Genomic DNA, 144,179 nt, shown 5'->3' with positions numbered 1-144,179 from the left:
TTCCCTGGGTCACCTGGTGACCAGAAAAAAAAAGCCTTGGGCCTGCGCAGGACTTCTGGCCAAGGGATATGAGAGGGAGGCAGAAGGTACTCACCCCTAGGAGACTTGGAGGTGGGGAAAGCGATGTCCAGGTCCTGGTCCGTCTGGGGCGTGGAAGGAGGAGGCTCCTCGGACCTTGGGGGGGCCCTGAAGAGGGGTCTCCTCCCGGGTTTCGGCACCAGCTGATTTGCTTTAATGCGACCCCCAGAGCAAATGCCAGAGAAAAGGCAAGTAGGCAAGGCAAAAAAAAAACTTTATTTACAAGCCAATGTGAAGGAGGGAGCGAGGTTCACCGGTCTCCAGTGGTGGAGGCCGACGAAGTCGCTCCGGCGTTCTCGGCGAGGTTCCTAGGTCCGCACAGGAGCAGGGGCCAAGGAAGTTCGCACTGGCATTCTCGGACGAGGTTCCTGGGTCCCGCATAAGAGAAGGGGCCTAGGAAGTTCGCACCGGCGTTCTCGGACGAGGTTCCTGGGTCCCACGTCCGAGGAGGGGCCAAGGAAGTTCGCACCGCGCACCCGGGAGCGGCTTTTATGTCCTGGGCCCAGGAGTGGGAGGGCAGTGGGCGGGACATAGGCGGGTCGGGGGCGGGGCGGTAGGCGTGGCTAGGCGGGTTCCGGTTCTTCTCCGTCGGAGGTTGGGTTGCGCCTGAGCAGTCGACCCGTGTCTTTCCCGGGCACGGGAAAGTTGACGGTGAAGAACCCGGAACTGCGCCATCTTGCCTCCGTTTGTCCAAACATTTTCTTTTATATTATCTTACTTTTTGAATTTTTACATAAAAAGACATTCAACAAATATTAAGTAATATAAAATGTGACTTCACAGAAAATACTGACTAAAGATACCAGTGGAGTAGCTAATGTTTCTGATAGATTTTTAAAAACTATTTATTTGAGACAGTCTCACTTTGTCACCCAAGCTGGAGGGCAGTGGTGCAATCACGGCTCATTGCAGTCTCCACCTCCCTGGGTTCAAGCAATCCTCCCACCTCAGCCTCTGGAGAGGCTGGGACTATACACACGTGGCACCATGCCCAGCTAATTTTTGTATATCTTGTCCAGATGCAGTTTTGCCATGTTGCCCAGCCTGGTCTCAATTCCTGGGATCAAGCAATACACTCACCTCAGCTTTCTAAAGCTGGGATTACAGGTGTGAGTCACCATGCCCAGCAGTGTCTGATAGTTTTAAAGGAGCATTATACTAAACTGGGTTTAAATTTTAGCGTATTTTGACACTCACCAGACCTGAATTTGATTGTTAGCTCTGTAGTTTTGAGCCTCAGTTTCTTCATTTTAAAATGGCGTTAAGAAAACCTATCTCATTGAGGTTTTATGAGGGATAGATAGGATAAAATTTTATAAACACTAGGCAGATAATATACTGGTCTGTAATAATTGTTTTGTTTTTTTCTTTCTGACCAATTTATAGTCATCATCAAGATAAAATAGGAGATTCCTTACATTTGTACAGTATGCCTGCATGTTTATTGACTTATTTTCTTACAAAAACATGGTTTTGTTAAATAACATAAAAGCCTCTGGGTCTTTATAATTCTGGATAAATAGGAGTGCATGCAGTAAACTAAGTTCATATTGCAGCTTCCGGAGATGAAGAAATTTGAAAACTGGACCAGAGCATCAGGAGATTATAACTCTGCATGTGTATTGCTTTCAATTGGCTGGTCACGAAAAAGTTTAGTTCCACAATGAGTTGTAGAAAGTAGCGTTTACATTCAGGAGAGTTGGCCACCTTAAACTGAAATGCAGAGTGCACCATTTTATTTTATAGGAAATGTCTGCTTCTATTATACGCTTTTCAAAGCACGATGTTTTAAGTCGAAAATGAAATCTTTTGAAATACATTTTTATTTTTATAAAAAGCAATATTGAAATTATGTTAGTCAGAGTGCAGTCTAGAGTTGGGAAAGAATTGCCCTGAATTCTGGTTCTTGAACTCTATCACTACATCTCCATGCAAATGAGGGAATTATAGCTAAAAATAATTTTGTCCATAGCATACACACACACAAAAATGTAGCCTCATTCCAGTGTTCAGATTTCCATGGCATTCTCTGATTTAGAATTACTTAAAATAGTATCTGAGAGTGTTAAGTTCTACTATTTTATTCCCCATATGAGAACTACAAATTAGGAAATAATTGAATAGTTGAAGCTGGATTAATTTCTTGGAGTAATATTTGAAAATGAGAGAGGAAAAAATTGCACCTATAAGTTTGCATGTACGTATGTGTGTGTGCAATTATTTCCCTCTCTCATTTTCAAATTTTACTCCAAGAAGTTTTTTTATATGTATACACACACACACATACATATATATGTATATGTGTATGTGTGTGTGTGTGTGTGTATGTGTATATATATATATTTGAGATTTGGGGGTGGCCAAATTTATTCCCTTCAGTCACAGACATAGCTGTACTATTACAGCCCTTTGCTGGAGCAAATCTGGCGAAAAAGGTTACTGCATTTTCTTCACAGAAAGTCCAAATGTCTCTTTGCAGGCCTCAGACCCAGAATTTGAGCCTGGAAGGTGGAAGCCAAGTATTCATGGTTCCTTTTACCAAAACCCCTACCAGAGACATCACTTCCCCATCCCTGGGAAGACTAAGAAGATGAAGAGAGGAAGATTCTTTCCATAGTGTTCTCTCTGGGAAACTGAGTTGGAAATATCCTATATGAAAACAAAGAGAGACAGAGAAAGAGAGAGAGAGGAGAGTGTGTGTGTGTGTGTGTGTGTGAGAGATACTGCCTGTCACTACTGTGTAATTTTTTTTTTAACTCTGTGTGTGTGTGTGTGTGTGTGTGTGTGTGTGTGTGTGTGTTGGAGGGTGTATCCATACACATATATTTTCTCTTTAATGTCCAAATATACAATGATTTGTCTTATATGTATACACACCCACATACACACTCCTTATGAGAGAAAAAGAGACAAGAGAAAACAGATAAAGGAAGGGAAAGAGAGAGAGAGAGAGAATAAAAAGCTTAAAGGTAAAAAGAGTAATCATAGAGTCCAATGTGATGGAAAGCAGTGTAAAAGAACATCAGCTAATGTACTGATGATAAATTGTCATCATTCCTATTTATCTTTGATATTTTATTGCTAGGATTAAAATATTGTTATGTTACCAAAATCATGAATAACTTATTGTATCATAACATCCATTTTTAGAATGTCAGGCAAGCATGGGCATTCCCTAGGAGTACATATTGCCTTTTCACATAGTTTAAGATCCATTTTTATGTAACATTTATTCATTTCTGGTTTGCAATCCATGTTTCTTCAGAAAGAATTGGGATGACACTATGTTATAAATTCCTTTATTTATATGCTTAATTGTGGTCTCAGAGACTAGGGGAATAAATGTCTTCTGTGAATTCCATACCTGTTTTGTTATTTAAAGGTCAAAAATTTCATCTATATTTATCCATCATCTATTTTTTTAAAAAACATTGGTAATGTTAGTGTTGTATATCGTTTATGTTTACTGAATGAAATTCAAATGGCATTTTTGTACAAGGACTTAAAAATATATTCTAGAGTGTGATTATGTTAATTTTCTTTTGGAATTTTTTTAGGGTGGTAGCCTGCAATAATTAAAAAATAAAAGGAGTTTAGATGCAAATTTACTATTTGATTAATTATACAAACTTTTTGCATTTGCATACTCTTTTTCTTGTTTTCATTCTTTGCTGAAGGATACAGGATGTCAACATAAATCGGCGATGTCACCACAGATTTTCTAGACAAAGTAGGTGTGCCTTGAATTTAATAAGACTACACAATAAAAGAAGAAATATTATTTATACTCATCCAAATAAAATATTATATATAGAATAGTGTTAAATATAACTGGCTCACATTTTCACTTTTAATTACTTTCCAAATTCTAATTGAATTAATGTGTTTTATTTTATACTATAAATGGGGCATATTTATAAATAGGAAATGTTCTCTGTAAGCACCAACAGATTACCTGTTTCTATTTGTGTTTGTCTTAGTCATTCTTAATTTTAAGAAATCTGATAGCTGGCACTTATCTTTCTGTACACATTACTGGTATCTAATGACTGAAAGATTCCAGTAACTACAGTACATAACTACCTTAAGGAATTCCAACAAGCATTCTTGTTATAATGTTGTTTATTCTTATTGCTAATATTTGTTATGTCAAAAGATTGAATTATATTGGAGGAGTAGTAGCTTTGCTTTTATTTCTCTTGAAAGAAATAAATGGTTTTTCTATAAACAGTTCTTTGATCTACTTAAATGTTAGCTAAGTACATCAGTGACGGAAGAGTTTCCTTATTGTTCCCAATATCATTATGTTGGGGTTTGTGTGTGGCGGAGAGCGTGGGTGGAGCTGTTTGTATTCTCATCTTTTCTCTCTTTCAGTGCACTAGGTCACTGCTTGGTGTCCACTGCCTGCAGCAGAAGGGCTCACTATTGTGTTTTGGTGCTCGCTCCCAACCAGCCCTGCTGTTTGGGCTCCAAGCAGAGAGGAGGAGGCCCTGCCTGTCTCCATGACAACCGTGTGTCCTCCGGGAAGCTGCTCAGAGCTAAAGACCTTCTGAGAGGCGGGGGAGGGGCCGTTTCTGAGCAAAACCTCACCTCGTTTCTCCTCTTTCCAGCGCAATTTGCTAAATTGTGTCTCTTTTATTATGTTTTTACATAAGACTGTTACTCAAAAGCCACACACCCCAAACCTTATTTCATGAACACAAAAGCCACATCGCAAGGATTTTTCTAGCATCTGGCACATACTATCACACTCCCCTCCCCCCTTCTGTGTTAACTTTAACTTTGTCTCTAGTTCTCAGTTCCTTGGAATGATTTAAATATTAACGAACATTCAAAAGCCAAACATTCCCTTAGCCTGGCAATATTGTTAGCATACATTATAAATATTTGAAAGGGAACAGTTTTTCCTTTGCTTTTTGCTTAAACAAATTTACAAGCATAATTTAAAATTGTAGCATTAAAAAATGTTTTACCATTAGACATTAGATGTCATATATATTATAAAAAAATTAAATTTACCAAGTTAATTCACCAGGGGGTGAGCAATTGATTTATAATTGTCACAAATTCTTAACAATATTTTACACATATACATATTTTTGAAAAATAAGCTCTTGTCCTATAGCCACCCAATGGGTTCATTTTGCTCGCTGCAGAGATAAAGCTGAGTTTTCCAGACAGGGAATAGCAACAGAGAAAGGGTTTACTACAAGTCGAGCTGGCTAAATGGGAGGCAGGAGTTTTATTATTATTCAAATCAGTTTCCCCCCAAATTCTGAGGCTACGCTTTTTTAAGGATAGTTTGGCAGGCAGAGGCCAGGGAATGGGAGGGCTTATTGGTTGGGTCCGAGATGAAATCATAGAGTTTTAAGCTGTCCTCTTGCACTGAGTGGGTTTCTGGGCAGGGGCCACAAGAACAGATGAGCCAGTTTACCATTCTGGGTGGATCAGCAGATCCGCTGGAATGCAGGGTCTGAAAAATACCTCAAACCTCTTAAGTTTTACAATAGTGATGTTACCCCTAGGAGAAGCTGGGGAGGTTGGGAAGCTGATGGCCTCTGGTTGCATGACTCTTGAGTCATAATTTACAATCTTGTGGCTAATTTGTTAGTTCTAGAAAGGCAGCTTGGTCCCCAAGCAAGGAGAGGGCTTGTTTCTGGTAGCGACTGTCATCATCTTTGTTTCAAAGTTAAATTATAAACTAAATTTCTCCTAAACTTAGTTCAGTCTAAGCCCAGGAATGAACAAAAGTAGCTTAGAGGTTAGACGGGAAATGGAGGCCAGACACAGTGGCTCATGCCTGTAATCCCAGCACTTTGGGAGGCAGAGGCAGGTGGATCACCTGAGGTCAGGAGTTCGAGGCCAGCCTGGCCAACATGGTGAAACCCCGTCTCTACTGAAAATACAAAAATTAGCCGAGTGTGGTGGTGGGTGCCTGTGGTCCCAGCTATCAGGAAGCTGAGGCAGGAGAATCGCTTGATCCCAGGAGGCGGAGGTTGCAGCGAGCCGAGATTGTGCCAATGTACTCCAGCCTGGGTGACAGAGCCAGAGAGCCAGATTTCATCTCAGAGAAAAAAAAAAAAAAGCAAAATGGAATTGGTTAGGTCAGATTTTTTTCACTGTCATTGTCATAATTTTTGCAAAGGTGGTTTCACTCCCAGAAAATAAGTGTTTTTTATTTTGACCTGTGGCTATACCAGGTAGCAGTAGTGGGCTGGAACAATTACTTTTGGTCTGTTCTCTATAATTTCTCTCATGGCAGTTTCTTCCAGTCTTGTGGCTTCAGGTAGCACCTTGAATTAAGTGAATATCAATTTATTTCAAAGGTGTCTTGAGAGCTTCCTTAGCCTAGTGCAGTGGCTTTGTGTAGAGTGAGCTTAGATAAAGTGGAACTACATTTCCCAGAATTCCCTTTCTGGTCTGGCTTTGTCTTGGCCTTATCCTCAGGCTAAATGGAAGCAGCCGCCATATTTTTTTATCTTGTGAGAGTGGCCCATGTCCCTAGGTAATATGCTAAATTGCCTCTGTTGCTGCTCGTCTTGTGGCAGAGACTGCAGTGCAGCCTTTTGACTTCTTAGTTCCTTCACCTTCTCTGAGTCCTGGCCCAGGTCACTGTACAGCACCACACTGCAGGGGTTCAGCTTCTTCTGCTGGTGACCCACGCTCTGGATCTTCTCTTTTGTCATCTCTGAATCCTGGGCAAGTGCATGTGCAGGAGAAGCTTGACTACATTTAAAGGAGAAACAGACAAATCTACACTTATATAGGAGATTTTAACTTACTTTTCTTATTATTAAAATAAGCAGACAAAAACTCAGTAAATAGATGATTAAACATTAAATATGTAGATCACTGTGCCTCACCATTGCCAAGCAGACATTCTTTTCAAATACATACAGAACATTTACTAAAAAAGACTATCTGCCATCTGTAAAGTAAGTCTCAACAAGATTTTAAAGAAATGAAATTAAACAGGGTAGGTTCTTTGCTGCAATGGAATGCTGCAATGGAATTAAACTAGAAGTTAATGACAAATTTACTAAAATGTCCTTATGGATCTTGAGTTGAAAGTGGCAATTCACAAATGACAAGGTTCATAGATTTGGAAAGGAGAGCTTTATTTCTAGGTTTGGAGCCTGCAGGGTGGCTATTCTGAGAAGCTGGAAAGGATAGCCTCCGGCCGGAGCCAAAAACAAACACTTTGAGGGAGGGACAAAGGGAACAGGAATTTATGCTAAGCAGAGTGGCCAAATATACATATTTAATAAGTTATAGGAAGTCATGAGAGGAATACCTGGGACCCATGAAGGAGCAGGAAGCTCAATTGCACATGTCCATGGTTCTTCTATGAGAACATGTGCAATTGAGAAGGGAACCATGGATGTGTGTAATTGAACTTCATGCGCCTTCATAGATCCCAGATACCAAAAAGCAGCTGTGTTGAGGGAGAAGATGTGAAAACCCTTCCTATGCGTCATCTGTAGACTGGCCCGACCCCTCCATGGTTGGTGGTCTCATATTAAGAAGAAATCCTGGTCAGTTATGCTGAAACCACAAAAGGGAGTGGGAAGTGTCAGGTAGTAGGTTGATAACAATGGTGGGGTCTTTTGAAAGGGCTGGTTTCTGTTTAGCCGTTTGGGAAGAAAGCCTCATTATGGTTGTCCAGGGAGGGGGTATCATGAGGCATGTCTGGCCTCCTTTCCTGCCATGGCTGATAACTCAGTTTTCAAGATTTCTCTCAGGTCCCAAGGTTTCTCTCTTGGGAGCTTAGAATTTCATTTTTTATTTCTCTAAACCAAAGATGTACATTTTTTTTCTTGAAACAGGGTCTTACTCTGTTGCCCAGGCTGGAATGTAGTAGGAAAAACATTGCTCATTGCAGCCCTGAACTCCTGAGTTCAAGTGGCCCTCCTGTCTTAGCCTTCTGAGTATCTGGTACTACAGATGCATACCACTATGTGCCTGGCCAATTAAAAAAATAGTAACTTTTCTTGTAGAGACAGCAGATTACTACGTTGCACAGGCTGGTCTCGAACTCCTGGCCTCAAGCAATCCTGTGATTATTCCCTCCTGCTTCAGCCTCTCACAGTGCTGGGATTATAGGCATGAGCCACTGGGCCCAGCCTACAAAGATATACATTTTTAAACATCCTTAAGTCGAAGAAGAAATTGCAATTAAGTCAAATATTTGGAAAGAATGATAATATGAAATGCTACATGTAAAACTTGTGGGATGCAGCTAAAACAGTGTTCTGAGAGAAATTTATGTTCATAAATGCATACTTTAGAGGCTATAAACATAATTTACATTTCTATCTCAGAGATTACATTAAAGACCAACAAACTTAAAGCAAATAGAAAGGAGAAAGAAATAAAAGAGCAAAATGTAATGAATTGGAAAAACAAACATGCAATAGAGAAACTCCCCTAACAAAGCTGAAAGTTGATTCTTTTGAAAAAAGAAACACATATAAAATCGATAAACTCCTCTCAAGACTAATCAAACACAAGGAAAATGAGGAACAAATAACTATCTTGAAGGGAAAAAGGTGGGATAATTACACTTCCTATAGAGAGTAATAAGTTGATAAGGAGATATTATGATCAAGCTTATGTCAATAAATGTATAAATTTAAATAATGTGGACATATTTTCAGAAAAATACAACTAAATACATAAAGAAATAGATAATCTGACTAGTACTATAACTATATAAAACATTGAATCTGTAATTTAACACATTTCCACATACAAAATGCCAGACTTAGATGGCTGTACTAATGAATTTAAAGGAATATTTATGAAAGCAATAGCATCAATCTTGCAAAACTTTTTCAAAAAAATATAAAAAGAAAGTATTTCTCATCTTGTTTTTGAGACTATTGTAATAATGGTACCCAAGTTTTATTTGGTTATTGCAAAAATAAAAGGGAAATTATAAAACATAGATGTAAATTCTTAAATAAAATATTAGCAAACATATTGAGTTATATAAAAATATAGCACAATCAAATTGAGTTTAAACAGAAAATGCAAAGTGGCTTATTTAAAAATTAATTTCTATAATTTATCACATTATAGCTTAAAGGAGAATAATCTTATGGTCATTTTGATAAGGAAAAAATTGCAATGTAATCTCCTTTCACATAAAAAAATCTTAAGATGGCCGAATAGGAACAGCTCGTCTCCAACTCCCAGCGCGAGCGACACAGAAGACAGGTGATTTCTGCATTTTCAACTGAGGTACTGGGGTCATCTCACTAGGGAGTGCCAGACAATTGGTGCTGGTCAGCTGCTGCAGCCTGACCAGCAAGAGCTGAAGCGGGGTGAGGCATCGCCTCACCTGGGAAGCCCAAGGGGGAAGGGAATCCCTTTTCCTAGCCAGGGGAACTGAGACACACAACACCTGGAAAATCGGGTAACTCCCACCCCAATACTGCGCTTTAAGCAAACAGGCACACCAGGAGAATATATCCCACACCTGGCCAGGAGGGTCCCACGCCCACGGAGCCTCCCTCATTGCTAACACAGCAGTCTGCGATCTAACTGCAAGGCAGCAGCGAGGCTGGGGGAGGGGCGCCCGCCATTGCTGAGGCTTAAGGAGGTAAACAAAGCCGCTGGGAAGCTCGAACTGGGTGGAGCTCACAGCAGCTCAAGGAAACCTGCCTGTCTCTGTAGACTCCACCTCTGGGGACAGGGCACAGCTAAACAACAACAACAAAAAAAGCAGCAGAAGCCTTTGCAGAAGCAAACGACTCTGTCTGACAGCTTTGAAGAGAGCAGTGGATCTCCCAACACGGAGGCTGAGATCTGAGAAGGGACAGACTGCCTGCTCAAGTGGGTCCCTGACCCCTGAGTAGCCTAACTGGGAGACATCCCCCACTGGGGCAGTCTGACACCCCACACCTCACAGGGTGGAGTACACCCCTGAGAGGAAGCTTCCAAAGTAAGAATCAGACAGGTACACTCGCTGTTCAGCAATATTCTATCTTCTGCAACCACTGTTGCTGATACCCAGGCAAACTGGGTCTGGAGTGGACCTCAAGCAATCTCCAACAGACCTACAGCTGAGGGTCCTGACTGTTAGAAGGAAAATTATCAAACAGGAAGGACACCTATACCAAAACCCCATCAGTACATCACCATCATCAAAGACCAGAGGCAGATAAAACCACAAAGATGGGGAAAAAGCAGGGCAGAAAAGCTGGAAATTCAAAAAATAAGAGCACATCTCCCCCTGCAAAGGAGCGCAGCTCATCGCCAGCAATGGATCAAAGCTGGTCAGAGAATGACTTTGACGAGATGAGAGAAGAAGGCTTCAGTCCATCAAACTTCTCAGAGCTAAAGGAGGAATTACGTACCCAGTGCAAAAAAATCTTGCATATACTGTAATAATTCTTGCTTATTATAAAGTTAGCAAACTTGTCATAAAATTAAGTTTTTTAATCTGATAAAAGTATTTAGCCAAAACTGTAGTAAACATTATGATTAAAAGTAAAATATTGAAAGTTTTATCTGAATTCAGAAATGAGACCCTCACCACTCTATTCAACATTATACTAGAGGTGGTAGTCAGTAAAATGAAGGTAGAAACAGAACTAACACGGATTAGAAGAGAAAAAACAAAATTGTAATTAAAAAAATTAAAAATCCAAACAAAGCTCAAATGATTTACAAATAAATTTATACAATATATGAGAGAGACTAACAAGTTTCTGGATTCATGGCCAATATAAACAAATGTACTTTTATATACAGACAACAAACAATTAAAAATGAAATGTAAACAAAGATACTATTGATAAAAAATTAAAAACATGAAATTATTAGTAATCTAATTAATGAAGTATAAGACTCCTATATATAATAAAACCTCACTAAGAGAGATGAATGAAGACCTGAGTAAGTGGAGAGACATGTTATTGATTGGAAACCTAATAATGTCAACTGTCACCAAATCAATGTATTGGTTCAGTGCACTCCTGATCAAGATTCCAGTTGGTTTCATTTTGCTAATGGAACAGCTACCTCTAAATGTTTTTAGAAGTTCAAGTACCAAGAAAGCTAAGATGCTCTTAAATAACAATATATTGTAGCCACCCAATGAGCTTTCCTTACTCATTGCCCAGAAAAGCCAATCTATTAAGACAGGGGAATTACAGTAGAGAAAGAGATGAATGCACTCACAGTGGGCTAAATGGGAGAGTGGAGTTTTATTTCTCAAATTAGTCTCCCTGATAATTCAGAGACTGGAGTTTTTTTGGGATAATTTGGCAGGTATGGGGCTAGGGAGTAGGAAGTGTTGATTGGTTGGATTGGAGATTAAATCACAGGGAGTTGAAGCAAGAAGCAAGTTTTTCTGCTGTCTTCTTTTCCTGGCTGGGATTGCAGAACTTGTTGAGCCTGATAACCAGTCTGGGTGGTGCCAGTTGGTCCATCAGAATGCAGGGGCTAAAAAATATCTCAGACAACAATCTTAGGTTTTATAATACTGATGTTATTCCTAGGAGCAATTGGGAAGGTTAAGAAATTTGGGCCTCTGGCTGCATGACTCCTAAACCATAATTTCTAATCTTGTGGTTAATTTGTTAGTCTTACAAAGGTAGTCTGAGGGCCAGGCAGGAAGGGGTTTGTTTCAGGAAAGGGCTGTTATTGATGGCAGCAGTGATTGGTCTGGAGCCATTGATAAGAAGACACTGGCAATAGCTGGGTAGGTGGGCCTGGGGCTGTGCATTCTGGGAGAGCTGGTGGGGGCAGGAATAGGCAGGAACCCTGCTGCCTACTGAGTTGATGGAGCAGGAGTCCCATGTTCCTGGGCACAGCTGCAGCCACCCAGTCCTGGCTCTAGACCCAGGCATCCCTGCACTTTTGGGGGTCCAGGAAGCCCCTTGTCCCTGCAGGCTTGAAAGTCCCTGCTCCTGTTGTCTGGCCTCTCCCCACTCCCAGTGCCTACTCTGGGGTGAAGCAAAGTTGTGGTTGAGCCTGGGCACTGTGGTGACCCGGCCAGGTGTGCATGCACTTGATGCGGTGCTGACACACCAGCTTCCTTCTGCTTCAGCCCTCTCTGGACTTTGGGTGCCCATGAGCATGGGAGCAAGGCCAAGGGTTATTGGGGGTGGCTTGGCACAGGCTCACAGGAGCCCCTGGGCATGAACAGCCTGCATGCTGTGGAACACATGTTGGTGGCAGCAGGAGGCAGACAGACAAGCTCCTGTGTGGAAAGGAGTGGGTCCTTAGTGAAGCTCCACCTTCAAGCCAGAGATGGCCTGAAGCCTGAGGGCTGGGCTGTCAGTTCCGGGCAGAGTCCACTTCCTGGAGTGAAAACTTGTGGTGCTTCTTCTGGGCCTGCCCATGACTGCCCATGGGGCAATCAGCACACACTTCCTCCCTTCTGAACCCATAAAAACCCCAGACCCAGCCAGATTCATACACGTGTGGGGACTACCAGCTGTGGGAAGGAGCTACCCACTCTGGGTCTCCTCTCTGCTGAGAGCTGGACACTTGTTGGGACTACCTGCCTGGAGAAAGGAGCTACCCACTTAGGGTCTCCCGAGAGCTGTTCTGTTGCTCAATAAAGCTCCTCTTTGCCTTGCTCACACTCCAGTTATCTGTGTACCTCATTTTTCCTGGATGTGGGACAGGAACTCAGGACCTGATCAATGGTGGGACTGAAAGAGCTGTGACACAAACAGGGCTGAAATGCTTCCACCTCACCCACTCTCCATGTTGGGGGCAACAAGATGGAGAGAAGAGCTGTGGCCCTTCGGGGAGGTCCAGACCTAGAGGCTCCTCAAACCAGGGCTGTGATACCCTCTTTGGGGCTCTGTGGTTCCTGGTATCTCCAAGCTTCCAGGTTCCACTGCATTCCCTGGTGAATGCAGTGGAAGTGATTTGTGGTATGCCTGGTCCAGGCATACCCTGTGCTGGTGCCTGGAACTGCCTGCCCTGCTGCACTTGGCACATATGGCTGTGAGAAGGGGGTGGACCCCATGGTTGCTCACACACCCCTCATTGCTTTGTGCCTGGCTTGCCCTTAGCAGGTGTGGGATCTGGCACCAGTAGTGTGAGCCAAGTGCAGCCTGCCAGGCCCAGTGGGTGGAATGAACCAAGTAGGCCTGAACAAAACTCAGGCAAAGGTGCCACCATCCACAGAGGTTTCTGACCGAAAAAGTGACACCCTAAGGATCCCAAGACATTTCCAACTTTGTTTCAAAGCTAAACTATGAACTAAATTCCTCCTATAGTTAATTCAGCCTACACCCAGAAATGAACATGGGCAGCTTGGAGGTTAAAGGCAAGATGGAGCCAGTTAGGTCAGATATTTTTCACTGAAAAAATTTTCTCACTGTTAACATTTTTGCAAAGGTGGTTTCAATATTGAGAGGGGTTACTCAACTATATGTATCAATATTTATAAAGTTGCAATAATTAATATGGTACAATATTGGTAAACCAAAATAAACAGAATAGAAAGTCCAGAATTGTATTCCTTTTTTTATGGATGCTGACATGACAAAAAAATAGCACTTTGAAGCGTTAAGGGAGAACTCTCTAAATGGTTCTGGTTCAACTAGACATTTTTAGTAGTAAAAAAATGGAATTTAGATCCCATTTCACACCACACAAAGAATTAATTTCAAATTAGTCATAGAGCTAAATGTAAGAACAATTAAAATGAAATGAGAAAGAAACCACACTTTGGGAAACTCAAAGTAATGACTAGATGCTTTGATGATATCTAGTTCCCACATCAAGGGTCTTTACATTTGGTTACACATCTCCTATGATAATTTGTGACATGCCACTCATATACTTTCTTGTCTTCATGCTTTTACTATTAACTTTTCTTTGGTTTGGAACTCATAAGAATATCTTTTCTATACTTTCTCAGTCTATGAAAACCCTATCCTTTTCTTACAGATTCAGGTTAAATTCCATGTATCTGTAGAGCACTGCCTAATATGCCCAGTCTGAATGAAGGTATTATTTCCCCTCACACTCTCCCTGATTACAGAGTTTTTATTTTACTTTTGTTTAATGTACTTTGCTTTGTATATGTTGCTCTTTAGTCATTCCACCAAACTACAAGTTCTTAATTGCAGGGGTTAACTTTATCCATCTGTGTATTCCACTGCACTCAGCTGATTAGTTAGGGTAGTTTAAATTTTGCTCTGGAAACAATAGGCCCCAAATATTAATGAGTTATAACAAATGTTGATTTCTCATTCATGCTTCACGTTCATCACTGTCAGTTGGGGATGCTCTGTGTCTCCTCGTTTTGGAACTAAGCTGAAGGAGCAGCTACTGTTTCAATCTTTGCCAGTGGTCTGGCAAAAGGAAAATAGAACTGTTGAAGGTCTCAGAAAGGCAGTTCAGTGATCTTGCCAGAAAATGATCATATCACAAAAACTGGCTACTTAAGGGAACAAGTATCATGAGTATTCTCTTAAGCAAAAGGCGGGCCAGGAAATATCATCAATATATGTGCCCAGAAAGGCAGAGTACTAGAAAAACGCAATGAACAGCTCTAATGACTATAACACCACCACGCTATTTCTTGTATTTATAATAAGTATGTGCTGAGAGAATAAATGAATGAATCAATCAAAAACTAACAGAGCTAATATGAATAAAATGAAAATGTGGACTATATTAAGATATACAATTCTATTTACTAAATATATATTTATGAACAATAGAATAAAAAGAAAATTTTGAAGCAATTCTAGTCAATGAACTTTTTATAAGCTATTAAAATCTTTTCCCTTAATAACTACTCAATAGCCATCTTTCTTACATTATAGAGCTGTTACATAAATTTAAATTACTTATTTTGCTGTAAAAATACATGCAAAAGGAATGACAATTTTGAAATGTGATTATGGTATCCATGTTTCTATGAGTAGTGATTTGTTTTTCTAAGACCACCAGAGCGGGCACAAAAGAACCAGCGACTAGGCAAGGGTAGGAGCAAAACTGCAAGTTTATTTTGGTCACCTAGCTTCAGGGGAAGAAGGTGGGTAGGGAGAGGTCTGTTGGCCTCCGGCAAATGAGGCCAACAGAGTCACCCGTGGAGCTCTCGGACGGAGTTCCAACAGTCCTGACCGCAGTGGGGAAGCTGGGAAGTCCATGCGTGGCATTCGTCTGGAGCGGCTTTTCTAGGAGTGGGAGGGCGATAGGCGGGGCACGGGCGTGTCGGGGGGCATTCCGCAGGTGCGACCAGGTAAATCTTGGTCTCTTCGGATTGACATCACCTGGCGCATGCCTAGTTGGTCTGCACCTTCCCGGATCGCCGGCTGCATTTTTGCGCGCGCGGGAAAAGTTGGGGGGATGAAGAACCCGGAAGTGCACCATCTTGCCTCCGTTCATCCAAACAAGTAGAAATTATTATTTTACCATTGGTGGTTGTATTAGACAATTCATATTGCCATAACAAAATACTACAGCCTAGGTGGATTAACCAACATAATTTATTTTCTCACAGCTCTGGAGGTTAGATGTCCAAGATCAAGGTGCCAGCAGGATTGATTTCTTGTGAGGCCTTTCTTCCTGGCTTCCTGTGTCCTCAGATGGCACTTCTTCTGTGTATGTGTCGAGAGAAAAAGATTTATCTGATGGCCTTCTAATAAAAATATTAGTCTTCAGAGGTAAGTATTTTTCCTAAGATTTGTATTGCCACCAACATATTATACATGATTGTATTATATGATTTCTTCTCTTTTTATACTATTCTCTTCTTCTTATCTTCTCTTTTTAAACTTCAAGACCTTTAATTTGAAAATGCTCTCTGTTTCATTCCATTTAGCTGTGCAACTCATAAATCTTAATAATTAAATCACCAAACAACTCAAACTGGCTTAAGTAAAAAGTAAATTATTGGCTCTGTTAATTGGAGCCAATGATTCAAATATAGGCACCAAACTTCAGGCTCACTTTGATCAAAAGCTAAAGACTCCCTCTCCATCACTAGAAATTGCCTTTTTTCCTTTATTGGGTGGGAACTAGGAGACAATATGACCACCCAAATTTTCACATACTGTTTCAGCAAACCAGGGTACTATGTTCTTTTATGAGACAGTCAGATGTAGTCACAAGGGCAGAAACAAGAGAGGATCAGGAAAACAAAGCTTAGGATCACAGGTCCTAGAAACAGGAGGCCCACCACACCATGTAGGGTCACATGGGAAAGCACCATGGTGGGTTCAGAGGCAGAACTTGCAGGAGATAGGAGGGTGCCCAGGCTACAGCCTTTAGGGGAGTTTCTGCAGGAGTCAAGATAGGTCCCAGTAAAGAGCTTAGAATTGGTTAGTTTGAATAATGTCAGTGGGCTTTAAGTAAAGGGGTACCTAGCCCTGGGATGATTAAGGCAGAGGAATATTGCCCTCCAGACATGTCTGGGCAAGATAGAGGAGGTGTGACTCTGGATTGGTTGGTTTGCATATCAAAGACATGCTCTTGGCTGAACTTTTGCTCTCTCTGGGAATTGAATAGTCTTGGGAGATGCAGTCTCTCCTGAGCCAGAAAGATTATTAAGGTGCCAAAACATCATAATATATAGAAAACAAAAATTACAAATAATACACCCAGCAGGAAAAAAACAAACATAAATGACTGTTTTATTTCCCCTGATAGTTTGGATGGTATTTTTGTTTCAGCCTAATTTGACCATGGGCCATGTGCCCATATTGAACCAATCTCTGTGGTGAGGTAAATGGAATATATTGACAAGTCAGGCCTTGTTACTGTGCCAATTCTTGAATCTCTAGAAAATAAGGTGATGGTGGCTGAACTGTATAGATTGATGATAACTTTCCACAAGAGAAAATCCATGTGACCTTACCACATAAAGGGGAACAAATGCTGGACAATCCAAAACAATTTAAGGCAATTGCACAGTGTATATTTGAGTTCTTCCAGTTTTGATCCTAAATTAGGACTGACACCACTGAAAACCAAAACTGAAGTGTTTACAATTTTTTTTTCTGCTTAGATATAAAGATACCTGCATTCCACAATAACACATGATTTTGTCAACACTTTGACTTTTTTACATTACTTTAGATCAGACTGATATCTTCAGTTGATATGGTCATGTTTGTAAATCAAATACGATAGAGGAAACATGATAAGAACATTCAACATTTATGCCCAGTAGGTCAGGATAACTGGTGCATGTAGTTTATATGTCTTATATTAACTACTTGTTCTAAGATCAACTAGTTGTTGTAAGAGTAAAAAGTAATCAATAGTTACTTTTGACAGGATGTGGTGGCCCACGCCTGTAATCCCAGCACTTTGGGAGACCAAGGCAGGAAGATAGCTTGAGCCCAGGAGGTCAAGACCAGACTGGGCAAAAAAGCAAGAACCCATCTCTACAAAAAATACAAAAATTGGCTGGGTGAGGTGGTGTGCACCACTAGTCCTAGCTACTTGGCAGGCTGCGGTGGGAGGATTGTTTGAGCCTAGGATGTTGAGGCTGCAGCGAGCCAAGATTGCATCACTGCACTCCATCCTGAGGTGACAGAGAGACTCTATCTCAGGAGAAAACACAAAGTTGCATTTTAATAGTTTCAAAGTGACACAAATATACCATAATTAAGGTTGCATTTTTAATAAAAGCATTTGTAATGATATAAAGGGAGAAATACATAAAAGATGAAAAAGCATTAGGGAAAAATGCAAAATTCATTGCATGTGAGTACCTTCTCCTGAGGCAGATTCATTTTTGTAATTGCATTTTGGGACGTTTAGCATTGTTATTCCCTTAGCACACACTGGATAGTCAGCAAGGGAGACAGCAGGCAGTGTAGTTGGGAGTGTGGTAGAAAGGCAACACAGAACTCAGTTTACCACAGAAAAATCTAACATGAAGAATCTCCCTTGCTCCAATTTGGTCAATTAAAAGTAGATAATGGTTGACAAACACCGATATAAAGCTGGTGGCATCTTACTGTTAACGTAGGTATACTCTCATCACATTGCACGTTGCTTACTGCAACCATAACTAACCCAACGCGTTGTCAATTGGTTTTACCAGGAGTGGCACCCGAGCTCTCTCTCCTCCACAATGATCTGCCCTCCAAAATTATCCATGTCTTCACCTGGCCACTAAACCGTTTCCTTACTGCAAGTAAGCTCAAGTATTTGAGATGATAGTCTGAGAGATAATCTACTGAGATAGTGGGAAAAAAAGATATTTTTAATCAAGGAGATCTTTTTTATAATTTTTGCTTATTGCAGCCTGCTCTTTGATTTTCCCACTTTACAAAAGAGAATGTTTTGAAATCACAAGGCTTCTGCCACAACTTCTAAAATATTAGATGCTAGATATGCATGCTTTCTTTCTACTTCACAAATAACAATGTTAGTAATGAAAGTAGCTGCCTTTTTGTAATACCTACCTGATATGGTTTGGATGTTCTGTCCCCTCCAAATCTCATGTTGAAATGTAACCACCTATGTTAGAGATGGGCCTAGTGGGAGGTATTTGGGTCATGGGGCAGGATCTCTCGTGAATGGCTTGGTTGTCTTCCTGATAATGAGTGAGTTCCACTGTGAGTTTATGGGAGATCTGGTTGTTTAAAAGAGCATGGCACCTCCTCCCTCTCTTTCTTGCTCTCTCTGTTCCCATGTGATATGCCGGCTCCCTCTTTACCTTTTGCGGTCACTGGAAGCTTCCTGAGGCCTCCCCAGGAGCAGATGCTGGTGCCATGCTTGTACAGCCTAATTTGTGAGCCAAATAAACCTGCTTTCTTTAGAAGTTACCCAGCCTCAGATGTTACTTTATAGCAATGCAAATGTGCTAACATACCACAGTAGGCCAAAAACACATTGTCTAATCTAATTCTGCTACAAAGCCTGCTAAAATAGTATTCTTATTTTACTGATGAGAAAAGTAAGATTCAGGGAGATGAAGTAACTACTTTAGGGTTACACAGTAACTAACTGGGAAATTCAAGCCCAGGTCTTTTTGAATCTTCATTTTTTTGCTTTTATTCATTCTTTAAACTGTAAAAGAAGCACAAGTGTCTAAACTTAAAACATGAAAATCGTAAAATATTTTAGGAAAGAACCATTTGCATATTTTTTGGATGTATTTTTCCATGTAAATTATAGTGAGGCAATAAATATGTGTAATGTCCCTAATCACTGAGATACAGTTATATGGTATTATATACACACATATAATGGTATTACAAATATGGTATTTTCTTTGCTTGAGTGGATGTAGCACAAATGATAATTTACTGTTAAATTTGTTACTAGACAATTTTGATTATATGCTAAGTAAGCATTTTGTGGGTTTTTTTATGTACATTTGGCGTTGTCTACCAAGATAAACTTCATCTGTTCTGTCAAACTAATTTAGAAAAGAAATTAATATGTATTCATTCAAGTGCTTAGGAAAATTATCAGTTCTACAAACTAGAATTTTGTTTTAGACATGCATAACTGAAGGTGGTGGGAGGAGGGTAGAGAGACGTTGGTCAAAGGCTACAAAATTTTCATTAGTTAAGAGGACTAAGTTCAGGAGATCTGTTGTGCAATATGGTGACTATGTAGTTAATAACAATATATTACATTCTTGAAAAATACTAAGAGAGTAGACTTTAAGTGTATTCACCACAAAAATGATAACTATGTATGGTAATGCATATGTTGATTAGCTTGGTTTTGCCATTGCACAATGTATATCTATTTCAAAGCACCATATAATACACAATAATAAATATGTTTGTTAATTAAAAGAAAACCAAATAAAACATTTAAAAAGAATACCTATTCTTAACAAACTCAAAAAAAGAAAGAAATAATTGAATTAGTAATTGATACAAATAATTCGAATTTCTGTCTGGTATAATTTGCTTTCATTCTAAAGAACTTCTTTTAGTATTTCTTCAACAGCATTTCTGCTTGCAAAAAGTTCAGTTTTTATCTGAGACTGTACTTATATTACCTTCATTTTTGAAGTATGATTTTTCTGGAGAGATTATTGTTTTAACAATTTTTACTTTCTATACTTTGAATATGCTACCTTACTGTCTTCTGACCTCCATTTTTTCAGGTAAGAAAGCAACTTTTTTTTTTTTTTTTTTTTTTTTTTTTGAGACAGAGTCTCGCTCTGTCACCCAGGCTGGAGTGCAGTGGCCGGATCTCAGCTCACTGCAAGCTCCGCCTCCCGGGTACACGCCATTCTCCTGCCTCAGCCTCCCGGGTAGCTGGGACTACAGGCGCCGCCACTTCGCCCGGCTAGTTTTTTGTAGTTTTAGTAGAGACAGGGTTTCACCGTGTTAGCCAGGATGGTCTTGATCTCCTGACCTCGTGATCTGCCCGTCTCGGCCTCCCAAAGTGCTGGGATTACAGGCTTGAGCCACCACGCCCAGCCAAGAAAGCAACTGTTAACCCTATTTGGGTTCTGTTGAACGTCATGGGTTGTTTTTTAATTTTACTGAATTCCAGATTTTGTTTTTTGGCTTTCAACAGTTTGATTATGGTGTGTCTGGGTTTATATCTCTTTGCATTTATCTTCCTTGGAATTTATTAAACTTCTTGGATGTGTAGGTGATTTTTTAAAATCAAATTGGGAAGTTTTCAGTGATTATTTTGTCAAATATTTTTTCTTTGTCTTTCTCTATTCTTTTTCTGGCACTCCCATTACACTTATGGTGGTGTGCTTAATGATGTCACATGTTTTTCTAAGGCTCTGTGTTTTTGTTTTGTAATTTTTTCTCTGTTTTTCAGACCACACAGTCTACATTAATCTATCCTCAAGTTTGCAAATTATTTCTTCTGTTGTCTCACATTTGAAACTTTCTAGTAGACTTTTTACTTCAGTTATTGTACTTTTCAATTCTAGAATTTCTGAACCCTCCTACTCCACAAGATTGTGGATGTTATTGTTTGCTTTTTTGAAAAAGTTGTTCAGTGATTCAACTGAACTAATTACATAAAGTTAATTTATCTTACAGTGTGGAGCCTCTAATGTCCCTGCTCAGACTGTTTTTCCTTGTTTGTATCTTTTATCTTGAATACCTTGGTATTGCCCTTGGAGCAGCATAAGCCACTTGTTGGTCAAAAGATGTGCATAAGCCCTTTTAGATAGGTTTTTACCCTTTACCATTGAATATGCATGTGGCTTGGAGGCCACCATATCAGATCAGAAAGATTGGGTTTTTGTCCTCATGTTCAGCTAGAGACTTGTGCAAGAAAGTTAAATCTCAGGACCTCAAAATCACTAAGCCAAGGGAAAAGTAAAGCTGGGAACTATGTCAGGCAAACCTGCCTCCCATTTTATTCCTAAGTAAGATTGGTACAAAGATTAAGAAGTTACATACCTCCCTCACAATTGGCCCATGAAGAAATTCCTTGTGGGCCTCAAGATCTTTACCCTGAAACAATTCTATTGAATTTTACCCTGGCAATGTAAACTAATAGCTTATGTTCACAGGTACGGGGCGAAAAGTTATTCCTCTGCTCACCTGAGACACATGCATATCTAATTGCTTCATCTGCCTTATTACTTATGTAAAAATGCAGATTCAGTGAGCCAGACTAAATTGTGTATTCACAATTCACAAAAAGGCTCAGTGAAAGGCTGATAAAGTACTCAAAAGAAGGCAATCTTTGTCTCTTATCTAACTATGACCCAGAAGCTCCTGCTTCGAGTTGTCCTGACTTTCGGGACTGAACCAATGTACATCATACATGCAATAATAAGTGTCTCACATCTCCCAAAAATGTATGAAAGCAAGTTGTGCTGCGACCTCCTTAGGCACATGTCATCAAACCTCCTGAGGTGGCGTCCTTAAACTTGGCAAAATAAACTTTCTAAATTGGTTGAGATTTGTTTCATATTTTGGGTTCACAGACTGTAGCTTGGAACTTTCCTCTCTGAGAGCTCCAGAGGAGGCACAACCTTGGACAAGCACACAGTCTTTCAGACTGGTAAGGGTAAGTCTAAATTTATTTTTAATTCTGGTCTCCTAGGAGTCACCCCTGGGTCAGAGCAGTTTATTATTCAGTTAGTGTTTTATCAGAAGTTGTGTTTAAGTCCTGTGTGCAAGTGAACCTTTCATCCTATGTTGATGGGTTTGTTTGCAGCTTGGGGAATGCTTTCATGTCTTCTGATTTCTCCTGAGTGGATGCAGCCTATTGCATAGATACTGTCTTCCTGACCCACAGGAAGGCTCTTTTTAGTTGCTTCTTTCCCTGGTTCACTCTATTAAACTTCTGGCTGCTCTGAAGTTTTGCTTGTATCATGGAGCTCCCAGCCTCCTCTAACTTAATGTTCATTATGATCTCTATTGTTTTTGAAAACAGCCTTAGGCATGGAATTCTCCACTTTCTATTCAAATAAAGTCAGTCTTCTTAAGAACTTCTATGTAGCTCTTTGTCTTTATGGCTTGACTTCTGCCCTGGGCAGTACTCTGACACTGCCACAATGGTACTGGGGACAGGATCTTGCTTCTCCCACGGTAACACTCCCTCTTTAAGCGTAGGCACTAGATGGTGGGTGGCAGCCCTGTGGTAGGTTTGCAAGACATTGCTGGTGTGAAAACTCTGTCCTACGAGTGTCTTGTGGTGGGGTGATTGGAACCCCAGGATTCTTCATCTGCCATGCTTGGGGTAGCAGTTTTACCCTACAAATAGGGGATAGATAGGACAAGGGACAACCAGTCCTCTTGGCCGTGCCTATGTGGAATATAACTCTTGTAATATGTGGCTGGTGGAGGAAGAGATGATGGAGGGAAGTGAAGGTTATCCTTTTCCTCCTGAGGTTGGATGCTAGGGTCAGAAGGAGTTCCTTACTCTTCGAGTACCCAGCATAAAGGTTCTGTAAGTTGGAACTGAGGATGGGGATGAGGGGAGTGAGTTGTGGCTTAAATGCCACAGACTCTCACTCTTCTTACTGATATTCAGTCGATTTTCTTGAGTGAATGTTTCTTCATTTGCTGTACACCCTTAGGAAAATTTCCAGAGAACTTAAATAATTGCTCCAATTTTTACCTCTTAAATTGTTGTTTAAGAGTGTCCTCTGAGTTTCTAACTCTGCTATTCTAGAAGACCTATCTAATTTATATTTTTTCATATATTGCTGGGTTTGGTTTTCTTATATTGCATTAATTTTTTTTCCGTTTATGTTAAGAGTAATATTGTCAGTAATTTTTCTTTCTATTATTTCTTGCCTAGGTTTGGTATCAATGTTTATTCTAGCTTCTAGGATGGGTTTAGAAATGTTTCTTCCCTTCCTAATATGTTGTTTCGTCTCTCTTGGTGTTGGGGCATGGTTTTAGCCATTGATCACATTTTTCAAAGGTTATAAATTTTTCAAAACTTTTAGTTGTCATTTTTCCTCCAGTATTGGTGTGCTATTTTTAGTAGAATTTATTCATTTTGTTTATTTCACACTGCTTTTGAAACATAAATTTATAGCATTCTACCTATAGTTTTCTCCCTTTTTCCTTCCTCCTATTGTTTACTCTTTTTGATTAATCTTGCCAGAGGTTTAAAACATATTAGTTTTTTTTTTCTAAGAACCAACATTTGTCTGTATTTATTCTATTACTTTTTATATTTCATAGACTACCTATCTATCTATATCTATAGCTATCTGTCTATCTATCTATCTATCTATCTATCTATCTATCTATCTATCTATCCTCTTCCTCATCATCTCACTGCTTCTTGTTTCTTAGGGATTATTTCGTTTTTTAAAATTATTCCTCAGCTCACTAAATTTTGGCAATATGTATTTTTAATAAAATAAGTTTTTACTATAAATTTACCTTTAAGTATTATGCTACTTTCATGTAACAATTTCTTTCCTTGGCCGGGCACGGTGGCTCAAGCCTGTAATCCCAGCACTTTGGGAGGCCGAGACGGGCGGATCACGAGGTCAGGAGATCGAGACCATCCTGGCTAACATGGTGAAACCCCGTCTCTACTAAAAAATACAAAAAGCTAGCCGGGCGAGGTGGCGGGCGCCTGTAGTCCCAGCTACTCGGGAGGCTGAGGCAGGAGAATGGCGTAAACCTGGGAGGCGGAGCTTGCAGTGAGCTGAGATCTGGCCACTGCACTCCAGCCTGGGTGACAGAGCGAGACTCTGTCTCAAAAAAATAAAAATAAAATAAAATAAAATAAACAATTTCTTTCCTTTTTTTTAATTTTTTTTTTTTTTTAAATTTTGAGACAGAGTCTTGCTCTGTCACTCAGGCTGGAGTGCAGTGGCTCAATCTCGAAGAAGAAGAAAGGAATGAAGAATTATCAATTTTCTCTGCAACAGAATTAAATGTTACAGATGTTATTATAAGAGAATGATATGCATATTTTATCCTTTTGTAATACAAACTTAACTGTAGAGAATATAAGATTGAAGCCCAGTATGTTGAAGTGTTGTGGTAAATGTAATTAATGACAAAGAACTTACTACACTCGTGGTTTAAGGCAGTTTTACAAAATGACTAGTGATTTTTTGATTTTAGTGTCTTCTATTATAGATCATATATTGTCTTTTAGAAATCTGTAACATTACAAAGAAGAAATAATAGCCATAGTTTCAATTATTTAAAGCATCCTTCAACTTTATGGTATAAAACTTTTGGAGGATAAGAAGAGTTTTCTTTCTTTTTTTAAAATGAGGCTAAAGTCAAAGCCAAATGTTGTGTTTCTATTTAATGTTATCTTGGTAATGTTTCTAAAAGTCTATTGACAATATAAATTTATTTCATTAAATACTGCCCATATAGAGGAAATTACTCACTTTGAATAGGCAAACTGAGTGATCACTTTGATTTTGAACATAGCGTTTTAGAATGAAATGCATACCAGAAGTAATATTCCAAATTCAACATTTCTATTAATGATGGAAAAATCTGAGGGGTAGAATTTGATTTGCCTACATTACACAGCTAATTTAATGCCAGAATTGAAACTAAAAACCAAATGTAAGGACTATTAGTCCAGCTCTTTTTACCTTTTCCATTTCTGCAAAAATGGTCACCTGACTTTTTGTATAATTATTAAGTTGTTTGAAATACACAAAAATGGTTGTCATGTTATTTTACCATATACTAGTTTTTTGAAAATTATTCAGATACATAAATTTGTATAGCCATTATCTTTTGGCTACAATATTTGAAAATCAGAACACCCATTTTTCTCTTCATACAAATGTTTTCTCTTTATTAGAAAGCAGCCATTTAGTATCACTTATCAGTGAATTCAAATTTTATTTCATAGTATTGTTATTTCTAAGGCTGACTTGATTGATTCTACCTTTTTTAATTTTTGAGATGGCTGGAGTGCAGCGGCACGATCTCAGCTCACTGCAACCTTGGCCTCCCAGGTTCAAGCAATTCTCCTGCCTCAGCCTCCAGAGTAGCTGGGATTACAGGCATGCACCACCATGCCCAGCTATTTTGTTTTGTGTTTTTAGTAGAGATGGGGTTTCACTATGTTGGCCAGGCTGGTATCGAATTCCCAACCTTGTGATCTGTCCGCCTCGGCCTCCCAAAGTGCTGGGATTACAGGCATGAGCCACTGCACCCAGCCAATTCTACCTGCATTTTCAAAATAGAATCTTATAATGAAGTCTCATTATGGAAGTAGTTATTTAAAAAATATGTCCAATTATGTTAGCAACTTTCTATTCTGGACAGTATTTTCAGAATATCCTTTAGCTAGGTAGGTATATTTTTAAAAGTATTCTCCCTTTCAACTGAAGTCTATTCTGATAATTCTGGAAGATGGTCATTTAGGTAAAATGCATACCAATTAATATATTGCTTATAGATCACTTCAGTAATGATTATAAAGGTTTTGCAAAGCAATATTTGGCATCTCTGTGGTGTCAGTGAGATGTGTAAATTGACTTGAGCAGAAAGAAGCCAATGAATTCCAATTAGCCACCTTATATAATTTATTATGGGAGAATTATGAAATACATATTTAGATCCAAATTGTCTTTAAAAATATGCATTACAACTGGAGTTTTCCACTGAGAATAAAAGTTTGGTTTTGACCTCACATAAATCCAAGGGTTCTTGAAAAAAAGTTAATATAAATTCTCAATAACTATATCATTAATACCTTATGTATACATAGGAGTTTATATAATGCATTTAAGTAACAAAGAATGTAACATTTATTAGCCACCAAGTAATTAGGAGATAGTATCAATTATATTGAGAGAAAATGAGTTTAGATGCTTATAGCCAAGGGAATTATTTGAAATTGAAAGCTATTGTAGGTGGTTACTATTATTATCAAACCTGAAAGTTGGAACATGTGAACTTGATCCTTTGCACACATAAAAGTTCACAAAGCTGCTTTTAATTTGCCTTTATTCTGTAGTACTGTTGGTGAATCATGCACTAGTTTGTTGTAAAATTCATGTAAACTTTTATGTATACAAATGTCAGATCAAGCAGAGGTTTTATTAATTATATATATATTAAACTGCCAACAGCAAAAAACAAAAACAAAAAACCCCAGAGGCCAATAAGTGAAATGCAATAAAAAATGAAATTTATTCTTTTGGCTCAATAATGATGTAGCTCACCATTCTTTTTAGTAATAGCAATTCCCTGCATGCAGTTCATCAATACACTACAGTAAATAGTTTTGTAAAAGGAATTAACATTAAACTTTTGGTTTGTGCAAAAACCAAAAATTGATATCATGTTAGGTAATTGCACAACTTTGCCACTTTGTTCATGGCTAAAAAGAACAAAGTCCATGTTATATCTGTAATAGCTTTAGTGCAGCAGGAATTAAAAAAATAAGACTAGTCTGCATACGTAAATACTACAAAAGTTGAATAAAAAAAAACTTCCATGAATAAAAGGTTATATTGAGGCAACCACAGTTGGTAGAAAATGATCTAAGTTTGAGTTTTTGACCAATGTATCTCCTATTGGAATGGTAGAAAATATATTATAACAAAGAAATCCATAAAACCCATTATCTAACTTTTATTTTAGGAAATTATCCACTGAAAAATCTTATGGATTCAAAAGTTTGGAATTGTGATTAAAAATAAAAAGCAAAAGCATAAAGTAAAATAAATTGTGATGTCATCAACCTGAAAATAATTTTCTTATGTACAAAATGCTGACAAATAAAATTGATTATATTTTTACATTATTTATATTTAAACAAGTTTTAGACATATTTTTAGCAAAATATGAAGAATAGGTTTTGTCAGTAGGCAGTATCCAGTGTGTTTCCTTGAAATCTAGAGAGATACCATATGATACTCATGTTGAATTAAAAGTGCAAAAGTAAAGGTGTTTGTAAATAGCTTCAAATTATTCTGCTTAACATAGTGGACAGATAGCAGGTTGAATTCATTCTTTCACCAATATGTGACAATCTTTAACCAAGACTTGTGAAGAATGGATTGAGTAAAATAGAGCAGCATAGGCAATATTAACATGCACTAGTGATAGCCTTTAAATTATGTTTAATGAATGGTACAGGATACATCCCTGTTGGAAGCTCGCAAAAGACACATACACTGTGGTACATATTTGATTTAATAGAAGTTGTTTATCAGGCTATATATATATTTGCCCAAACATGCACCACAGGATAAAATAACTATTTACATAACATAGGGTATGTAATTGACATAGACTATCAGCTTTGCTGAGAGCAGAAGATGGCAAAGCAATACTGCAGCAGAAAGTGGAACAACTATTCTAAAGCAATACTTTAGATATATTTTTCTAGAATGGATTTATTAGATTACCTTTTTGGAAAGCATTTGACCAAAATTAAAGATAGAGCTCTGAAACTTAGAATAAAATTTGCACTTGCTGAAACAGAACACTTCGCATAAAAATAATCCTTTAAATATTAGAGGGAACTTTACAGGCACATAACTGTTCAGATAGAAACAAACATAACAGACTAAAATACTTTCAGAATTAAAGCCATCTAGAAAATGGAAGTAACTGAAACTGTAGCCATTACAATTCTTTTTCTGGTTTTGAGCAAAAATTTTATCTCTCCGGTAAAACACTTTTGTCTGATCATTTGAGAGACTTGTAAAATAGGACCACAGGGTTCCTGTATACTGTTTCTTCAACGTAAACCTCATTTACAAAAATAGTGACATAGTATTATGAATAAACTATGAATTGGGGACCATGGAAATGCACTAGAACAAATTTTGTAAAAATATGGCAGACATGGAAGTTAAAAATAGAATGGATGCAAGGACTGTACTAAAGGTGTTTGGTGTAGTTACAATGATCACTTTGCACAACTATCCTATAGTCTAGGTAGCCATTGGGTTTCTCCTCAGCAGTGTCAGCTGGTAATAAAAACAGCAACCTCTTGTCAATGTTGATACCCTGTCTCACAGAGTTGCAGTGACAAAGAGGTCACTGTCTTGTATAGGCACTGACTATGAGTATTTGTTAAAACAGTCAGTTTGGCATGGACCTCCTCTTGAAGTCCAGTTGACACATATACTTTACCTTCATAGGCTGTAAACAATTGATCACAAAGATAATTCTTTGTTTCTTTTTACTTTTGATTTTCTCTGACCTCTTTTACTTTGCTTTCTTTTTCTGGTTTGTCTTTCTCAAACTTTTCTTTGTCTGGTTTTGTTACACTATCATAGGAAGGAGGAGAGGTGGTAGAGGAACTCCCATCTGATTTTTCTGGAGTGGAGTTCCCATTTAATTTGTCAATAATCATGTCTTGTTTTATAGGTAAGTCAATCCTCCCTTTAATTGCCTCTTTGTTATAGTTACTTGATATATTTTTTAACCTTTGCTTTAAAAGATAACATCTGAAATTACGCTGAATGATAGCGGCAGACACCTCCTCTTGTTTACGTTTCAAAGTGGTTGTAATAGGCTCATAAGAGACTTTGGAGGGGTTTGATGACATAAACCGGTCTTCCATCTGTATTCGAAGGGCATCCATCTCTCCACTCTCACCCAAAACACGTTTTGTAAAGGCAAATAAAATATCAAGGCAGTGGATCCGGTCACCACTGACCATGGGCAGATCCATGGCAATAAGCTGGACTTTGTTGGGTTTTGGTATGAGAAGAGGAGGATCCAGGGCAGCTGCAAAATCAGAGAGCTTAGAGAACTCTATAAACTGGGTCGCATCGGGATCAAACTTTTCCCAAACCTCATAGAACATCTCGAAGTCATCCTCACTCAGGGGCTCTGCACTTTCTTCAGTAGCAACACTGAAGTTCTCCAGGATGACCGCGATGTACATGTTCACCACAACCAGGAAGGATATGATGATGTAACTGACAAAAAAGAAAATCCCAACAGATGGGTTCCCACAGTCTCCCTTAACTGAGCTGCCAGGATGAATTGTGTCAGGGTCACAGTCGGGTGGTGCACTATTAAGAATAGGTGCTAGCAATCCATCCCAGCCAGCAGAGGTTGTAATTTGGAACAAGCAGATCATGCTGTTGCCAAAGGTCTCAAAGTTGAACATGTCATCAATTCCAGCTTCCTTTTTAACATAGGCAAAGTTGGACATCCCAAAGATGGCATAGATGAACATGACCAGGAAGAGCAGGAGGCCGATGTTAAACAATGCAGGGAGGGACATCATCAAAGCAAAGAGCAGCGTGCGGATCCCCTTTGCTCCTTTGATCAGACGTAGGATTCGGCCAATTCTGGCAAGACGGATCACTCGGAACAGGGTAGGGGACACAAAATACTTTTCTATCATCTCAGCCAGAAACATACCTATGGAAAACATAGAACACAGCTAAACAGAGAATATCTTTCACTTACAGGATGGTTTTATCTTTTTTAAGGTCTATGAGAGCAACAAACTTGTTATGAGTATGAGTCTTTACTAAATATTTGGATCTACTCCCTGATATTAGCAATTATTGATTACAGAGTTTTATTGAATGATTCTGTAATGCCATAAACCAATATGAATTTTTGCAAAACCCAAATAATCTCCAATGGTAGCAGGGCAATTTAAGATTATATACACCCCATTTCTATGAATAGTTATCCCTACACATGAATTGTGGCAATTACAAACAAAAATTATTTCTGAAATCTCTGAATGTATTGTTTTCTATTTTTTAATGATATTCTTCAGTTAGAGAAAAATGGGCCATATTTGACATGAGGTTAAAGTTGAAGTTTATAAATTTGGGGTTCTATAATTCCCCATCTCTCTTTTTCTCCTATTTAATCTCAACTCTTCTTTGAAAACCCACCTAGGATGCATTACCTTTATCTCTGGAAGCCTATGTTAACTCATTCCAGCAGAGACGGCTACTGCCTTTTCAGTGCTTCTTAGAGTACCAACTTTATTGCATTATAATGATTTGTTTTTTAAGCCATCTGCCTCTTTTAGCCTGTGACCTTTGTTTAATGTTAGGAGAGTGCCTGATAATGTTTATTTCCTGTCTTCTTCACCTCTTTCCCAAACCTGGTATTCCTAACATGGTTTCTAACCAGTTAGCTTTGTGAATAAACCCAGGTTTCAGAGTTTTTTTCTTTTTTTTGAGACGGAGTCTTGCTCTGTCGCCCAGGCTGGAGTGCAGTGGCCGGATCTCAGCTCACTGCAAGCTCCGCCTCCCGGGTTCCCGCCATTCTCCTGCCTCAGCCTCCTGAGTAGCTGGGACTACAGGCGCCCGCCACCACGCCCGGCTAGTTTTTTGTACTTTTTAGTAGAGACGGGGTTTCACCGTGTTAGCCAGGATGGTTTCGATCTCCTGACCTCATGATCCGCCCGTCTCGGCCTCGGTTTCAGAGTTTTTATTCATATATGTTAGTGTTGAACTTTAGATCTATATGCATTATTATTCTCAGACCTAATTTCCATGTTAATCAGCTGGAAGGTCCTGGGGCAACTGTTTCTCTGTAACTGTACCTCTTGGTAATTAAGCTGTTCTTACCTACAATGGAGAGAATCACCACCACAAAATCAAAGATGTTCCAGCCTATAGTGAAGTAGTAGTGTCTGAGGGAGACGAGCTTCAGCACAAATTCTCCAGTGAACAGAACAATGAACACTAGGTTGATCCGGGACAAAACTAGGGTCATATATTTGCCCTGGTCGTCGGTTTCCACCATCATGGTGACCATATTGAGGCAGATGAGTATCATGATGCTGATATCAAAGACTTGCCTGGTTACAAAATCAAAGACCATTCCTTGGAATTTGTTCTAGAAAGTGAGAGAAGAGAGATAAGGTTATTATATATATTTCATAAAGAATAATCCAGTAAAATTGTAGATAAAGCCCTTCCACATATGGCGATGAATGTGCACCCTCCTCATATTACCCCAAACAATTTTGTGTGCTTTTTTTCTCTTCATGTTAAAAAAATGAAAAAAAAAATTTATGTAGCTAAACAAAGCATATTTGTTTTATTTAGGTCCAATGGAAAGACAAAGTTGGATGAGACATAAATTAGAGCTGGGCGTGGCGCCTCATGCCTGTAACTCCAGCACTTTGGAAGGCTGAGATTGAAGGCTTTCTTGAAGCCAAGAGTTCCAGACCAGTCTGGGCAACATAGCGAGACCTCATTTCTATTAAAAAAAAAAAAAAAACAAATTAGCCAGGCATGGTGGCACAGGCTTGCAGTCCCAGCTACGAGGGAGCTGAGGTGGATCACTTGACCCCATAATGGCAACTATGGTCTTGCCACTGCACTCCAGTCTGGGTGACAGAGTGAGACGCTGTCTCTTAAAAAACAAAACAAAAACAAACATAAATTTGTGGCAATTGGCTGATAATATGTACAGTCTTTGCTTGATTTGAATAAATATGAAAATTTTTATAAAAAATAGTGACAACTAATAACAAAGATTTACAAAGTAGGTTAATATCGACAGACATTTAGATAGATGAATACACCAATTCATTTATCAATATTTTAGAAATTTTGGTTTATACCTTATTTCCCTCCCCCAAAATACATCAGTCACATTTCTATTGAATTCTACTTCTCTAGCTCTGTGAATCTCTGTATGGGTTTGTTAATTTATCTGTATTTCTTTCCATCTGTCCTTCTTTACCTATGCCCTATGTTTTAACAAAAATGCATGACTTTAAACATTTTTTTCTTTGTCTTACTAACAATCATCTCAGGAACAACATGCTTTCAAAGATTCTTATATTAATATGGCTATTAAATATAGTTTTATTAAAGAAATATATTATTAATCGTTTAGAGTAAAAACTTAAAATAAAACTTCATGGCTTACCAAAAATCAAAGGTCATGAACTGACCATGTTTTATTTATTTATTTATTTATTTATTTATTTATTTATTTATTTATTTATTTATTTTGAGACTGAGTCTCGCTCTGTCACCCAGGCTGGAGTGCAGTGGTGCGATCTCTGCTTGCTGCAAGCTCCGCCTCCTGGGTTCATGCCATTCTCCTGCCTCAGCCTCTTGAGTAGCTGGGACTATAGGTGCCTGCCACCATGCCCGGCTAATTTTTTTTCCTTTTTTTTTTAGTAGAGACGGAGTTTCACCATGTCAGCCAGGATGGTCTTGATCTCCTGACCTCGTGATCTGCCCACCTTAGCCTCCCAAAGTACTAGGATTACAGACGTAAGCCACAGTGCCCAGCCAAAGAACTCTAGTAAAGTTGGTTCAATACTTTCCCCTCTTACCCTGCTCCCTCACATTCCAACTACTCTTATAAATACGGTAAAGTCAAGTCACTTAGAGAATTTATGAGGCCTTGTCAAGTCCCAATTCTGGCAATTACAAGATTTGTGACTTGGGGCATGATTCATATGTTCTTTGGGCCTCAGTTTCCTTATTCCTTACCTATCTCAGAAAATAGTTGAGTTAGAGTTCCGCTCTGTGAACATAATCTATCGTTATTACATCATTCCATTATCATGAGGCCCTACAGAGTATGCATTCTGAATATGCCTTATTCTGTTTTGGTGTATTTGATGAAACAAATAATTTTTATGACATATTTTCCCTTTCTAAACAGATTTGGAATATTTTCTAGTCTTAAGAATGGAGGGAACAGAGAGTATAGAGGGAAGCCATGGAGAGTGGGATGGGAAGGCTAGAGGAGGAGGAACCAGGTATGCTGTTGGTAGCAGGAAAGTGAATCTTGCTTTGGAAGCATTTACTGGGAACCCTGAGCTAGAAGTTTTCAGTTCACAAATTATAAAGAACATTACCTCCTTTTTTGGAATATGGTAACTCCTAATGAGTGCAGAAGTTGTGAATTATGATACAAAATATGAACTTTATAATTAGGGCTCAATATTGGTGATATCACCTAATATGTTCTGCTCCAGAGCATTGCTCAATTTGACCATATGGACACATGGCTTTGGAACATTAAAGGAGACAAGTAGTTCTTACTGCTGGGCGAGGTATGGGTTTCTGAGGTTTCTTGGATCCAAGTTTCTTCATTGCATTGTAATATTTTTTCTGTTCCTCTGTCATAAAGATGTCTTGACCTCCAAAGTAAAGACATAGTATAAAACTGGTTACAATTCTAGTATGTGTTCCAATAGTACTTTTACAAAAAATATTTGTCTTTCCTTTAATCTTTTCTAAATATTAAGTGGATATTATCCTGCTACATGTACATTTATCCTGCTTTTCCCATTTATGTGAAATTCTGACTGTCTTAATATTATGGAAAATCCTTACGGACATAAAACTTTGATCACTACAGGATCCTAATTTGATTATACTATGTTTAAAAGTAGGCACGAGGGTCTCAAATATATTTTTGTAAAACAGAAAACATTTTCTTAGTCTATTTCACTGTCGATAATTTTACTTCTTCATTTAACAGTTTTTGAACACTTTCTGTGTGCTAGACAATGTGCTGGTATCAGAATTACATAAATATATAAGATACAGTATTCTGCTTCTAAGTGGAGCAGGAAACTGAAAACATAGGTGGACAGTGTATGTTGATACGACAAAAAAAAAAAAAAATTAAATGTACTGCAGAGGCAACAATGAGTTCAGAGCCTCAGAGACAAGCTGTTACATAGCTTACCCTTAAGCTAGGCCTTAAAAGATGATTACAGGTTTTCTAGGAACATTCCAGGATAAAAAAAAATCACAAAAAGCCATGGAGGTACAAGGGAATGCTTGTTCAGAAAAGGACAGAAAACTCATACAGATGTATGGGTGGTGACTATGTAGAGAAATACACATGTATAGAATGAAGTGTAGGAAAAGATGAAGATGGACAACTGGGTGGAGGTAATTCCCGAAAGGCTCTGTAAGCCAGGCTAAAGCACTGGAGACCCATTGGATGGGTCTGAAGGCCTGGACACATTTTTGGGTTGGAAAGCTATCCAATAGATAAACTTTGAGAAGAGCCACTGACTAGAGGCTGGAATCCCTGCAGCTTAAATAACCACATGGGAAACTGAAAATAATACAAACATGATTTAAGTCTGTCATGACTACAAGTATCCTGGTTATTTAGTTGTATTAACAGACAGAACCTCAGAATGAAGAAAGGTAAAAGGTGAAGAATACTTATCTTCTTTTTCTGCTGGTTGAAGTTATCTATGATGACACCAATGAATAGATTCAGAGTGAAGAATGACCCGAAGATGATAAAGATGACAAAGTATAAATACATGTACAGATTTTCCTCATACATAGGCTGAAGTGTAACCTAAATGACATTGAAAATATTAAATAATATTACAAATACTACAAATACTTACACTAAATCAGGAATTTATTGAGTGCTGTTATTTAATACAGTGCTACTTTTGCCTTACCCTGAGATATTGTTCTGTAAAAGTAATGGTTTAAAACTAGCATGATCTAGTAAAACGAAAGTTTACAAGTTTTATGATTGTTCTTGATTCTGTTTTCCCATTGTGCATTACCTCTAACATATTCTTTAACATAAATAACGGTGATATAAGCAGGGAAACATTTTGAGCCTATTATTAGTCATATTTTTTGCAATATTTTCAGTTTGGTTTTGGAAATGCTGAATTTTGGAAATATGGCTTTAAGAGCAGAACATCAACTTCTAAGAGGAAAATTCAGCACAGATAGGTTCTGCGGAGTTATTTTTATTTTTATTTTCTAAATTGAGTGTCCCTGAAACTTGCCTGCTTTTCTGTATCATGATATTCTTGGAAGCTGCTTCACAGTGTCTGGTTTATCATACTCTCCAGGGATGGGGAGAGACAAGTTACTTCCCCACTGAACAACTTTCCCACTCAGAATAGTTTCATTTACTGGACCAATCTAATGTCTTAGGATCCGTGCAGCTAGATATCCTTTCATATTAGCTACATATTATGTATTAGGTACACATTAATCAAGCATCATGTATATTGAAGCAGAGTGTTCATTTTTTATATGCTATATTAAATGTTCTAATATAAAATTTTGGATGTTTCAGTGTTTAACTTACCACCAGTATTTGCCATGAGAAGTCTAGTACCTATAAGTAATATTTGAGTGATACTTACATCTCGTGAATCAACAGCTGCATACATAATATCCATCCAGCCTTTAAATGTGGCCTGTAAATAACATATATTTGAATTGTTCATAAAAATTTCACCCAACAATGACATTTAACCAGATGAAAATCTGACAGTATTATAACAAATAACTTTTTGTACAATATTGTGAAATTTCATATGAAGATACTGAAATAAAATCGAAATAGAAAAACATTTGTATTTAAAGCCTAGAACTTGTTTCCTTTTTTTTTCCTTGAAAGTATTCTATTTTCTTCCTAACTAAAATTTAGTGAAAGACTTTATTCATGAAACTGCCATCTCAGTCCCAATTCCCTTATATGCTCTATGATTTGTGTTTTCACACATAGTAGAATAATATTTCCTAGACATTGGTATAATAAAGTATCTGGTTAATAATTTATACATTTAATTCATCTCTACAAATATATATTGTTATTTTAGTACCTAAAGTTGCTCCTTTGGCAATAATTGATACAGAAAACTAAAAACGATACCAGTACCCAAAAATATAATAAAAAGGAAGCAGAAATATAAAATCACATTAAAACATACTAAAAGCTTAACACTGAGGAAAATGTATTATAAAATAACTATAACATCTTTTTTATGATCAATTCAAGGTGATATTATAGGTGTTATCATTAACTTTTTTTCATACTGTCAAATGTTAGTCATTCAAACGAAGAACATCAGGGAAATAATCTTACTTGAAACATCTTGAAAATTTTTTCAAAACTCACACAGTAGCCACTTACCACTTGAAGCAGTGCGAGATAGCCAGCGCCAACATTATCAAAGTTTACTTTCACGTTTTTCCACCGAGCTTGCTTGCCAAGAGCCTGACAGTCACTCAAATTGTTGACATCACTAACGTCAAACATGTTACCCGTTGTCATGTTAACACAGTGGTAGAACTTGCCAGCAAACAAATTCACACCCATAATGCTAAAGATCAGCCAGAAGATGAGACAGACCAACAGCACGTTCATGATAGAGGGAATTGCTCCAACAAGAGCATTCACAACCACCTAGAAGAGAAAACGAGGGGAACGTAGCTTACAAATCTTTAGAATGGAAACCATTCCTTCAGTGTATTTGTTTCGTACTAACATGTGCTTGAAAAGAGTTAAATAAAAATCTAGGTGTACAAGTTATTTCTTCTAATATTTTCTAGCACATATTTGAGGGAAAACAATGACACAACTAAAGACCTAAGGTTTTAAGGAAAGCAAAATATGCTACAATATGAAAAATCATCAAAAACCTGGTATAGTAAGATGGAGTCAGAAAATGTTTGTATGCTGGGGAAAAAAGAATAGAAAGATGCATTAAATGCCAACAGAAAAAATAATCATCTTTCAGCAATACATTTTAATTTTCAAGAGTGTTAATGAATGAATAATTTGAAAAAGCAAACCAACAAACCCTTTACAAATAAACAAAGTAGTAAAAATGCCTTAAATCTATATTCTCAGATCAAGTTAACTTTTTATGACTATGAAGAACAGGATTAGGAATTTATTGGGTCCCTTTTTTCCCATTAGTAAATCTCAATAAAAAGGTATATTGTTAGGGGAAAAGGTGGAATTTGTATCTGGGCGTAACAGTACTGGATATGTTCCCATTATTATTATTTCACAGTCTCTTAAATGTTCACTTTGGAGCACATGCTACTTCATCAACCCTATTTCATGACCTATTTCATGAAAGGGTAATTCATTCACTTTACTTCTCATTACATTCACAAGATATTAAGATGTATTTTGAAATCTTTATGAAAGTTGATAGTAATTTTTCTTATCTAATTTAATCTAGTTCATGTTGGACTATTCTGTTAAGCATTTATGTTAAAAAAAAAAGTATTGCTTTATTTTAAAAATACTGCAAATGTTATTTTAGAAATCAATACCAAGGAATCTTAAATTGACATCAAAACCAGAAATCCCAAATTGTAAACAGTTCCAATGCTACTTGAATTTTGTTTCTTTTGGAAGTTAAGCCATATGCATTTTACTTGCCAGGGAGAAGATATATTCATTGGGTTCTTAGTTTCTTTTTCTGGTTGGGCCAGTAAAGTCCCTTCCTCATCCCTCTTTTCTGCTTATCACTAGAGATAGAAACTAAAAACCATGGCTTCAGGCTGTTAATAGCCTAAAACAATACAGAACAACAAAATAACAAAATAAGGCGGACTGGACAAGCTTGGTATATACCACCACAGGTTCTCCTGTTTTCAAGTAAATGCATAATACATTCTCGTAATTTGCATCTGGAATATTAATTCTGCTATATGACTGAATTAAAAATTCTAAACTTTGAATATTTTTCAGATTAAATTTATAAGTTTTAAATTTTGCTCAATTGCTATCTCCCCTCAAAGATGAACTGTTAATAGGAAACCATGGAACCAAATGAGAGCTTAAGTAATATGAGTAATGGTAAAAGTTTATGGTTTGAAAAGAATTTGACATTATATACTAATCTTTGTGAATTTTATCTTATCTAACTTTCTTTAACATTAGCAAGGAAATGAAATTACAATGTAAAAATCAAATATTTCTTTGATTACAATGATTCTGGAGAGTGGCTTAATTCTCCCTGATGAGTGAACTTTAAAGTCCAGGTTGAAATATTTTTATTGCCCCAAACAAACCATCTCCTAATATAAAAGCCCTAAGACCTAGAAGAAATTAAATATCCACATGCACTCACAAGCCAGATGAAACAAAACTGGCCTTTGTGCTAAATTCTACTGAGGATCATGGCAAATGGGTGGTATCTATAATAAGTGTGATTTTATGTTTAGATGCATAATATACACATTAAGGAAGCAGCTGGGGAGGAAGATACAACTGCTATAGAAAAAGTGAACCTCATTCAGAATGCTCAATTAGAAAAAAGATCTATAGCCGGGCGCAGTGGCTCAAGCCTGTAATCCCAGCACTTTGGGAGGCCGAGACGGGCAGATCACGAGGTCACAAGATCAAGACCATCCTGGCTAACACGGTGAAACCCCGTCTCTACTAAAAAATACAAAAAACTAGCCGGGCGAGATGGCGGGCGCCTGTAGTCCCAGCTACTCAGGAGGCTGAGGCAGGAGAATGGCGTGAACCCGGGAGGCGGAGCTTGCAGTGAGCTGAGATCTGGCCACTGCACTCCAGCCTGGGCGACAGAGCGAGACTCCGTCTCAAAAAAAAAAAAAAAAAGAAAAGAAAAAAGATCTATAAAACAAATTCTGGGGGGTAGCCTGAAATGCTTAGTTAATTACCTTAACCCTTCACTTTGGATGTTATTTAGCAATTTGTAGAGGCTAAAATTTAATGTTGTTTCCTTATGCAATAATTTTTTAATATGGATATTAATTCAAGAAGCAAAGCACACAAAACCCATTTTACCTTTCATTCATTACCAGTAATTTTGAAGGAATCAAACTATTGAGAGAAAGAAACTCCCCACCACAGATGAATGTCTGTAGTCAGTAGTCATTTCAAGGTGTGTAAGCAATGAAAAGAAATAACTGGCAGTCCAAGGCTTTTGGGTGCTGTAGAAACATATTTGAACTGTGACAAGAAGACTTGGATGCTAGTCTCAGTTCTGTCCCCCCAAAATTCTGAGAGCCTGTTTAAATAAACTCCAGTTTCAGAAGGCTAGGCTTTGTGATCGCTAAGATTTTTGCTCTAATTCTGTAATTCTATGAAATAAATATCAGAAGAGTATGGCACCCTTCTCTATCCAAATCATTACCTACATGTAATTTTGACATGAATAATTAGAGTGTCTATTCTTCTTACCCTCATGCCTTCAAACCGGGATAAGGCTCTTAGAGGTCTCAAAGCTCTTAATGTCCGTAATGATTTGATGGCACCGAGTTCTGAGTAACCAAGAGCATTGGCTACCAGGCTAACCAAAGAAACCTACAAAAGGAAAAAATGTTAATTAGTTCACCAAGAAATAAACTGTTGACTGAAGGTATAGGGTGTGGTATCTATTTAGTGCGGACTAAATACTAATTTGAACATACCTTGGCAACTTTCATCTTCCACATAGTGGGATCATTTTATATTGCCAGTCTGCTCTCATACTATTGCTTTTTTTTTTTTTTTAACCAATGAAACCAGAATACTTGCGCATATTTATAAACACTTGTCAATACCTCCAGTTAGATATTTTACAACCATGGACCCCTTTTCAACCTGTGTATCAGGATTGAGTTCAATGCCAAATTCTCCATGGATGTGTGCTTAATATTATTGATTAGAAATAATATTTCTCTCTTGAATTTATGTAATATCTTGGTTATGCATTCTGGAAGCATTTACTATATAATAGCGTTAACTGATTACATATCTTATCTCCCTTTCCAGATCGTGTAAGTTTTTTATCAGCTGGGATGAAAATTCTCTTAACATGTCTAACACTGTCTGGACAGACATACTTTAGTCAAAATATGTTGGATAAATAATTATTCCAGGGGAAAATTTTTATCCAAACTACTGGACTTAAGATTTAGAATATAGTCCTCATCATTCAGAGCGATGGTACAGCTTCCTGACACAGGCTGAACATCCCTAATCTAAAAATCTGAAATCTAAAATGCTTTGAATGCTAACATGACAGTCAAAAGAAATGCCCATTGGAGCATTTTGGATTTGGATTTTTGGATTAGGAGTGCTCAACTGACATAGAATGAATATTCCGGAATCCAAAACACTTCTGGTTTTTGATAAGACTCAACCTGTATTTATACTAAATTTTACTTAAATATATGAAAGATCAAAGAAGACATGTCCTTTTGGGGGAGGAACTTTATTTGCTTTAATTTTCTTTCAATATAATAACATGTCTTCATGTATAAATCCCAAGAAATAGCTACCATTACCATTGCCTCTTTATGTGTGAGGAAGTTTGAGCGCCACCCCCACCCACACCCAAAAAAGGATGCACAGCTAATAAGAGGTAGAACTGGCGATTTGAATCCAAATGATCTGACTTCAAAAGCATACATTAACCTTTTGCATCAATTAAAAATGTTTGTTCTTCATCTGAATCATAGAGCACAGAAAATGATTTGAATGACCATCTTCTCAGTTCTTTCAAAGATGGTACATAACTAGTGCTTTCCTTAATGCATAAGAGGGAAATTAATTCATTATATCCACAATGGCTTAAGGGCATTAGGCATAATTTCCCAAGAAAAAAGGCTGTTGAAAATGGATTTAAGTGAATTCTCCCAACAATCTTATGAAGTGGGATGAAATTAATAATGTGCCCAAGAACACAGGATATAAAGAGTGACACCAAAACCAGAACCCAGGCTTTAAAAGCATGTGAAGCCACTATCCTCTCATTGTTTAATTTAGCGTACTTTTTAAGAATTGAACAGAATAATACATGACTTGACTTCTAAAGTTGATTAGTGGCAGGATAATTGATTGAGCTATTCATTTCTGTCTTACGTTTGCTGTTATAGAAGACTGGAAAGATTGGAAAGGTTATTAGCGAACACACAGGCTTCTATGTTCTGTGCTCCTTTTCCTCAGGAGGCATTAACAGCTTCTTTATGTTTCTAGAGTTACTATCTGAAGATTTTTCTCAACCTCCCAACAAAGTCCTTTATTTGAGACATGGGATTTTAAAGGGATGTGGCTGCAAATTTCTAAAGACCTTGAGGTAAGGAAGCTCATGCTTTGAAAAGAAAAGTAAAACTGGGTGTGATGGCCTATGCCTGTAATCCCAGTGCTTTGGGAGGCGGAGGTGGGAGGATCACTTAAGGCCATGAGTTCAAGACCAGCCTGCACAATATAGTGAGACCTTATCTGAAAAAAAAAAACTTAAAAAACAATTAGCCAGGGATGGTGGCACGCACTTATAGCCCTAGCTATTTGGGAGGCGTAGGCAGGAGGATTGCTTAAGCCCAGGAGTTTGAGGTTACAGTGACTATGATCATACCATTGCACTCCAGCCTGGGCTATAGAGTGAGAGCCTCTTTTCTCTTAAAAAAAAAAAAAAAAAAAGTAAGGTACTATCCAGAACAGTGGGTTTTAGAAAGATAGGAAGTCATGGGTTCAAAGGTTGAAAGGTGCCACCTGCATCTAACCACCCTCCATGGCATGGAATTGTGTGTTGTTGGAGAAGCTGGGCTTAATGAAGCTGCACTTATTTTAATGGACCTTATGGCCCAGAGGACATAGTGCCAGAGTTGCAGCCACAATATGTGAGAATCAGAGGAAATTATCACCACATTTCTAGGCTACATATGTCCTAGAGTTTCTGAAAGTTCCCAAGGGGAGATCGTCAAAAACTACCTGACATTGGATTTTCTGACAAATCTGTGCTGGGATCTGTTGCATATTTGAATTATATAGGAAAATAAAGGGAATTTAAAATATTTTTAGGACTTTGAGAATACTCACTGCAGATTGGTTTAATCAAGTAACTTAAAATGATTTTTCCATGCAAATCACTCTGATAAGATTATCACAATCTGATCAATCATATACATAATTTTTTTTTCCAGTTTGCATGACTTAAGTACAATGTCATTTTGAATAAGGCGAAGTGGTTTAACTGATGTGAAAAAAATATGCTTTAAAAGCTATTTTGAAATAAGACCTTTCAAATCTCTATTATAAGTGGAGGTAGCTCCTTGCAAGAATTTTAAAGATTTGCAACATACATAAAGTTTGAAGATAATGACTACATTAGTAGGGTGCTTTACAATTCACAGTGATCTCTTTCACTCATTATCTTTGTGTCTCAGAATAGTGAAATGACCAATCCAAGGAAAGACAGCAACAAGTAAACATATAACTAGAATTTAGGTCTTCTGTTTTTATGTCTAATGTGTTTTTCACCTTACCAAATTTGTTCCCAACCTTTCAATACATAGTGTTTCAATCTTATCTCTTTTGTGCTAAACACAAAAGGCATTCTTGCCAATGTGTGCAAAGTATGAGATACTCATTTCCAAAAACTAAATTTTTAATATGAATTTACATGACTCTAGGCACCATATCACACTACACAGCAAATAAATGGAAATGTCTGTGATAGAGGTGTCAGGGGTTGGTTCAGTTGTCATCCACACCTTTCTACATTCTTATGGCAGCTGAGAATGAGAAAGGAAAGAATAATGCAGGATGAAGTTGATGGTTCCAAAGAAGAGTCTGGAAATCCTGTGATTGGTTAAGGAACCAAGGAACAGGAATTTATTTCCCTTGAAAATGACTAAAGACAATGTTTAAAGTTCAACATGAACATAAAAGATAAAAACTCTATATAACCTCCATACATTCTGATGATATATTTCTATCTAAAAGCTTGTATAATTTTTGATGATAAGATCCATAAGCATTCTCATGAAAATCAGAATAAAAGAATATGCCCATCAACAACATTATTATTTAACACTTTCTGGAAAAAGAAGAGATATAAGAGTTAGAGAAGTGGGAGAAATCATTATTTGTAGGTATATTGTCGTTATCTTAAAAAATCCCATAAGACAATCAAGTGAAAAACTATTATAAACAATAACCTAATTATTTTAGGTGGTTGACAAATGCATTTTTCATCTTAACTTTTAAAAAAGTTTGTGTAGGAGTCTTTTTGAACTACAAAAACTTTAAAAATATAATTCAGAAAAAGTAAAAGTATAAGAATAATTTAAAATTTTGTGAAGAAGAAAAGCAGAGAGGACAAATTTCACCGGATATTAATTATAAATCTACAGTAATTAAAGCTGTTATATTAGTAGACAAAGAAGGAATGAAATAAAATAAAGCTCAAATTAGCATGTGGATACTGAGATTTAGCACGTGGATAAGAAGAGAATTTTAAATGAGAGGAGAAATAGAACAACTGATTATTCATTAAATGAGAAACCACATGGAAAAAAAATAATACTAGAGCCTTACCTCACACCTTATACCAAATTAAATTCCACGTTGATCAAACATTAAAACATAAAATATGAACTAATGGACAAAGAAAGAAACAAAATTCTCAAACAAAAAAACTGAAAAAAAAAAAAACGGAATATTTTTAACAGTCTTGAAATGGGTCTTCATAAACATGAGAAAATCAAGAAGAAAAAAAAGTCTGATAAATTTGACTAAATCAATATGAAAAATTTATACATGACAAAAAATTCAAGAGACAAAAGACCAAATTAGAAAAATATTCATACCACCTGTAACAAAATACTGAATTTCCTCAGTATATAAATAGCTCCTACAACTCATCCAGTAAAAGCTCATTAACCAAATAGTAAAACACATAGATTCTTTCTAAACTTTTACTCTATCTGTTTGAACAACATATTTATTTATACCCCCATTGAAGTTCAACTAGAAGAAAAGCAAAGGAATACAGACAAAGATAGCAGGACAAGAGACAACAAGAAGAGTTTTAAAACATTCTGGACTGTGGAAAGCAGAGGAATAATTACTTTCTCATCAGAGAAAGAGCAGCAGAAATGCAGGTGCCTGCAGAAGCAACACAAATTGTTTCAACAAATGCTCAGAAGGCTCTGGACCTGGAGGCCCTTGGTTGCTCAAAAACAGAGGGGCAATGGATGGAGCTGAAAACAGAACTGATTAAAATTTTGTACACAGGAAAGCTAGACACTCTTGAGTCCCTTCACCCAACGCTCTCCAACCCTTCAAGAGAGCAGAATAAAATACAACTTCACAACTACTGGAGTAAAATCTGTACTTGCTACAGAGGTCAGAACATTTAAACAGTTATCTACATTGTTGTTGGGTTTCCCTGCAACACCACAGATCTCTCTTTCAGTATATCTTGAAGTTGAGTTTTTCCCATTAATAGTACTGAGGGGCTTAAATAGCATATGGATTAGCTCAATATTTCTTAGGACAAGGGCACCTGGAATTTCAGATTGCTAGGTGCACACCTTCCTGCTTCCATGACAAAGGAGCCCTATTTCCTATCTGCTGAGTAGTTCCTAGAAAAGGGGTCAGGTAGTGGTGAGGGGCAGGTACAAAGCTGCCATGGGAATGGTAGCAGAGGACTCTATTGAAGGTGGGAGGTTGGGGATACTGGTTACAGAGGGATTTGTCCAGCTGGGGTGAGTAAGGTGTACAGCAGGAATAGAGCGCAGGCTTCCAGAGACTGTGGGAAGTCCTTCCAATGGCTGTGGGAAGTGCAGTCCCTATGCAACCTCAGTCAGAAATGGGAGTCCAGGCTGGGGGAGGTGGCTCATGCATGTAATCTCAGCACTTTGGGAGACAGAAGCAGGAGGGTTGCTTGAGCCTAGGAGTTTGAGGTTACAGCAAGCTATGATTGCACCACTGCACTCCATCCTGGGTGACAGAGAGAGACTTAGTCTCCTAAAGAAAAAAAAAGGATAATTTATTTTTATGTAAGGGGAGTTTGTAAGTTTATAATTCAAGGGCCACCTTTTTGCTTTCCCTTCTACTTTTATCTTTGCGGTTTATTTATTGGTCTTAACTTTATACATGATTAGAAAATTCACAATGCTCACATGCTATATAAAAGCAAACACCTTGGTCATTGTGGTATTGTTTATAATAACAGGAAGCAGACAATCTAAGCGTTTACTCATCCCCAGATTAAGGATAAGTAAAATCTGGTGCACTCATCATTGCTGACTACAATATGGTACAGAGAAACCATGAGTTTGACAGGAATTTCACTTAAACATTCCAAACCCTATGTGCAGTGGGGAAGGGGTCTTTAAAATGAAGACTGTGAATCAGGTGATCTCTCTGTTTATTTCCTTGTCTGGAATTCTTAATTTGGCAATTTCAAGATGATTAAATCAAAATAACACTATATGTCGTTTATGTTGAAAAAGAACAAATCAAAGTATCTTTGCTAATAGATGCATCATCTTCAATCAAGCACACTACTAGAAAAAATTTTAAAGTGCAACTTTGATTCACTGTGAGCATAATTATTTCTGTTTATGAAGTGTGTAATTACGACTGTATCTTCAGGTGTAATTATTTCTTTTTCAAAAGATATGAATTGTTTTTGACATTTTACACAACGTATGTTATATAGTTACTTAACTAGATAACTTCTCTGTGCCTCAATTTTCCCATCTACACGCTAGGAAAGTAACAGTAGATGCTGCATAAGTTGTTGTGAAGATTAAACAAATTAAGCATTGAAGACAAAGGACAATTTATAGCTCAGTTAAGGTTGGTGGTTATTAATATTACAAATGATAACGCTTGTTTGCCTTTACTGTCACCATTTAGAATACTGGCTAATGAATTGCATCCTATGGGAAGGCCTTTAAGAAGAGAAAGGGTCATGTAGGTCTTCCTAAAATACCTATTTGCAGAGGTCGTGACTGGAGGCAGGAACATTTAGTAAGCTATTGCTTGGCCCAGTTGATTGCAGTGGTGTTGATGTGCTGAAGAGGAAGGGCGAGACTGTCCACTCATTTATTAGTAAAATGGAGAAGAACTTGCTGATTGATTGGTTGTGAGGGGTGAAAGGCAGAAAGGCTGAAGATGACATCTGGCCTGGATTTATACAAACATTACCGTCAGACTAAGTAGGGAATTTGGAAGAAATTCATGACTTAGAGGGGAAACATGATGACGGTGTGCAGATGGCAGGTGTATTCGCAGGTATTATTTAGGAAGCAGTTAGAAGTATGGGTTGGAGTTTAACAAAAGACCTGAATTAGAGATTAAAAGTCTCTGTTAAAAGCCATACTCTTTCAAAGAATGGGCTACAGCTACATTAGTAGGATTATCTTTTTAAACTGGCCTGTGAGAAGTTTTTCTTATTAATTAACTAATAATGCTAAAGGAGAATTAAATTCTTCCAAGAAATGGGCAAAATGAATCATTTCTATCAGAAGACATTTATAGAAAAAGTCAAATCACATACTAGACTGTTTACATGGAAATATATCTAGAGAGAGATCAGAAATTCATATGAAATGACGATAATTTATAATTATTTAGTTCCTTTACCCCAAAGCTCTTTTAATTTATTCTAATTCTCTCTACAAGAGCACTAGATAAAATTCAAGGCAGATGTCTGCATATTAGCAAGGCACCATCTCATTGTTTTCATTCACCACCACTTATACGCAATCACCTTCAGCGTCATGTGGGAACTCTGATTAGTTCAGCACAATATGCCAAATAGATCTGTGCCCTGTTGTAAAATATGGATCAAAGAACTCAGTGTTGGGTAAAGGTAGCTCTACCACCTACTAGCTGTATGACATTTCTAAACCTGTGAAATAGAGATAAAATCTGTAGCAAAATAGAAATAATAATATGAAAAATCAAAAGCTTATTAAAAAGATTAATAAATACTTTGTAAGTAAAAGAGGCATTTATAAAGAGGTTTGTAATGTAGGGGTTAGAACCACAGTCATTACAGCCAGATTACTTGGGTACCAAATCCAGCTTGGCCACTTATTAGCTCTGTTAACATGGGAAGGTAACTGAATATCTATCTTAGCTTCCCTACCTGCAAATTGAGAATAATTGTTTCTAAGTCATAGAATTTTGAAGATTAGATGAGTTAACACATGTAAAGTGCTTTCGGTGGCACCTGTACACAGTGTGCATTAAATCAGGGTAGTAATTTTCACTATTATTATGTAAGGCTCTTAATTAGTGCCATTCCCACAATAAGTGCTTACAAAGTACTAGGCGTAATATCTTGCTACTACTATTACTACTAATAACAATCTAGCTCCATTATTGAGGATGCCAATATGTCAATAATAAGTGTCAAGAACTAAGGCAGGAAACACTAGATCCTAGGGGTTGCTGGCAAATAGAAATACGTATTAGGATCAGAAAGTGTTCCTATGGTGCTTTTGTTCACCTCAACAGAGCAGCTGATGGGATTCTAAGGAGCCTGTGATTAAGCAGGAAAAGAATTCCAAAGCCGTAACATCAAGCATCTCCTTTTAACCTGTGCTGTTAGTGAAAATCACCTGTGGACCATAAATACTCCACGGTGGTTGAACCTTTTACTAGAGTTTGTTTGCACACATCAGCATATTAGGATGTTTTAGAATCAAACGAAGTTTTTATGAGAGATGCTCAGATGCATTTTCTCAGAGATGACTGCAAAAATTGATAAGGACCACAAGAAATCTGATGTTTTCAATACATTTTAAATAAATATTAATTAAATGATGTATTTAGTTCATTGTGTGGTTAACAGCAGCATCTATAGTATAGTTTGTGTAGTTATAGAATGTATAATATATAGTAAGGTATATTTTGTTTTTTAAAATGAACATAGTATCTTTTTGACCTTCAGCTGAGAAGAAAAGAATTGTACAGAATCTGAAAAAGTGGTCCTTCTAGTGCAGTATTCTGGAAGACAGAAGCATGAGTTGTCCTTGATTCCATCCTAAAGTATCATACTTGCTGTCTCCATTTCTTCATCTTCATTATTTTCTCTCATCCACAACACTAATGACCTTCATTTTGCCAAATCCAAATGTCAATCTTATATACCAATATTGCTTGATCTTTGACTTTTTTTCACTGTAGCCTTTGATAAAATTGATCACCTCACCTTTGGAAAAACCCAACTATCTTCTCTGGGTTTCTATGACACCATGCATATTTTGTTTTCCTATTAATTACTACTTCTCAGTCTAATTTACTGGCTGGTTCTCCTTTTCCCAACTTCTAAATGTTATAGTGTCTCCAGAGTTTGGTTCTGGGTTCCCTTGTTTATTTGCACTCTCTGCCTAGGTGAGCTAAAACAGGTTTGTAGCTTCAAATGCCGTATACATCTCGATGACCCTTAAATTTATGTACATAAGATTCTGGATTCTCTCCTGAGCTCTAGATCTATATAAAGTTCAGTATCTTGTTTTGAATGTCTAATAAGCATCTCAAATGAATATATATCAAATGAATACATCTCTCTCCCACTCATCATCTACCTACCCTGCCAAACCTTTTTTCTGATATTCCCCATCCCAGTTAATGGTTCTGTCCTCTACCCATTTGTTCACGGTGAAAGAAAATCCATTTGTTGATTCCTCTTTTTTCTTCACTCCACATATCAAGCCCATCAGTAAGTCTCATCACCTTAGCCTAAAATATCCACTTTCCTGCATTATTAAAACAACCTCCTGACGAGTTGATGGGTGCAGCACACCAACATGGCATAAGTATACATATGTGGCAAGCCTGCACGTTATGCACATGTACCCTAGAACTTAAAGTATAATAAAAAAAAAAAAAAAAAAAACCTCCTAATTGATCTTTCTGCTTTTACTCTTTGCCTCCCCCTCTCCATAGCCAGATATGATCATTTTGTAACAGTAGATCAGGTCCCTGCTTATCCTGCTGCTGGGGCTTCTCATGGTAATTATAACTAATATATGATAGATTACATAATATTAATATATACGACATATAGTAAATTACAGTAAAATACGAACTTCTTGCCATGGCCACAATGTACTTTTTGAGTTCAGTTTCTACCACTCTTACTCATGTTTCATCACATGCAAGTACACAAGTTTTCTTTCTGTCTCTTGAATCTTCTTGGCTCATTCCCACTTCAGGCCCTTCCGCCTCTACTCCTCTCTTCTCCCAGGTCTTCGAATGACTGGCACCCTCCCCCATGCACCTCCTTAGACACCTTCCTGGACACTAGCTGACACACTGCTCCTGCCCTCCCTCCACTTCCCCAAACACGCAGTCATTTACCAGCCTAGTACTCTGTTTTATTTTATAGCAGTGATCACCATCTGCCTTTATCTTATCTTTAGATTTTACTTGTTTACACGTTTCCTGTCTGTTCCTCTCCTCCCATAGAGTGTAAGCTTTAGCAAGGCTAGGTCTGATTTGTTCATTTCTCCTTTGTCTTGAATGGCATTTGATCCTTTATAAGGTACTAAAAAATATTTATTGAATAAATGAATGAATTTTAGGATATCACAAAGATAGCTCACTATACATCTAATTTTATTTTTCGAGAGAGAATTGAAGAGGGTACATTTTTTACACAGACCTATTTCTCAAGTATGTGAACGTAGTTTTTGAAAGATACATTTGAAAGGAAGTTTTTTTGGTTATTCTCTTTATTTTCTTGCTTCATTGATTGCTTCCTTTCTTTACCTTTCTGTGACTGTTTAGTTTTGTTACAGTGATATACCCTATGGACTTTAAACTCTTTAAGTCCATTTTACTTGTACTTTCAAAAACTGTTTTAACCTTATGTTTACTTTAGCTTAGTTAATTCCCAGTACTCTGAGGACAAGCTGTTATCTGAGGTTGCATTAATTCGTATATTTAACCTTTGCTTTGGGAAAACTAAGAAAAGAGACCCATTTAAGATACATTAACTTACCCAAAGGAGGAGGCTTTCAGTACCCAGTTCCAATCTGCTAATTTTGACTCACTAAAAGCAAAGTAATTTGGGGGCACTATTCTTTTGTCATTCATGGAAACATTACTCAATAGATGTCTAAATGTCTATGTTAGGTGTGCAAGGATAAAAACATGATGGAAAATCCCCAACCTCAAGAGATTTTTACATCATAATCATGTTTTCCATATAAGGGAAGTACATAGAAATACTCAAAGTACAATGAAGTAGTTCAGTAAATGTAAGTCAGAATGTTCTAGAAAACTTCTATCACATTTTAAAATAATCTTGCCAGGCACAGTGGCTCATGCCTGTAATCCCAGCACTTTGGGAGACCAAGGTGGGTGGATCACCTGAGGTCAGGAGTTCAAGACCAGCCTGGCCAACATGGCAAAACCCTGTCTCTACTAAAAATACAAAAAATTAGCCGGGCGTGGTGTGGGCACCTGTAATCCCAGCTACTCGGGCGGCTGAGGCAGGAGGCTCACTTGAACCCCAGAGACAAAGGTTGCAGAGAGCCAAGATCGCACCATTGCACTCCAGCCTAGGCAACAAGAGCGAAACTCTATCTCAAAAAAAATAAAATGCTAACAATATTCATACACGATAAAATCTTTTTGGACCAGAAAGGATCATTGAATGTATTTAGTGTTCCATCTTTCACAGAGAAGGTGGAGATTTTAAATGCTAAATCTCAAAGCCAGTCTGATGACAGTCTGACACACACACACACACACACACACACACACACACACACACATCTGCCTATTACAACTAATACATTTTTAATGGATCAGTTAGACAGAAAATCTATGGGGGAAAGGAGCACTGAATTGAGAATTAGTAAACTTGGACACATATCAACTTTATTACTAAGAAGCTGTGCTATCTCCAAAAAATATTTAAACTGAGGCTTTAGTTTCCTCATGTCTTGAATAAAGCCTAGATATTCCTTAAGGTCCACTCTAGCTGTAGAATGTGAAAATATTAAGTTTCCGTTTGTGGATAGCTTTTCAGAGTTATGTTGAAATTCATCTCTATTATTAATGAAAGGCCAGCCAAGGAAATTGAAAGTCATTTCTGGTCTATTAAAAGTGACTTGGCAGCAGATTTCTTATCAACTTAAAGGGTTAAACACATTTTGGTTATATAATTGTGAATATGTATTTGTGGGAGGAAGAAGAGTAGAATTTGGATAGACCCAGACTCATCAAAAATGAGAAAAAGAATGAATGCACACATTTGGCAATCATTGATTCATATTGGCAAGTGTTAGAGCTAAAAATAAAGTGCTTTGTGATTGCTAGGAAATGGCTAGAGATAGTATTTGAAGCACCTTGATTTGTGAAGATTAGGAGGCTGTGAAGCCTTGTGCAATGGAATATCACAGACTACAAGGAATCAGAGGACTGTCATGTTGTCCCAGTGCTTCTCTGTCGTTTGAAATAAAAAAAACAGGCTGCAAGTCAGATAAATTCCATAATTGGCAATGTTCCTATGACTACTCACCCCAGGGTAATCAGATTCAGAACAGACCTACACCTAACTCTTTGCATGGTAAATATCTGATTAGCTATGGGGATCTAACTACTGATTTAAAAATGGAAATGCATTTTGTTGTGTCTGTGGGTATGTGGCTGTGGCTGAATGAACTCAGTACATGGGTTAATTTAACAGTATTTAGTCACGTGCCCTCTAGGAAGGGATTAAAGTGCAGTTTACACAATTTCTGACCTTCAGTCATTTTTCATTTTGCCTCTTGGAGATGTTTGTTTGTTTTTTTAAACTGAACTGTTAGTAAGCTAAGTGCTTACATCTGTCCATCAACACATTATTTAGCTATTACTTACCTTGAGGCACTTAACTTTCAAAAAAATAAAAGCTGTCTGTTTGTGGTATAAAACAACTCTCCCTGTGTTTTCTCTTGCCACTGCCCATGTTTTTAGGACCTCCTCTACTCTTTCCCATGAGATATTCCTCATTATTGCATATATTATAGTTCTGTTTAAATAACTGCATAATTATGTCATCGTTAGTGAAAGTCAGTTTTAATAATAGAAATATATGAAATGTCAAACTTGCCTCTTTTAAAAACAACTTTATAAAAATCATTCAAGATACTTACATCAACAATCAAGAAATCTAGCCAGCACCAGGCATTAGTGAAATATGTTTGAAATCCATAAGCAACCCATTTGAGAAGCATTTCCAGAATGAATATATAGGTGAAGACTTTGTCAGCATATTCTAGCATGGTTTTGATAGTCTTTCGCTGTTCAATGTATATATCTTCAAAGGCCTGTGAATCAAAAATATTTTATTTTACTTAAATGGCTTACTTCAAATATTCTAAATATCTGAAAAAATTGCTTAGTATAATAGTGAGTACAAAACAATAATTTGATTATTGATATTTTACATAAACATTGCACATCAGACACAATCTAAAGACTAAAACTAAGTGTGAACATGCTGGCAGGGAAATGTCATGCCTTTAGTGATTTAGAATGTGCTTTCTTTCCTACTTCTCACCCCTAAGTCTCTATCTCAATTACTGCTACAAAGACATGCTTTTAATGAAGTAATATGAACTCAGAAATAACTAGAAGTTCTGTTAATGAGGGACAGAATTGGCCTATTCAAACATTACTTTCTACAATTTCCTGAACTATCTGACTTATTTTGAGAGAATAAGTTGATTATACATGAAAAAAAACCTAAAATACACTTTTAGTCCATAAATCTTAATACAATTATTCGGGAAAACTGGATGGTATTTGACAGGGAAAGTAACGTGGTTACAGAATGTCTCTGCAAATGGTTGTCTCAGTGAGGAAAACATCTGTTAGATAAACACCAGATGAGAAATTCCATCTGGCTGTTTCATGGTGCTGACTTGTTCTGAACTGAATTTTGCATCGTTAAACCTTGGGTGCCAAGCTCTGCAAGACACAGATATGCCTTTTCTTTTGATTCTGAAGCTCAGTGTTTGCATCTGGTAATTTTGGTGAATAAACTGCTTCACCAGAATCTGATTCTTGCCAATATGCATTTCACTTACCAAAGCACCACTACTGAGAAGGATCATGAACACAATGAAAGTCTCAAACCAGTTGTGCTCAACAATGCTGTAGCAGGTTTTCCGAAGATTCCACCAGATCTTTCCTTTGCCTTCTTCTGTACTTACTTGACAGAATGGAAACTTTTTAATACATCCTAAAAATCAAATATAGTTTATTTAAAAATATATTTTCATCTTAAATAGGAAAAAATAAACTTTCTTGTTTCTTCCCCACTCCACTTCCAGGTAATCATTTCATAGGGTAACCATCTCCTTCATTTCCTAGTTATCTTCAGCATCCCTCCTGTATATTGAATTATTCTTAGACTTATATACTCAGCCACCTACTTAGAATTTAAGGAAATATTTTATCTAGATTTGCTTAAGTAACAATGATTTCCTTCTTCACCACCAGTCAGGATTATTTTGCCTCAAGGCCATTGATGAAAATAGTCCAGGTGCAATTCTCAGGTTTGAGGCAAAACTACATGTTCGAGTTGTTTATTCATATTTTGATGTGATCCTGGGTTTTTACTTCTTTTCACGCACAGAAAATCTCGCTGTTTTCCCAGGCATCAGCCACTGTCAATTTTCCGAAGCTAATTTATTTTTCAGCCTCAGTGCTTTTCTTAGTCACACCTATGACTCAGCTCGTCAGTCAGTATTTCCTTTCCCTTTGTCCTCCCCCTCCTAGATTTCACATTATTTCTAACTCCCATCCACTCTTCTGCTGTAAGATTCTGAGCTACTACTCATCAGATTAAGTCCAATCACACTGAATAATAGATATTCATTGATTTGTGTGCAAGACACTGTGCTGCTTTCTGTGAGAACAGCTATTGCTTTCCCTGCCAAACTCCACAGTACAGCTACATCTCAAAACAGCTCTAGCCAGAGCACATTAACTGCATTGGAACTATAAGGGAGGGAATGTAATTACTGTAGCATCTATAAATCAAATCACCATTGCCAAGGAGTTCTAAAGGGATTACAATATCAATGACATGACATTCTAGAATGCCACTTATCGCATAGGGTCAGCTTCCTCACGTTACGGAGAATGAGAAAAAACAAAAAGACCGATCAGATCATTTTAATTGCCCAGGAATAGTCACTGCTGTAAGTATAATCCAGAAATCTAGAGAGATTAACTTTTTACAAGAAAAAAAAAAAAGGAAAATAAAGATAAACATTCCTTCACTATCTCTTTTAAATATTTTTCTTATTTAATTTAATTTATGTATTTATTTCGAGACAGGGTCTTGCTCTGTTGCCCAGGCTGAAGTGCAGTGGCATAATCATGGTTCACTGCAGCCTCGATTCCCTGCAAAAGTTCTGAGATACAGCTGTAGCTGAGGTAGTAGTGACCACAGGCATGTACAACCATGTCCAGCTAATTTATTTTTTCTTTATTATTATTATCAATTATTATTATTATTATTATTATTATTATTTTGTAGAGGCAAAGCCTTACTATGTTTCCCAGGGTGGTCTTAAACTCCTGGGGTCAAGCAATCCTCCTACCTTAGCCTCCCAAAATTTTGGGGTTACAGGCATGAGCCACCACACCTCGTTTCATAAATATATTTTTTTAAAATGAGGCATATTCAGTCTCTGTAAAGAACAAGGAGAGATTGTATTTAATCACATTAGAGCTTGTTTACCTTCAGTAAAACAAGCTTCTGGTTTAAGATCTTCTTCGGGTTCAATTTCAGCTTGTTCACCTTCTCGGGGTAGAGCAACATCAACTGTGCTTCCTTCAGATGAGCTGGTTGCATTTAATTTCTGGAAACAAAATCCCATTTCAAAGATGTGATTTTCCCCTCTTTTATTTAACTAACTGGGAAATACTGTGTCATTTTGTGAAAAAAAAGTAGTGATAGCATTTAACTCTATTAGCGTTACTGACCATTATGTACTAATAATTTAACGTAAATCAAGACATACTATTCAAAATAATATGACTACTGACCTGAATCAGACAAAAAAAGTTTAGACAACATTCAGTGTGGGTGGTCTGGAACGGATGGATTATACTGATTAACTTGTTTTATGATCTGCATTTGTATATGAATGCCATATGAACATAACTTAATACGTTAATATTGAGGCCAAGCCAAGAATAGTTGGATAAAGTGGTATGCTGACATCTAGTAATGATTATATTAACTAAAATACATCAAATCAAATTTTAATTTCCACCTCTTCAGATGGAAATTTTCAGAGGGCAAAGAATATTACCATTACCAGTTGTTTCTAAGTATTGTCCATGTTTCTATAATTTTAGAAAGGAAGAGCAGCACATTAACATGAGTCACAGTCATTATATTTCAACTTTGTGCTCTATTTTTCTCTGGCTTACATAATTTTCTTCTTATTTTACTAGAAGAAAAATGATGGATCTCTCTCTTTTTTTGAACTGCATAACTGAATTCAATACTTGCCAAAGAATTCTAAATGAAATGGAAATTTCTTCATAAATGGAATTGTCCAGAATCTCTATAGCCTTTCATTAGGAGCACATTCTAAATTCAACGTACGATCCAGCTGTGAATATTTCCTTTAACTAAATCATTGTGACATGCCACATGGCTAGAAGAGCCACTGTAATATTACAAGAATAAATAATAAGTACTCTGAGATCACTTGGGAAGACAAGATTGTGCAATGTTTTATGAAAACAGATGCAAAGACATGACATACAGCACAACCTAGATAATGTAAAGTTTTTACGATGAAAGAATAGTGCATGGACATGTTAATGGTTTCAAAGCCCCCATTAACTTTGGTAGCTGAGTGTTAGGGTCACTCTGCCAAAGTCTTCTGAAAGAGTTACTGTGTTATTTTTAAAAATACCATAAACACAGTTCACGTTGGGGAAATTTGGCTCAAAATTCCTGACTTAATGAAGACATAATGGAAAGGTAGTTTAATATTTTACAATGTGAACTAATTAAAGGGTAGTATCCAGATGATACTTTCTGTTGTGTTACTTTAAAGGTGATATTAACCTGACATTAGCCATGTCCAAATATATATATTATGAAAATTACTTCATGTAAAAATACAATTTTTTAGTACAGTACCTCCTAGGCTGGAGTATGGTAAATAGAGAAGCTAGGCCATCACTTCTGGCTGATAGTTATTAGGGTCATGATAGCAGAACCTTTTTTTTTTTTTTTTTTTTTTTTTAACCATTAATTTCCTCTACATTATGGAGAGGTGGGAAAGCCAAGACATCTTCTCCTCTCCTAGGATTTTTCTGCTTCTTATAGCCAGGAGATTTTTATACATTTAAGAAAGACCTAGGAAAATTACTGCTCGGTAGAATTGCAGCAGCTTCTGGTGTAACTAAGAAAATACTGGATAATTGTTTAGTCTCAGCCACTAACTTTTTCTTCCAATTTCACTGGTAGTTTATGGGTTAATTACTCTGGCTTTTGATGAGTGGCAGCAATAATATCCACTTTACAAGTAATAACAATAAGAAACCAATGTATTTGAGGTTAGTTATAGAAAGTTTCATTTTTTTGTCCTCTTGTCTAATCCAAACTTAGTGATTTCTGAGCCTCATCATAGTAAACCTCACCCTCCTCTTATGAAGCCATTTTTTCTTGCATGATTTTCTTCATGCTAAATTTTATAGAGCATTTAATCTATTATACTTGTTTCCTTTGACAAAATATTCTCCTAAATGTATGTACATATTTACATACATCTATGTATATACACACATGTATACCAACTACATACATACACACATATGTATACCAAAAGATCCAGTATATCACCAAGTATAGAACAGACACTGAATAGTTATGTTGGGTTCATGAAGAGTGAATCAATAAACATTTGAATATCCTTTAATGTCACTTTATAGAGAGAATTATAGTCTTTAGATAATTCTATCTCTCCATTTTGATCTATAACTCAAGTCTGGTCTGGAGAGAGTCTATCTAATTATATTAGAAAATGCATTTTCTTATTAAATAGGAATTATTTAATAAAAAATACTATGTTAATAATAAAAAGTAATTATACATGTATACACACACGTACTTTTCCATTTGAAAACTTTAGAAAATATACTCACCCTTCACTTCCCATGTTACCACTGCTAATATAATTGTGAGATGTTTAATTTTTCACATTATCATTCTTCCATGTATTCTGTAGGTGTCTTATGTTTAATACAAATATATACATATTTAAAACAAACCCTTTACAGCACAAGTCCTAATAGCCACTAACCTGAATGACAATAGAATCAATCGTTTACACATATGGACCTCTGGGTGTATTTTTTGTTATTGGGAAGGTCATTAGATTACATATATTTGTGAATGTGGTTAAGTTGTTTGGATATAAATAATCTCTATTCTAATAGCTCTGAAGGTTACGCATTTATACATCTTAAGGTAGAGAGGGACAGTGATCACAGTTCACTTCTCTTCTCCTGGCATTATGAGGCACAACATATCTTTTGACAATGGACAAGGAAAAAATCCTGCCACCATTCTACTATTGATTGTCCAAGGAGTAGAACCCATTTCACGGAGAATTGCTTTACAGTTATTCCAGAGATTTTCTGATTATAAAGATAATCTTTCAGGCTCTGGAAAGTCCCTCAAGGAATGCTCAGAGGGAATCTTGGCAAAGCTTTTGCAAGCTCCCAGGATCCTCATGAACCAAAGCTTAGAAGATGGTAAGTTAGTTTTCATTTCACTAAAAAGTGTTTTATGGGAGGCTTCCTTATCTATGAAGGTTGACATAAAGTCAGCTTTCCCAAGTTGAAGAATCTGACTCAGTCATGATTTAATCTCTCTCTCTCTTTTTTTCCCCCCTCCTTGGGACAGGGTCTCACTCTGTGACCCAGACTGGAGTGCTGTGGCATGATCATGGCTCACTGTACCCTCACCCTCCCAGACTCCATCGATTCTCCCGTCATAGTCTCCCAAGTAGCTGGGGCTATAGGTGCATGCCACCGTGCCTGGCTGATTTTTATTTTTATTTTATTTTATTTTTTTTATTTACTTATTTATTTATTGAGACAGAGTCTCGCTCTGTCACCCAGGCTGGAGTGCAGTGGCGCAATCTCGGCTCACTGCAAGCTCCGCCTCCCGGGTTCAGGACATTCTCCTGCCTCACCCTCCCGAGCAGCTGGGACTACAGGCGCCCGCCACCATGCCGCGCTAATTTTTTGTATTTTTAGTAGAGACGGGGTTTCACTATGTTAGCCAGGATGATCTCGATCTCCTGACTCCGTGATTCGCCTGCCTCGGCCTCCCAAAGTGCTGGGATTACAGGCGTGAGCCGCTGCAGCCGACTGATCTGGCTGATTTTTAATTTTTTTGTAGAGATAGGGTTTTGCCGTATTGCCCAGCCTGGTCTCAAACACCTAGGCTCAAGTGATTCATCCACCTTGGCCTCCCAAAGTACTGAGATTATAGGTATGAGCCACTGCACCTCGCCAATTTAATCTTATTAGTCAGAAATGCTACTACATTATTTTTTAATGCCCTAGGTCACATATTTATCATAGGAAATTACCTATGTTTTAATTCTATGAAGTTATGAAAATATCGCATCAATTATATACAATTTCTGAAGTTATGCATTTACCTATATTTATAAATTAAATTGTGAATCACATTCTTATTAAATTACATCAACTTACCAATTATGATCTACTACCTGATATGCTTTAGTCACTGGATACATAAAGAACTTTACTGCAGTATTTTTAAATCATTAATTTACACCCTGAAAAACTATATAAGCATTTTAAATTGTAAACATTTATAAAATACATATCTATACTATATACATAATTCTATACACTGATGTAATCTAAACAATCTAAACATTTTTCTAATTAAGTTCAACACTTTGGCATTCACATTCTAGTCAAAGGTGGTTTGTGATACATCTTATTATAGTCATAACCAAAATGACCTTCAAATTTATTTAAAAGCATATAACTGATTGAAAAGCAAGTGACCAATAAATATAAAGAATAACTTACTTTCTTTATATTGCCATAGCTGTGATACTACAATGATATAAAAAAGCAAAGAAACCTGAAATTAAATTTACCATATTAAGGAACTCGATGACTATACTAAATAACTAAATTCATACTTGTTCTGATGTAGTTAGAAAAATATAATTGGGAATATAGGCATAATAATAGAAAGCTTCCATATAACACCACATAGTACAAGTTCAAACTTGTTTTCTTGTACTATTTTCTCCCTACTCCTCTAATATTTTATGGCACTTCAAGGTTAAATTCTTCCATCCCTTGTAGAAACGACTGGGTCTACAGAGGGATGATGGCTTATGCTCTACAAATGCACGCTGGAAAGCAGGTTTTAAGATGCAACATTCTCCAGGCCTAATTCAGTCACAGAAAACATGCCTGGCTGTAGCAGAAGCCTGGCGCAATGCTGTGGAAGCCGCACGCTGATCCAAGAACCATGTCCTCAAAGACATGGTACCTGAATATGAAGTTTTCAAGAAGGTTAACTACAAATACCACTCACAGGAATGAATGGGTTATTTCAACATAAGAAACAATAGAGTTAACACCCAAAAAAGGCCATGAGACCGTTCCCCGCTGCTCAATAGCGTGACCTTATATAGAAATTCCCCCATATGACAAATATTGCTCTTGATTTTTATCCAATTAAATAATGAAATTTAACTTTCAGAGATGAAAGAGAATGTTAGCAACTGGCCTACTTCCACTGAAATGCGCTCACATTTCATTTATTTTCAGTCAGCTATCAAATATTTGACTCTCACAAACTGCTGTATGATTCAAGAGGCAAAATAAAAGATTCAGCCATTACAGATTGCCTTTAAAATCTAGCCATTTCTCTAAAAAAGTTGTGGATTTTTGTCTTGCTAGTAGAAGAGGAAAGTTTTGGCCATACACACTATCAGGGCCTTAGTCTGATCTTTTGGATATGCATAACCATATCTGGACTTATGATATTTCACATGAAAAACAGACAGCCACACAGTGAAGCCCTTAGGTTGCTTGTCCTAGGTGGGAAGAACAAGGCCAGTAGCTCCTTTTTTTTTCTTTTTTTTTCTCACGATCTCTTATCGAAAGATTAAAAATATGCACCACCACCATCTGGTTTGCCTGGACATATATTAAATGTACAACATCCCCGGAGCTCCTTTTATTTTTAAAATAGCCTGAATAAGAACATGGTATGTGAAACTGAAAATCATCATGCTGTAGTTGAAGAGTAGGGTAAAAGAGCATCAAAAAGGAAAAATAAAAAGGCCATTTGTTTTCAGAAAGGACACAAAAGTATTCGGCTGAACGAGCCTTATTTTTTTTTTTTTTTTTTTTTCCAGCAGAAGTACACTAAAGCACCAAGACCATCTTTAAAGGTTGAGATGGGTTTAAAATGGCTATTCACACACCCATCTGCTACTCTCAAAGAACTGCCTCACATTCAATTTCACAAAGAGCATTTGGAAGACACTGGCCATGTAACAGAGAAACTGAAAGCTAGAGTCATTATTCCATTGCTTTCCAAATTCCAAAAACAGCACAAAGCCTTTTCCAGAAGGGCATGTGCTCCGGACCTTAGTCAAACATCTACTTTCAAAGTTTCCATAAAGACTCTGAAAAGGAGGGAATCCTGTTACAAACACGGTGTAAATAATAATATGCCAGTATTATTTAATTCTTTTCTGCTTGTGAAAAAAAAAAAAGAAAAAGAAATCAGATTTTCTTCAATGACTCATAATGTTGTTTTATTCTAAATCTAAAAATTTGGTGCTGAATAAAAAATTGCATAAATCACCATGGACTGTATCTTTGTTACTATTTTCCATAGATAATTTTATGTCATTTTTTTTTTTTTTTTTTTTTTGCATTCTGCAACTAATTCTCAGTTATCCCTAGGGAAAATCAGAGTATGTATAAATTAAACCTACAGACAACCCCAAACTAATTAGATATTCCTTGTCACCAGAAGCCCTGAAAACTGCCCAATATTTGCAAACTCTTTACTTTTGCTTCAAAATTTCACTCCCAGAACCCGCACTCTGGCTGAGATTGCAGTAAGCAATGGAGAAAGTTGAGTCAATAGAATAAAATGAAAGCTCATTAAGCCACAAATCTACAATGATCTTGGGAAATGCCCTTTACCCCTCACAAAACTAAAATTAGTAATTAAAAACTGAAAATAGTAAATTTTCCAAGTCTCTTTTTTGCCTGGTCGGTTTTGGGTAGAACATTTAGGGAGAAATTAACATAGATCATGGAAATTTCAAATAAAAAATGGGTACACTAGGCCAATTACTTAATGATCAAAATGTAATGAATTTTCATCCCATATATCATGATGCTTTCTTTTTTAAGTAACTTTACAATGATCACTATGGTTTTGCAGACATAACTGTTCTTAACCTACATGAAAATCCAAGATATGTGTTGCCCAAATGCATACAGACTATGGCCCTTCATCTCCAAACCTCAGGATCACCCATCACCCTATTCTTTCTTTTTCTTTTTTCTTTCTTTCTTTTTTTCTTTTTCTTTTTACAGAACCTTTCCCCAAAACATGAAAGCAGACATTTTCATCTGGAGCACATGAATTGGATAGGTTGAAAATTATATTCATAGATCTGAATATAATGATCTGAAAATGGCAGTACTATCAGAAAAAAAAAAAACCCCTGTGAGGCTTATTTTGGTAATACAATTTACTTATAAAGGCTGAATCAACAACAAAAAGTTGTGGTCTTATTTTAATGAAATAAAAGCAGAGAAACAAAAAAATGCATGCCCTCCTACATCCCTGACTATATTGAACCATAAACATTCCTATCATGTTTTAAAATAGATATTATAGATCCTATAGAGCATGCAATTGATTTTAAAAGGCTAAAGACTAAATTAGAAAACTCATTAGCAGAATTAAATATGATGTTGGGATTGCCCATCTCGCCTGACCATGCTGTGATGTGTCACACGATTCAGCAGAGAGCAGCTGGGCAAGTCTAGCACTTCCTTGCCATGGCAGGGGAAGGAACATAGCTGAGTAGCATGCAGGCCAGTCAAAATTCATTTAGAACGTGATTACACATGTACAACTTGCTTGGGTAACCTGGGTAAAAGTGATGGCACGAGCCTCTGGCTGGTTAAAAAACACCAGAGCTGCATTCTTGATGGCTCCAGCTTGATTTTACTCCTGTGAGAAGTAAGAATGGTAAGCGGTGAAGGTCACAGTATGATATTGCTAGATTGTGTTTGGAATTCAACTTCAAATATGATTGTTAAAAGCATTTATTCTGTATCTTTCACTTAGGAAGACAAACCAATAATCTTTTAAGAATTAAATTGTAAAAATTCATAGTTATATAAATATTTCAAGAAATCGTGATTATGAGAACTTAAAAAATATAAAAACAAAGAAATTCTACATTAGAGCTTCTCAAAAAGATTCTTATAATTCCAAGTTTTTGCAATATTAAAAAAAATCACTATTTTGAAATCCATGCCTTCAATTTCCTGACCTTTTTTCATGCAAAAGTTTGTATTTGCTCCCATACCAGCCTATTTATGTTAGTGGTATTCATATATACAGATATATATACACACATATATAACAGCAATTCCTATGTTTATCTCTAAAATCTTCTAGGGATCATTTCTCTTTAGCTGCACTAGTCAGGTATCCTTTATCAGGAAAATGAACAGAAGAAATACAATAACTAGAGTTTTTAAATACCATCTAAATTAATGATTAATTTACTGTCTCCTCTTCAAGTAGACATTTCATGAAATTTTTTCAGTGAAAAATGTATAACTCTGGTGGGTTTAACTTATATGAGCGCTCCCTTTATTAGCAAAGAGGAAGAATATTCTGTGCTCTGCAAAGTAAAGTTCAATATTCTCTTGCTACTTGTGTCAAAAACCTAAGAAACATGAACCAAAATGTCACTTTATGGATATGTTATTTTAAATGTGTTCATGTGTGTGTGATACCTATTAAAAAGGAATGACCCAGCCAATGTAAGTGTGCACCTGAAGTGTGCTAGCAGCTTTTGGAAATTTCAAATAAAAAATGCACTTTGCTAGAATTCATCTAATCTGCTCTATAATATTAGAACATGCTGGTATTGGCTTTTTATTTTAAAAGCTGTCTGCTTTTTATCTTGTGTGTGAGCATGTATGAGAGTTGCCCTGTTACTTTTTTGGTAAGTATTGATTTGACTAAATCATTCACATAAAATTTATTGTCGAATGAATTTAATATTACTGTGCAAGATAATTTGAAATTTTATTCTAGCTTTATAAAAATACATACTTTTATATTTATTTAATGATTTTCCCACTAACATATTTATATATTTAAAATAATTTATTTACATTTTGTAATTGAATTCTACGTATTCAAAATTTAGCTTGGAAGAGGATAAAGTAGTTATTACAATCACCCTAGAAAACATTTTTGTTCAGGTAAGAAATGTTTTCCAGGATTACATAACAAGGGAGAGATTTATATCTTGTTATTCTAAATTTATGATGTTTAAACCATTAGAAAGACATGATAATGAGCATTCATTTGAAATACCTATGGTCATTATGAAATTTTTAAAGTAGTTTGGAAACCAACTGTTCGGTAGGAGGAAATTAAGATATTTACTTTCCATAAATCTGATGTCAAAAAATTCTGTGGTATGAATCTAGAAAAAGTTTTTCTGCCTTTTAGCTTTTCTGCCTCTTTTTGACCCCAAGTTTTTACGCTACTTTGCCTCTAGTTTTCTCTTTTTTCTTTCACTTTATAATTACTTATTTGATGAGCTCCTTCATTTTCAGGTAATTATAAAATCTGCATTATCAAACATTTTACCTTATTTTTAAACCCTGACCTCTGACTTAGACTCTGTTTCCCAACACTGATGCTTCTAATTCAGTATATCCCAATTGAACTCCTTTTCCAACATAAACCGGGTAGCCCTTTTTAAAGGCCACTTCAGAAAGTGGCATTGCTGTTTTTCCATTTTCCCAGATTCTTTAGTAGGTTTCTCAAGTTGCCAATGAGTCTCAATTCTCATTACTTATTACCCTAGCTGAGAATTTTATCACTTCATTGCTATCGAATGATTATCACCATATTCCCCCAGATAATCTTTCTTATCTTTCACTCTAAACTGTTTTACTCTTTGATGTCAAATTAATGTTCTTAAAACAGCACTTTCCTATTGCCTTCCCCTGCTTCAGAACAGAAAATAGCTCCCTATTAACTCCAAACTCTGTGGCTTACTTTACAACTTTATAATCTGAAACTACCTCACACATTCAAACATATTTTCCACTATATATTCAACCAACACTTACCTCCGTAGATTATCACTGCATGATAATCTGCAATGATAACCCAAACTCTCTTTAATACCAAGCTCCTGTCAGCTCCAGCTTTCCTTTAGTAAAGCTTCAGCATTTTGCTTTCTGTTAATCTATATTTGACCCAAACTTTGAGGCTTATTTCAATTTTATCTCTTCCATTTAGCAATGACTCTTGCTGTCCTCAATATCTATAGCCTTATATGCAACCTGACAGGATTAAACTTTTTAATAGGTCTTTAATGATTTCATGAGTTCATGTTAGCTTACTCAAATATGTTGAGATTTCCTTGAAGGAGAGTTTTGTTATAGAGCTCTCCTTCACCCCCAGCATCCAGCAGATTGCTGAATTCACAAAAAGTGCTAAGTTCTTGTTAATTGACTGGTATTGCTTCTTACATAAATTCATACAAGTGATCGGAAATAAAATTAGAGCTGAATTCTTAGTTTATCAGAATAAGCAACATAAATTAGAATTGAACTCACTAAGCAGACTTAAAATGGAATTCAGAGAAAAAAATCACTACCTAATTTTGTGGGTATTTTACCTTTTTCAAAATATTTTCCAATTTATTATCATACTATCTTTCAGCAACTCTAAAATACCTGAAAAAACTCAGGAAGCTATGAGTTGTAAGATTGTCAGCTACCTATTATAAGGATTTCAGATCAAATTTTGTTGATACGCTTATTTTAAAAAAGAGTTCCAAAATATGCTCACAAAATCAGACATTGTTGGTTTGGTTCCCACTGTGTCAACATTATACCCTCAAGCTAAAACGTGTCTTTGATAACTCCATCTGTACTAGACTTACTTTGTATTCATATATTAAATGTCTATAAATAAATAATAGTAAAGAATTTTAATCCTCTTTTCCACAACACAGAATTGAAGAATTCATACCATTACGAAGGTGACTAGAAACTTAAAATAAGAAACATGCAGGAGGAATGATAGTATCCTACGTCATTCCTCTTTACTAGAGAGGCGAGGAGGAGGGAGGAGGGATGGGAGGGAGGGGGAGGGAGGGAGGGCGGGAGGGAGGGATGGAGGGATGGAGGAGGAGGGAGGGAGGGGTGGAGGGGGAAGGAGGGAAAAGGAAGGAAGGAAGGAAGGAAGAGGGAGGGGGAGGAGGGAGGGGAGGGAGGAGGGGGAGAGGAGGGAGGGGAGGGAGGGAGGGAGTGAGGGAGGGAGGGAGGGAGGGTAGGGAGGAGGGTAGGGAGGAGGAGAAGAGTAAATGCAAGGAAGAAGGAGGAGGAAGGCAGGAGGGGGACGAAGGAAGGGAAGAAGGAGGGAGGGAGGGGAGGGAGGGAGGGAGGGAGGGAGGGAGGGAGGGAGGAGGGGTGAGGGAGGAGGGAGGAGAAGGAAGGAAGGACAGGGAAGGAAGGGAGGAGGGATGGAGGGAGGGAGGGAGGGATGGAGGGAGGGAGGGAGGGGAAGGGAGGGAGGGGGAGGGAGTGAGGGAGGGAGGGGGGAGGGCGGGAGGGATGGATGGAGGGCGCCGAACTCACGACACGACCCGACGCGCAATGCGGGATGGGAGGTGATGGAGGGCGGGAGGGGAGGGATGTAGGGAGGGGGGAGGGCGTTCTTTTCTTTCTTTCTTTCTTTCTTTCTTTCTTTCTTTCTTTCTTTCTTTCTGTTTCTTTCTTTCTGTTTCCTTTCCTTTCTTTCCCTCTTCTTTCTCCTTCCTTCCTTCCTTCTTTCCTCCCTCCCTCCTCTCCTTCCTTCCTTCCTTCTTTCCTTCCTTCCTTCCTTCCTTCCTTCTTTCATTCCTTCCTCCCTTCCTTCTTTTTTCTCTTTCCTAGTAATACAACAGTAAGAGCAGGTTAATTAATCTACAAAATAACTATAGCCCTCAGGTGAAGCTTTTTAAAGTAGTTCTTAATATTTTCAAGTTACTCTGGAAGACTATAGATTTGCTCATCCTTGACTGGGCAAAATATAATCAGTCCTACTTGCACTTTCCTAATGTGTATAACACTTTCATAAATGAAACACTATCATAGTGAGTAAGACTTTCAGAGGCTAACAAAAGTACATAAATTTTCATATAAAAATAAGCAAAACCTAATATAGAGAGTAAGGAGATCAAGAAAATAAGTTCATTTATTTTTTAAAGAACATAATGTAGTTGAGAGTGTAATGTATTAAATAACATCTCTTTTTTGGAAGGCTACTTTTTTTTTTTTTTTGAGATAGGGTCTTACTTTGTCACTCAGGGTTGAGTAGGGTAATGTGATCATGGCTCTCTGCAGCCTCTACTTTCTGGGCTCAAGCAATCCTCCCACCTCAGCCTCCTTTGTAGCTGGGACTACAGGCATGTGCCACCATGCCCATTGAATTTTCATATTTTTTTGTAGAGAGGAGATTTCACCATCTTGTCCAGGCTGGTCTTGAACTCCTGGACTCAAATGATCAGCCTTGTTGGCCTCCCAAAGTCCTCCCAAAGTCATCACAGGCATGAGCCACCATGCCCAGCCTAAAGGCCACATTTTTAAACCACATTTTCAAACGATCAAGAAAATGAATATACTAAATACTCAGAATGGTTTAATTTCTTGTGAAAAGTTGGAATATTTAGAAGTGTATTTCCCCATAAAGAGTATCTTGTGATTTTCCAACATCACTATATATATATATATATGACTTTCAGTATTACTTTTTAATAATGCATATAAGTACAATGAAAATAGTAAATAACTGTAGTACATGGCTATCATAGGAAATGCAACAAAAAATTTAAAAGCATTCTTACCTCTTTGCTTTCTTCTAGTTCTGACTCACTGCTGAACTCTTCAGTATTTAAGTTTTCAAAGTCAGACTCTCCAACAGCAATTGGCACTGTTACAGTGAGGCTGGGGTTGTTTATGAATGACATATAATCATTTTCATCGATTACGTATTTTTCAACACTGCTTCCGGTACCTACACCACTGGTGGTTCCATTCCCATCTCTAAGATAATTAAGCTCTTTGCTTATTTCAATTCCAGTATTATTGGACATGCAGCTGTCTATCTTATTGCCTTCATGGATTTCTATAACTTTTGGTTTTCTAAAAAAGGCTTTTCGGAAACACTCCCGTATCTTATTTTTCACATAATCGATTCCCTTTTGCATTCTTCCTACTGCAATCTGCAGATTATTCATTTCATTGTCATCATCAGTAGCAGCAAGGTTGTCTGAGCTAAATGAACTCAACAATAAGGCCAGAAAGAGGTTCAGAACCTAAAAGAAAAAAAGAAAAAAATCTGTTTTAATATTGAAATATGCATTTAAATAACAGCCTAAAAAGGGAACTCAGATCTTTGCTAAAATTATTTCAGCAAACGTTTATTGAATGCTTACTATATTTCAGATGCCATATCTAAGTCACACACTCTTTAAAGGACCTGATATCCTGCTCTAAGGGCAAAACGATAAAACAAGCACCTCTTCTTTTTTCCTATTGGGAGGGACAATAGGAGAGCAGAGCTTCTAAGATTTTAAATGGTATCTACTCAGGTTTGCCAGCGAAAAGACAAAATCTCGCCCTCAAGGTTTTTGCCAATGAGAGAGAGAGAAAAAAAGATACTTTCATCTTAATCATTTTATCTTACTTCATCTTACCATTTTTTTTTCTAGGGAATTTCTAGCTTCATGTATATAAAGAATGAACTCATTTATTTAATACCCTGATGATATGTACCAAATGATGCACTTGAAATACAAATTCCTTTGGCCCAATGGCCACAAACTTTTATAACAGCAGAAATTTCTAAGTGCAAATTATATACGATTTAACATGTTTCCCATCAAATACACTTTGAAATTTATGTGTTCAAATAGCTCAACAGATGGAGAGAAATCTAAAAGTATACCAGGGTTTAGGCTAAACTCATAAGTTACTTTTCTTTTTCTTTCTTTGTGTGTGTGTGCGTGTGTGTGTGTGTGTGTGTGTGTGTGTGTGTGTGTGTGTAGAAAGTATGAGGCAATTTTAACTCTCAGAATGTCATAGGATACATGACAAAGCTACCCAGCCAACTGGTAAGTTATGGTTAATGCAGGAATAATTCATTATTTCTGATGTAAAAGAAAATTTATAACAATATTTTTAGCCTGAAATGGAGTTAGTTACTGAGTTTCAGAATATGTTACACTATAGGAAGACATGCAAGGCAAAAGCCCCAGTTTGTTTCCCTATTTCTGTATCAGATTTTTTTCAGAATCTAGAGCTCCCTAATTTACTATTCTGGAGAAAAAATTGCATGTTTGTAGGTATCCCAGTAGCATTCTTTTGAACAAGTTTATCTGAAATGGATCCCTCAAAGGAAAGGCCCAATGTGATGGCATAAAGAAATGCTTTGCCCACACATGATTGAGAAATTTAAGCATTAAACATCTAACTATATAAACTATGTTTTTATATTAGTGATTTTAAGTCACAGTTAAAAGTAAGCCCTTTGAGTCTGGACAATGTCCATACATATGAATAAGTTAAACTGTAATAATTGGTTTTCCTTCAGTAATGCAAATTCAGGGAAGAAAACATTTTCTCCTCCTCCAAGTTACTTGGATAATTACAATGCATAGCTAAAATATAATGGTCTACTTCACTGAAATGTGTCTTCAAAATTTGGTAGTATATGACCTATATCTCTGAGTAAGCCAACTACATGAACTATGAACATGCAAAGAGCAATTTGATTGTAGAATAGATAGTTGTCTTTTTAGATTTAGTAGAGGTCATTTTCTTATCAAAACAATATTAGGACACAATTCGTCTTAGTGACAAAAATTTACTTTCTTAGAAGAAGAAAGGAAAATCTAATATTTATGCCCCTCAGGCATTCATAAATACCCCTGATTTAATCTTTACATCAAAGATATGATTTCAGTTTTGTTATTCCAATGTCATAAAAAATGGGAAACCAGAGTCCAGGAGAAGTTAAATAACTTGCTCATTCTCAGAGTACTAATAGGGGGCTTTTAGTCTAGGCCACTTACTATAAACCAGAGATATGTTTACCACATCTGGCCACCTTCCCAGCTACTGTCTGCTCTTGTTCTAATTTATGAGCATTTGTAATACATACGTACCACAAGGTTTCCAATGACCATGACCAACATGAAAACAATAAGGCACATGGTTTGGCCAGCAACCTCCATACAGTCCCACATGGTCTCTATCCACTCTCCACACAGCACGCGGAACACAATCAGGAAGGAGTGGAAGAAGTCGTTCATGTGCCACCGTGGGAGCGTACAGTCATCATTGATCTTGCAGACACATTCTTTGTAGCTCTTACCAAAGAGCTGCATGCCGACCACAGCAAAAATGAAGACGATGATGGCCAATACCAAGGTGAGGTTTCCTAGAGCCCCCACAGAATTGCCAATGATCTTAATTAGCATATTTAGTGTGGGCCAGGATTTTGCCAACTTGAAAACTCTAAGCTGTAATCAAGTGAAAAGATGCTCTTAGTAGTAATCATAATATAATTTTATACATTATTTTATTAGTATGTGGTATCATAGAACCACATGTGGTAGATGTAAAAACTCAAGCTATGCTGAACTAATTCAATTTCAAATCCAGAAAAAATAGTGTTAACAATATTAGAATTGTAAATCAGGTCACAATATCATTTAAGGGCAAAAATAAAAATAATAAAACATTTCAGAAATAATAAATAAAACATTTCTGATTCTTCAAAAGATATGCCCATGTAAACAAGTTGGTATTTTGATTAGAGACATTTTTAAATTAGCAAACTAATGTTATCTTCAGGTTCTATTTTAGAGAGTAAAAAGAAATATTAAAAGTATAAATAATATATTTTTATGGGCCAATATAAAATAAAAGTAAAATAAACTAAATAATATGATACAAATGTACAGAAAAAATTTGAAGAAATACACATTTTGCTTAATTTTCAATAAAAATTGTATATATTTCTCAATAAAATTGTGCTATAATTTAAAAAGTTTGTTATACAATTATTTAAGATATTAATAACATCAAATATTTCCCCACATGTTGCTTTAAAACAGTCCCCATTCCTAGAAGTAGGGTTAACAAAAAGCTAAAATTAATTGGGACCTAAAATTCTTATTTGCATGTCTTTACAGACTGTAAGGCCAAAAAAACTTCATAAACTTAAAACACAGTTTTAGAAAGTACATGTAGGTTTTCAAATGTGCCCTACATACCTAATCATTATAAAGTATTTCAAACGCTTTCATCAATCTTAGAAACTGTTTATACTTAAAGAGGATGTTTATGTGTTTTTTAGAATGTCATATATTGATGTAAAATTAAAATTAAAATTAATAATGATATAAATATACAATGATTCAGTTTTAAAATAAATGTGCCAATGAGCGACAGGAATATATATATATAGATACCAGTCTGAATGATCGCAGTACAGACAATCCCTCCACATTTGATAGACCAAGCTCCATTAAACTCAGGCTGACAATAATTCCATCAAAGATATTCCAGCCCTCTTGGAAATAGTAATAAGGATCCATGGCAATGATCTTGAGAACCATTTCTGCTGTGAAAATCCCAGTGAAGACCTAAAAATAGAGATCAGCACTACTTCAAGAGCACTGAAAAATACTGATGCTACGTGAATTTATAAAGAAGAACATTAATAGGAATAAAAATATCTAAAATTTAAAGTGAGAAAATGTGACAAATCAACTCAAGTCTAGCTTTTTTGTTTGTTTGTTTTCATTTTCATTTTTATTTACTTATTTTTGAGACATTGTCTCCCTCTGTTGCCCAGGTTGGAGTACAGTGGCACGATCTCGGCTCACTGCAACCTCCGCCTCCCAGGTTCAAGTGATTCTTCTGCCTCAGCCTCCCAAGTAGCTGGGATTACAGGCGTGGGCCACCATGCCCAGCTAATTTTTGTAATTTCAGTAGAGACAGGGTTTCACATCATGTTGGCCAGGCCAGTCTCGAACTCCTGACCTCAAGTGATCTGCCCGTCTCAGCCTCCCAAAGTACTGGGATTACAGGCATGAGCCACCACACCTAGCCATGTCTAGCATTTTTTTTTTTTTTTTCCTCTAGGAGAGTATTTTGTTAAGCAGAGTGATATTATTTAATGAATCTGCTGGATTTCCAAGAAAAACACTAATTTTAAAACATTTTTGGTCTACATTTTAAATCTGGTATTGAATAATAGCTCCTGAATTATTGCCCTTGTTGGTACACTACATTTCTAACACAATCACAACCAAATTCATTTCTGGGTAGTATTGCATCAGGAACAAATCCACATATTATTGAAAGTTATTAAAAATTGATTTCATAAAAACCATATTTTGTTTTTGATTTTGTGTTTTTTAAGGGATACCATCTTATTTCTATAATTTTATAAACATTCCTGAAACAAGAGTAAGTTTGCCGTTAATGGTTTATAATAACGATCTCTGGATGCATGCCTCAGAATTAAGGTTAATGGATTAGTAGAGTAACAAACTGCAGATTTAATTGAAACCAGCAGGAGAAAATACTCAGTATGCATATACATGTAAATAAGATTAATAAATCACTTGAGTGGCTAGATAAATGTGTATTTGACAATAGAAAGAAAAACAATGAAACAAACACAGCATTTATTTTTTAACTCAAAATGATAGGCTGAGAGACACAGGACATGAAGAATTGTGAAATCACTCTTGCAGAAAATCTTTTAAAGCAATTCTCTTATTTCACTATAGTTAAAAATTGCGATTTATGACTGTAAAGTCAAGCTTAGCATTTACCAAGATAAATCAGCCTTTATCTTGAAGGAATTCTGTCAAAATAACAGTATAACAATTATTTAGTTTCCTAAAACATCGTATTACTTAAAAGAAATATTGATCCACCCTTACAAATGTATAAATTCAGCTAACACTTCATTGTTTCCAATCACAGATGAAAAATACCCATCACAGAAAAAAAAAAAAAAAACAGCCTGACGGTAGTCATCCATTCACTCAAATAGAAATTAAATGTATTTTAAGCAAGCCTAGTACATGAAAATCCAGGTATATGGTGAAATGCCCATTGAAAAATGTATTTTTCATTTTATAGAATAACACATGAAAGATTCTTTTTTTCAAATGGTGATTTTGCCTGGTAAATACAAAGTAAGTTCTAACTATACAAATTTTATTTCTTGTATAAAACTTTTAGAAGCAGTTATTATTTGAAATAGGCACTCTGATGATAGAAATATATTATTTAAAGTGAACTAGAACCATCCAGGTAAATAATCTACAAACATCTCTTTCTATAGAAAATCATAAGGTGGTATTTTCAGCTCTTCTAAAATGACTAGATCTCATGCCTTTAAAAACATATACCCTAAATTTACGCTTATCTAAAAATGTAATCCCACCATGAAACTTTTCATTAAAAATAATATTTTTATTACAACTAGTAATCCAAAACGACAACTATATCTCTGTAAATGTTTTCAGTTAAGGCCCTAAAAATCAATGGGATTATTTTTGGTCCATTTTAATCTAGTTTCAGCATTGTCAGGTAGGTTGGAAATGTTTGTTATGATGAAGATGTTGTCTAACCTACTACGATTGATAGATTATTTTTTGCTTATTGAATCCCTATGATGGTTGCAAGCATTTTATAATGATTAAAAAACAAACAAAAAAAATTCCACAAAAATACAGAGCACCTTAGCAAAACTTAATTGAGATTCAAGGTCTCTTGATATTCAAATTTGATTAATCTCATCAACAAGGAAGCGATGTAATTTTTATGTACTGCAGAAACAATACAAAATGGGGTATGTTGATCTAAGTTAAGATGGAAAATTCCACAATTCAATGTCCTCATGTATAATATAAGGCAGTATGCAATAATTTGAGCAGTAATAAACTTGTCCATAGATATTCTAAATTTATGTTAATGAGCAAATTATAAGCTCTCCACAAAACATGCTGTGTAATCATCTATGATCTATAATATAGTCTTAAGTCAGCTAAGCACCCATGATAGAAATTCTTTCTTTCTCTCTCACATGCTCTCTCTCTGCCTATACATTAAATATATGTATTACTTTCATATGTATAAATATTTATGATAAAGGTTGTTATGGGTAGGAAATAAGATATTCTATGAACAAATGCTTTGTAAATTATGCAATGCATTATTGATATGTTAATCATTATAGTAAAGAGGTATCAACCAATAGAGTCAGTCACTTTACATATTCTCCTATTGTTATAGTTAGAAACAAATAACTCAGGTCTGTTCCCTGTAATTTATGCTCTCTATCTTGACAAGTTTTGCTTTCCCAACACTACACTGAACTTATAGACAGTTCTATCACCAACAATCTACCAGGGATCAGTCTCCTATTCCACTTTCCCACCTCATTATTTCAGTTACTACCCATCAAGTAATAGAATTGTAGAACTGGAACATACATAAAAAGTCATTTAGTCCAACACACTCATTGTTTATATGTGTGTTGAGAAAATAGACTCAAGGATTTAATTGACTTTTCAAAACCACACAGATATTTACCATGACCACTTTGACTAGGACCTAGATTTGATGCTTTTGTCTTGTGCTTTTTCATTCTATCATCTTATAATCCAGCCTCTCTTATCCTGTGTTTCCATACTCAACTGCTCCAACATTGGAATTCTATATTTACGGTTTCACTCTGGCAAGTTTCCAAAATCTTCCTTCACCTGTTAAACTTCCCTAACTGTCCAATATCCTGGGAAAAATACAAGAACTACACCAGAAATATTTTCCATTATTATTTCAAAGAAAGGTCTGAAAGGGTAATAGCATATATATGAGGAAGGAAACTGTTTATTGAGCACATGCTAGATGCCAGGCACAGTCTAGGTGCTTTCACATTACCTCATGTGACCTTCACAACAACTCCGCACGAAGGGTATTACTACACTCATTTCAATAGTAGAAAACAAAGACTCAGATTGTTTATCAGACTTGTCCAGAGGCCATATCACTAGTAAGCACTGGCAACTAAGGTCAAACTCAATTCCACTCCACTACAAAGCCTGTGTTCTTTTGCAAAATCATGCTACCTGTAGCAGCCTTTTTGGCTAGGTATCAACCAGTGGGTTATTCATTGAGTGACTCCCATGTAAACACTGAGAGAGGCAACAGAAAAATGGGACATGGCCTTTGCCAAAGATGAAGAAAATCTTGAGAATATGTGAGTGTTCTACTGAGTCAAATAATGCAGAGAATTTGAGGTCACTTATTAGGGCACACATTTATCCAGTTGTCCACCAGCACTTCCTTTCCCCCTTCTGTTGGCAATTGCTCCTCCACCCATGATTCCTCAGGACTGCCATGTTTTTAACACGATACCACCCTCTGCCAAGGCTGATTAAATCAGAGGTGAGCATCTGACCCAAATTATGCCGAAGTTCTATCAGGAGTCTTTGGAATGAGACTCAAAAAGAGATTCAGGCTTTTTCCAGTGTAGAGGTTGTAAGACGTAAAATCAGTGAGCTCTTACTAAACATTTGCTGACCTAAAGACAAATGATGCAGTGAACTTGCAGGCCATGTCTAAGCCCTTGATGAAAACTGTTCCTGAAGTCAGACTGCAATACTGCCCTTTATTTAGTTTGTTAGTCTACCTTTTCCCTCCATTCCAGTTTTCCCACTACCCCTTGCCCCAAGTTTGTTTGAGTTAGTACAGCACAAGGTCTTGATTAATAATATATTAAACCCTTTTCTTACTTGTTCACCCATTTTGATCAGCATACACAGACACAGATGCATGCTCAGTAATTTGAACCAGGGGTATGGCTAAATCACAAATGCACATTTAGCAACTATTTATTTTCTTGTATGAATATCACTGAAGCTTTTTATTAGGTAGTTAACTTGAAACAATGATGTTCTTTTTTTAAATATACATCAATCTTTGGGTCATCCCTTCAATGGACATGATTTTTTTAGAGGCTGTGTGGGTTAAAACCACATGTTTGTGGAGCCAGGATAAGATCTCCTGGTTTATCTGGACCCACATTTCCAGCAAGAACAACTGTAAAGATTTTGAGACGTTTACAACTGGTAAGACACCACGATCAATCAGCACAGACATTGGCCTAAACAATCAGCATTCATACCAGTTGAGTTTTAGGCTCTATTGCTGAGATTCCCTGTAATATTCCTTAGATATTTCTTTCTATGAGGAAAGAGGATACAATTTTTGGGTTCAGCACAGCACAAATGGATCTTTCCCTTTGGTCTACGTCTCCCACCTCTGCCAAAGTAATTAAGTAAACTTCAAAAGTACTTACCAGGTTTCCTACAGTCAATACACTACTGAATTGCTCGGTCATAGGGTAGTGCTCCATGGCCATAAAGAGGGTATTTAAGACTATGCAAATAGTGATGGCAAGATCAACAAATGGATCCATAACAATTAAATTCACAAGATGTTTTACTTTTAACCATACATCACAGCAGTCCCAGATCAAGAACACATTGGCAAATCTATACCAGCATGGTGGACATTTCTGTCTAGATTCTTCAAGTTCTGGAGGGACAATAAAGAGGAAGAGTAGTAAATAACAACAAAAATGAGTTATTATTGCCAGTAGATTTTACATCATTTAACAAAATTGATGCTTATATTTGAAAATAGAAATTCATATTACTTAAGAAACTTAAGAAGACAATCCCATTAAATATTTTCAGAAAATACTAATTAAAATGTCATATAGATTGACTTTTTTCTTTTAAATACAGAAAATAAGCACTTTGAATTTAATATTTTGCTTTAAAATCACTAGGTTATGATTGATTAAATTGCTGTATTCTCTTTGTCAAAACAGAATTTTAAATAAGCATTACACAACTATTAAAATTTTAAATAATTATGGTTTCTTCTGAAAGTACCTTTTTAAAAACATTGTCTAAAGTTGTGATCCCTTATGTATGTGATAACATTTATGAACTATTCTCTCCTCTCATAGTTTCCATATCAACATTAATCTTGCACGCAATGAGAATGTAGTATGCCCTTCTTTTTAGTGTACATTCAGACTCAAATCTACTTTTGTGGTTTGTACATATCTTTTAGAATTTTAGCATCATGTATTTAAAATATTACTTGAAATTTTAATGGATGAAGCCTGTTACAAAATAATTATTATGTGACTGTATATCTAATACACCAAGAAGACATGATACAAAATGTAATTGATGTTTTTTAAAGAACATATGTTAGAATTGACATACAATTGATCTAAAAAGGGCAGTACTAATATATTCTCTCTCCAGACTTCACGGAGTGAGGACTGTGTGAAGTATGAACAAGTTTAGTGTGTAAATAGTTGCTGCCCATTCCTGTATGTCAAAATCAATGAACATATCTGTCCATGGTCCTTTGGAGGAATGTAATGGTTGTTGTGTATGTAGAAGATGGAAGAGAGACCCTTTTGTGGGATCTCTCTTGGAGTGGAGGACAGGTTTTGATTTGTCCAACTCATTCAAGCACTCCCACAACCCTATCAACACCTCCATGCCTGAAGAACAGAGTAAAGCCTGAAAGAAATGTTTCCTTATGCTTCTATATACCAAGACTTAGAAAGGGGGAAGAGTATACTCTATTTGCATATGAGTAACATAACATAAGAAGAAATCCTCATTGATATAATATCAAGTGGTGAAATATCACTCTACAAGCAAGGTAAGGACCCAACTCAAAAAGAAATAAGGCCAATATTAGTTTTTGTAATCAATGTGGTAATATACTCCATATATCACATTCTTAGGTCTAGTATATAGTTTTGATCTGGGTAACAGACTTCAGTAACTCTATGAAAAGAAGGAATAGTTCACAAAGCACATAATCACAGAAAGTTGACTGTTCCATGACCTGCTTCTTACCTTCCATTGTGTTGGTCAGAATGCTGGCTATGCTCATGGCTCTTTGCCTTCCAGAGGAATCCTCCAGCACCTCCATTGAAATCTGGTAAGAACTTAACCTTCTCTTTCTGACTTCCGTTTCAGTGGTGGTGCCCTGCAAACCAAATACTGATGGCTCAAACCACTCTTTCCAATAAGTAATACAACACCACATAGCATTTCTTTGGTAAATCATGCGACATGCAATTTTTCCAGTTAAGAATTTTCAAGGAATAAAATACTGAATTATTGTTAAGTTATAAACAGTTTTTTTTTTTTTAATAAAAGTTATCACAGGTAGTACTATTTAAGAGGAATTCACCAGTGGATGCAGTTGTATAACACAATTATATTACAGAAATATTTTAATTAACCTGTCACAATTTTCAAGGAAATTTGTTGTAAACATGCTAAAATCATTTATTCTTTTATTTCATTTAGGTGAAAATTATTTTTATCTTCTATCATTGATTAATAATCAGATCAATCCCCCCCAATAAATACTATGATTATATAGTCTCAAGGCTGAATTATTTTCTCTGAGGCTATATTGACTATATTGACATATGTGGGCCAATTTTTTCCATGCACAAACACAGATGTACAATGAAATGTGTGTGCTTTCCTGAAATTTCTTTAATTATTTCTATATCTCTTCCTATTAAAAAACAACTCATTTTAGAGTCATTTTAAAATAGCACTGTAAATATTGACAGTTGTATGAAACTGCCCATTATCAACAAATTGGTTATAATATTTAATTTTAAGAATATGAATTTTCCAGAATATGAATAGATAATTTTACAATTCTTGGTGATTATGCATCTTACAGATTTGATGGTGAAAATGTCCATTATTTGTCTTGGTAGGTCTACCAAATTTGCAGATAGGTTTTTCATAGCAGACTCTAAAAACTGGGCCCTTTTAACCTAAAGCCATGGTCCCTTACAATTAATTCCCATACAACAAAAACTAATGCTCCCGTACAATTCAATAGATTCTCAATATTCTATTGCTTTCCCTTTGATTAATCATGTATTATTTTTACCAATTTTTCATTTTGAGGAAGCAGGACGGTATAACAGCCTAAACTGTCCAGGCTTTGATTATTGCAAATTGGTGAATAATGTCAGTGGCAGCTAGGTCATCTATTATCACCTCTGGGAGAAGTTGTCCAGTAGGTGACGTTAGAGCTGAAGGTCCACCCACCAAGGAAACCACACCATTGCAATCCACAGTGCTGTGCATCTTCCCATTTGCTGGAAGCCCTGGCACCATCCTGGATGACATACTGGCCTGACTAACGTTACTGTTGCGTCGCTCTCCATGTCTGTGCGGCACAAACAGTGAGTCTCTCCTGCTTTCGCTGTCTTCAAATGTGCTGTGTTCGTCATCAGCAAAGTCATTTTCAGATCCAACATCCTTTGCCCGACCTCTGAAACTGAAAATGCTTGTTTTGCTATTGCGCCTTGGGGAAAACAGGGAGCCACGGATACTCAACAGAGACTGCGGAGAAAGCAAAAAGGAATGGGATGGGGGTGGGGGGAGAACAGAATTATTTGATAAAAATAAAAGTATTAATATTAAAAGATCTATGTTCTTTAGAGTTAGTATAGTCTTGCTCTTAAACATGGATTATCAAATTTATAGAGGACACATATATTTTAATACTTTTATTAAAAAGCAAATTTAAGTAAAAGAGTGTTTTTCTGACTAACAATACTGATTTGCAATATACTAAGTATGCAACCACTTCATTTAGTCTTCACTTCAGGTGGATTGGGTTATCATAATGCTATAGGTTAGGGACCAGATGCTGAAAAGGCTAAATGATTACTTTTGATGGGAGTGGTGGTTAAACAAATAATAAGTAGCTTCTACTTCTTAATGCTGTAATCTGAAGGGCATGCAACCTGGAGAATAAGTTTTGGCTCAAGTGAGAATGTTGGCTCAAATTTAAAATATTTATTTCAAATGTTGCATTGTAGCCAGTATTTCACTTCAGGATAATTATTTTTAATAAAAAAAAAAACTATTTTTCCATTCCCTTCTTTTGAATTCTGAAAGAAAATTAGTTTACTCTTTGTCTGAAATGGTTTGTCTCTACTCACATGGGAATAGAAGTCACAAAACTTACCTACAATGTTGTCTTCCAAATTTGCTAACAGTTTCCCAAATGGCAACCAATGATTCACCTTATTTGAGAGACTACATGTCATAGCAAACACAACAGAGAGGATTCCTAAACTGCTACATAAATTACTCTTCTTGTGTAAAATATAACACTGGCTTATAAAAGCAAGACATATAACATGACTTCACCAGCGGGTGGTGTAAAAAACAGCGTATACTTCTGATTTTACTTTAACTGTATTGAAAAGAAAGAGACAATTCAAAACGTTTTGTATTACAGCAATTCCAAAGTAAGTTAAGCGAACTGTTTCCTAGTACCAGAAAATGAGGATTTAGCTTGAAGTTCCCTCTTGCACATTTTGAAAGGATTTTAAACTAGCAACCCCAAATAATTCTGTGTGTATTCTAGTCTTGCAGATAGTTTTCAAAAACATCTCTATCCAGTCTGCAGAATATTTGTTTTCTCCCCTCATCACGAACAATGGCATTCCTCCTCGCTCTCTCATTCCCTTTCCTACTTCTTTTCACACCCAGGGTAATATACATACATACATATACATATACATATGTCAGCAGCAAACATTCCTGGATATTCTCTTTCTTCTAAGCTTTAGTGTAAAACCAAATAAAATGATTTTAGTGGAAAACACAGAAAAGGCAGACTCTGTCAAACTTATTTTTGGTTCCTCTGCCTAATTAGGTCATGCTGATTTTCATAGGCCCCATTTTTAGCTTTATTTTTATGGCTTTTCCCAGACTGCAAAGCACCAGAATAATCTTTGTAGTCCTCTGTCTCAGTGATATTTTGGAAGGATATTATTCACTACAAAGTGCTCTGTTCCTTTGGATTTGGTTAGATTCTCCACAGGAACTGTTGGTTGTCCAGCTTATCCATCAGAGGGTGTGTCTATGTGATACTCAATTCCTGTAGCAGATTTGTCTACCGAAGGGCAGACAGTAGAGTGATTTTACAGCAAAGTGGTCAAGAGATTAGATCATGTGAAGATATCAATTCATCCCCTATTAATAAAGAATGCTAATGCTTTTCATTTCCTCAGACTCTATTTAAGTGATCAATATAATAACAGTTATATCCTGAACTCGTGTTTTTATTGTTGTTGTTGTCATTGTTTTGAGGCAGAGTCTCGCTCTGTTGCCCAGGCTGAAGTGCAGTGGTGTAATCTCGGCTCACTGCAATCTCCACCTCTCAGGTTCAAGTTATTCTCCTACCTTACCCTCCTGAGTTGTTGGGACTAGAGGTGCCTGCCACCACACCTGGCTAATTTTTGTATTTTTAATAGAGACAGGGTTTCACCATGATGGTCAAGTTGTCCTCGAACTCCTGACCTCAGGTGATCTGCCTGCCCTGGCCTCCCAAAGCCCTGGGATTAGAGGCCTGAGCCACCAGGCCCAGCCCAGAACTAGTGTTTTGAAACATTTGAGTGTATGTGAATCACTCTGAGAGTTAAAAATATATATTTTTAGGTCCCAGATTTTTGGAATATGGATTCAGCAAGTAGCAGGTAGGACTCTGGAATGTGAATTTTCTTGACACATTCCAGGTGATTCTAATACAGGGTGGACCTCATCCTACACTCAGAGAAATACTAACTTGGTCTTACATTAATCCCTAGGATGGCTGGTAATCACCTCAATACACCTATGTTCTGAAACTGTCTCTGAAAACTGAAAATCGGTCTACACAATATTGGTTGGGAGTATGTGGTATGTGTGTGCATCCATTATGTATCTGGGACATGCCTTTAATTTGGATATTTTTATGTCAGGTATTTTCAAAGGCGTTCCAGATCTCTGAATTTATTCGAAACTTCTATTCACTCTTTGGAATGTACAATAATGGGTGTGAGCGCAGCTTTCAAGGCAACAGAGACGGAAAAAGAAGATAACAGAAATAGCATTCGGAGAAAATAAACCAAAAATAACACACTGGAAGATGCAGCAGAGTGGAGGGAATACCCACAGATGTAGCAACATTTTCTGTAGGGAAAACCAGCTTTAATGTTTTAAGGAGTGAAAGGCCATCTTTCTTTGCCTCAGGCATGTCAAAACATATTTCCCAGGTATCTTTTTCATCTTGTTCCCAGAAGATAAATGTAGACTGTTTCTTAATTTTAGTAACAAAAGGGAAAATAGAAGAAGTTAGGTCTATAAGACACAATCATGCAGGTAGGCTTTGGATTCAAAGTGGGTTGGGAAAAGTCAAGATGGAAAAAGATGCCGGGAATTTTAAGATGTTCTAGTGGGAATAAGGAAAGTGAATATTTGTTGGAAGTACTTAGCATTTTGAGGCTTCATTTTATACTTTTAAATACTTCTTTATTTTGTACTACTAACATATATAATCTGCTTAAAAATAAAATAATGTAATAAACAAAATAACATTTGTAATTTATGTGAATAGAAGACAGGGTACCCACAATTTATGGCCTCTCTGCTTTGACATTTTCAGAAGATATATTTGATTTGAGCAGTATTTACTGTCTATCTTATGTTTCCTGTCCCCACCACCTTCACTGATTCTCTTTCTACCAGATTCCTTTTCTGTTTACAGAATCAGAAACTGTAAACTGTTTATGGTATATTTCTGCTTGTTAGTTGTGTTAATGCTTTTAGCCTGTCTTTACTAGGATATGCAAATTTAAAACTAATAGATTATTTCTTTCACTTTTGAAATTACCTATCTATCCATCTGTCTTCTATTTACAAATATAAAATGAACGACATCTACCATATGTATGTACTATTTCCGATTTTAGTATTAAAACATTGGCCATCAGCTAACCTCCCTGCTCTTGCCTGTCTGGGGTTTACTCAGCTCTGGCAAACCAAGTCTACCAGTTGCTCCTAAAGCACTCCAGGCATACTACCATGTCAGGGTTTTGCACTTCCTCTATCATCAGCTTAGAACACTGTTCCATAAGATAGCCTCTTCCTTTGCCTCCTCCAAATCTTTCCCAAAATGTCTAAACAGTGAGGTCATTGTAAACCACCCTATTTAAAATTTTACTTCCAATTATGGCTCGTGTTCCTTTTTTCCTCCTTACTTTTTTTTCCTTAACATTTGTTACCTTCTAACGCAGTCTATAACTTATTTATGTTGTTTATTGTCTGTCTCCTTGGGAATAAATTTCCATGAGGTCAGTGAATTGAGTCTCTTTTGTTCTTTGAGGTATTTTCAGCATCTTGAATTATGCTTGCCACATAGTTGGTGATCAATGAATATTTGTTGATTGGACTGAATGAACTAATCTGCAAACTTTTATTTGAGCAAAATGATGAAACAATAAAGGAAATAATACTGCTATCAAACTGCGTACATACATTTGTGAGTAATTGAAACTACTCAAAAGTTTTGTTTCCCTCATTTGAAATTCATTCATTAATTTTAACTTAATAAGAGACTTATTCTTTATCACACAGATTTTCTATATATTGCTTAGTCCCGTAAAACTCTTTAATGTAGGTATTCTTACTTTATTTTACAGAAATTTTACAAAGTACAAGTGACTTGACCAAGGTCACAGAATTAGTTTGGAGTTGAGATATGAACACGAAAGTTTGTGTTCACTATAGCATCATTATGCTATAGTCTCATCTACTCTTAATTCTAATAACTCCTAATAGTTTTAAGAATTCCAAAATATCAAGGGTGACTGTTTAAGAAAAAAACATCTGATCTGAGAAACCAAGTTGCCCTCCAGAGCTTCAAGTTAATTCCAAATGTGTTATACTGATTTGATAATATATTTTATATTTGTATTACACAAGATAGTAATAGTTGAATTTCTTGATATTGATATTGTCTTAAATAAATGGCTTTTATCTTAAAACTCTTTGTGCATTCATGTCCATTTTGTTCTAATATGAGAATACAAGTTTTAAGTTATTGATATAGTCTACTTTTTTCTTTAAAAATATTTGTTTACATATTAAACATAGATTATAAAACATTCACTGAGAACTTGCATATTACCTTTTCTCCCAACCAAAAGTAAATACTATGTTGAATTTTGTGTTTATTACTTCTGTTTTTTTAGAAATTTCTTTCTTTATGAAAAATATATCATACCTCTTGGTTGATTTGCAGTTTTTGATTAAATTAATCTTATATATTATCTCTCAAAGCATTATTTTTAGGGTATAATTCTGATTCAAGATTGTTATGATTAGAAGCATTTGCAATTCATAGCACATGAAATTCTAATGGTGCCAAATAGTGTTCAAAGCCATAATTGTACTTATCACAGATTTTGTAACTAATTATTCTTTACATGAGACATATGTAAACAATACATTAACTTACTAATCCATAAAACTTACTAAACAACAAATAATTGAAACTAATTTTTACTCTTTTATTTAAAACTATGCTGAAGAACTAGGTAGTTGGCATTAAATCAGAGCACAAAATAGACTACCTTTGATGCTATTCTCTTCAAGAACATTTAGGTCATAATTTCATTCTAATGTACCATGGCATGACCCTATGCAAGCAAAATGGAGACTCACCATAGTCCAGTTCTCATATCAAAGGATAAAGATAAAACCCAAAGAACATTTCTTTTCAAAATTTATGTGTGTGTTACAATCACAGCTTTGGATACCAAAGGCAGAAACTCATTCTCAAAGAAAATAAGTTTATCTGGGGTCTCAAAGTGGAAAATGTAAACAAGAGATTCCCAAACTCTCACTGAAAAGCGTAGGTTGTGTGTGTATATACACACACATATATATACACACACACACATACAGGTTGATATATATAGGTTATATCTCTATATATTATATATATGATATCAATAAATCTATATATATCAGTCTCGAAATGGTGAACATTTTATGAACGGTTTAATAAAAATCCCTTTGAAGACAGTCTATGATAAGAATTTAAATAACTCTATTAAATGTTAGTTCCCCATCCCTCACTGAAGTCAGATAGCACAAAAGTGTACTAAAACAAAATACAACAACGAAAAAGCAATAGCAATGACAAAGAAACCAGAGCACTTAGTCGAAAATCATACCTGATGAGGGGAGCAGAATTTCTTGTCACTGGTCAGTCTGTTTCCATCCATGGAGAAAAGGAAGCTGCTTCTTTTGACACTGTCTTCAGATTCGGATTTAGGAAAGCTGTCTCTCTCTCCTTTATTGTTTCCTTCACGGTGCTCCCTCTGTCTTCTTTTCTTCCTTCGGTTCCTCCATTCTTTAGCACTTTTGGAGCTTAACTTTGATGCTTCTGAAGAACTTTCCAACAACTCGCCTAACCCACCTATTCCACTGAAATCTCTTGAAGCAGCGGATGCTGCCGCAACTGCCTGTCGTAAAACAAAGTCAGGCACTGTTTAGAACACAGAGCTTTGAAAACAGTGGAGTATGGTTAAAATATTGCCATTTAAGACTCATTAACTATAAGTGAAAAGTCTGTTCTTCTAGTCCTTTTATTTTGTCTCACCACAAGAGTTTACTTAACAACAACCCTTACATTTTAAATCATATAAAGCACTATGCTAGTGTATGTATTAAAGCAAGAAAAATATGGTTTTGCCTATCTTCTGGATTGTCTTTTTTTGGGGGCGGAGGGGACAACTGTTCTCTCCATAGTATCTTCTATACTTTAAAAAGCAAATGTTTTCTTAGTGGTGGTTGCTCATTTAACTACTATTCTGATTCCATCTGTAAAATGTTTCCTCCTGTGTGCACTTGTGAGCAACTGAGTAGTAATTTTTTTTCTCTCTAAATCCAGTACAAAAGACTGTTTCTTTTCTTTTTTGTGAACGCAAAACATTTAAAGTGCGTACTATTTTACCTCCAGATGGAAGTAGGGGAATGTATTAGCTAGTTTATCCTCTTCCTTCATTTGAATTACATTTAGGACTGTAGTTCACATCTCTGTGGTCATATTACTCCCAGAAAATTTATTATGTATCACTTTAAGCATTTTAAATGTTCATAAATCATTTAATATTATAAATAATAACAAATGATTAACATAGCAACACATAAATTCATTCAAAGGGTTATGAGAACTGCTTCAAATATTTTCTTTCCATATTGCAGCACTAAGTATTCTTAAGCACTTTGAATTTCTATACCTACTAATGAAACACAGTCAGCTCTGAGGTGAAACATGGAAAATAGTATTTTTAGACTGGACATGATCTAACAGTGACATACAGAGGATATGAAACAATATGGTGAGCATCAGAGCTGAGTTCTCATTAAGCATATAACTATTTGAAAATGTAACCACAGAAGTGGAAATGATTAAATTATGACAATATCGGTTAAACTTTTTACATATGTCATCACTAAATACAAACAACTCTAACTTATCTACTATATTGTTTATCTTTCCCACCAACTATAGGCTGGATAGAAATTGTATCACTGTATGCTCAGCGACTGGTATGTCACCTGACATAAATAGGGCTCGGTAAATAATTGGTGAATAAAGATCTAAAAATGTATTTTGCTATCAATTTTCTCAGACACTGGGGTGGGGGTGGGGGAAGAACAAGACATACTTAGCCTTGACTTTTCAAGACATCATGAAAGACTGGCATAACAGTCTGTATAACAACATATTTTAGGAAGAAATGGAGATAAAACCTATTTATAATACTGTGACATCACTTTGTGCTTTATGTTTCATCTTTCTTAAAAAGAAGCAAGCCCTGCTAAGTAGTTTTCAGTTTTAAACTTTATGTTAACTAAAATTTAAAAGAGATTTTAAATCTAAAATTACTATGCTGCAAATTCTCTAGGATTACAATGATCTCAGGGAGGGAAACTTAGTACTAAACATGATTTTAAATTTATGTGTTTGACCAAGCAACACACAAAATGTAACAGATATTTATTTATATTAAGCACTATATTCATAATGAAAACTCAGATATAAGACTTGATATAAGATAATGCCCAGCATTTAAATGAAACACTAATTCAGAATTTAGATATTTATAAAATTTTATATAGTCACATAGCCAGATTTTTAATCAAATTATTGATCATCAGTATCACTTTTAATATAATTCATGACATAAAATGAGAAATATTAAGTACATTTTATAACTCTGACTGTATACGCAAAATAAAGTGAAAAATCTGTAGCAAGTTAAATATAGTTACATAATGATTGATACATATGATGTACATAATATACACCATTTGTTGAAACAGTGAATATATATATACACACATACCCCTTCTTATCCAAATAAAGTCCTTAATTCTCTTTTCCATTTTATATAGGCACAAACACACAACACGCAGTGTTAATCATTTATTGACTTGTTTGTCCCTGGAAACAAAGGAAGTGGTGGTCATAGTTCCTCACTATAATCCTAAAGCTTATGTTCATTTAAATCACTTCCACATATATATATATATTTTTAGATGGGGTCTCACTCTGTTGCCCAGGCTGAAGTGCAATGGCGTGATCTTGGCTCACTGCAACCTCCATCTCTCGGGTTCAAGCAATTCTCCTGCCGCAGCCTCCTGAACAGCTAGGATTACAGGCATGAGCCACCATGCCTGGCTAATTTTTGTATTTTTAGCGGAGACAGGGTTTCACCATGTTGGCCAGGCTGATCTCAAACTCCTGGCCTCAAGTGACCCACCCACCTCAGCCTCCCAAAGTGCTGGGATTACAGGTGTGAGCCACCGCACCTGGCCCCAAACTTTGTTTTGCATAAGATGTTATTTCCCTATCTATTCTGGGTAACAGTTCAAATATTTCAAAACCAAAACAGATTTCTAAGGCAACAAAGGTAACCTCTGACACATTTTCTGTGTCACTCATCAACTCAAATTTGTCACTTGTTCCACTTCCAGTGATTTGCCAATTCCCTCAAAGGCAGATGTTTCCTGTCATCTCTCATTTCTGTGTACCTGTTTATACCCAACTCTGTGATTCTACCAATGTCCTGCATATTAGAATAATAGTGTTACTTTCACAGCCAACTTACTGAATTCCTCTTTTAACAAATAAGAAATTTCACTTAGTATTTACTCAGGAAATAACATTGTCTTATAACATTTTAGTGTGATTCAAAATAGGCTCTGTAACTCACTGTATCTGTGTGTCCATAAAAATATAACCACATAACTAATACTTCATTCATTTTACACATGTAATCCAGTTAAAATCCCATTCAAAGCTACAAGACATTATACCTATTTCTGTTCTACCCCAATTATATTAGATTTCTTAAGAGCTACTATTTTGAATTTTGTTCTAGAGCTTACTCCCAAATTTTTTCCTATATATAGACTGCTATGGGGTATACTAAGCTGGGCAGTATTAGGCACTTAAATATCACAATTTAAATGCCAAACACAATTAGAATGATCTAGGACAAAACATTGATTTCTTTGCAGGGTTTGTGTTTCTCCACGTTATTTTCTCATGCCTATACAATGACTAGCCCTAGGTGCCCCTCAACCAATAATAAGGAAAGATGGAAGTGATGCTAGCCTTCATGAAGTCATTGGCTAGATAGTAAGTTTTGAAGACTCGTAAGTGGTTAGTGAGACTTAAGCTACACTGCAGCATAAATGATCTCATAGGTGCACTAATTCTCTCTCTTTGCCTACAATTTCCTCCTGGATTCAACATTGATAATTTACTTGTCATCATTACCTGTGTTGTCAATAAGGAACTAAAATGGATTTGGCACTGTGCTACTCCAATCAGTACTATACTTTACCTTGGATAAATTTAAATTTTGTATGTATGAAGCTAAAGCTGAATCAAATTGTGATGTTTTTGTCACTAAAATTCAGTAACTGACTACTAGGTTAATAGAACTGATGTTTTTTAGCCGAACTCATCATAATATAGGTTCTTTAAACTTCTACTAGACATAGCGCATGTTTATTTCTAAGTTCAGAAAGACTATACTCTTTTAATTGATGCCATATTTTACCCTAAAATGGCTGCATTTTAAAATAACTCATTTCCGTACTGTATTATCTGTGTAGCATTTTCAAGCACATTAATTTGTCTGCTTTTATTAATGATAATAGAAAAACCCAGTGCTTTAAAATACAACCATATGCAATTTATGATTATTATTTCCTATAACATTTATTTAAAATCATGAAATAAAGTATTTGCCCTGTAAATAGCTATTTTATTTTATTATCTTATAAATGTGTTTTATTTATAGCGATATAGAATAAAACTCTTCAATAATTCAAATGTAGAACTTTCTGGCAAGCATGAGGTATATTTTTAAATATTTTCAAGTTTCACCAAATTTGTTTAGAGTTTTCTGTATAAAATCAATAAGGTATATCCACATTACTACTTTGTACCCAATGGTAAGACGAAAGTGGCCAAGCCAGCATGTTCACCCAAAGCTAAGTTTATGGTTGAGCTCAGTAATTCACTAAGAAATTCATTTCTGTATCTCCATTTCACCAAAAAAATGCCTTGAGAAAGGACCTAATGCTATTTGTTGTGGATCTTCAAAGTAACTCAAAGTTGTTAAAAACTTAAATTTTGAATATACCAATTTCTAGTATATACTGTCATCCAAAGAACACTTCAAATATGTGGAGCCATTCATCTGAGAAAAAAAAAAAATCCTCAAAAAAGCCAGTGCATAAAAACAAAATTGGATTTCTGCTTCTGGCCAAAATGGAGTAACAGAGACGAGATTTACTCTCTTCTGAAGCAACCAATAAAACAGACAAAATATGTGTTACAGTGGTTTTGAAGACACTGGACATCAGATCAGAATGTTTTAAGATATTGGAAAACGGAAAAGCAAGCAAGCCAGCTCTATGCTTTTCTTAGTTTATGGTCTGGAACTTCCAGACTATGATGTAGAGAGGAAGTATCTCTGCAGACTTCATGAATGGATGAGATGAAGCTGAATCTAGGAAAATCAGGGTGGCTATATAGTTCACAGAACAGGGTACAACAGGGGTGACAGTTGAGCAGAGAGAGAACTCTAGGGATCTCAGTTTCCCCTTGAGTACTGAGAAGATTATTCACCAAGCATGTGTCTTAGAAAACTACCTGAGGCTGAGGATTAGAGGGAACGCCACCCAGCAATCACACTGTGCCAGAACCGTGTCTGTTCCTATACTGGCAAACACTTCGTTTTAAATGGGCATTGGGTAGTGTATTAGGAAGGGTCTTGATTCACTAGTGAGGAATAATTAGTCTGAGAATAAATGGTATTCTGGTCCTGTCTATTTTCAAAGGTTTAAAGATACAAAAGGATCAAACTGTGCATAAACGACATAACTATATCCCAGATTGACAGTGTCTGGAATTCAACTGAAGATTGTCAGAAACATAAAACTGCAGAAATATATGACCCATAATAAAGAGAAAAATTAATCAAAACTGACCAAGAACTGACACAGATGTTCAAATTAGCAGACAGGAAACTTCAACAGTTGTTGTAGCTGTATTGTGTATGCTCACAATATTAATTAGAGATATATGAAATATAAAAAAGACCCAGATCAAGCTTGTAGAGATGAAAACTACAATGTTTCAGATGACAAATATACTGGATAAAATTAGCGGCAGATTAAATGTGCAAAAGAAAAGATAATTGACTTGAAGACAACGATAGAAATCATTAAAACTGCAAATGACAAATGGAGTTTAAAACTCATAGAGAACTACAAAGGACATAAAACAGCCAAAAAACAGCTTTGAAAAAAAAAAAAAAAAAAAAAGAACTTCCGTCCAGACCGGAACCCAAGATGGCTGCGCTCTTGCTGAGACATGTTGGTCGTCATTGCCTCCGAACCCACTTTAGCCCTCAACTCTGTATCAGAAATGCTGTTCCTTTGGGAACCACGGCCAAAGAAGAGATGGAGCGGTTCTGGAATAAGAATATAGGTTCAAACCGTCCTGTATCTCCCCACATCACTATCTATAGTTGGTCTCTTCCCATGGCGATGTCCATCTGCCACCGTGGCACTGGTATTGCTTTGAGTGCAGGGGTCTCTCTTTTTGGCATGTCGGCCCTGTTACTCCCTGGGAACTTTGAGTCTTATTTGGAACTCGTGAAGTCCCTGTGTCTGGGGCCAGCACTGATCCACACAGCTAAGTTTGCACTCGTCTTCCCTCTCATGTATCATACCTGGAATGGGATCCGACACTTGATGTGGGATCTAGGAAAAGGCCTGAAGATTCCCCAGCTCTACCAGTCTGGAGTGGTTGTCCTGGTTCTTACTGTGTTGTCTTCTATGGGGCTGGCAGCCATGTGAAGAACGGAGGTTCCCAGCATCATCTTCCTACACCTTATTACATTTATCCATCTTTCTGTTTTTCATTCTTATCTCCAGCCTGGGAAAAGTTCTCCTTACTTGTTTAGATCCTTTTGTATTTTCAGATCCCCTTGGAGCAGTAGAGTACCTTGTAGACCATAATAGTGGAAAAGGGTCTAATTTTCCCCTTGTTTCTAAAGATGGGGTGGCTGCAAAAACTCCCCTTTTTTGCCCACAGCTTGCCAACTCTGGAAGCAGTTATTCTGTCTCCATATTGGGCTTTGATTTGTGCTGAGGGTCAGCTTTTGGCTCCTTCCTGAGACAGTGGAAACAATGCCAGCTCTGTGGCTTCTGCCCTGGGGACTGGGGGTGAGGCTTTGGGTGCCACTGCCTGTGGGTTGCTGGCTTAAAGGACAATTCTGTTCATTGGTGAGAGCCCAGGCCATTAACACCTACGCAGTGTTATTGAAAGAAGAGAGGTGGGGGTGGAGGGGAATTAGTCTGTCCCAGTTAGAGGGAGATAAAGAGGGCTAGTTAGTTCTTGGAGCAGCTGCTTTTGAGGAGAAAATATATAGCTTTTGACACAAGAAGAAGATCCAGAAAATTATTGAACATATTAATGGTTATTTCTTTTTCTTGGATTTCCAGAAAAGCCTCTTAATTTTATGCTTTCTCATCGAAGTCATGTACCCTTTTTTCTGAAACCGAATTAAAATACTCATTTAAAAAAAAAAAAAAAAGAAAAAAAGAAAAAAAAAAAAGAACAAAAAGTTGGGGACCTACACTATCTTATTTCAAGACTCATGATAAAAGGTACAGTAATTAAGAGAGTGTGGTGCTGGTATAAAAATGACAAATAACTGAACAGAATAGAATTCAGAAATAGACACACTCACCTATGGACAACTAATAATTGACAGAAGTTCAAAGGCAATGCAGTGGAGAATGAATGTTTTGTTTATATGCAGTTGGAATAATTAGATACTCATATTTTTTAAAAAGTCAATCTCAACATATCACTCATATGTTATACAAAAGTTAATTTAAAATGGGTTATTGACCTAAATTTAAAGCATAAAACTAACTTTAGAAGAAAACTTAGAAGAAAATACTTGTGGTGTTGACTTGGCAAAAGTTTCTTCCATCCAAAAGAATGATTTAAACAAAAAAGCTAAGAAATAGTACACTGGATAAACTGCACTTTAAATATTTGAGAAGCATATATGTGAAAGGACTTATATCCCAAAGAGTCAAAGAACACTCAAAACTCAATAATACAAAATCAAACAACCTAACTAAAAAAAGGAGGGGATTAAAGATTTGAACAACCGCTTCATAAAAGAAGCTATACAGATGGAAAATAAGAACAGAAAAAGATGCTTATCATTAGTAATTAGGAAAATGAAAATCAAAACTGCAATGACATACTTATTAGAATGGCTAAAATTACAAAGACTGGCCATAGCAAATGTTGGCACAAATATTGAGAAATTATAATTCTAACTGGCATGAATAGGGTTTTTACTATATCTTTGCAAGAGTCTTCACCTTTCAGTATATGGATATTTTTTTCTGTCTTTTAAGGCAGTACTGTGTTTCCATCTCTTCTCCTCAGCACATTAATACCCCATTCACTATACCCCTAGCTCACACAGACTTTAATATTGATAAAAATCTCAAGTTGGCATCTAATTTTAGACACCTTCCTGATATCCTGATGTGGGCTATAGCAAACACCTTTTTAAAATTTTTTGTTACAGAAATCCCAAAGAATTGTTAAGCATAGGTATATATAAAGTTTTCTTGTCAACCTTTAAAATCAATTAACTTCAGAACAAAATCTCAAATGTCATAATTAGGGGTGAATCACTAATTATTGGAAATATCAGTTTTACTTCTTTTCTAAATTAAACAAAAAATTAAATTCCCCTCTTAGGTTCCATGAGACAATTCCATAGTAAACCTTATCCCTAATGTATTTTCTACCCACTGGCTGATTTCTTTATATACTGTGTCTAAAAAGTTTATTCAACTTTAACTTCATAAACAAGTCCATATGTGAATATTTTTCTTTTTCTAATGACAACGCCTGTATATAAAATGAAAAGGCAGTACGAATCTACCCTCTATAGTATAACACTATTTCTACTTAGAAACTAATAATAATAATGATAAATCTTTGCTTTTATCACTCAGTACCTGAGCTTCTTCCTGTTGCTTTTTAAGCTGTTCGAGCATCTGCTGAAATTCAGCCTCTTTTTGTTCTGCTTCTTCCAGTGTGGCCTGATTCTGTTCCTCATAGGCCATGGCCACCACAGCCAGGATCAAATTCACCAAATAAAATGAGCCCAAGAAAATGACCAGGACAAAAAATATCATGTATGTTTTCCCAGCAGCACGTAATGTCTAGGAGAAACGGGGGATAATTCCATCAGTATTTTAGTATAATGTCCCCAAATAAATATCTGGTTACCACAGTTAGATAGTCAGCACACTAATTCTCTTTTTAGTACCCAGTTTCTTTTCACCAAGAGTTTTTTGGTATTGATATGCTCAACACACAAAATTAAGAATCAGATTATTTGAGGCTTGACTGCAGTCTCGTTTGATATAAATACATTTTAAATTCATATATAGTGGATATATATGTGAACCCCACTATAATGCTTTTATTAGAGCTCATATGCAGAGCAATAATATGACAAGTGAGAGCACTGAACCTTTAAATCCTTTCACTGGGATTTCATTTGCATTGCAGTCTATTCTCCATATCATCAATAGATGACTTTTGCTTCCCTCCTCTTCTAGTCTCAGTTAATAGCTAGAGCTTTCATTTGAAATTTACACATCAGCATCATTGATTTTTAAAATATTTTAACGTGTTATTTATATACCTACAACTGGATTATCAGTTCCTCAGAGTCATGAACATCATTTGCATCCCCATAGTTCCTAGTAGAATGCCTTTCACATGAAAAAAGTTCTCAGTGTACATATGTAGGTACCGACTCAATGAGCAATTAGGATTCTTGGCACACTTGCTTTGTACTGGACCCTTCTCTGTGTTCCAGAGTGTTATAAGCAGGTCCCTTCCTTTCCCTTTCCCTTTCCCTTTCCTTTTCTTTTTTTGAGATCGGGTCTTACTCTGTCATCCAGGCTGGAGTGCAGTGATATGATCTCGACTCATTGCAACATCCTCTTCCTGGGCTTGGGTGATCCTCCCACCTCAGCCTCCCATGTCGCTGGGACTACAGGTGTGCACCACCATGCCGGGCTAATTTTTGTATTTTGGTAGAGATGGGGTTTTGCCATGTTGTTCAGGCTGGTCTCAAATTCCTGGACTCAAGTGATCCATCCGCCTCTACTTCCCAAAGTGCTGGGATTACAGGCATGAGCCACCACACCCAGCCTATGCTTTTCATTTCATATATGTCCATAAAAGTAAATGTTATGCATGCTCATTTGGACCTTACCAACTGGTAAAGATTCTCCCAGTAGTCTTGGGTCATAAGTCGAAATAGAGACAGGAAAGCCCAGCTAAAGGTGTCAAAGCTTGTGTAGCCATAGTTGGGGTTTCGACCAGCCTTCACGCAGATATATCCTTCTGGACACTGGCTATAAGAGAGATAAACGGAGGTAGGGTCAGTATAGAAATTACAGCAATTTCAATTGATTTGACTTATAGGAATTTTCAAAACTGAAAGTTGCTATCTGTGACGAATTATCTTGCTTTCATTTCCAGAACACTTTAGGTGATTGCTCACCATGAAACTTACCAGACGACATTCACTAGGAAGACCAATAGAAAATTTAGATGCAAAGAAATATTTACAGACATTTAGAATGGCAGAGAGCTAGCAACCACACACTTTTGGCTCTGACATCACCATATTTCTACTCTTTACAAAGTGGCAAGAAATAATAGTTAAAAATTAAAAGCCAGAAAAAAGCCAAAGAGTGGCAAATCAATTAACCATTTCAATAGCTGGTTTTATAGAATTTTCTAAAATACAGTTAATATTTATAACAATTTTGTATTTACAGAAAAAGTATGAAGATAGTACAGGCCTTATACATTCCATGCCATTTTCAATATTGATATATTGTTATATTGATATATTGTTATTATTTAATTGAGACGGGATCTTGCTATGCTGCCCAGGCTGGTCTCAAACTTCTGGGCTCAAGCAGTCTCCCACATTGGCCTCCTGAAGTACTGGGATTAGAGGTGCGAGCCACTGCATTCAGCCTTAATACATTATTACCTAAAGTTACTGTTTTATTCAGATTTCCTCAGTTTTTTTCTTTTCTTTTTCTTTTTCTTTTTTCTTTTTCTTTTTCTTTTCTTTTTTCTTTTTTTTTTTGAGATGGAATCTCGCTCTGTCACCCAGGCTGGAGTGTAGGAGCGTGATTTCGGCTCACTGCAAGCTCCGCCTCTTGGGTTCACGCCACTCTCCTGCCTCAGCCTCCTCAGGAGCTGGGACTACAGGCACCCGCCACCATGCCAGGCTAATTTTTGCATTTTTAGTAGAGACGGGGTTTCACAGTGTTAGCCAGGATGGTCTCGATCTCCTGACCTCGTGATCCACCCGCCTTGGCCTCCCAAAGTGCTGGGATTACAGGCATGAGCCACTGCGCCCAACCCTCAGTTTTTTTCTGAATGTCCTTTTTTGGTTCCAGGATCCCATTCGGGATACACATTCCATTTAGTAGTTATGTCTTTGTAGGCTCCTCTTGGCTGTGACAATCTCTCAGACTTCCCTTGTTTTTGATGACCACAACAGTTTTGAGGATTACTAGTCAGATATTTTGTAGAATGCCCTTCAATTGGGATTTGTCTAATGTTTGTCTCATGATTATATTTAGGTTATGGATTTGTGGGTGGAAGACTACAGAGGTAAAACGTCACTATCATCACATCATATCATGCCAAGGGTACATACTTATCACTATGACTTATCACTGTTGATGTTAACTTTCACCACTCACATTGAGGTAGTGTTTTCTTCCTTTTCCATATGTACTCTTTGAAATAAAGTCACTGTGTACAGACCACATTTAAGGAACCTTCAGTATATACTTAAGTATATCTTAAGTATATACGAAAATTATTTGAAATTATTCTGCACAGGATATTTGTCCATTATTCATAATTTGTTTGATTATTCAATCATTTCAATTAACATGTAGTCATGGAGATTCGTTTTATATTTTGGATTAAACTCAATGATATTTCATTTATTTTCTTGTTCAAATTGCTTCATCTTTGGCCATTGGAAGCTCTTTCAGTTGACATCTGTAACAGTTTGACATACCCCATGGTTGTGGGTTGCATTGTTTGTTTATTTTTTAACACTTTCTTACTTTCAAGCACTATCAGATGCTCCAGGCCGATCTTTTATAATTTCTTCCCCAGTGCTAGAATCAATCATTTCTCCAAGGAGCACTAGTTCTTTTTATTGGAAAATGGTATTAGAAACCAAGATCTGGGTGCTAGTTGTGTTTGTTGCTACTGGGGTGTCATTGCTTCTAGGACGTCTCAGCTGACAGAACAAGGAGACATATATGTTTATAATTGCTCAATACTGGTACACATGCACAGTGGTTTCAGGATTGTTAATCTATACTACCATTGGAAACAACTTTATCAACTAGAGTATTGTTCCTTCTACCTTCAGTCTTACAAACCTCACTCATTTCCAAAGTTATTTAGGTTAGCATGTTATTACCCCACCACCTTCAGTGAGGTTGTTTCATATTTTGCAATACATTTATATATTTTTGTCACATACTCTATTTCTTCCTGGGATCCCCAAACCTCACAAAAGATTTCTTTTAATTCGTATACATTAAGATTCACTCTTTGTGTTATAAAGGTCTATGAGTTTTAACAAATGCATTATGTTTCATATTCACCACTATAGAATCTTAGAGAACAGGTTCTCACCCTAAAAAAATATCCCCTTTGCTTTACGTAGATAATCCCTCACCATGAACCCCTGGCAAGCACTATTTTCTTATCATCTCTATTGTTTTGTGTTTTCTAGAATGTCAGATAATTGAAATCATACAGTATGTAGCTTTTTCAGGTTGGCTTTTTCTCACTTAGAAATATGCATTTAACGTCTCAAAAAAAAAAAGAAATATGCATTTAACACTCATTAATACCTGTTTGTATCTTGATAGCTCATTTCTTTTTAATCACTAAATAATATTTTATTGTATGGGCATAACAATTTATTTATCTATACAACTCTTGAAGGACATCTTGGTTGCTTCTGGTTTGGGGTCATTATGAATACAGCTGCTATAAATATTCACATGCAGGTTTTTTGTGAAGACATACGTTTTCAAATTGGTCAGCTAAATACCTAGTAGTGCAGCTGTTGGATCATATAGTAAGACTATGTTTATTTTGTAAGAAACTGCCAAACTCTCTTCCAAGGCGGTTGTCTAGTTTTGCATTCCCATCTGCAATAAGCAAGAGTTCCTGTTATTCTGCATCCTCATCAGATGTTGGTATTGCCAAATACATTTTTCAGTTATTCTAACAAATGTTAGAATAACTGATTTTTGTTTTAGTTTGCAATATTCTCTAATGACAAATAATGTTGAGCACCTTTTTACCTCCTTAATAGCCACCTGTACTATATACTCATGTAGGGTATCTGTTCAGAACTTTTGCCAGTTTTAAGTTGGGTCATTTGTTTTCTTATTGTTGAGTTTTAAGAGTTCTTTAGATATTCTGGACACTGGTTCATTGTTTAGTTTAGTTTTGTTTTGTTTTGTTTTGTTTTGAGACAGGGTACAATTCTGTTGCCTAGGCTCTAGTGCAGTGGTCTGATCACGGCTCACTGCAGCCTCGACCTCCCAGGCTCAAGTAATCCTTCTGCCTCAGCCTCCTGAGTAGCTGGTACCACAGGTACACTACACCATGCCTGGCTAATTTTTTTATTTTTTGTAGAAACAGTGTCTCCCTATGCTTCCCAGGCCAGTCTCAAACTCTTGGGCTCAGATGATCTACCCCCTCAGCTTCCCAAAGTGCTGAATTACAGGCATGAGCTACTGCACCTGGTCCCAGTCATTTTTTTTTTTTTAATATTAGATATGTGCTTTGCAAATATTGTCTCCCAGTTGGTGGTTTGTCTTTTCATTATCTTAAGAATGTCTTTGTAGAACAGAGGCTTTTACTTTTAATAAAATACAAATCATTTATTTCTTTAATGGAATGTGCCACTTAAATACAAAATGATTTTGTATTTAAAACTCATCACCAATGGCCAGGCGCAGTGGCTCATGCCTATAATCTCAGCACTTTGGGAGGCCGAGGCAGGTGAATCATTTGAGATCAGGCTCCCACTGATTCTACATTATGGTGAGTTGTACAATTATTTCATTATATATTACAATATACTAATAATAGAAATAAAGTACACAATAAATGTAACGTGCTTGAATCGTCCTGAAATCATTCCCCACCACCACCCTTGGTCCGTGGAAAAATTGTTTTCCACAAAATAGTCACTGGTGCCAAAAAGGCTGGGGACTGCTGATGTGAATTACTTAAGCCATAATAGGTATTCATTAAAGGGAATCGATTATTATGGTTTAATAGGAATAAAGTATGCATTAACCAAATTTATCCAAAATTTTATCTGGGCTTTTATGTTAATCATCATCATAATAAATAATAGTCAATAGGCAATAAATTCTTTTTTTAGAGAGAGAGTGTGTGTCTGTTATTTTTTTTTATTTATTAAAAAAATTTTTTTTGAGATAGGGTCTCACTTTGTCATCCAGGCTGGAGTGCAGTGGTGCCATCTCAGCTCACTGCTACCTCCATCTTTCACATTTAAGAGATTATTTTGCCTCATCCTCCAGAGTAACTGAGATTACAGGTGTGCATCACCACACCCAGCTAATTTTTGTGTTTTGTAGGAGATACGGGGTTTTGCTATGTTGGCCAGGCTGGTCTAGATCTTCTGGCCTCAAGTAATCCCCCTGCCTCTGCCTTGCAAAGTGCTGGGATTACAGGTGTGAGCCACCGCTCCTGGCTGTTTTTCAGAGACAGCCTGTCACCTAGGCTGGAGTGCAGTGGTGTGATCATAGCTCACAGTGGCTTGGAATTCCTGGGCTCAAGCAATCCTCCTACTTTAGCCCCCTGAGAAGTTAGGACTACACGTGTGCATGACAATGCCTGGCTAGGTTTTTCTTTTCTTCTTCTTTTCTTTTCTTTCTTTCTTTTTTTTTTTTTTTTTTTTTTTTTTTTTTTTTTTTTTTTTTTTTTTTTTTTTTGTAGAGGTAGGGTCTTGCTTTGTTGCTTAGGCTGGTACATACAATAAAGTCTTACAACTGGCTATGTGCTAGTTCAAATACTTTATGTGTATTGTGTAATTAATCATCACAACTGTTAAAGGGACAGAATATTACTCTCTCCATTTTAACAATGAGTAACTAAGGTACAGAGTGCTTAGGACACTTTTCCAAGGTCAAAGAGCTTACAAATGGTGGAGTTAGGATTTGAACCCAGGTATACATGAAGTGTAGAACCTATGCTCTTACCCACTACATTCACATAATAAAGGTTAGGAAAACTGCCAAGAAAAAAATATTCCCCAAAGCTCTATTTATATGACTTGTATATATTTTCATTAACTCTCTTAGATTTTTATGGCTTCACCAGTTTCCCTTTTTAAAGGATGACTCAAAATATATTTAAGTTCCATGTCCTAAGAGTCACTTACTATTGCCATCTCTCGGCTCTTAAAAAATTCCCTATTTTGATTTAAAATTAACTTACAATACTCTTAGGAAAATATTTAAGGGTTAGAGACTAAGAGCATGACTAAGATATTACAGCATCTCTTATTGCAAAATGTGGCCTAAAATAACTATTCATTATGTAGACTCAAACTTGGACATGCCTTTGGCACACATGCAACCTTGGCTTCTTCGTATACAGAAATTCATGCTCTTTCAAGAATGCTAAATATTTCAAAGCACTTCCCCAAGTGTGCTTGCACCCTGAAGACCACATTATAGTCTAGATCTTTTCCAGTTACAACAAAACTCATCCCATTGATACATATGTACACCAATAAAAAGGGACCCATCTTGTGTTCCTTCCTGTGTTTCGTAACAGCTCTGATGGATGCACAGCAAAGACAGACTCTGGGCCTTCACACACTGGAGCATCAGTTTAAGAACATCTTAACTGTGAAATTCTGGTGAAAGGTCTTCACAAAGGGATGATTTTTTAATGGCTCTGAGTTTGGACCAGTGGCAATCCAGTAAGGCAGACAAGGCACTTCCTAGGTGGGCAGCACCACTCTTTATCACATACATGGCAAGGCTACACATATAACCATGTAGATGTTTTCCTACTTACTTTTATTTTCACAAACCATTCTGTATCTTAGAAACTGTATTACGTTTCTTACCCTGCATCTGAGCCGTTTCCACAGAGTAAAGGGTCTTTTTGTCCATCCAAAACATAAAAGTGACCTGTTAGCACAAAAACAAAAACATTTTATTTCATATTAATCCTATTCACATTAGGAATAAATCAGAGTTTGACTATCTGAGACTAAAGGTGGCTGTACACCCACAGTCTCAACTATTTATAGTTGAAAACTCATTCAGCAACACTGAGGTTAACATAATGTGGCAATACTTCTTACTGTCATCTCCAATGTAATCCTTCCAGTTAAATGTGCTCATTGTTACATTAACAAATGTCCCATTTGAATCCATTGTGCCATTAAAGTAGGAGGTGGTGTTGGTTTCAAAAGCAGAATCGCTTGGGGGCCACTGCAAACATTTATTCCTCAGGTTGCCCATGAACAGCTGCAGCCCAATGAGAGCAAACACGCTCAGACAGAACACAGTCAGGATCATGACGTCAGAAAGCTTCTTCACCGACTGGATCAGGGCCCCCACAATGGTCTTTAAACCTGAAGAGAGAGAACTATAGGTCACCTGAGGAAGAGTGCCGGAAGCCATGATTTCTTAATAGTCACACACATTCTCTTTCCCGCATAAATGGTTGCTTGACTATTTAGACACCGAAGCTGTATGGATAGCCTGATGATTTGGGAAATAGATGAACAGCAGATTTTATACATGAACAGTGTGCTTGCTGGAAATTCAATATGAAGGTTTAAATATCTAGTCAGGAAGTTTTGTTTGTGTGGTTTTACATGCTGAACAAACGTACAAAAAAACTTGGAGTTATTTTTCATTTCAGATTTTGTGTTTCATGAAGCTATTTTCCACCAATCCATTCTTTACTCTAGCTTCCAAGCAGTAGTAATTTAGAGGAGAAAAGAATTTTAAGATAATGTAAGTCTCATGCCATACACATGCTCTTCAATAATAATCTTTTCTCCTTTGTAAAAGGAGATCCATTTTTGAACTACATCTGCAGTGAATGGTAAAATCCAAATCAGTTAGTAAAGCCATGGTAGTGAAAAAGAGAGAGAGAGAGCAAGAGGCCAAAATTAGCATTTTTTTGAAGACGTCTCATGCAATTTTCTGTTAAACTCAAAGGCTGACTTTATAAATAAGCATGTAATTTATATAAAATTTTAGGAGCTAAACTGACATCAAAATATCAATTGGCATTATTGAATGGGATGAACTATGATAATAAGCAACAAGGCTAATGCTGTAAGTCATTATAAATTGATTTCAAACTTAACAATTAAAGTCAGCCTCGGTGTTTAACCTAGCTCTCACCTGGAATGACTGAAATTGTTTTCAATGCTCGGAGAACTCTGAATGTTCTCAACGCTGAGACATTGCCCAGGTCCACAAACTCTGTCACATATCTGTAATAGGGGAGTTCACACACAAACACAATAACACACAAGAAAAGTTGGAGATATAAGGGGCCTACTACCTTACACCAGCTTCTTCTTACCTGGAATTACAGAAATAGTTTTCAGAGCTCTCAAGACTCTGAAAGTTCGAAGGGCTGAAACATTGCCTAGGCTTACAAATTCTGTTACATACCTGCAGAATTAAATCAGAGTTACTGATAGTTTTGGCAAATTTTATACTAAATAAGGACTTAATGCTGGGTTTGGAACATAGAGCCCTGTGAGTTTAACAAAAGGAGTTGCTATAGACCTCAGGGTGCCATATGCTGAAAGTTGCTTTTAAGAAACAAAATTGTGTTGCTTTATTTCAATGTAATTTTCACTAATATGAGCACATTTGTTTGCAAAACTAATCAAAGTACAGTTGTTGCTATTAAATTGTAGTCAATGAATAACTTCATTTTTATGAAGAGAAAGACTATATGACATGAAGATAATCCCATTTATTGATCATTTGCTGGATGTATTTACATTGCAATATGTATTCTAATATGTATTCTTAAAATACAAATCCATATAGTTAACTTGACTAACAAGAAAGCTCTACATCTAATATATAACACAACGACCTTGTTTGTGCTATGACTATTTTCATTCCTTTATGTTTATCAAATTTTCAAAATTACTCACGCCATCACAATGACACTGAAATCCAGCCAGTTCCATGGATCACGAAGAAATGTAAAATCTTCTAAGCAAAACCCTCTTGCCAAGATTTTTATAAGTGACTCAAAGGTATAGATTCCCGTGAATGTGTACCTAGGAAAAACATCCAAGCCAAAATTAACAATTTTGTTTGAACTGTTAAAATAAATGTTTTCAATCATAGCAAATCCTATCCTTTTGTGGTTTTTCAATTCATTAATATATTGTTCCTTACTTCTATTTATCAAATAATCTATTCATTTAATTAGACTTACAAGTCTGAGCAAAGAGTCAAACTGAAAAGAAAATATATTCTCTAAGAATCTAATTGCATTTAACTATTTGGGTTTTAGAATAATAGTTTCATGTATCTTACGGAAAATCATCGAGTTTCACCTTCTAGTGCAGCAGTGTTTGATAGAAATGTAATTCAAGTCACAAATGTAATATTCAAATTCCTAGTAGCAAGTGAAAAGATGAGAAGAAGCAAGTAAACTTATTTTTTATACTGCATTTTATTTAAGCCAATATATCTAAAATATGAAAATTCAACAATTAAGATTAGCCAAATTTCAAGGTACCATAGCCACATGTGGTTAGTGCCTTCCTCATTGGACAGTACAACTTTAGAGGCAACATAGCTTGGATTTAGTTATTTAAATAATAAAATATTTTATTCAAATTTCTTAATGAGTAGACTCATTTTGAGGGCTATTTTACATGTCTACTATAGAAAATATACTTCTTTTTTTAATTTGTAAGAATCATGCAGAGTTATAAACTGCCCCCCATTTATCTCTCTCCTTCCCTTCCTCCCTCCCACCCTGTGTGTGTGTGTGTGCATGAGTGTGTTGTATAGATATATGTATGTGTGTATGCGCATATATTATCACAAGAAATGTTTCAGTTCACCAGTATTCTATATGTGTGTGTTTGCGCAAATACCAAAATATACGGATAAACAAAATTCTTAAATCTAACCTTGCATCAGCTACTATCTCTATGCAATTGGGCTAAATCATTCAAACCTTGCTGAAATTCAATTTTCAGCCTCCAAAATGGTGGAAGACTTTTCTATTTGCTGTTTAATGTCATGTATTTCTAGCCCTCTTTTCTTTGAGTCTTGACAATATAAGTTATTGCTGTTTTCATTCTTTTTTCAAAAATAATTGAGAGTACTTGTTTTTCAATATTGTGTTCTTTAAAAGCACAATTTTTTATTTTTCAGAGCACTTCACCCAAGCCACAAAGATTTGATTTACTCATATTAAATTCATTAGATTTTCCAGCCTACCAGGATTTTGTATATGAAAAACGTTAGGGTCATTATTTTTGAAACGTTTTCTGTACAAATTTCTTTCATATGAGGGAACAAAGACATCAAGGATAATTTATGCAGATATCTCCAAGTCTAGTTTTCTTAAGTACATTCCCTTCCTTTTCTCCCCCAAAACTCAATTGATCTCATAAGTAATAATTGCTATCTTTACTTGTTATGAAGTAGCTGACTATTAGGAAGAGATATATTTTACAGTAGCAAGCTTATGTTTGCTGTGTTGTAGTTTGGATTGTTGTGTAACACACATAATCACCATGATATTTCTGTTTGTAGAGATAGTTGGCCTTTTAAAGACCTAGAAACACTGCATATGTATGTTCTGTTTGTTATATTAGTGGTTAGTACCCTGTGGTTTATGCTGAGGCAATTCTTTGTTATCTATAGAGTTACTAGGAATAAGATTAAAGTCCCTACTTTTGTTCTTGATTTTGGAAAATTAAGAAAATACTCGGGTACATTTGGAATGTATGGGAAGTGTTCATGGCTGTCTATGGAAGAGAGTGCTAGAGCCTACTGAGACAGAGTTCTGCACAGAATAGGTATTCAAAAACGCTTATTAGTAACTAGGTTGGGCAGGTAAGTGGGAGTCAGGGGACCTTTATCTTTCTTGGCTAAGCCCACACTAGGTTCATAATCAAGCCTTCAATTCTGCCTATGTCACAGGTTTTTGTTCCTTTAACTTTGGTGTCTTAGAACCTTGAAATTTGCCTAATTTTAATTGTTGAATTTTCATATTTTATATATATTGATATAAATAAAATGCAGTATAAATAAAATTAAATAAAATGCAGTCTATAGAAGTGCCTTGCCTTACATAACACTCCCCTCACTATATAATATGGTTCTCAAGTCATTTTGTGTATGCCACATCTTTGTACAGGGACTGTATCATATATCAGTGACTTCAGTTTTCATCTCAGAACTAAGTTATCTTCTTTTTCACTGAACCCAGGGTTTGGGGTAGTAACCACTACTACTTTGCTGTTTTCCTGCTGGCTTGTTTTCAAGCTACTGAAGACAATTGATCAGGAAACCTGTGCAAAGTTTTCCAGCTGAATGATGTGAATCAAAAACTTTCTAAAGCTAAGACTGCTTTCATAATGGGTATAATCATCTCTAAGTTATTACTGTTTCTTTAGAAAGAAAGGTCTACATATTCAATTGCCTTTTTTTTTTTTTTTAAAACACAGTCTCACTCTGTCATCCAGGCTGGAGTGCAGTGGTGCGATCTTGGCTCACTACAACCTCCACCTCCTGGGTTCAAGTGATTCTCCTGTCTCAGCCTCCTGAGTAACTGGGACTACAGGTGCGTGCCACGACGTCTGGCTCATTTTTTGTATTTTGAGTAGAGATGGGGTTTCACCATGTTGTCCAGGCTGGTCACAAACTCCAACTACCTTCTTTAACGATCCTTTAATAAGGTTATACAAATAAATGAAATTGATACATGTTTAAATGCTTCAATAATTTCTGCTGGGAAAACCACCTACAGAATAGTCTTACATAGGACTGTCCATTTTGTTAATTCCAAAATCATGTATAGCAAATGAGAGTTCTAAGTTAAATGGCCTTCCTCAATGTAAGAGCTGGATTCTCTATTACAATAATTTTTAGGGAGCATTTTCAAGCTACCTTTTTTTTAAAAATAGCATGTTAAATTACTGATAAATAATGGTTTAGAGTGGTACAGTAAATCCTCAGAGAAATCTATAAAAACAGAACTAAAAGTGGCAGTATTTGTTACACTATTTTGTCTCTGATTGTATATTACTTTTAAAAATATAACAATAAAAAGAACATATTATATTTTTTACTTAACCAGTCAGATACCTGAATATTGTATTATACTATATATAAATAGCCTATATAATCCAACCACTTTGTTTCACTAGAAAGTATGTTTCTTTGATGCAAATAACCTCATCTGTGACTGAAAAATAAGAAAATGAAATAATGTTACGATGCAGAAATTGTATTAGTTCATGCACAGTTTTCCCCAGCATGTTGATGTTTTGAAACAGTGAAGTGCATTTTTTTCTCACACTTAAATGGAAAATCCCTTACAATAATAATAATAAAAAGATCTTGATACTAATACAGAAAATCCACAGAAGTGTTTTCTTTTAGTGCAGCAAGGGCCTGGTTTAACATCCTGAACAATTAATGTGCTTAGACCTTTCTCCATGTATTAAAATACAGAATGAAGCATTTTACTTTGATGAAATCATACAAATATCCCCAGTCTATGTTTCAAGGGAGAAAGGATGAGGCCCAGGATCTGAGACCGCAAAGAACTCAAAGGCTATGATTTTAGATACAAACATCAGATGAGACTCAACTGGGCAAGTGTCTTTTTATTGGGATTATTATTGTTTCTATGTTGTATTCTAGTTACAAAGTTCCATAAGTTTTAGTCTCCCCCAATCATGTGTCCCTAAGCCTTGTTATTTTATGAACACAGTTTTATGGAAGACATTTTCTTTCTTTTACGGAACACATCTAAGCTGTTTCAGCACACATGTTGTGTATAAATAACTTACATATCTAAATATAGCTTAGACATCTTAGATGTATAATTAAGACATCTACTTAATTTAGAGCTAAAAACCTAAATCTATTCTATTCTATTTGAATATAACAATAATAACTACATACTAGAATAAAATAATTTAATTTATCAAATTACTCAAATGATCATAGTATTTTATCTCAAATGATTAACAATGATTGAGGCTTAATTTTAGGCTAGATGATTGATTTAGTTTACCAGAAAGTGTATGCTAACTTATAACCTCTCTTTAACAGATATTGTCATGAGTTTGTTGGAAAAATACTTACCTCAAAGAAGAATAACTCCCCCAAAGAACTTCCCTTATCTTCTTTCATATTATGAAAATAACTTTTTCTTAGACAGAAATGGAAACCATAAGTCAGACTATACCCACAAGGAGACTGCTAGAGAATTTGAGTGTGCATTTCTCATTCCAATAAGTTATTCCTACTTACTCTACATTCTTTGTCCAGTCGGGAGGGTTACTCAAGGTCATAAATACACAGTTGGTCAAAATAGTGCACATGATAAGCATGCTGAATAAAGTAGATTACAGTTAAGGAATAAATGTTAGTAGGTTACCATGGCCATTTATAAATGATCCAAAACACACAAAAAAGTTTATCGATGCAAAAACTATGAAATTAATATTACTTATTTGTTTTAAAACAATTATAAAATAATAAGACACTTCAAAGCCTGTGATATGTCCTTGGTGCACTCTCTTTTTCATGTTATATAATATACTCACAAAACTGAATTTAATAGAAAAATGATCTCTATTTGAAGTAAATGCAAATTATTTTGCATTCCAATCAATTGTGTGAAATTGCCCTGGAAGAATAACTCATCATCCCTTAGTAAGTTTATAGTATGCCATAAGTGTAAAAGATGTATTTCAGGTACGTTCATCCCCACTGACTTATAAAACGTTAACGAATGCAATGTAAAAATTGTGAGAATGTAGAGCCCAGTATAATCAAAGATTACATTGATTGAGAATTCTACCATAAATAGTAGGTTTGTAGTGATGTAACTCACTCCTTTATGCTTTATAGCATAAAAGAGGGAGATCCAATTTTGTCCTGATAAGGTAATGTTATTTTCTAGCTTTTTGTTTACACTTTAGATTGTGGGGGAACCCAGCAGACCATCTGGCTATACTCCTGTGTCTAGTCCACATTATACTTAAACAGACAGCACTATTCTGATGCTCTTCTGAGAATTAGCTGTAGTACGTTCTTTTGGATTCTAAGTCCTGACTTCCCTATAAGAAAGTTTATGATATTTTGAGATAAATATTTCATTTTAGAATATAAATACTTTCCAACATCAAGCCATAGAATGAGAGAATTCATACCTCAAAAGGTTATCAGTCTCATTTGCCCTGTCTCTAGGTGAATCAGTCTTTAAGTTATATAGAAGCCTGCTTTGAATCTGCCTGTACAAAATGCCCATTCTTGAACACTGCCTCAGAAAATCACCATTCTATTTTATTGTTACTTGAGAATTTTCTTGAAATCCACACCTATTCTGCCCTTTTACATATACTTTTTGACTAACATTGTAAATAGTTTTAAGTTCGACTTTTTGACATACATTCTCAACCATGTACATGAGCACATAGTATGAGTTTAATAAATATTTACTGAAAAAAAAGAAGGGAATAAGATGGAAGGGAAAAAGGAAGAATGAAGGAAGGAAAGAAGGAAGGAAGGACAGAAAGAAGGATAAATCCAGGTGCTGAAGATATAGAAACAATTAAGGCATAAAGTTTGAACACTTGGTAATACAAATAGTAATACTAACCATAATCTAATCTTTGGCAATGGTTATACATGATCTCATTGAAGCTGATAAAGGTGTAAGGAGATTTGCTCTTTTTCCTACTATATAATATATTTCATTTGCACATTCACTGTCATGGTTGGTTACATATTTTTTTCTGTAATGCTGTAGTCATTCTATAACACTCTTGTTATAAATAGTGGAAAAACAGTGCAAACAAATGAATTAAACTAACAATGTTACCATTAATCTCAAAGAAATTTTACAAATACTCGAAAACATAAATGACATTTTCTTTAAAATCAACTGTTAGAAATAGCATTTAGGCAATTCACATTAAAAGGATATGAATGTACCAAAATCTTGATAGCAATTTTCCTAACAGGGTTTAGTGGAGTTAAAATATACAAGGCAGAGGTGGCACTGAATCGGAAAATTGCCTTTCCTTTATTCATTACTATAAAAGTCTGAAAAAGAAAATACGAGAAAGAACTTACTAAATTAGACATGGGCTTATTTAAAGAGCTTGCATACATGAAGAACTTTTTACAAAATAGAATTTGTTTGTTCAAACTTGTTTGTTTAAACCAGTTGATATATCATAACTACAAACATGTTAGATGTTTAAATTAACATATAGTTACAAATAAGGATACTATTTACTATTATCTAATCTGTCTCTAAGATTCCAACTTGCTGATACTGACAATTCTACACAAATTTTTTTACGGAATTGTAATGTAGCTTTACAGATTCCAATTCTATTTAAAGCTTACCATCTGTCTTCAGCTTTGGTAAGTTTTCAGATTACTCTGTACACATTGCTACTAAAATAATCTTTTATAAATATTTTAATTACATCAAATCTTTTAACTTAAAAGTTTATGACGGCTTCTGATTGTCCCTGTAGATTTAAAATGTTCAAACAGGTTGAATAACCTGATTTTGCTGACTATAGATGTGTGAGAAGCGATCAGCTTCTCAGCTAATACTGAGGAGGGATGGATGCATTGAAATTTAGTCTGAAATATCCATTTCAAAGGGTGTTCCACAATTAAAATTCTATGATCTGAGAGCTACAATCCATCCACTTAGCACTAGCTATGCTACAAGTGATTACCTACCATGTTCCTATAGAATCATCTTTTATTTTTTTCCACTAGAGTCATCTTTGCTATGGCCAATTCAATTCAGTTGTCAACCTCACTCACAACCAATCAAACTCTCCCTATGGCTCTGAATATGAGTGTCATAGACTCCTAGAAGAAGGTGGCAACTAAAAAGTCATTTAAGGCCAACTCCCTTCATTTCAGGTAAATGTCTCCATAACACACCTCACAATATACTTCCACCTACAATGGCCCCCTATTATGTCAGAGGTTCTTAATCCTGCCTGAATATTAGGCTGTCCTGTAGAGATTTTAAAATTGCCAATTGAATGAAAATTTCTGAGGGATGGGCGCAGACTTGGGTATTTTTAAAAATTTCCTGAGACGATTCTAATATGCAATCAAAGTTGAAAATCCCTTCTCTCTGGGAATTTTCTCACCTATCAATCACCTCCTTAATCATGTCCTTCCAAATAAATCACACTACCTCCTGATCACTCCCTAATTGTTTCTCTTTACCAGTAAGTCTTAGTATATTAATTTGCACTCTTTTACATGTTGCTTGTAATTATACTCAAGTAGCAATTTACACAGTGTTCATTCCGATGAGAACTAGGTTAGAAATTGTTATAAACCATTGAGCATAAGAGCTTGTAATCTACTTTTTCTCCATTTTTTCACAGTATTTAATAGCCTGGTTTGCAAATAAACACTTGTTTTAATAAAATGTGGGTTTACCTTAAAGGTACTATTTACCTTTAAGACCTCTATTCTCTATATCCATTGACTTAATAATATGTTTCTGTCCTTTAACTAGGGGCTATATGCCATACATTTATGTTCACTGACAACGTGCTTTGTTTAAATAGGTAGACAAAAATATTTATATTGTCAGTATAAAGGGGAGGGAAAACAATTTCTCTGTTCATTGCTCTTTTGTATTTAAGACCATGGTGCCAACCATTACTTAACTAACCATTTTCCAGAAAATGAACAGTTTTTCTGTTCATTATCTCTTTGTATTTAAGACCATTGAGCCAACCATTATTTAACTAACCATTTTTTTTTTTCAGAAACTATACAGTTTCTCTGTTCATTGCCCTTTTGTATTTAAGACCATACAGCCAACCATTACTTAACTAACAATATTCCAGAAACTGCACTCTATAAATGTGAATAGTTTTATGAAGTGGGCAAGCAAACTATTCTTTACCAGCAGCAGGATCATGTGTAAGGGACAGTGGACCTTGGAAAGATTGTTGCTGAAACACAGAAGCATTAAAGGGTTGCCTTGGAGTCACAAGATTAGATTATTTAATATTACAAGTTGAACAGTCAAGATCCATTTAGGCTTTCAACAACAGCAGTAACTTGAAAAAGCTCACCATAATTTAAGGTGCAGGCACTCATGCTCTTTTGAAACAATTTCCCTGAAAAAGCAATTTCTGCTTGCAACATTAGGAAAGGGTTTCATTTTGAACTATCTCCAAAAACAGAGTGAACAGCAATAAATTATCCCTTTAAACATGGAACCCTTTGCTCCTCCTGCAAGATTAGCCTTTGTAGTACTAGCGGAATTAAAGCTGACATGCTAAGAGCATCTTCGTTGAATGGATAGGTTCTAAAACAGAGTAGGCCTTAAGACTACAATCCCAGTTTATTTCTCGTGAACAATACCTGACACAAAGAGAACCCTGAGTTCTGAGAAATGCAGAGTAAAATACTAATGTCCTGTATAGTGAAAGAATTGCAAGAAAAAGTTTGAAATGATGGGGCTCTGATGTTATGAAGAGATATACTAAACTGAAAATTACTTGAGAAAATGACAGATGAATAGGGGAGGGATAAATTGTAGCAATTCTAAAGTTATGTTTCCAAGTAATGATAAGTAATGATGTGACTTAAAAAATTAATACTTCTTATTGCTACTGACATCATACTGATCATCATTGCTACAGCTGGAAGTATGTTAAACCAGCTATTTTGTACTCTGGAATGTTACTTGCTGCTTTTTCCCAGGTAAACGCATATCTTATAAGTTTACTAAAAGTTTTACTACTCTGTGGCGAGAATAAGATTTACATCTCAATGATTAGGACCACATCAATCTGAGAACTCAAAAAATGATGTAACCAACTTTTTAATATTCTCTTTTATTTTATTATATCAATAAGCATAGTATATCATTTCACTTAGTGGTTCAGAGCTCTGGCTCTGGAGACGAATGCCTGGGCTCAGATCCTGGATTCACCACTTAAGGAGTGTGGTCTTGAGCAAGTTACTTCACCTCTCTGTGCTTCACTTCCCCATTTACAAACTGAAGCTAACAATAGGACGTACCTCACTGGTTCACTAAATAGTAAAGGAGTTAAAGCACTTAGCAGTGTTTGACACAGTATGAGCACAAGAAAGGTTAGTTATGATTATCACTGTCACTGTTATTAATAGTACCCTGGTCAAATTCAGTGCCATTAAAATACATTGTGATGTTACTCATTTAATTAAATTAGGTATTCAAAATGCATCACTAATTAATGGTGGCAAAGAGTTACATAATGCTTTAAAGTTTTTAAATGCCTTTTATCTGTGTCTTTCCATATAATTAACACAGCTTCATAACATATTTTTAAATTCTAAAACCTCTTCTATTAGCTTCTTCCATTACTCCTTCTATGCTAAGAATGACAAATTACTTCCTTGTTTAATAGCACCTCAATCTTCATCTTTACGGATACTTCATAAACGAAAGCAGTGCAGCCAACAGTAGAGACTGTCTAGATGTCTCGCAAGATGGTTCACAGCCACTATGAATAAATCAGGGTCTAAGTCTGGCTCTCAGCCACGGAGGCAATAAAATTGACTTTGTCAACAACAGAGGACAATTCTGTTTTTTAGTGGCAGACTCACATTAACCAAACTTGAAAACCTGGTATATAAAATAAGAATGCCAACCTATTTATTTATTTAGACAGGACCTTGATCTGTCACCGAGGCTAGAGTGCAGTGGCACAATCATAGCTCACTGCAGCCTCAAACTCCTGACCTCAAGCAATCCTCCTGCCTTGGCCTCTCAAAGCCCTAGGATTGCAGGTGTGGGCCATCATGCCTGGCCTCCAATCTATTTATTTACCATGAGATACATGACCTTCATATGGTCTGAGATAATTGTAGGGATGTAGCCAGCACGTTCTTTTCTTCAAGCAGATTTAGGGGAAAACAAATTGGAATCAGAAGGTTTCTTGCTGAGTGTGGAACCCAAGCCAGCTGACCTAATCGAATGATGTGGAATGTTTAAGAGCATGTGTTAGGTAGTTTAGTGTAGCCCCTTCACAATGAGGTGGTCTGGCCTTTGGGAAGAAAACGCTTTCAGTGCTGCTACTAAAGTTCTGTCTCCCTTGGAAATTACTAACGCTTGCCTCTATTGTTCTCCTTTCGTTTCGCCCTTAATCCTACCTGGCTGATTGATTCACTTTTTTAAGGACACTTCCTTTCTTTAAGTAGCAAATATTTTTAATCATAGCAGAGTGAATCATGCCTCCTCTCTTAAAGATATCTTTACAAATATATCCTTCAGAGCAACAGTTTTCACCGGATAATAATTTTTTTCCAATTTCTTGGGGGCGGGGAGGGGGGTGACTTATTGTAATCATCATAACTAAATTTCAAATTTTTCTTTATCAATTCTATAGTAAATTGTTGAAATAAGTTATTTTTAGAAATACATGAATGTGTTAAATGTTGCCTTTTATGAAACTAGCTATAAAAAGGGTAAAAGAAGAATCTGTTTAACTATTTACATGTACTTTTATGGCTTTAAATAAAACATTAAAGCTTGCTATTCAAAGTGTGGCCATGTAACAGCCTGATGGTTTGTAAGAAATTCAGGATCTCTGGCCTTACCCCAGACCTATGGATTCAGAATCTGCAAATTAAAAGATCTTGAGGTAATCTGTATGGATGTGCAAGTTTGAGAAGTACTTACTTAGAACAACAGGACTAATTCCATGTCTGAATGGTTGTCATTTCCTTTAGCCATCACTGATTTTATAAAGTTAAATTATAAACTTTTAAAAGGATGTGCTTTGACAAATAAAGGTGTTCAATATCTTCCATAATCTATGTCATCAACTCATGGTGATATTAATTTATCTTTAGTTTCTACATTGAACCAGTTTTATGCTTATAAGTGTAAAATATAAATCGTGGTTATAAAATGCCTTAATATCCAATTAGAAAGAATAGAGTGTACCACTTATTTTTTATATTTTCTATAAGATACTACCCAGCTAGTTTAACTATAGAAACCAACTAATTCTGATACAGTTATGCATTTATTTTAGCATTAGGAAAGCACAGTCATAACTAGTAATTTAAACCATGTATAGATGGAGAAAATGTGAAAGTTCTTTTTTTTTGGCCTTCCAATTTTGACATTTTTTTCTTCAGGGTGATGTTTTAACAGTATAGGTGATCCAGAATCTAGCATGCCACAAACTATATAAGGTTAAGAGAAGATCCTAATCATATTCTAGGTGACTGGGGGGAAAAAGGAATCTCTGAGTGAACATGCTTCTTCACATATTATCTGCCTATAGGAGGGTGCTAAGCAGAAGACTATTTATTGTCCTCTGGAATACAAATTTTTGTGAAGGTACATCAAGTCAATCATGAACTAAAAAATAATTAAGTACAACATACACTCATAATTCTTTTCTGCATCAGTATTGTTCTGTAGACTATCCTGTGCTTGAACATATCAGCCATAACAGATATTTCACTTTGCTGATATCAATTTTAATTTTGACTATCTGAATTACTGTGAAATTGTAGAAATCATTCATCTATTCATATTTCCACACTGTAACAAACTCTTGACTTCATTTCTTATAAATGTTTGTTTTATTATATTGTGCTAAAAATAAGTGACAGTGAAGAGTGTTATAAAATCTTTAACAGAAGAAAAATTACGATGCTGTATATAAGGCCCAGAAAAGTATATTACAGTTAAGAGTTTAATTAAAGATTTATTGGAAGTCTAAAACCAGTACTCACTTTCTTATTGATATAGTAGGGGTCCAGATCCTCCAGGGGCTCTGACACCATCTCTGGAGGAATGTCTCCATAAATAAATGGAAGGTTCTTTCCAGCTTCCAAGTCACTATTTGGCTTTGGTTTGTTCTCATCATCATTATCTTGTTCCTTTTTGGGTTTCTTGGCTTTCTCTTCTGCAGCACGTTTTTCGATAGCAGCAAGAGATTCTCTAGTAAAAAGGCGGAAGCTTTCAGGTCCCGGGGGTACCAACAGTGCCTGTGCCATCTTTTCATCCTGCACATTTAATTACGTGTAGCTTCTTGCATATGAATTGCCTGCAATAAAATAAAAATTGCATGAGAGTTAGGAAAGCAAGCAATTGGGTATAAGAAAATCAACTAAAATGTCATTTTTAAGTAATTTTTAAAGCTATAAACATTAAGTCATGCTTTTAGCACCACACTACACATTTGAACTTGGAAACTTTGTCATTCAACCTAATTCTCAATAAGCCAAGTTTATGAATCTATCAAAAGTCTGTACTTAATGTTAATTAGTTTGATTTAGCCATTCTACAATGTATAGTATATATAATACATATAAACATTATATTTTATCTCAAGTATATATAATTTTGTCCATTTTTTAAGAGCATTAAAAAATTCTGTTTTGACACCTTTCCACCAAAACATAGTATACTTTCAGCAAAAGAGTAATGCCAGCAAAGTTTGTCAATAAAATTGCTTAATTATTCTGCATAATACCCCCCACCTTTTCATAACTTTGTAATTCCCCAAATAAAGAAGTACTGGTAACAATGCAATTATTGTGATACATCCCTGATTCATACAAATGAGGATAGAAAACGAAGTTTTGCCAAACCCAACTGTTCTCGTTGTCAGCATCATTGACAACTGCTGCTCCAGAAAAGATCTGATCACCAACCAGCAGGGACATGGAAGCCACTGCCTCCAGAAAAATCTATCTTTTGTATTTCCTTTCTTTTATTAAGCCAGACTCTGTTTCCTTCTGAGACAATGGAGAATATGTTTACTTCTTATTTCAATCTGCTGCCCTTCAATTATTCCAAGACAATTTTAACATTTTCCCTGAATCTTCCATTTAGTGTAGTGGTTAAAAGCATGGACTCGGGTGCTAGACTCTGTCTGTTCTAAACCCTGGCTCTGTCGCTTATGAGCTGTGTGATTGTGGACAAAGTAACCCCTTATTGCTTGACTTCATCTATAAAAGGAGGATAGTAGGGAAGCCAATCTCCTGGGTTATCATAAGGAATAAATGAATTAATTATGTTGTGTCTAGAATAGCTTTTGGAATTAGTAAGCACTATATTACTGTAATTTATCATAATTAAATTATCTTCAGTTTCCCTAGCCCTTTTCCCTCTTTTATGGTTTCAAGCATCCTCACAATTCAAACCACTCTTTAAACAAGTTCTTGCTGTACTGGAACCACAACTGTGACCAAGGAATTAAAGGAATGAACTGAGAAGTGCAGCGTATAGGGGCACACTCACACATGCCGATCACCTGGCTGGGACAGAAGGGAAGGCCGACCGATGGAGTGGCCCTGCTCAATTTCTCAGGGAAAGGAACAAAAATCTATTTGCAGGATACATAATAGAACTATCAAAACCACAAGAAATCGGCTACGTAAATTTTGAAACATGAGTTATTTTATTTTTCATTATGCCAAAAATCACATTTAAAAACGAAAGATACAGAAACAATGACAATACCAAATAAAATAAGTACACCAGTCATCTTATAAAAGAACCTACCACTATGGCACCAAAGTCATGATCAAAGTCATCTGTGACATTTTCCCTATTCCTACCATTCCCCTCTGCCCCTACATTTATTCTAGGTTCCATAGTATTTTATCCCTAAATGGCCCTCTAATTCTTGGCAGCTCACTACATGTACTTGAGCTTACAATCAGAAGCTCTGGATCTTTTAGTAACATAAGAAAACAATATAGGTTATTGTGTGTGTGTGTGTGTGTGTTTAGTTTATATCTTAATTACTAGTTCCTCGATCTGTTCCAACGACCAAAAAAAGTGTTTTTATAAAATTACTTATTATATTCTACTACTATGATTTTTTTGAGATAGTGTCTCACTCTGTCACTCAGGCTGGAGTGCAGTGCACAATCACAGCTGACTGCAGCCTTGATCTCCCTGGCTCAGGTGATCCTCACACCTCAGCCTCCTGAGTAGCTAGGACTACAGGTGCCCTCCACCATGCCTGGATCATTTTTTGTATCTTTTGTAGAGATGAGGTTTCAGTCGCCATTTTCCCCAGGCTGATGTCAAACTATTGGGCTCAAGCCATCCGCCCATCTCGGCCTCCCGAAGTGCTAGGATTACAGGGGTGAGCCAATGTGCGGGGCCCAAAAAGTGTTTTTAACGTAAGATGTATCTTTTTCTTTGAATGAGTATTTATGATATAACATTGTCATTATATACTTTTTGCTACTATGAAGGTATATTCTAAATAAATTATAAAATAAAATATCAGGCCTGTCAAAAGTTATGTCATTTTTCCCCATTAATTTTGAACAGAACTTCTGTTTTATAGTTGGGCAGCACATTTTTTTTTCTCTATCAAGCGGTATAGTACACGAATCGAAAGATTTGAGAGAAATTCTATTTTACTCAAAAGTCAGTTGATCATTTATTTTGTGTTTTCTAAATTTACGGGAGGCAGCACAGAATAAAACTAATGTTTTTAGCCATCTTATGTCAATTTTGATGGCCACATAATCAATCCAACTCTAAGCTGTGTGGAATAATCACAGCTTTTATGCGTTGGAGTGCAGAAAGAGTTTGAGCATTTTCTGCAAGCCTTAAGTACCCAAAGATGTGTAAACCATCTGTCTGATATCACCTGCCATGAATTGAATGGCTGTGGTTCTTCCCAAGTGCTGAATGAAAATGAAACAGCATGACAAACATGTCTTAAGGAAATTCTATGAAACATGATCGCTTTCTTAGAGGAGAAAAACAAAACAAAAAAAAGGTTGATTTGAGGATTTGGTTTTGAACTAATTTTGATGTCTTTATTGACAATGAATGGAAAACACACGCGATTGGAATGGGAGAGCTGAGTTAGTACTGAATCTGCTGCTGATGGTATGCCTGTATCATCTAACCTGTCTCAGCCTCAGTATCATTGAGGCCCCTCAACACAGAGATGGCTGCCCTTTTCCAGATGGGAATAGCTAATTTGTATTAATACATACATTTTACTTAATTGGAGTCTCCTGGCTGGTTTTTGTTTTAGAAGTAAAATTAGGTTTAAAATATCTAATGTGGAAATCACTGAATAACTTTCACAAATTATTCTGATTTATCTGAGATGATATGGAACAAGGTGCCATCACAAAATCATGAAAATTTTTTTTAAAAATAAGTAGTCCTTTACCTTCTTATTTACTTATCAAGGGCTGAAATAAAGAATTTGAATCTTGGTCAAAAGAAAGTAAAAATGTCTCGTTGAAATTCCCATACCGTTGTCTCTAAGTCCTCAGAAGACAGGCTAGTTCCAGACTCAGCTTTTCCCCTGCAAGGGAATTAGGGTTTGCCCAATATTTGGGTTGGCTGAGAAATTAAAGAATTTAGTGAGTTAGAGTTTCTCATGGCTTCACTGACAATTTTGCGGTTTAGAAACCCCTCATAGTTCTTTGGCAGTTCTCTTTTACTTTTTTCCTCTCCTTTTTTGTTCTCTGTGAGCTTTTATACAGAGTTCTTACATAATTTTACATTCATATTAGAGCAGACTTTAAAAATTAATTCTTACTGATGCCTTGGTGAGGAATATATATATTATTAATGATTATATGCACATTATAATTTATTAAAATACATAAAATTTAATATATCAAATTTTCTCCAGAGCTATCTTTGCAAGGACAAAAAAGATATGAAAAAAATCTTAGGAGATGATCTCTCTAACTAAAAACCAAAAAGCGTGTGAGTGAATGTGTGTGAGTAAAGCATATACATCCCTTTGTTAACCAGTAAAAAGATTATGGTTCAGTATATCCTATTTGAGGAATAAACTGCAGAATTCCAAATCTGGAAGGGATCTCAAAATCATTTATTTGGAAAATATTTATGGAGGGATTCTATGAATCAGTACTCTGCTTGAACCAGGAACCCATGGTCACTTCCCCGGGGCTGACAGTCCAATGTGGGAGGCAGATTTTTATACAAACAATTATAATACAGTTATATACAGTTGGTGATTGTCTGAGGTTCATAAAAAGTATCAATTTGTTCTTCCCAGGGAAGGGAGAAAGAGGTAAGATTTGGGGAAATTTCCCTTAGGAAGTGATATTGGAGTAGGTTTTGCAGGCTAGTTGGAATTCAACTGGGGGCTTGTGGTGGTGGTGGTTGGAAAGGGGTTGGTAGGAAGACACATTAATAGAGAAACATTAGTAGAGACACACTGAGCAGGCGGGGATGGGGGCGGCATGTGTGCAGATGCAGAGACAAGAAAGAGCGTGGGGAGTTTGGGAGCAACGACATGAAATTCATTATGGGTGGACATCACCCTGCACGGAAGGGAGTGGTATGACATAAAACTTGAAAGTTAGGCAGGATAGATCACTGAGGACCCTGTACTACACATGAAAGTATGCCATGGATAGGGAGTGTTATGATCAACGTGAAGACTGGAAAGTTGGTGGCAGTATGAAGGGTGGACAGGCAGGGAGTGACCCTAGAGCAGTCATTTTCAAATGTTGTGGCTTCAGGATTTCTTTCTACTCTTAAAATTATCCGTGAACCCAAAGAGCTTTTGTTTATGGGAGGACTTAGCTATCCATACATACCATATTGAAAATTAAAATGAAAAAATGCAAAAATTCTTTTAAACTAATAATAAACACTTGTATGTTTATACAGACAACAGATGGTTAATGAAAACAACTATATTATTCAAAACAGAAAAAAATTTAATGAGGATGAATTTGTTTCACATTTAGTCAAATATGTTTATGTCACTTAAGAGAATACATTTAGATTTCCATGAATGCTTCTGTGTTTAGTCTGATGGAATATGTTGTTTTATTGAAATATAAGAAGAAAATTTTCACATATTTGTGTGTCTGGAAAAGGAAGTGTTTTAATTGCCTTTCCAGGTAACTGTGAATATCCTTCTTTAATATCACACCAAAACTCTACAAATGGTAGCTTATTAAATTAGCTGTGTGAAACCAAGAGTCATATCAATGAACTTTTGATCTATCTTGTCCTTTGAATAGGTCTTTTAAGTAATCATGCATGATTTTGTATCATCATGCACGGATTATTTGGAAAATGGCACGTTGTTATGAACGTCTTCCAAATTTTAACAAATTTTCTTATATAATATCCAAAAATCACATTTGTTACTATCACCACTAATGTCATGAGAAAAGTTGTAATGTAAGGGTAGGCTGTCAAGCTCCCGGTGGCAGGTAAAAGTTTTCCCAAATTCCAATTTCCTCTTGAAAGCTCCAGTTTTAACATTGACAACAAATGCTGTTATTTGCTTTTCCTGAAGTGACAGGCCTTGCCTTTGTTCATTTTTGAGAGAACGTGTGCCAAATACTCAAGTCTGAATAACCATAGTTTGTCAGTTATTCTTTCAAGTGAAAATGGTGTTCCATGAAAAAAAGAAAAGTGGCTTATTCAGCTCCTGACTCAATCACACAAGTGCTTTTCCTAAAGACAACTATGGCACTTCAGTACGCAGTCAAATACTTTATTCTTCCTATTTCATCATACAGAATGTTAAAAATAGGGATTTTTAGGGCTGTGCTTAAGCAAAATTAATATGTACTGCTTCATCAGAGATGTATTATGTGAACTGGCATTATTTTTCTTACTGAGCGTGTGAAGCAATGAAGAAAACACAGACTACGCCTATAGTTTGATGCTACTGCACTGACTCCTGCTAAAGCATTAGCAGTTTTAGCACATGCCTATTGCTCTATCAGTGCAAGTGCCAAAACTATGAAAAAAGACAAATGCCATTTTGGTATTATTACGAAAGTAGTTTAGAACTCAAAGCTCCCACACAAAGCGCCCGAGGAATCCCTAGTTGTCTAAAATCTATACTTTGAGAACAACTGCCCAAGAGGAAAGCAGTTAGACACCACTCAATAGTCAAAAGAAGAGAAGTAAAGGATCTGACAATAGCTCTGGTACCAAAAGGCATGGACTTGGCAATCAGAACTGGATTCAAGGCCTGACTCTGCTGCTGTGTTCCTGAAACTTTTTTGTTCTTTATAATTGTAGCTGTACAATGGAGATAATCATAGTTCATACTTTATAGAGCTAATATAACATTTAAATGAGAAAATACACCTAAAGGGTGAGCACAGTGCCTGGAATACATTAATAGTAGGTCATCAATAAGTTAGGGAGAAAAACCACAGCCAGAAGAGTGTATTTAATGAACAAGTATAGAAGAGAGAAAAACAATGAGATTTTGTGACTGACTTGATAGGAGATGTGAATTAAAGTCATAGGGTTAAGCTCACTTCCAGGTTTCCAGCTTAAGCCACAAATTGACATTAACCCAATAGAGAAATGGAGGTTTGTAAGGCATGATAATAAAGTCTGTTTAGAACCTGTTCAGTTTGATATAGCTGTGAGATATCTGGGTATATAATTAAAATATGGATTTGAGACTCAGAAAGCTGTCTGGGCTGGGGTGAAGTTGATTAAGAAGTTACTGGATGAGTCTGGGCATGGTGGCTCATGACTGTAATCCCAGCACCTCAGAGGCTGAGGCAGGAGGATTGCTTGAGCCGAGGAATTCAAGGCTGCAGTGAGCTATGATCTCACCACTGCACTCCAGCCTAAGCTACAAAACAAGATCTTGTCTCAAAAAAAGAAAAAAAAAGAGCAGTCACTGGTTGAAGCTGAAGCTAAGAATATGCATGGCATTGCCTAGGGAAAAATGGTGAAAGGGTGATGAGTGAAGAGACAAGACTCACACAGTTACCAATTTTTAAGTAATGGGAACATAGAGGATGATAGGCAATGAAGTCAGAACAATTACCTAGATGCCAAAGAGGAATTTCCAAGATGCTAATTAAAAGACCTACTTCAGATTTAACAATTAGTCCAACTCTCTGCCTGTAAAATAAATGAAGAACAGTCCCAAAGAAGTTAAGTAATCTCATCAGAAATGTCTACTGACAAACACAAATTATGACTTTTTCTATTATAGTTGATGTATTTGTCTTAAATCTTACTATTATATGGTTTGCTCTAAAAGATCTAAGCTGTATATAAATAACTACAGAAAAATAGATTTGACTAGTTCATTTCAGTTTTCCAGTTTCACATATCAGTGTACTATGATGCTAGCAAAATCTTATGAAAGTACTTGAAGCCAGCCAATACAATGAGTACAAAACTAATATTTGTTAATGAATCAGAATCTAGAAAAATGCCATTGTAAACATTTAGGATATGCTGTGGCATTACTAAGCAAAAATTTTTTTTTCCATTAGTCATGGCCTATGAGTTCTCACCTTGCCTAATTTTCCAGAGTAGCAGACAGTTTGGCAAATTGTATTGGTCCATAACCTGTAGTATCAGTAGTGTCTCTCTTTCCCTCTCTCTGTTGGGATTTTTATGATTATGTTGCAGACAAAATCGATTAGTTCCGGTCTGTTTCCATGGAAACAAGATTGTATCAGAAGGCTGTAAATTTTTCATCTTTATGGATGGAAAGTTGCACTATGTCATATAACTTGAGACAGAACTAAAAAAAATCTGCAATGCATTTTCATGTCTTTGAGAAGCAGAGTGTGAATTGCTGTGATGGACTGGGTCCATTACTGAGGAGGGATGCTGTATTTTCTCGGTATGTACTACAAGAGACTATTCTAGTAAGGGTCTAATGTAAAAGACCAGATTGACCAACTAACTACCTAACTGTTGAAGAAAATTAGTTAATTTTCCCAGTAAAATTTTCACTTAAGGCTAATGATTGTCTGGTAGTTACCAATATTCTCAGGCAGCATATGCACCCAACAGCATAAGATTTATCAAAGGCATACATAGAGCACTCAGCACATTATAATGATAACCACTGGACACATTCCAAGGCAGAATTAAATACTATTTTCTATAATTTCAATAGTTTTGAAATAAAGCCTGGTTGATGTGTCTCCTTAATCAGGTGGCTGTGAAGATTGAACAATAACGAACAAAATTCTATTGAATGATTACTATGTCTCAGACACTGTCATGCAATATATGCATGTTAGCCCATTTAATCACTATTACAGTTTCATGAGGTTGATACTATTATTATTTCCACTTTAAAGATCAAGAAACTTAGGTGCAGGTAGGCTAGATAAGCCAAGGAGCCAAGATTTAAACCTGTCTAGTTAAAAAAAAAAAAAAAAAAAAAAAAAAGCCTGGGTACCTAAGCCTGCAAAATGAGAAGATTCTTGATGTTTGCTGAAACAAAATTAGGATAAATCACTGCTTTACTGGGAGGTTACTATGTATAAAGCCCTGTGTCAGGAATGAGTGGCATAATCTAAGAAGTGTAGCAATATAGTCCTCATCTTTATTTCCACATAGAAGATACAGCAAACAGGAATGAATTAATAACAAATATAAAACCCACATCTACATTCACATGTATGCTACACACTTTGGAGTTATTTAATGATAAATTAAAAGACTAGGCTACCTTCTTCTATGTCAGGTACCTCTTGCTCTCAATGTATTGTCAAGGAAATCAGCATTACTATTAGTCTGAATAAACCTTTTCAGAAAGTAACTCTACAGCAAGGGTAACACATGTTATAGCCAAATACAGATGAAATCTAGACCCTCTTTATGTTATTGTTCCGTTTCTATTAGCTAAACACATGATTGCCAACCTGTGCTAACTATTTAACAGGATGATCTATTTTTGTTTTTCTGTACCTGGACTCAATGTCATGGCTCTGAAAAAAAATAGCTTAGTAAAAAAAGCATGAGGTCATCTCTATCTTCAAGATAATTATCCTGGAACTAATTAATTTTTAGGGGTTGATATTTCCTGTGACTTCGTCCTTATCAGATAGTTATTAGCTTGAATAGACAACTGCTAACTAGTAACAAAAATTAAGTCAACATTTTAAAGGACAAATCAGCATCATTGGGTTTATTAGCTTTTTAATGTTTCTTTTAAATGTTTGCAAAGTAAACTGTGTGTTTGACTCCCCAGTATTCATTCCATTCCAGACGCTTCCTTCAAGCCCCTTGCCAATCTTTGTTTAAAGACAAGGTATGTGGTCTAATTCTGGCCAGTGAAAGGTGAGGGGACTTCAGTCAAGTGGTTGTTTGTAAAAAGTTTCTTCACTCCCAAGAAAGAGAACAAAGAGAAGATAGCATTCTCTGTCCTCTGGACCCTTTTCTATTGGGATAGAATACATGGCATTACTTCAGCCAAATTAAAACCAGAAGCGATGCCAATCTGAGGGCAAAGCTGACACACTGAGGGTGGCAGGTCACAGAGACATATTTACCCCTGGGCCTTTGATGGATCACTCAGCTTGTGGACCCAAACAACCTCTGCACTGCTTGTTCTGTTCAATAAACGTCTTTCTTGACTAAGACAGTTTTAGACAGTTTTTCTAGTTAGTTGCAGCTGATACACCAAATAAATAAATAGTCTTTGGTCAGTTCAAAAACTTGACCAACTGAGAAGCCAGCTCACAACCAAGTACTCACCACATATTTGGATGACCTTTACCCCATACAGTCAGGTGAGCCATAGATCCAATTACCAAATAAATATAGCAAAATTTAAAGTAAATACAGTCCAGGGTAATTTACTAAATACACAGGATGAATGTCTCTTTTAAAAGAAAAATATATAAAAAACTGAGTTAATCTCTCTTTCTTACATCAATAGCCTTTGGCATCATTCCATCCCCTAATGTCATCTCTGCTATGTCTCCCTGTATATATTTGCCTCATTGGAAGAACAAACTGATAGAGGAAGGAAGAAAACACCCCTCTGCCTTTTTTTGGTCCTGATACAGCTGTCCTGGTTAAATGTAGACATTTTAGTTTATTTTCCACAAAAACAAATTTATACCCAGAAGTTGTTTCGTTACCTTAGTCACAGCACCTTTTCCCGGAAAAGCTCCAGGCCCCTTCTGTGAATTATCTCATTTATTCTTACAATATCCCTAGAAGAGATTCTTTGCTCCTTTCCCAGTAAGCCACTCTACTATGAATCCTTGACGGTTATCTCATCCCTGACAAACTTTGACGTGGCTTGGCTTCAGCTTTCTTGCTCCATGATCTGTGTAGAAAGAGAATACAGGTGAAATTAGCCTATAATCTTTGACATTTGGCATAGGGGTGCTCTGGCTCTGTGTCTGGGTTTTATTCCTTTTTTTATAGCCCTAGATCGAGAAAGCAGGGATGATGCAAAGCAGGATAGTTAAACCCTGTTAGAAGCATGCCCTAGCATGACTTAGGAAGAACGGGACCAGGAACCACTGCCAGGATCCTAGGGTGGGGACAGGGGCACTTCCTCCTTCTTTGGGAGCCTTGATTCATTTACTCTTTCTGAAGGCATGCTGGCACTCCTGAGCATCCTTCTGTTCTTCCCTCTTGCTTCCTTCTCTCCTCTTCCCTCCTTACATCTTCGCCTTTGCTTCTTTTCCTCAAATACCTCAAAGACCAAAGAGGTAGACTAGTGGAACATGTGGTTCACATTGGTGTTGTAGGTCATTTTCTAGTTCCTTTTCCTCTCCGCCTAAAACCCAGTTTGATAGGCTTACTAAAATAAGACAAGAGCTTCTAAGAGTACATTTTAGATAAGCTGAGGTAAAAAGCCTGCATGCTAAATATTAACCTAAATGTAATAACCAGATGTCATACTCCTTTCTGCTATAACCAACAGCAATGGCTTAGCAGAGTTAAACCAATAATAATTATTTCAAAGGGCAATATATATAATTCCACAATCAGTAATTAACATTTAAAACAACATTTACTGCAATTCATTTATACAATGCTCATAAGCCAAACTAGTCATGAATTCTCACCAGTAAATTTCCCTTGACCACTTTCCGTAACAAAAAAACATTAAATCTCACTTTTACAATTTTATACATGGTCTATAAATTCTTTGTCTCCAGATGAACTCTCTCCTAAGCCATTACTTTTTTTTTTCTCTATTCTGTTACCAGAGTGATGGTTTCAAAACACATACCCTACCCTTGTTCAAATCTGTCAGTGGTTCTCAGTGACTCAGAATTACTTTAGCAAAGTATGGAAGTGTCTTTATGATCTGGCCTCTGCCTCTCCTCTCTTACCTCTCAGTAAGTGCTAACAATAACACAAATGCTAATGATAATACCCATCAGACACATCATGCTTCAGAAATTGAGCAATAGATTGTTACATAAATTTATAATCATTCAATAAATGTTAGTTCCCTCTACTTCACAGCCTTAAGCTTAATAAATGTTATTTCCCTTGTCTTCATAGTACACAAGTAACTAAGTTTTAAATACTTTGACCTTCAGCCTGAGCTATAATGAACATGATGTTAAGTATGTTAAACAACCCCAAAATACCTTTTTAAAATATTTGAGAGCTTTTTGCTGGGATGTGGGGGGCTTGAGGTAGGGAAGGCTGGATATCGAAGAGGGAATAAGGAGGAGCAGAAGGGTAGAGTTTGAGAAAGCATCCCACAAGTTTCTGATTTGCTTGAATTATCTTTCTTTTTCCCATCCTTGTGAAAATTACTGATTTACAGATTGGAGAAAATGTATTTTATGGCCTTGGCTTCAAGAGAGAGAATTTTTTTTTCTTGTTTTTAATCCCAAGTATCCACGGGAAATCGCAGTGATTCCTTCATGTGGATTCATCCTCCAATTTAGGCCACATACTTCAAACTGTGTTATATCTTAATAAGAGTTGCATGTCACTCATGTTTAAAAGCAGCCCTGGTTTACAAATTAACCGTTATATAAAATTGGACTCTAAGCAATTCTGAACTTCAGTGAGCGTAAGAATCACCCGTACGGCAGGGCGCGGTGGCTCATGCCTGTAATCCCAGCACTTTGGGAGGCCGAGGTGGGCAGATCACAAGGTCACGAGTTCGAGACAGCCTGACCAACATGGTGAAACCCCGTCTCTACTAAAAATACAAAAATTAGCCGGGCGTGGTGGTGAACGCCTGTAATCCCAGCTACTCAGGAGGCTGAGGCAGGAGAATCGCTTAAACCAAGGAGGTGGAGGTTGCAGTGAGCTGAGAATGTGCCACTGCACTCCAGCCTGGTGACAGAGCGAGACTCCATCGCCTCTCCCCCAAAAGAAAAAAAAAAAAAATAGAATCACCTGTGCTACTTGTAAAAATGCAGATTTCTGGATTCAATTTCTGGAGATTCTGAAAAAGTAGATTTGAGGTAGGGCCCAGGGATCTGCATTTTTAATACACTCTCCAAGTCAGTTTTGTGCAAGCGATACATAGATGACTATTTGAGAAAGGATGCTCTGAAGGAATGAGTAAAGAATACAATCTGAGTGCTTTTGGTAATCAAGCCTAGAGTTTCTCTCTAATGTCTCCAGTAATTAAGCAAAAAATGGAAGCATATTGGATCACATGAGTTTTGTTCTATTTTAGGAAAAAACAAACACACACATTTCCTAAAATCTATGTATAAAAAGCAAACATTTTTCAAGAACTAAACTGAAGGGAGGAAAGTTTGTTTAGGATATGGTATGAAGGACATGAGGCAACACACTCAACAGACATCTTAAGTTTAATTTTGCACAGATACGTACAAGGTTCAGTCAAAAAAGTTTTTCTCTGATGGCTGCAATTAGTTAAACTCAGTGAATTTCATTTAGAAGGTGATGAGATAAGACAGTTCAGAAATTTTGCTTTCAGATGACCTAATACATCGATTGGATCTGGAGATCCCCCCAAAATGGTTAGCCTACATTTGAAATTATCTTAATAAAATTTCAGCAATTTAGTAATTTAGGGGAAATTCTTCAGTTTTCAAATAAGGAAGTGATAGCTCAAATAGCATGATAGAAACACTATCCTAAAAACACTAGATGTCACCAGTTGAGGCATCTTAGACAATTTAAACCTTTAATTTTATTTTTCTTAAGCTGATTCTACTTAGTATTGTTATTAATGCTCATGCTAATATCAACAATTGAATATTCTAGAAGTAAGTTTGTTTGTATTCTCTTTTGTGGTTATTTTAGTTTATCCTGAAAATTTATTTAGCCTTTAAGATCTTCTAGTTCCCAGTGTTTGTAAATTTTTTGTTTTACTATGGCTCCACTATTTTTAGCATCATTTTGCATCTTTACCCTTTATTTCTGGCCATGAATGCAACTGTATTTTCTTTCAATTGTTTTTATCTTCCTTTATACTGATGACATGATATACCTGCTTAAGAATTTTCCAGGTTACAACCATCTGTGTCATGCAGCAGGCTGTAAAATTCTGGCTATTCAGCATTTTGCGCAAGAACAGAAGCAGATCCAAAGGTGATCATGGAGGAACTCACAAGCTTTGCCATGAGGAAGGGACAGCTTTCCATCTGGGTGGGAACCTGGTTGGCTCTTCAACCTCTGTGAAGAGGTAGCAGTCTCAATTACGATCTGCTCACTTGGTTTTAAGACTTCAGGTTCCTATTAAAGAGGTAACTTCAAATGGGCAAATCACCAAGATATCATAGGGTGAAATACTGGAATGTTGTCTAAGAAACCAAATTGTCCATTCGTTCTTAGGGAGCTCCAGAGATTCTCCTTGTAGCAACTTTGACCACCTTCATGGTGGTCCATGTTAACTTAAAGTCTGAGACTTCTTTCTTTGTGTTGTATAAAATTCATTTCTTCCTTTAAAAACATTGGGCTCGGGAGGCTCAGAGCTAAGTATACATTTTGAAAGAGTAAATTCATTAGCATACAGTCCTTAACAAATGTATCACATACATTTTCTCCATTTTCCTTGTCTTGAGATTCCTATTGCACAAAGATATATTTATATATCTTTGAACCTGGGAGGCAGAGGTTGCAGTGAGCTGAGAATACGCCGCTGCACTCCAGCCTTGGTGACAGAGCGAGACTCCATTCCCCCCACCTAAAAAAAGAATCACCTGTGCTACTTGTAAAAGATGCAGATCATATATATATATATATATATATATATATATATATATATATATATAAAACTTAGCATCACTTTTTAAAAGAAGTGGGATATAATAAATAAAAATAAAATTCCTCTATGTGATTTAAGACTTTTTCATTCTTTAGCATGATTCTATACTTCTTATAAACCATTTTTTCTCAAGGACTATACTTAATTTTATAATAAAAATAAACATTAAGAAATGAACTTGGAAGCACTGTATCCTAACATTGAAAATAATCTTTTAGGCCATCTAGTTTCACCAACCTAATTTAAAGCAGTGGTTCTCAAAATGTAGCATCAGAATCACCAGGCTAACATCTTGCTAAAACACAGATTTCTGGGTTCCACCCCAGGTATATATGGGTGGGACCCAATTTTGCATTTCTAACAAATGCACAGATAATGCTGATGTTGCCAGCCCAGGAACCGCACTTTGACAATACCTAGCTTATAGAAACCAGAATTTTATGGTTTTTTTGTTTGGTTGGTTTTTGTTTTTTTTAAGGTTAGAAACATGTATACTGCATATACAAAAATTAATTCAAGATGGATTAAAGACTTAAATGTTAGACCTAAAACCATAAAAATCCTAAAAGAAAACCTAGGCAATACCATTTAGGACATAGGCATGGGCAAGGACTTCATGTCTAAAACACCAAAAGCAATGGCAACAAAAGCCACGATTGACATATGGGATCTAATGAAACTAAAGAGCTTCTGCACAGCAAAAGAAACTACCATCAGAGTGAACAGGCAACCTACAGAATGGGAGAAAACTTTTGCAATCTACTCATCTGACAAAGGGCTAATATCCAGAATCTACAAAGAATTCAAACAAATTTACAAGAAAAAACAAACAACCCCATCAAAAAGTGGCAAAGGATATGAATAGACACTTCTCAAAAGAAGACATTTATGCAGCCAAAAGACACATGAGAAAATGCTTATCATCACTGGCCATCAGAGAAATGCAAATCAAAACCACAATGAGATACCATCTCACACCAGTTAGAATGACGATCATTAAAAAGTCAGGAAACAACAGGTGCTGGAGAGGATGTGGAGAAATAGGAACACTTTTACACTGTTGGTGGGACTGTAAACTAGTTCAACCATTGTGGAAAACAGTGTGGCAATTCCTCAAGGATCTAGAACTAGAAATACCATTTGACCCAGCCATCCCATTACTGTGTATATACCCAAAGGATTATAAATCATGCTACTATAAAGACACATGCAAACGTATGTTTATTGCAGCACTATTCACAATAGCAAAGACGTGGAACCAACCCAAATGTCCATCAATGACAGACTGGATTAAGAAAATGTGGCACATATACACCATGAAACACACGCAGCCATAAAAAAGGATGAGTTCATGTCCTTTGTAGGGACATGGATGAAGCTGGAAACCATCCTCAGCAAACTATTGCAAGAACAGAAAACCAAACACCACATGTTCTCATTCATAGGTGGGAACTGAACAATGAGATCACTTGGACACAGGAAGGGGAACACGACACATCGGGGCCTGTCATGGGGTGGGGAGACGGGGGAGGGATAGCATTAGGAGATATACCTAATGTAAATGACGAGTTAATGGGTGCAGTACACCAACATGGCACATGTATACATATGTAACAAACCTGCAGGTTGTACACATGTACCCTAGAACTTAAAGTCTAAAAAAAAAAGAAACATGTATACTGGGCATATCACTTACATTTTTGCCGTTGCTTAAAGATGACAATAACAGATTCTTCAGTTTCATTTATTTATTCATTTGATGCCCTATAGTGTAATTTTCCTGCATCTGGAACCTTGAAATGATTTACAGCAGTATTACACAGAAGCCTGCAATCACTTTCAGTCTCCCTGCTGCCAGCCTGACTCCCGTACAGCCTGTTTTTACCTCGCCAGTCAGAGTGATTTGAGAATATAAAAATCAAATCCTATCTTATTCCTATGCTCAGAAGCCCCCAGAAGCTACCCAGAAAAAAAGTCCCAAATCCTTACAATTGCCTAAAAGGCCTTATAATCTGTCTGACCTTTTGGTTATCTAGGGGAAGACACCTCCTTCTATTCTCTTCCTCCCTCAGTTCTCTGTAGCCAAACTGGCTTCCAGCTGTCCTCTGTACCTGGGAGCACACGCAGACTATTCTCCCATTCCGGTATGCTCTTCCTCTAGAAAACTGAATGGCTAACTCATTTAGCTCCTTCAAGTCTTGGCCAAAAGTTTACCTTCTTAAAGAGACCTACTCACACTTCTCCTCTAATCTCTTACCCTGCTCTGATGTTTCCAAGTCACTTATCATTTTGTTAGGTACTATATAACTTACTTATAATGTTTATTATTCATTTTATGTCTCTCCTGGCTAGCACAGAAACAACACAGGGGCTGGAATATTTGACTTTTTGGGGTCTATTTTCCCCATTGAATCTCATGTGTCTAGAACAGTACACCCACATAGTAGTGCTCAATGAATACTTTTTTAGAATCAATGAATTATTTAATTTTGGTTTCTGAAAAATTTAATAAAATTTTTTTAGATGTATTATTTGGAAATTCAGCCCAATCTTTAGAAACTCACATATTCTATTTATGCCAACATATTTTATAATAGCAATGTCTAGAAAAAATGAAACTGTCCACTAATGGGGTATTGATTAAGTAAATCAGATAATTTTGTTTTGTATTATATAGATATTAAGATGATAAAACATAAAAAGACTCCATGCAGGAAAAACAAAGCCAAACTCTGTAGGCACCATATTTACTAATTATGTAGCCTTATTTAATCTAGACCAAAATACATACATTAAAGTCCTCGTTACCTCAAATATAATTATATAACTATGCCAAGTTTACTAGACTCCCTTTAAAACAAAGCAAATTGAAGACTGAATACTTTTCCTAAAGTATTTCCCATTCCAAAATATCTTAGAGAATTAAGAATGATAATAGAGAACAAGGATTAAGCACTTGTCACTTATCAGGGACTGATTACTTCATTTAATATTCACAACAAATATATAAGATAAATACGATTGTTGTTGGTATTTTTTAGATAAGAAAACAATAAGGTTCAGAGGGAACAAGTAACTTGCTCAAGCTCACATGACTAGTAAATGTTGCCATCAAATTCTATAATTTTTTCTTTGGAAAAGTTAGTCAAAGCCTCTCTACAATGATCTTACCAATGAACTTCTCCAGCTACATCTTACATACTCTGTATATTTCCATTCCCTAAAAGACCCCAGCCTCTGACATCTGGCGTTCAAAAATGTTCACGCTGTCTGAAATATCATTGACCACTAACTGTCACCTGTTAAAATCCTACTTGCACTCCAAGGCTCATCATACCCCAATTCCAAGTCAGAAGTCGTTTTGCCTTCCTCTGAACTCCCAGAGCACACAATCTTGTCTAAAATTTTTACAGTAATTATATATATTCTATCTTCTGCTGTTATTGAAGATGTGCCTTATTGCTTCTACATTTATTATTAAATTCCTTGAGGATAAGGGTATATTAACTACCCACCATAGTAAGCAGGACATTATTCGATATATATTGAATACAATTGCCCAAAACAAATTTTACAAACATTCTGTCCAATACGGTAACCACTGACCACATGAGGAACTGAGCATTTGAAATGTGGGTAGGTGCCAAATTTCGAAATGATGATATTTAGGACATATCATCTTAAATAAAATATACCATTAATAAAAGTAATCTTATTGTTTCCTCTTTTTTGATATTAGAATCTAGAACATTTAAAACTACATACATGGGATTCATTATATTTCTAACGCACAGTGCTTTTTTCAGATATACTTGTTCCCTACTCCATCACTCTCCTCCAAGCGATCAAACCCATGAACAAATGCATGAATTAAGCGAAGGGAGAATCCCCTATTCTGAGATGTCCTACAAGGGTGAGGGGGCTCTCTCTGAATCAATAGTTTTTCTATTTTATGTATGTATGTAGTCAGGTTGCTGCTTTTGTCTTTCGGTCTAAGAAACACCATAGTGAAAAAGCTACTTTGTTCATAAGTGAACATTCTCTGTGTGTGTGTGCAGAGGAGCAGAAACCATATGCAAATTGGAATATAACAGAATTACAGGAAGCTTTCTATTTTGAAGTACATGGGCAACATGACAAATATAAAGCAAACAGCATCCTCCGAACAATCCTTGATCCCTTTCCTACCCCAACATCAGCCATAATAGAGAGCCCTATGTGTTGCCCTCAGCCACATGTCTCCTACTTCTTGCTGGTACCATGTGCTTTAGGCAGCTTCTTTCCAGGCAAACACAGACTGTTTACTGACTGTAATCAAAATGACAGCGCACTGTTTTCACAACTGAGTGTTGAGAGTCGACTGCCTTTTTCACTTGGCAACCTGAGGAAAATTGAGAACTGGGAACTTGAGGTATGACTTACATTACTTTAAGATGGCGGTGTTGACTACTCCACATGTTATCTGTGCTCTTTTGAGATTTAAAATACAGAGGACTGGGATTTGTCTAGTTCAGAGCAAAAAGGTTTTAATCACTGCTTTCAGATGGGTGCAAATGGTAAACCACACCGGAGCACAGGATGATTTAGGTGTGTCTGAAGTTCAGCTGCCATTTGATTCTTCATCAGCAAAAATCCAATCACATAAAGAGTCCTTCCCCACTAAGCACGTCCCTAAGATACACGGTTATAGTGTTACAGAGTGGATGACTCTAAGATGGTGCCACAGAAGATAATGCAATATACTAGAAAAACATGCCCTGCCCTATCTTTCTTAGAAATGAGACTTAATGAAAAGATAAGAAAGAGGAAAACAGAAGGAGAGATATACAAGTTGCAAATCAGGCAACCTGTATTCTAGACTTGTCTCTGCTATCACTTGTGTGATATATTGAACACTCAAGATCTCAGATGTTTAGTGTCTATATGCGTAAAAAAGAAGGGAGAGGTGGGAAATTGACCAGTTAATTTGTAGCACCTCTTTTGTCACTAAAACTCTAGTTCAGTGTCCAGACTTTGGTACTCTGTACCAGACTTACTCCAAATGTTTCTCCCTTCTGAGAGAAACTTCTGAGGGGATAGCAATACCCTTATACCCTGAACGTGGGTCACTAAACCTTCTATAAATCATGTTCCTGAGGTAGGTGTGTCACATCTATTATAGGATATATTCATTTTTAGAAGACTTTAGTGAACTAGATGCTTGCATAGGTCCTCTCCAGTCCCAATTTAAACTGTTTCTTGATGAATAAATAATATAATGCCTTAAGTAGAATATGACTTGAAGATCAGTTGCTGAAAAGAACTATCTCTTGAATCCTTTCTAACTGTAGATATTCAATTTTGTACACATGACATCTTCATGAAATGGTAATATACAAAAATCTCCTACTGATAAATTCCGTACAAATTGCAGTTAACAAAAAACCTAGAAAACTTTAAGTCTGATTTTCAGTTAAATATGACCAGTCACTTGGCCACATCTCCCCCAAAAAGGGCCCTTTGAAATAAGAAAAAGATGAAAAAAAAAAAAAAAAAAGTCTTTCCTGGAATCTGAATTCAGGACCCAGAGAATCTGTGTTTTCCTTCAGCCTCTAAGCACATCATTGGCACCAAAACAGAGCAAACGACTGTGTGCACTGATTGAGGTGTGGATGATGCCACTCACTGCAGCGGGGAATGCAGAGTAAAAGGTCTCTGCACATAAGGACAGGAAGGGGATGCTGTTCAGTGCTCAATTCTTTTGAGGCTACAGGAGATCCAGAATGCCACAGGTAAGAGAAAATTACATATGATAAAAAGTTTTGTTTTAAACAGGGATTGTAGCAACCAAACTGCTGAAGACTAGCATGGTCTGTCTGTCTTCACCCTCCAGAGGATAGAGGATCTGGTAAATAAGAAACTGACTGACTAGTGAGGGCAGTAATCCTGAGGAAAAAACTAAGAAGAGGTGAGAGGGAAGATGTCAGGAGGGAGAGATGCCCTGCGGGGTGCCTGAACTGTCCCCTCAAGGACATGGAGGATTCAGGATCCTGATAAAATTGCCAGTGCAAAATCAGACATTGAGTTCATTCATTCTTCAAGTGCCACTCCTCTTTAAAAATTAACAGACTTTATTTTTTTAGAACAATTTTAGGTTTACAGAAAAGTCGATTGGAAAGTATTGAGTTCCCACATCCAGTGCCTTTTTTAATGTCTTAAATATCTGTCTTCAAAATTTTTATTCAGAAATAAATTGAGAGAATAAATAGAAACGATTTTGTTAAGTGTGAAACTTCCCAAATCTAGCTTTCTTGAGGGATATGGATTGTTGGGGGAGAGGAGGAAGTGTATTATTTTCTGATTAAATTGATCTCACAAAGTGTTTTCTGAACTGGCACCACTATAGATTTAATGGGATATTTTAAAAAAAGGTGTGTTACAATGACTCAGGATAATTTTAAGATACTGAGTAGAAAACCATACTTACAAATGCATAAGAGGGAGCTGACTATTGTTTTCATGGTGTATCTTACCTCTAGTGTTTATTTGCATGAAAATCTGCATCTTGATTTGGATGTGCTCTGCCACTTTTCATTTACCTTCATGCATTACCCTTTCCTTTTCAAAATGTACAAAGTGCTTTTGAATAAGGAGTTGGAATGTTTCCTAAAAAGAATCTGGTTAGTTCTTACAATTGTCATCCTGTTGGTAGAGGGGAATGGTTATGTGAACCATAAATTATTCACCCTCTACACAGATCGATCATGTTATTTAAGGTGACCCTTCTTCATAAAAGCATTCCTTCCCTGGTTCAGGCTTTCATTCTTATCAATAGCTTATTGCCTTCTTATTTATGTTTTCATTGCAGACTTCCCAATTACCTTGTGTATAGAGGTTGGGTTTCTTTTTTTTTTTTTTTAAGTAAATGATCCAGTCCCAGTGGGAGGACACAAGCACTGTGTCACACACATTCATCACAACCCTGGCCTCGAACATGATATTGTATTTCTTCTGTTTATCACAGAAGCACCAGCAACCTGCCTCAAAATGTGGATATTCTCATCTTGAGATTTAACAGATATTTTCTGTGATGAGAATCATTTTACGGACCACGTTGGCAGAATGTTAGAGATGAGTGAAGAAAACATAGTTAACTATTAATATTAAATCATGATCCTCTAGAGAAAAGACTTTAGGATATAATCTTCTCTGAAGGACCGGTAGAGGATTGTCCTCTATGTCTCCTACTCAGCTGTGGGAAACCAATCCGGAAGAGCAACGGGGGTGTTAACCCAGGAAATGTCTCCTTAAAAGCTGACTCATCTTAGGAATGAGATTCTTTTTAAGAAATGCAATTAATTATTAATTTCGCTCCACTATTAGATTAATTCACTTCTTTCTCGGATATACCATTTTCTGAAAATATCTTTTAAAATGCATTTTGGTTTTAAAAAATATGTTCATTTACAGAATCTGTCTTTCCTCCAGATCTGCCTAAATTGCAGTTTTAAAAATTTAAAAATCAAAGTGTTTTGCTCTCAACTGATGATTTGGAGATTCAAAGAATATCTTTCAGTAGACCTACTCTTATTTGATTATTCAAGACTTAGTTCTCCAGGTAGCAATTTATAAGTAAGAAATAAATCAGTGAGTGAATCTATGGTTGTACAAATCTGAAGTTATGGATGCTCAGCTCCAAATGTGTACACTGTTTGCATGGTTAGCTTGCAAAATATTCCATAACCAGCAGCTGAATCAACTTTCAAATATACTTGGGATGATAAATTAACAATTTCAAATGTAAAATTATTTAAACACGTCAGTAAATGCCAGTGTGTTCAACTAAGGGAGAAATGGACACAAGCGTATTTTTTGTTGCTTCCTTAAGTATTTGCGTAATAACTTTACTTAGCACATGCCCGCTGGGTAGCACTCTGAAATTATTTTGAAAAGCATTTGTCAACTATCATTCACTTCCCTAGCCAAGTTTTCATTGGCTTCGGTTATTTTTCTCTTTCTCTAGTCAATTGGTTTTCAAACCTGGCTACACATTTGAACTACAATTGCAGGGCTTTTAAACAAATATTGATACCCAGATTCCGCTTCAGAGAATCTGACTGAATCGGTTGAAGGTGGAGCCAAGCATTGCTCTTTTTTAAAGTTTCCCATGTGAGGCTAATGTGCATCCACAGCTGTGGGCCACTCTCTGAATCAGCTCATAATGTTCTACCTCTTTTTGTTTTCTCTCAGCATGCTTGCATATCTCTTTCTCTTTAGCTGTTTTTTTTTTTTTTATCCTGACATTTTTATTGGTGAGATCCTATAAATCTGTTTTTTGCATCTCTCATTTTGCTTTTTTCTTCTTTTACTTCCTATTTCCTGGCCAAGAAGTTCTCATTCCAGGTATATATCTTTGATTTGTATTCTTATCCAATACTATTCAGGCTTTATGTCAGTGTAAGAGAACACAATATGATTGTAAATTATATTTTTGCCTGTTTTTTCCAATGCTAATTTAATAGTTTACATTAATTTTTGGTATAAATATAAAAAGATCAATAATAGAACCTAAGGCTATTGTAAAAAACTGATATTAAGGAAGGATTTATTTTAAATGTAATTATTATTGGCTATGACAAAAGACAATAAAACATTTTAGAATTTTGAGACCATACAGGTCTCAAGGACATGTATATATCATATCAATAATATTTTTCCCTTTCAGAGGTAAAGGACGGCAATGTGTTTGCCCTAAATTTTAAACTTTAAAAACAAGTTTCAACAGTATTTAAAGAACAGAGTGGAAGTGGGAATATTACATATTGCAACAAATAGCATAGCAGAAACAAGATATCACTAGCAACAGAAAATAGCAATAGAAAAAAAGAAAAAAAATCAATGATGCTAAGTGTTGTGGTGATGTTAATATCGGGAAGAAAACTAGAAATCAAGAAGGTAATGCATAGATTCAAGGACTTGAAATGAAACAGACTGAGCCTAGACTGGGAGAAAAGAAATCTGAGTACCAATGTGGCCGTGCTTCTAAATATGGTCAAGTGGTTTCCTCTCCATGAGGTTTGTTTTCCCTCACTGACAAAAGTACTGGTTAGATTGGCAAAAGGAGAAAAAGAAACTTTGTAATTCCTTGGCCAGATCCTGCCTATACATGTGTTTTATTGAATCTATCTGGTATTATAAATAATTTGAAATAGATGACTCCATTTAACAACAGAGGGAAATCTTTACTAACAATTTGGATTTTTCAGCTTCTTCAGAGAAGTCATTTGATGTAACACTCTCCTAGCAGTGAGAAGGCGTTTTCCGTTTTTAAAAAGGGCATGCATGCACTTTCTAGTTCTTCAGGCCCAACTGGGATGGCTTCACTGTTTTCTCTTACCTACTTTGCCCATGTAGGAATTTATGTTCGTTTCTTCTAGAATTTATTATTTAAGGTCATGACCAACCATAATATAAGTTCCATGATATATTTTCCATGAAAATGCTCAGAGTACTTGGAAACATGTTTAGTTAGGCATAATGAAAATAACTTATATGGCGAAAAATAAATGTCACAAGCAGATACACCAAGGAGACAGAGAAACTAACAAACAGGTGACTACTCCTCAAATAGAGGCTTAAGCCTACAAAATGTGTCCTATTAAATCTTATGCAAGAATATGTTGGACTCTAGACCAGAAGTGCAATGTCACTCCTTAGAAATATGAATTGGAATTTAGTGAATTATTCCAGTTCAAGCTCTTTCTTGGGAAAGGAAAAAGACAAAATGTTCTGTACAACCAAAGTAAGAATAAAGTATATTCTGAAAATCAGGAGATTAAAATTCCCAAAAGGGAGCTTCTTGGCAGAAAATGGTCAAAGTTATTTAAAGAGTGACTTTGAATTCACCCATTGAATAAAACAATATTAAACCACTATTTAATAATTAAGGGACCATCATTTCTCTAACTTTGCTCCAGCACAGAGTTTAATCATATGAAGGGCTCCCTATATGCAGTCTCCAAAGAAAATGAAAACCTAATTCAATTCTTACAGAAAAAACTCCAGATTTCATAAGTTTTCTCTGAATTAAAATCCCTGAAAATTCATTTACACAACTACATCCAGCATATTTTTATATGTGCTGTATTTTAATATTGTAAACTTGCTTGTAAGTTACCTTTCAGTCATTCTTTATTCCTAGATCTTGGGTAAAACTTCTTTAAAATTTTTTCCACAATGTCCTTTATCATTTCAGATCCTTATAGGAAAGAAGTGGGATATTTTAAAAAGTAACCAAAAAAATACTTGGCACATTGAAACTTGTGGTATCCAGTTAAGTAGGTATTCATATAAATTTTAAAGAATTCTTCTACTTTAACAAATTATATGTCTGATGTAGATTCAAATTGTAGGTATCCAAAGAGCTGGTGCCTATCAGGAAGTTAATAAAACGAAGTATGTCTGTGCTTAGCAAAAGAGCAGGATTTTATTTATTGCTGTATTATTGAGAGGAAACACTATTCTGCTCCGAAATAGGTGCCTGCACTTGTTATATCCCATTAAAATATAAACAAAGAATGTGTTAATTTCATCCTAGAGTGAAAAATATTTTCAGGTAAAGCTGAACTAAAAAAGTAGCTTCTCAATCAAAGATACATGTGTGAACTGGCAATACAAAGCAAGAACATGATTTTCTTTCTTCCAAATTTTCTAACTACCTCAAGTTAGAATTGTTCAATCTACCTCAAGAAGTAATTCAGATGTCAGGTTCTATATTGATTTGCCATGAAAGTTGTTTATGAGGCAAAACATAAGCATGAAATTTTGAAAATGAAAGCAGTTAGAATTAAAATTAATCAAAAATGTAAAATAGAATCTAAAAGTACAGAAATAGATTGTTAAGTAATTATATTTCATTGGTAGGTTGGTAATTAATCCTCACAGTTTTGGAAAACTGGTAAAACAACCATTAATATTAAGGTGTGAATGAATAATATATTTTTAGGTGGCAAATGAAACATGAATTCCCAAACTTCAGTGAGTTCATGTTTCTATACATAACTGAAAATGAGAAAAAAGTAATCTTCACAGCGACCTATGTAAAGAAATATCACTATATAATCACATGTTCATTTCTTGGTGAAAAAAAAAATCTTTAAATGCTTATTCTTATGGATGCTTTTAGTTAACTTCAGCCCTAAAATAAGAACTCATAAGAGCTAGAAGTGACCTAGAACTAAGAGACAGATGAGCAACAAATTCCAAGCACCACATTTGTCTCGTGGGGAAACACTACCCTCATATTTTTAAGGCTCCCAAGCTCTTAGCCCTCTCAGATCTGCCTAATCAAGAGTCCGTTAAGTCATCTTGGCTGCCATGAAGATGAAACTGACAGCACAGTTACTTGAGTCAGTTTAAAGAGGCTCAGGGTGGTTGAAGGGAAGGATTAGGAGGCCTGGGGTGCTGAAAGGTCATCCCAGTTCTAGCTCCCGAAGACCCCAGTAGCACACAGCTGTCAGGAGCATGAAGCTACACTTAGAAACAACCTTTGGAGGAAAGCAGGGATTTTGCAGTCCATCAACCATTCATCAAGCACAATTCTGCCTTTCCACATCTTATTGTACCGTTAATAGAATTGAAACATTAGAGAGTTTGTGAGTTGATCACATAGCAAAGACTTTCCTGAGATTTTGGTTGTTGTCTGGTGGTCTTAGTAGAAATTACTTGGCATTTAAATGTGGTTTTGGTGAAACATAGATTCCCTTTGTGAATCTTTACATAGACTTTTCATCTAACAGGTATATCCTCTTAAGGGAACATGAAATAAGGCCCTTTGCCTCTATTTTCATTAGAAGAAGAAAGTTTTGAAGTCCATGATAGCATATTGGGCATAAATAACTGTCTTATGGAAGGTATTATGAGTTGTATAAACTCTCCAAGAATTGCCTGGAATGCTAAACACTAAGTGATATTATTATAGGTACACAATTGTTGTTGTAAAGGGCACCCTTCCAAGATGAGAATTATTCACTTTTCAGGTACATAATTATTTGGCAGTTTTATTCTATCCTTCCTGTTGTGGTGGAAGGTATTATATCATCAGCACTAACGATAACAATAATAACAATGATGAAAATTTATGCCTTTATGTTTATCCTGTTCCTTTTGATGTGAGTTAGGTTGGCGGGGGAGAGAGGAAGGAGGTTCGTAATCATGTTCCAGGATCTATACCAAGCACTGAACAGACATTATTTTAGTTACACAATCCTGCAACACAGTCGTTATTATTCCTGTTTTATAGGTGATGTAATAAAGGCTCAGAGAGTTTAGATAACTTGTCAAGTAATAGTGGCCATAAAATGTAACCTGCCAAGCTCTTGTTCTTAACCACTTCTCCATATTGCTCCCTACTAGTTTCCAACACAGAAGGAACTGGCCAAGAAACGCCCCTATTTCTCTATTTTCCCACTTTCATGTTTAGCACATCAATCAAAATTTACAACTCAGTGAGAGTCAAAGTTGTATCTTAATTAAGCTGAGAAACCAACTGAAGAAAAATCCAAATAAATGAGGATCAGAAAATTTTAAAAACCAAGTGTTCTTATATTGCTTTGGTTCTAATTTCCTTCCTTTATAGGCAAGGAAAATGCTCTTCAGTGATCCATAGTGTCTTTTCTGAGGCAACAAAACTCATTAGTAGCAGAACTTGAACCAGATCCCAAGACTTTCAGCTCAGGGTTCAACCTTTTTATCTTCAGTACTCAAATCACAGCATTTTTCTCAACTTTACAAATGCAATCACCACTACATTCTTTTAAAGAGTAAGTTATTCAAACTTGTTTGATATATCATTTAATCAAAACAGGTTTAATTTCCGAAATTTTTGAAAGAGCACATTTTGTGAAGTGAAGAACTCTGTATGTATCTGCTTTTCACATGGTGACCACATGTGTAGATGAATAACTAAGAGATCGTTGCAACTATACCAAGAAAAATAAAAGTTAACATTTGGGGCCAAAATTAAGCATTCATTCATAAATGTAAACCAGTTCAGTCAAGACCAGCTCTGGTGCTTACACAGAGCAAAGTTACTCACATTTAGTCACCTGTAGAGAAGCATGGTGTGTACAATACAATCAAGTTAATGAACAGCCATTTCTGGGAACACTGTCCGAAAAAATAGTTTTCTTTATATCCTATGGTAGGAATTTTTCTGAAATAGACAAGACCCAGGGCTCTTCTCTCAGGCAATCACTCTTTTGAAATGTTTTCAGGGCGACAATTATTGCTACTCAATGTAAAATGTTAAGTAAGATGTCAATATTTTTTAACATATCATTAGAAATTACAGTTTGGAGGCCTCAAATTCTATTTTTGAAGCCCTTTTAGCCAGTACTGACTGGAAGCCCTGTTGAAATCAGAGGTCTTCATTTAATATAGGGTACACTCTATTTGGAGTGAATGTGATGAAATGTTTCCATGCAAATTCCTACAAGCACTTATGCCTTTATCTTTGTCCTCATAAGCCACATTACACTACCTGTTGTGTATTTTAAAAACACGTATGATTTTTAAAACTTATCTTTCAATTTATACCTGTAGATTTCTGTCAATAATTTCTTATTCTAATTATGTGGTGGCAAACTGAATGAAACATTTAAGGTTATGATATAGAATATTCTAAATACAACTACAGAAAATATGGATCATAGACAAAGTAAATTATTGTTTTATGGCTCCAGTAGTTCTTCCTGGTAATTAATAAAAATAATCAGTTATTAAATATATACAGAAAAAAACAATAATCTATCAAGCTCATAGAACAATTAATCAAGAAGATGTAATAATCTTTAAATCAATAAATTAAAAGGTAAACATTTGATATAAAATGAATATATTAAAGGATAAAGTAGTAGCATATTATGGAACATATAGAGATTATTTTATTTTTCGAAGGTTCAACCTCTTTTAAATGGTTAGTATTGGTGTTCTTTTCTCTATGAAAACAGATTTTAGAGAAAAATGATAGTGTGCTTCACAAAGCCAAACACCTCTATATTGTTATCATTTCCTATATGCATGGCCTCTCTAAAGCTGTTAAATAAAAGACTAAAGCACAAGAATGATAGTTCCAATTTCACTATACATTAATGTTTTAAAAATACTGAACACAATGAGCATTTAAATAGATGACATACAGCCAGGAAACTCATTAGACTAGCTTTAAGTGTAATAAAAAATATTTTTTCTGAATACAATAAATCATAAGCATCTACAAAAACACAAGACCATTGATGCCTAGTATGTACCATAAATCACCATTTCCAGACAGACTCTGTTTTCTTTGAAAGATAAAGAAATAGTAAGCAGTTTACACATCAAACGATGCCTTTGGCTCCTGTAATTTACATTTAAACAACACTGGGTTAAAAATAGCAGCATGAAGATGATTTTAAAGTAAGAAAAATGACCTGGTAGCTAGATTCTATGGTGCAGATAATGAAATGTTTTGTCAGCTTACCTGATAAAACAGAGCCTTATGAATTACAGCATAACAAAGCCCAGCATCCAAGATGGTTAGGGTATAACGTGTCTTCCTCTGCAGCTGTTCAGTTTTTTTTTTTTTTTTTTGACCACAGAGGTTTACAAATTAATTACAATCTTTTTTTCTTTCTTTCTCTGTGGACAAGAAAACAAAGAGACCGTTCCAGAATCCTCTCTCTTATGCCTCCGCTTCCTGTTCTGAGATTCACTCTATGGTACCCAACATATATCAGAAAACAGCTTTGAGAAAAAAAAAAAGAAAGAAAGAAAGAAAAAAAGGCGGATAGCACTCAAAGTGGTACCGCCATCTACTGGCGGACACACACAAAATTGAACCAAAGAAAGTACATTCCCATTATCCTCTATCATGGGGAGGAAAGGAAACCTGTATGAAGCATGGTAGTTGTGAAAGTGCCCCAAGATGACAGCAGAGAGGTGATGTGAGCTAAAATTTCCCAACACACTAAAAAAATGTAACTTATCTACTACATATAAATATGTATGGGACTCTTTTACATATTCGGTTATTTGCATTATACTAATATTTTTTCTAAATTTTATCATTTTGTTGTTTCACGTGATTGTTTCATGCATAAACTACTAAAATTAAAAGATATAAAAATTACTGTTGGAAAATTAGGTTTTAAGTTTACATTACCCTTTATGTGTGGAGTTTTGTAAAAGCTCCCTTGTGGCCTGCTCTGGTCTTTTGAAAACCTTTTCTTTTCCTGGGATGAATTATTTCCAAGGTGAGTAATTTGACTCCTTAGAGAACAGTGTAACACATACTCACTGATAGTATTTTTGTGTTGCTTTCTGGTAAAATATTTGCAAGAAATATCTAAATGTAGAAAAATATTCTATACATCAGTGAACCTATCGAGTGTAGACCTTTGGATTATTTTGGTGCATGTGTATGACACCAGGAACAGTGGAAATTCATCTTAAATGAGGTAATGCAAATCAGTTATTTATACTATGTCTATAAAATACTTTTATAAGGCCAGGCATGGTGGCTCACACCTGTAATCATAGCACTTTGGGAAGCCAAGGCGGGCAGATCACCTGAGGTCAGGAGTTCGAGACAAGCCTGGCCAACATGGTGAAACACCGTCTCTGCTAAATATATAAAAATTAGCCAGGCATCGTGGCACGTGCCTGTAATCTCAGCTACTTGGGAGGCTGAGGCGTGAGAATCGCTCGAACCTGGGGGGCAGAGGTTGCAGTAAGCCAAGATCCTACCACTGTCCTCCAGCCTGGGTGACAGAGAGACTCTGTCTCAAAAATAAATAAATAAAATAAAATACTTAAGAAAATGTATTACTTATTAGGACACTAAAGCACACAATACATAAACAAAATAAAAATAATTCATCAGTTATTAAGGTATTTCTCAATCCAGATGTATGTTATTGTTT

At 36.1% G+C, this 144,179-nt stretch overlaps 2 protein-coding genes across 3 annotated transcripts; one reads left to right on the top strand and one right to left on the bottom strand.

Annotated features, from left to right (window-relative positions):
* Window positions 1-25,972: 25,972 nt before the first annotated feature.
* LOC104663918 (sodium channel protein type 3 subunit alpha) lies at window positions 25,973-142,999 on the bottom strand. The gene is made up of 28 exons (XM_030916853.1): window positions 142,739-142,999; window positions 124,151-124,341; window positions 114,029-114,342; window positions 108,216-108,334; window positions 106,535-106,624; window positions 102,175-102,303; window positions 101,402-101,493; window positions 100,345-100,617; window positions 100,105-100,168; window positions 94,138-94,279; window positions 92,864-93,070; window positions 84,448-84,738; window positions 78,575-78,775; window positions 77,252-77,384; window positions 75,658-75,896; window positions 70,745-70,918; window positions 69,434-69,790; window positions 67,112-67,582; window positions 54,637-54,757; window positions 52,973-53,127; window positions 52,037-52,210; window positions 39,342-39,464; window positions 36,306-36,578; window positions 35,533-35,586; window positions 34,578-34,715; window positions 33,431-33,535; window positions 30,983-31,253; window positions 25,973-29,807 (listed from the first exon to the last, which is right to left on the bottom strand). The coding sequence occupies exons 3-28, from the start codon at window positions 114,290-114,292 to the stop codon at window positions 28,612-28,614; spliced, it is 5,856 nt and encodes a 1,951-aa protein (XP_030772713.1). The 5' UTR covers window positions 114,293-114,342; window positions 124,151-124,341; window positions 142,739-142,999; the 3' UTR covers window positions 25,973-28,611.
* LOC104663917 (succinate dehydrogenase cytochrome b560 subunit, mitochondrial) lies at window positions 90,118-91,428 on the top strand. 2 transcript variants are annotated; one of them, XM_030916852.1, is made up of 2 exons: window positions 90,134-90,393; window positions 90,558-90,771. In XM_030916852.1, the coding sequence occupies exons 1-2, from the start codon at window positions 90,155-90,157 to the stop codon at window positions 90,769-90,771; spliced, it is 453 nt and encodes a 150-aa protein (XP_030772712.1). In that variant the 5' UTR covers window positions 90,134-90,154. The 2 variants fall into 2 exon arrangements, with proteins under 2 accessions (XP_010363610.1, XP_030772712.1); XM_010365308.2 differs by having other exon boundaries at window positions 90,118-91,428.
* Window positions 143,000-144,179: the final 1,180 nt, after the last annotated feature.

Source organism: Rhinopithecus roxellana, chromosome 14 (genome assembly GCF_007565055.1).
Source record: "Rhinopithecus roxellana isolate Shanxi Qingling chromosome 14, ASM756505v1, whole genome shotgun sequence".
Lineage (NCBI taxonomy): Eukaryota > Metazoa > Chordata > Mammalia > Primates > Cercopithecidae > Rhinopithecus > Rhinopithecus roxellana.
This window is presented reverse-complemented; position numbering and strand designations above follow the sequence as displayed.

What these genes read in the sequence shown, in the direction of transcription:
- LOC104663917 (XM_010365308.2), top strand. Translation starts at nt 90,155, where the DNA reads ATGGCTGCGCTCTTGCTGAGACATGTTGGTCGTCATTGCCTCCGAACC.
- LOC104663918 (XM_030916853.1), bottom strand. Translation starts at nt 114,292, where the DNA reads ATGGCACAGGCACTGTTGGTACCCCCGGGACCTGAAAGCTTCCGCCTT. An exon ending in TTCAGTGTCATTGTGATGGC is followed by an intron (nt 101,494 to 102,174) that starts GTGAGTAATTTT and finishes CCCCTATTACAG; the next exon opens with ATATGTGACAGAGTTTGTGG. An exon ending in AGCAACAGGAAGAAGCTCAG is followed by an intron (nt 84,739 to 92,863) that starts GTACTGAGTGAT and finishes GTTTTACGACAG; the next exon opens with GCAGTTGCGGCAGCATCCGC.